The 144,179-nt window shown below is 39.7% G+C and overlaps 4 protein-coding genes and 1 long non-coding RNA gene across 10 annotated transcripts in view; 3 read left to right on the top strand and 2 right to left on the bottom strand.

Annotated features, from left to right (window-relative positions):
- LOC125268125 overlaps positions 1–103 on the top strand; it is a 1,686-nt gene extending 1,583 nt beyond the window's left edge. The window contains exon 4 of the mRNA XM_048190234.1: positions 1–103. This exon is cut by the window's left edge and continues 149 nt beyond it. Coding sequence (XP_048046191.1) covers positions 1–69 — 69 coding nt within the window. The 3' untranslated portion in view covers positions 70–103.
- A 34,946-nt stretch (positions 104–35,049) lies between these two features.
- On the top strand, positions 35,050–79,259 carry LOC125268083 (zinc finger protein 260-like). The gene is made up of 2 exons (XM_048190192.1): positions 35,050–36,728; positions 77,578–79,259. The coding sequence occupies exons 1-2, from the start codon at positions 35,424–35,426 to the stop codon at positions 78,490–78,492; spliced, it is 2,220 nt and encodes a 739-aa protein (XP_048046149.1). The 5' UTR covers positions 35,050–35,423; the 3' UTR covers positions 78,493–79,259.
- Positions 67,274–137,176, bottom strand: LOC125268080 (stonustoxin subunit alpha-like). Of its 6 annotated transcripts, XM_048190188.1 has the most exons (9): positions 137,031–137,176; positions 129,710–129,822; positions 128,007–128,086; positions 122,370–122,392; positions 101,003–101,095; positions 99,127–100,839; positions 92,915–92,950; positions 92,552–92,706; positions 91,102–91,899 (listed from the first exon to the last, which is right to left on the bottom strand). In XM_048190188.1, the coding sequence occupies exons 2-9, from the start codon at positions 129,797–129,799 to the stop codon at positions 91,894–91,896; spliced, it is 2,196 nt and encodes a 731-aa protein (XP_048046145.1). In that variant the 5' UTR covers positions 129,800–129,822; positions 137,031–137,176; the 3' UTR covers positions 91,102–91,893. The 6 variants fall into 6 exon arrangements, with proteins under 6 accessions (XP_048046146.1, XP_048046145.1, XP_048046140.1 ...); XM_048190183.1 differs by lacking the exon at positions 91,102–91,899 and having other exon boundaries at positions 91,956–92,706; XM_048190189.1 differs by lacking the exons at positions 91,102–91,899; positions 92,552–92,706; positions 92,915–92,950 and adding an exon at positions 67,274–69,318.
- LOC125268146 lies at positions 125,393–125,753 on the bottom strand. Its single transcript, XR_007184820.1, has 2 exons — positions 125,678–125,753; positions 125,393–125,508 (listed from the first exon to the last, which is right to left on the bottom strand). It is a non-coding gene; the product is annotated as an uncharacterized LOC125268146 (long non-coding RNA).
- A 3,912-nt stretch (positions 137,177–141,088) lies between the features above and the next one.
- On the top strand, positions 141,089–141,802 carry LOC125269396 (THAP domain-containing protein 2-like). Its single transcript, XM_048192349.1, has one exon. It carries the CDS (start codon positions 141,215–141,217, stop codon positions 141,800–141,802), a length of 588 nt encoding a protein of 195 aa, XP_048048306.1. The 5' UTR covers positions 141,089–141,214.
- Positions 141,803–144,179: the final 2,377 nt, after the last annotated feature.

Here is a 144,179-nt window from a genome sequence, read left to right as displayed (position 1 = left end):
TTGCCTTTTTTTTATTGTTCTGTTTATTGTGTTCTCGTGTTCTTTTTGTGTTTTTTTATTGTTGAATAAATGTTCCAAACGTTCCTACTGTCATGTCTTTTTTTGATGCAACACATATTTTTTATACACGTTTAATTTAAAAACAATTGAGGGCAAAATAATACTGACCAAAAAAAAAAAAAAAAAAAAAAAAAAAAATCTAAAAAAAAAAAAAGAAAAGAAAAAAAATATTACTAAAAATATGCTAAAAAAAAAAAAAAATTTTAATTAAAAGTGGGCGGGGCATTTTTGATTAGTGGGCGTTCCCTGTTCGTGCACAGGGGCATGTCGGTAAGTCAGTCTTAAACTAAAACTTTTACATTAATGTATGAAATAGCTGTCTGTTTTAAAGAATACTGAAATGTTGTTTTTATAATGTTTAAGGAGTCATCGCGCTCAGAGACGGTGAGGTCGCTGGAGAGGTCGATGACCGCGGGGAAGCTCAGAGTCTTGAGGGATTCTGAGCCGGCGATCCCCCTGGTCCCCGACTTCTCCCAGCCCGAGGCCCCACCCGGCGTTCAACCGCCTCGGGTGACGGCCTCACCGCCTCGGGTGGCGGCCTCACCGGCCACGGCGGCGGAGGAACGGGCCATGATGCAGATATGGGGTAGGAATCCGTGGATCATCAGAATCCTAGTAGTGCTGAAGTTACTCAATAAGTGAACTTAAATTGATGGTTTGTGTTTCAGGTGAACTTATTCCACCGGTCCACCATGGGGAGTTGGCTTCCAAGAAAGTTTTATTTTACTTGGTAGTTGGTTGTTTTGTTTTTAATGCTGTGTTTTTTTATATGTTGTTCTTTTAAATAAAAAATAAAAAAAATTGTTCTTTCAGTTGTGTTCTTGTCTTTTTTGGTTGCAAAACAAACTTGAAACTTGAAAGTGGGATGTATCCGACAGAGTGTGCTTAGTACAGGGTTTTTAATCCATAAAACTTTATTCAAAATACATCATCTATAAACACTGTGTCTGGGGAAGTTGTTGTGTGGGGCCATTGAATACATGGGAACTGTGGTGCTTGGGTTTTCTGCTTATATCTCGGGAACGCTGTGGAGGAAAATTCTGAAATTCAGGTCAAAGGAAGGCCTCGGGGGCCTCTATCGAACGCGCCCTCTCCCGAGGTCCTGGGCCCCGGGGTCCTGGAGTTACGGGCGGTCAAAGTCTGGGCGTTTTTTGCCTTATATCTCGAGAACGCAGTGGCCCCGGACCTCGTGAAGGGTCTTGTTGGAAAGGCCCCGTCGAACAAGACCAACCCCAAGGTCGGGGGCCCCCGGGTTCGGGAGCAAGAGCCCGTGGAAGTTCGGGGGCGTCCCCGGGGCCCGCGACGGATGTGTTCAGGTCGTGGGGCAGAGAGGAGTTTTTGACCAAAGTTTGAGCGTTCTGGGGCTTTGTGTTCCCGAGTTATGAGCAAAAGTTGGCCGAGAATAGCGCTTTTCTATGGGGGCCGCCATTTTGAAAAGCGCCGGATCGTTTTGATCGAATACCTCCGCGGAGACGTGGCGGACCGTTCTGAAATTTGAACCGCGTGTAGAACTCGATTAGACGGTTCGAACGAGACCGGTGCTGCTAGGATAGCTTTATGGGTTCCAGAGTTATGGTCTTTTTTCCTGTTGAAACTTTAAAAATTCATATCTCGGGAACCGAGTGGCCCCGGAACTCGTGGAGGGTCTCTTTGGAAAGGTCTCGGGGTCCCCTTTTGAAAGAGTCCAACCTCGAGGTCATGGGCCTTCGGGTTTTCTAGCGGGTTTTCTAGGTTTTCTGGCGAAATAGAGCTGTTGTTTGATGTATAATAAATCTGATTCCTTCAAAGTAACGGCACTGTGCGAATAACTGTTATGAGTGCATGATACAATTGCGACCAAGCCATTTCCACTGTATTTTGCCTTATGACAGGCAGAGTTTTGAGGTAAATAACGTTTTCTTCTGCCATTCAATGTTAGTAGGACAGGCTGATCCATTTCATCGTACTCCATCTTTTATTTTAAAAATCTCAATCTGAATCTGAATCTAAAAAAATCTCCTCAGCGCGCCGCTATATTGAAACCGCTCAGAATCATATGATTCGATTTGCGCCTTCTGATTGGTTCTCGGAATATAGCGGCTTTTGCTGCCAAAGGGAAGTGGCGTTTAGAGGCTTTTGCAAACAAACCGATATTTCTGAATGGGCTGACGCTGCGATTTAGAGGATTTGAAGCACATGATTTGTTGAACGTGTACTACATGCCGTAAGCATTCGCTCAATGTCACTATCTCATTTTTGACAGAGGTGGCGTTTAGCGGATTTTGCATCTGAACTCTTCATATATATATATATATATATATATATATATATATATATATATATATATATATATATATATATATATATATACACACAAGGTGATGGTAAACGCCAACAGCGGTCTAGGAGACCAAACCACGGCGGGGGAGGTGGCGGTGTCCGAGGTGTCCGAGCCGGTGTCCGAGCCGCCGCACCCCGGTCAGCAAAAGAAGGAGGGACCTCTCGAAGTTGTATGATGCACTGAGGGAGGCAGACTGGGGTGTTATCCGCTATAGAAGCCTGCTGCAGAGGGGGCACAGACAGACCGCAGACCTCCGGAGGAGACTTGTGAATCTCCGGGAGGTAGTCGGCCGTGTGTCATGTCACGCCAGCCTGCAGCGGACGATGCACGGCCAGATCTCTGCCATCGTCTGTCTCCTCGCCTTTTGGGAGCCGCTCGCGGAACCACAACCACTACCCGAGGGAATCCGCTTACGTAACTCCGTCTTGTCACGGGGGGCTCGTTTAAACCGTTTGTGTGACGAGTAGGTGTGTTTACTGACGCTTTGCCTTTCTCGTTTTTTTTCAGCGGTGCAAAGTGTGCGAGCCGAGGAAGGGATTCTTGAGGCGGATTGAGGATTTTTATTTACATTTTCTTTCATTTGTTCTGTTTATTGTGTTCTTGTGTTCTGTTTTTTACTGTTCAATAAATGTTTGAAATGTTCCTACTGTCATGTCTTTTTTTGGTGCAAAACACATGTCTTATACACATTTCATTTAAAATAAAACCTAAGTACCAGAAGGTCCCAAATGACTTAAAAGGTAACGGAATGCATCCAACTGAGTGTGCTTAGTACAGTTATAGGGTTTTATTGGGAAAGTGGCATATCTTTGAGTCTTCAGCTCATATCACCCGGGAACACTGTGGAGAAAAATTCTGAAATTCAGATCAAAGGAAGGTCTCTGGGGGCCTCTATCGAACGAGTCCGACCTCGAGGTCCTGGAGTTACGGGCGGTCAAAGGTTTTGACTTTTTGCCTTATATATCTGGAGAACACAACGACCCCTTGGCTCGGGGAGGGTGTCGCTGGAAAGGGCTTGATAGATTTTTTGTTGGTCTCAGCATTGAAAGTATGTGGACTGAGGCTCCTTTTTTTCCCTCTGTCAAAGTTGTATACTATGTCTTAACATATGGTTTTCTATGTACCAGAACCATTTCCATATAAGGCTCTACTAGGAGTGAATGTGAAACAGGGAATGGTCCCTGCTTTTCTGTATTACCAGAATAGGAGAAGGTCCTTGGGATGCTAAGGGACCTCATGGGTACCTGACCAGTAGATGACCATATTTAGACTTGTTTTTCTATATGTATCACATTCCTATACCATAAACTATATGATGTATTCTCTTTCTCATTGGCTGAAACTATACTACACCCCTTGTACTCTTTCTATATATTCTCTCTTTTCTTATCAATAAAATGAGACTATATTCTCCCTCAGCGCTGAGTGATTGCTCATTCAATTGCCAAATAAGAGGTCTGGGATGAGGCACGAATTAGGAGCAAAAACCTAACAATTTGGGGGCTCGTCCGGGATTTCTCCAGACAGGTAAGAAATAAAATGCTTAAGTGCATCTTACTGTCTGTTGAGAAATTGATCCTTGTATTTTTGTGCCGCACTTTTTTCATATTTGTTAAAAGTGGATATCCTCGTATTTAGATAAATGCGGGAAGAGTGAAAGAGGATTGATCACCCTTTCATTTTTTGGTGTTATCCTCAAAGCGTTTTTTACTGAACCCTATCTCTCTAATCTCGCGGGATGGTCAGAAGGGAAAATACAATTAGATCCGTTTCCCCGCGATGGTTCTTTTAAAGATGAAGATATGCATGCTGCAAAAGATATGATCTTTGGTTCTTGGGGTGACCCAGGATGGCCAATTGATTATATGAAAGATGCGTATAAAGCTTGGATGAAGATGAAAACTTATTGGGATAAGGGTCCAGAGTTGAAAAAACAAGACAGCTCTCTCTCTCAGTCTCAGTTGAAACCTGATACGTCCCTTCCTCCATATGAATGTGTTGTTTCTGCTGAAATTCCAAAGCCCTTGACCAATCGATTGTATCCGCAGTTGCCGTCCACAACTGAAGTTTTTCCGTTTGTACAGCTTCCAGATGGTTACAAAATTACTCCTCTGAGTGTTACGGAGGCAGTGGCTATTTGCAAAGATCTGCCTGATCCGGCTAGGTCACCACATCAATTTGTGGCAGTGCTGCAACGGTTAACTGCCTACAGTCAATTGACGGGACGAGATTATCGTTCTATTTTGACTAAAACACTGCCTGCGGAAATCACAGAGGAGGAAATGATTGAAGAAGTTGATTACTTAAACCCCATGTACGATACACCGCCTGTTCGTCGTGTTGTATCTCAGAAAGCTGGAAATTCGAAGCCCCTTGATTTGTCTAAACCTTCACGAGTACTTCTAATTACTGATTCAGAGGAAGATGAGGACGAAGCAGGTGATTGGGTTTGGGCCAGCTCAGGTAAACTTAAAGTTTTTTTCAAGCAATTGACTGCTTTTTTGTTAAAAGTGTCTTCTGCTAAACAAGACATCTCGCATGCAGCCAATACCAAACAGAGAACTGGTGAAAGCCCTGTTGCATTCTTTAACAGATTTAAACATGCATGGGTTGAGGAATCTGCGATTCCTATTGAACAAAATTGTCCATTGTTCTTAAATACGTTCCTAAATAATATGAACAAAGACACTGCGCAGTTAATTCGTATAACAACTCCAAATATTACTACCATTTCTGTTGATGAATTGGGACGACGCTTGCGTGAGCTTTCCTCTGCTGGAGCTTTTGATGTCTCCAGGGGCAAAACTCCTGCAATGCTTCAAGTGAATGCTGCTGTGAATCCTCGTCCACAACAATTTGGAAATGTGAGACGCTGTTTTTATTGTGGCAAGCCAGGACATCTGGAACGTGACTGTAGAAAAAAGGCTTGGGATTTGAGGCAGAGGTCAGAAAAGCAGAAGAAGAAGGGCTCTGGTGGAGGCTTGAAGCAAAAGCCCCCACTTGCGCTCCCTTCTGCAAAGACTGACAGACAAAATCCAGTGTATCCCATTTCCTGGCAACAATGACTGAGTTCGACTAAGACCTCTTCTGATAATTTTTCACTGATTTCTTTGAGTTATCCAAATGTGTCAACTGTTTTGCCATTTATTGAATTAAATGTTGACCATAAACCCTATGTCTTTCTTATAGATACGGGGGCAACGATCTCGTCGTTATCCTCTCTTGTCTATGAGGGCTCGATTACAGGAAAACATGTAAACTCTGTGGGAATCAATGGTGTACCTGTGAGATGTGAAATGACACCAACATTTCTGGTTACTTCTAATGATATCCCATCATTGTTTAAAATGCATGCTTTTGCGATAATACCGAGTTCACCATTTTCTCTTCTGGGACGCGATCTCTTACATAAATTAGGTATTCAACTTAATTTTAATGCTGACTCTCTACAACTTATTTTTCCTGCAGCCTTTTCTCTCACTGTTGATACAGGAAATGCTCTCCTTGAAGATGATTCTGCAACTGAGCTCAAACAGGAAATTGAGGGCGTCAACCCCAAGTTGTGGGCGGCCCATAAGGATGACACAGGATTCATTGATGTCCAGCCCTATGTTGCTAAACTAATAACAGACAAGCCTGTGTATCAGAAACAGTACCCCCTCTCAAAAGAAAAGATGGAGGGTATTCTACCTGTTATTGATAAATTACTGGCTCAAGGCATCCTGGTGCACACTCATTCACCTTATAATACACCAATTAATCCAATTAAGAAAGAAAATGGTTCTTGGCGTTTAACTCAAGATTTGAGAAAAGTTAATGAGTTGGTAACACCATTGTCTCCTATTGTACCTGATGTGCAAACTATAATTAATTCTATTCCTTCTGAACATTCATTTTTTACAGTTCTGGATATTTCCAGTGCCTTCTTCAGCATTCCTGTTGATCGCCAAACACAGCCATTGTTTGCTTTTACCTTGGAAAATTCACAATTAACATGGACAAGACTCCCACAAGGGTTCAGGGATTCTCCGGCTGTTTTCTCTGCTGTAGTGCACGCAACGCTGAAAAATGCCAAACTTCCTCCAAACACCTGTCTGCTTCAATATGCAGATGACATCCTCATCACAGGAGCAACTGAGGACATGTGTGCTGCTGCCTCTAAAATTGTCTGCAATATTTTGGCAGAGGCTGGTTTCAAGGCATCAAGAGAGAAACTACAGTGGGTACAGAGGAGGGTCGAGTACCTTGGACATGAACTGTCACAGGGCAAAGTGCAATTGTCTGCTGACAGAGTGAAAGCTATTGCTACTTTCAAGCACCCATCGACACGGAAGCAGATGCAAAGCTTCCTGGGACTGGTTAATTATTGTCAAATATGGGTGCCCAACTGTTCCATGTATGATAAAATCCTACGAACTGCTACTCTGGGGGACACAGAGGACATTACATGGACAGCTGAGATGGATCAAGCATTCAGACATTTGAAATCCTCCCTCATGAAACCTCCTGCACTCGGCCTCCCAAATTACTCTCAAGACTTTCACTTATACGTGCATGAAAGTGGGGGTACAGCCGCCGCAATCCTGGCCCAAGAACATGGGGGTACTTTTCGTCCCATAGCTTATTTGTCTAAAACTCTTGATTCAGTAGCCAAGGGACTTCCTGCTTGTTTGCGTGCAGTGGCTGCCACGGCGATCATGGTTCAAGATGCTGAAAAAATTGTGTTATCACATAAATTGATAGTGCATACCTCTCATCAGGTAGGAGTCATTATGAGTAATATTTCTACTCAACATATGACTGCTCAACGCCGCTCTGGCTATGAGGCTATATTATTAGCTACTGCTAATTTGATTTTGAAGCCAACTTCTGTTATTCATGGCCCTACTGTACATTTGCACAGGTTGCTGACGCAAGGTGAATTTGAGAGTGATGACTACGAGTGCCTGGACAGAATCCAGATTTCGACTGCCTGCAGGCCAGATGTTTCTACATCTGTCCTGGAGGAGGGGAAGAATTGGTATATTGATGGATCCTGTTTCAAGCCAAATGATAATGTATACTTGTATGGGTATGCTATTGTTGAATTACCTGATCGTGTAATTGAGGAATACTCTTTGCCATACAAGTCAGCGCAAGTTGCAGAATTAATTGCTTTAACGAGAGCTTGTCAATTGGCAAAAGATCAGTGTGTTAATATATACACTGACTCTAAATATGCGTATAGCATAGTACATGATTTTGCTAAATTGTGGGAAGAAAGAAATTTTAAAACCTCAGATGGAAAGCCAATTGCTCACCATAGTATTGTAGCGGAGCTCATTAATGCAGCACAACAACCATCAAAACTCGCTGTTATTAAAGTAGCAGGACATACGTCAGGAGAAACAGATGAAGCCAAAGGAAATAGATTTGTAGATGAAGTAGCGAAATGGGCTGCTAAAGAATTAATATTAAGTCCACATGTAAGCGAAAGGGGCACAGATGTGCCTATGATGAATTCATTATTGACTAATGATTTGGACATTAAAATATTACAAGCTAACCCTACGCAAGCTGATTTGACTTACTGGTCAGACAATGAAGTAAAACCAGATCAAGTTGGAATCTTGAGAGACAAACAAGGTAGACTTGCATTACCTGCATCTGCGATTGTTATGCTATGTAGACATTATCATGGTGTATCACATGTGTCAAAAAAGAAAGTGATACAAATGTTGAATCGATCTTATTGCATAGTAAATATTCAAAGAAATACTCTGTTGATATTGGATGCTTGTCTGGTGTGTGCTCAAACCAACAAGCACAAGGCAACTAAACATGACGCTTTACCACATCCTGAGCTACCATTCCAACACTTGCAAATTGATTTTACGCATATGCCTCCTTGCGGAAATAATAAATATTTGCTTGTGATTGTTGACAGATTTTCTAAATGGCCTGAAGCTTTTCCGTGTGGAAAAGAAAATGCACAGACGGTAGTTAAAGTTCTGGCTAAGGACATTATACCGCGTTTTGGTATACCAATGGTTATCGATAGTGATAATGGAACACCGTTCACTTCCAAAGTCACGCAGTTGTTAGCCAAAGAGCTTAATATTACCTGGAGATTACATATACCGTTTCATGCTCCATCTAGTGGACAAGTTGAGAACATGAATAGGGTTATCAAAGATCGTCTTAATAAAGCGTGTCTTGATACAGGCAGAAATTGGGTTGATCTGCTGCCTGCCGTATTGACAGAAATTAGAATGTCACCATCAGCAACAACAAAGATGTCTCCGTTTGAAATCCTTATGGGTAGACCTTTCCCGACCCCATGGGTCAGAGGTCGCGCTGGCAATTTTTCCACAGGTGACACGGAGGTGATCATCACGAATTATGTGGATTCCCTAATTAAAACTTTGAATAGCATCAATGGTGATGTGTCTCTCTCTCTCTCCCTCTTCCTGCAGAAAAACCCACTCATCCTTTCGTTCCAGGACAACAGGTGCTGATAAAGTGTCTGAAGCCCACAAAACTGGGTGAGCCGAAATATCTGGGGCCCGCCACGGTGATTGCTGTGACGAGAACAGGAGTGCTGACTGACTTCCAGCCGCAGTGGATCCATGCCAGTCGACTGAAAGCAGCTCCATCCCAGGGGAACGTTCTGGTCAATGAGGAGAAGGAAGCCAGTGAGCCAAGGAAAGATCCGAAGGAAAGTGAACCAAGACGTTCAACGAGGAGAAGAAGAAAGAGATTGCTAGATATCTAAAACCAGCAATAATTATCATTGAAGCTCTCTAGCCATGATTGCTAAATTGATATTTTACCTGGTTGTGCTGACAAATGTGTTTATTCACATACAAGCTGCTGTTAGCACTGGTAATGAAACTTGGGTACATTATGAAGAAGAACCACATGCCTTTGCCGCTAACATGTGGTGGAGATTAGCCAACTACACTGCCAAATCTGAAGGAAAAACAGGTGACTGTTATGTTTGCACCAAAATGCCACATAGTGCTTCTGGACCACATGTAGAGGTTAAATCACCAAGAACAGAAGAAGAATTAGAATGCCCTCTTTTTGTTAGCATTACTGGAATGATGGCTCCAAATAGAAGTGCAATATGGAGTTGTGGAAAAAGTAGAATAATGATGCTTGCAACGCAAGTACATGCTAAAGTGACAACCATTGGCTCTATTCCAGACTCACTGTTATGTATGGAAAGAGAAACTGGAACAGTGAGACTGGGGGTAATTCTTAAAAGTAAATGTACCATCATTGTGAGATAGAACATATGTCTTGTTGTATGAGGTGTATTTTGCATTATCCAAAAGCTAATATGACTGAGTGTTCTAAAGGAACACCACATCCTATATCTACTATGATTGCTTATGGATGGGCTAATCCTTTTATTCAAGATGTGTGTTCTAAATATTGTGCACTTGTGCCAGGTCAAAATTGCTACAGATATGCTCCTGCTTCACAGGGAACTAGAGCTGTCAAAGATTGGTTTTGGCTGTGTGGACATAGAGTCTACACTACTCTTCCAGAAGATTGGAGTGGAAGATGTGCTCTAGTAACTTTGGAAGAATATTCCATGGTTATTAGACCACACAAACCTCACGTTATGACAAAACAAAAACAGAAAAAGAAACGCTCCCTCTCTGGTCGCAGTTCAACTAGTAGTTTGAGTAGAGATAATCCAGTACCAATGCAACATCGACTCTGGACTGGTACTGAAAGATTCTTTGAAGCAGTGTTTCCAGGAATAGGTGTCTCTAGTCTTCAAATTGAAGTTGAGGTTACAAGATATGAGCTAATCTCATTTATAGGGCTGGGCGATATATTGCATGCGATTCTCACGCGCATTTCGTCAGTAAAGCCGGTTCCCTGATTACCGCTAAATCGCCATCACCTGCTTTCAAATGGAGCGCCTTTTAATAGACAAAGCCGTAGTTCACGGAGAAGCCACGCAAAATCGCGTTCAGTATCGAAGATGAATCGACTTCGATAATGAACCCGATATTGCGTGGCTTATCAGTGAACTACGGCTCTGTCTATTTAAAGGCGCTCCATTTTAAAGCAGGTGATGGCGATTTAGAGGTAATCAGGGAACCGGCTTTACTGACGAAATGCGCGTGAGAATCGCATGCAATATATCGCCCAGCCCTACTCATTTATCAATACTACAAGAGACACATTGGCTGGTGTTCAACAGGAACTCAGAGGGCTCCGTTTAACTGCCCTGCAAAACAGGCTAGTTTTAGATCAATTAACCGCGGCAGGAGGAGGAGTTTGCGTTATTGTTGGTACCTCTTGTTGTACTTATATCCCTGAAAATGATGCAGATGGTCATTTAATTTCAGAGGGTTTAAAAAATATGACTAGAATTGCTCAAGAATTACAAGAACGAGAAGTTACTGATAATCAAAGTGGGTTCTTAGCATGGCTCACAGGGTGGCAACAAATGCTTGTATCTGCTTTGATTCCTATAGGTGTGATCCTATTAATTATGGCATTTATTATCTGTTGTATTATTCCATTTATTAGAGCTTTGATTAATCGTGCCATGAACAACTTTGTATCCTCTCAATATGCTTTGATGAATAGAACTGTTAAATGTTAGTAATTTTGAAGGAAAATGAAGGAAATGTTTGCTGAAGAATGTTATGGTTTTGAAAGTAAAGAAAGTGATTATATTTGGATATGAGAAAAGTAATGCTGAGACTTGGGTGTGGCAATTTTATTGCCAAAAGGGGCAATTGATAGATTTTTTGTTGGTCTCAGCATTGAAAGTATGTGGACTGAGGCTCCTTTTTTTCCCTCTGTCAAAGTTGTATACTATGTCTTAACATATGGTTTTCTATGTACCAGAACCATTTCCATATAAGGCTCTACTAGGAGTGAATGTGAAACAGGGAATGGTCCCTGCTTTTCTGTATTACCAGAATAGGAGAAGGTCCTTGGGATGCTAAGGGACCTCATGGGTACCTGACCAGTAGATGACCATATTTAGACTTGTTTTTCTATATGTATCACATTCCTATACCATAAACTATATGATGTATTCTCTTTCTCATTGGCTGAAACTATACTACACCCCTTGTACTCTTTCTATATATTCTCTCTTTTCTTATCAATAAAATGAGACTATATTCTCCCTCAGCGCTGAGTGATTGCTCATTCAATTGCCAAATAAGAGGTCTGGGATGAGGCACGAATTAGGAGCAAAAACCTAACAGGGCTCGATGTGCCCCGTCGAACAAGACCAACCCCAAGGTCGGGGACCCCCGGGTTCGGGAGCTAGAGCCGGTCAAATCTGGACAGGAAGCGGCCGTATCTCTGAAAGGGAAGGTCCCGGGAGGTGGGGACTGTGCCCGAGGTAGGGTCCCTCAGGGCCGGCCGTACGGCCGGAGTTTGGAGCCGGGAGTCGGCTGGGTCCCCGAGATAGGGTCGTTTGAATATAAGGGTGTTTTGGCTAAAAGCGTGGATATCTCAGGGAGGGAAGGTGGTGGCGGCTCGTGCCTTCGGGTGTCGAGGGGTCCCGGCGGGGGCTGTCAGCCAGCCTTGGTCCCGAGGCCCGGGGAGGCTCGGTTCTGAACGGCCCCCTAATCTGTGGAGGGCCGTAGCTCCGTCCCAGGGGGCGCTAGAGTCTCGTCCCCGGGGCCCGCAACGGATGTGTTTAGGTCGTGGGGGAGGTTGGCCAAAGTTTGAGCGTTCTGGGGCTTTGCGTTCCCGAGTTATGAGCAAAAGTTGGCAGAAAATCGCGCTTTTCTATGGGCGCCGTCATTTTGAAACGCGCTGGATCGTTTTGGTCGAATATCTCCGCGGAGACACGGTGGATCGTTCTGAAATTTGAACCGTGTGTAGAACTCGGTTAGACGGTTCGAACGAGACCAGCTTTTTGGGTTCCAGAGTTATGGTCTTTTTTTAATTTAAAAAAATGGTCTTTTCTCGAAATTTAAAAATTCATATCTCGGGGGCCGAGTGGCCTCGGGGCTCTTGGAGGGACTCGTTGGAAAGGTCTCGGGGTCCCCTTTCGAACGAGACCAGTGCTGCTACGATAGCTTTTTGGGTTCCAGAGTTATGGGCTTACTTTCGGTTGAAACTTTAAAAATTCATATCTTGGGGGCCAAGTGGCCCCGGGGCTCGTGGAGGGACTCGTTGGAAAAGTCTCGGGGTCCCCTGTCGAACGAGCCTGACCCCGAGGTCGTGAGCCTTCGGGTTCCACGGAAACTGCCTTTTCAATGCCAGTTAAGCATTCAAATGACTTGGAAACTAGATGAATCTGTTTGGTTGAGTGTGCTTAGTACAGTTAGAGTGTTTTAATACATAAAAACTTTTAATTATTAAATGTGAAATATCATTTACAAACACTGTGTCTTTAAATAAATGATGCAATACTGGTTCCAATTTCACACTCCTTAATTTCCAACTCCCCGATTGGTTGGCTTTTCCACCAACCTGAGGTTAGATCCAGGTTTTCCCATCCCTGATTGGTTGGCCCTAAAAGAGTATAAAAGGCTTCTGCCCCGACAATCTTTGTCATTCATTTACACATGCACCACACCACCATTCACCCTCACCACACCACACCACACCACCCTTCACCTTGACTCTCTCTTCACCACGGTAGGTGACGCCTTCCACACTTTTGTTTACGGCTTTATTGTACTGTTCTTTTATTTGTATTTTTATATTTTTTATTATATATATACACACACAAGGTGATGAACACCTGAGGGCACGCGAATGACTGGAGGATCGAGCACAAACTGACTCAGGCAGTCTGCAGCGTGCGTCGCTATTACATAAATCTGCAGAGGATTGGCCACCAGCTGGAAGACCTCAACAAGTTGTTGGAGAAGATGATGGAGGTGGTCACGAGCGTCATGGGCCGCAGAAACTTGCTGAGGAGGAAGGGCGGCCAGATCATGGAACTCCTCCGGGTCATCGGCCTCTGGCAGGATGAGGCATTGGCCCAACTCGAGGGAATCCCCTTCCGTAAGTCCGTCTTCTCATGGGGGGCTCATTTAAAACCGTTTGTGTGACGAGTAGGTGTGTTTACTGACTCTTTGCCTTTCTCGTTTTTTTCAGAGGCGCAAAACGGGCACGCTGCGGAAGGGATTCTCTTGGGTGTATATGGCCAACTCCAAGCAGACGGGGCTTAGACCGTGTTCTTTTCTTTTCTTTTCATTTTCTTTTCTTGTTCTGTTTATTGTTCCGCAGTGTTATCATGTAATATATCGTTCAATAAATGTTTGAAACATTCCTACTGTTATGTCTTTTTTTTTTGATGCAAAACACATCTTATACACATTTCATTAAAAAAAACCCTTCGTACCAGAAGGTCCCAAATGACTTAAAAGGTAATAGAATGCACCCGACTGAGCGTGCTTAGTTAAAGGGTTTAAATCCACAAAACTTTACATAAAATTTGAAAAATCACCTATAAACACTGTGTCCATGAACACATTATTTGGCCCCACTACATAATTGGGAAATGGGATGTTTTTTGATTACCCGGTTCCCGTTTGTACCAGAAAACACCAAATCACCTGAAACTTCATGGAATTCATCCGACAGAGTGCTCCAAGCATGGTACAGGTGGTTTCATCCATGAAAAAATATATAAAATATGAAAAGACATCTATGAGCAATTCGTCCAGGAACCCATTATTTGGCCGCACTACATAATGGGGAAATGGGATGTTTTTTGATTCCCTGGTTCCCATTTGTACCAGAAAACACCAAGTCACCTGAAACTTTGTGGAATTCATCCGACAGAGTGTGTCAAGCATGGTACAGGTGGTTTCATCCATGAAAAATTATATAAAATCTTAAACTATCTATCAGCAATTTGTCCAGGAACCCATTATTTGGCCACACTACATAATTGAGAAATGGGATGTTTTTTGATTCCCCGGTTCCCGTTTGTACCAGAAAACACCAAATCACCTGAAACTTAGTGGAATTCATCCGACAGAGTGCGCCAAGCATGGTACAGGTGGTTTCATCCATGAAAAATTATATAAAATCTTAAACATTATCTATCAGCAATTTGTCCAGGAACCCATTATTTTTCCGCACTACATAATTGGGAAATAGGATGTTTTTTGATTCCCCGGTTCCTGTTTCTATCAGAAAGCCCCAAAGCACCAGAAACTTAGTGGAATGCATCCGACAGGCCCCCTCAAGTCGTCAGATGCAAGTTTCGTCGCAAAATTCCACCGCCCGCGAACCCACTATTCGTTTCAATGGAATAAATATAAAGTGAGATATCCGTATCTCGGCTCAGGAAGGGTTCTGTCTACGCTCCTGTCTACGTCTCAGCGCCCTCTATCGGAATCCTGAGATTCGAGAAGAGCCGGGAAACTTTATTTTTCGACCGAAAAAATCTAACAGGGTTAGATTAGTTTTTTCGGCCGAAATTTTCGAGTTTCCCGGATCTTTTCGAAACTCAGGATTCTGATAGGGGGCGCTAAGTCGTAGACAGGAGCGCAAGTTAGGTGGCGCTAGACCCTTCCTGAGCCGAGATATGGATATCCCACTTTATATTTATTCCATTGAAACGAATAGTGGGTTCGCGGGCGGTGGAATTTTGCGACGAAACTTGGTGCTACGGACTCGGGGGGGCCTGCCGAGTGCCGTAAAATAGTTTTAATCAGGTTTGGAACGACGGTTCAACTTGATGAATGAGAATGGTTTAACTGGTTAGTGAACAATCATGAGAGCGGCCAAATAAGAGCGGCCACCTGATCATTTGCCCACTATAGTGGGTAATCAGGCGAATAGTGGGTTTTTGGGATAGCGTGTCGGCCGGCCCCCAAAAAATTCGGACCGGTCAGCGCGCGGCGCCCGAGGACCCGGTACGTAATGGGGAATCGGGTACCTGGCCGGATTCTCGCACTACCTATGTGCAGCACATTTTGCTGAGGACAGCTTCCTCAATCTCAATCAGTTTAATGCCGGATTCGCACAAAGATTATTCTTGAAAGATGGAGCAGTTCCCTCTTTGTCTGGAGAAGGCGTTGTTTATGGACCATAACCGGTAAGTGTATTTTATTATTTAAGTTGGTGCGTTTAACAGTTTCTGTAACTTATCACACAAAGGGCAACGCTGTTTAGCTTTGTTAACTAGATGGTAATTGAAACTAATCCGACAAAATTTTTTAAAAAGTGTAGTAATTCAACCGAACACCATTGATTGTTGGTGTTTGTAATGATCAGTTTAAATTATTTGTTGATTATATCTGTTGTTTACTGTTTAACCACATGCTGGTTTAGCTGCAGCCACGCGAATCATTGTTCTATGTTTAGGCCCAAATTGATAGGGTAAAATTAAAGACATGTTTACAATAACACTGAGCGCATGCATCTCCACGTTATGGTAAGAGGCGTGACCTTTCCGGGCAAGATGCGCCAGGCTGCTGTCGAATCACAACACAGGAACCGCTGGCACAATCAGAACTCGTTACGTATTTCTGAAGGAGGGACTTCATAGAACAAGGAAGTCATCAGCCCGTTTTTATGACAGTGGAAACAGCGGTATACAGATAAGTAAATTATGTGAAAAATACTGTGTTTTTTTACACGCGAAACATGAACACATGTTATATTGCACACTATAAACACAATCAAAGCTTCAAAAAAACCACGAAAAACGGGACCTTTAACAGTTTAAATCGGGCAGTGTATCCCGGGCTTAAGAGTCAACTAAAAAGAGTCAGAGTGAAGGTGCAGTCTTCTCTTTTAATTGTATATTTGTAACAAATAAATAATTTGTTTTAACAAGCACCATCCCTTTAGTGCCCCTTTTTTTGGTTTGGGCCACTGCCCCTTAAAATTTCTGTTCACAGTCCTGGTTTGCTTTGATAAACTGAATGCTCTCCACTAGAGGGCTGCATTGGGTTTGGGCTCCCGCGGGACCCGCGGGACCCAACGCAAATCTCGCGGGAGCGGGCGGTTTTACCTTTGCTGCGGGCGGGAGTGGGCGGTCAGAAAACTTTGCAGGAGACCCGCGGGGAATGGTGGAATTTGGCGAGTAATAGAAACGGTCAACAAATGAAGTTGAGAGGAAAATTAAAGCGGCTCTTTAATGACAAAAGCAAAGCAAGACAAGTCAGACACTTTGAAACAATTCTTAAAATTCACGCGTTTTATTTTGAGCATTCTCGCATGATCTAGTGCACCGTCAGAGAGGGCATTCACGGGATTGGGACCGCAGTCGATCAGCAACATTCTCTTCCTCCACAGCAATATTGCAAAGTGATTCATTTGTTAAATTCATCCGTTAACGTTGTTTATTTTATGTTATTTATTAGTGTTGTTTTTTGAGCACAGCCCCTCGTTGCCATTTGTTAATTAGGTCAAGAGGCGTGATGATGCCAGTGTTATTGAGCAGGCTGCCTAAGTTTGAATGTTTTTATTCTTATTTGTATTTTTCAAACAGAATACCTGCGACATTTGGCTAATAATTGTAAAACTGCTGTTTTTCCATGTAGCCTAGTTTATCATATTATGTATATTTTTTTTGCAAAGCAGTCTATTTTTATGTGCAAAGTTTTTGATAAAAACGAAATTAGATTTGAATGTATTGTGTGTTTTGTCTTTTTTTTTTTTTTTTTTTTTTTTTTTTACATGCAGGCCAGGGAAACGAAACAAACAACCCCATGAATCTCTTTAATAATATCAATACAAATACGTGTTTTTTTTCCCTGCGGGACGGGAGAAGACACAAAATCAATGCATCTCTATTATTGTGCGGGAATAAATTCTCAGAGTTTTGCGGGTGCGGGCGGGAGTGGACATACATATTGCGGGAGCGGGCGGGAGTGTAACACATACGTTGCGGGAGCGGGCGGTAATGGTCAGAAATTCGGCGGGCGCGGGCGGGAGCGGGATGAAGAAAACAGTGCTCTACTCTCCACCTGAGCTAATTAGTTTAATTATCTGAACCGGTTCCTCCCAAACTTTGTTATAAAACATTATATATGGTGGGGGTCTATTACTCATCTGAATCAGTACAAAACCTCCGAATCAAGATCAGCAGAAACAAACGATAAAAGCTTTGATCAAGTACATGCAAACTAATATATCAGGTATCAAAAGTATAACATGCGACGATTTGGAGCGTGATCTATGAATCAGATCCAGACATGGCCTTTAAAGGGTTAGTTCACCCAAAAATGAAAATTAATGTCATTTATTACTCACCTCTCATGTCGTTTCCACACCCGTAAGACCTTCATTCATCTTCGGAACACAAATTAAGATATTTTAGTTGAAATCCGATGGCTCCGTGAGGCCTCCATAAGGGAGCAATGTCATTTCCTCTCTCAAGATCCATTAAAGGTACTAAAAACACATTCTAAATCAGTTCATGTGAGTACAGTGGTTCAATATTAATATTAAAAAGCCAACAAGAATATTTTTGGAGTGCCAAAAAAATCAAAATAACAACTTATTTAGTGATGGCTGATTTCAAAACACTGCTTCAGGAAGCTTCAGAGCATAAATTAATCAGTGTATCCAATCATGAGTCAGATCACGTGTCAAACCTGCCAAACCGCTGAAATCACGTGACTTTGGCGCTCTGAACAGCAGATCCGATACACTGATTCATTTATGATCCGATGCTTCCTGAAGCATTGTTTTGAAATCGGTTTCACTAAATAAGTCGTTTTTTTTTTTTTTTTTTTGGTGCACCAAAAATATTCTCATGGCTTTATAATATTAATATTGAACCACTGTACTCACATGAACTGATTTAAATATGTTTTTAGTACCTCTAATGGATCTTGACAGAGGAAGTGTCATTGCTCCCTATAAAGGCCTCACGGAGCCATCAGATTTCAACAAAAATATCTTAATTTGTGTTCTGAAGATTAAAGAAGGTCTTACAGGTGTGAAACGACATGAGGGTGAGTAATTAATGACAGAATTTTCATTTTTGGGTGAATTAACCCTTTAAAAAAAAGCTCAATTTTCTCAGCTTATTGTTCAAAATGTTGCTATTTTTAAATGAAAGTCAGCCACATTAAAGTGTTAATAAAAAGATCACATGAAGGTAGAATAAAATGTTTGGTTTTTATTATTAAAAGCAGATTCTGTGTTTTTTACATATTGTATGTTCAGCTATTCATACTGTAGGGAAATTTTACAGTTAAAGACCAGATATGTTGAATAAAGAGTTTAAAAAAATAATAAAATGAAGAAAATTTTACTGAAGAAAGCTTGCAGTTTCATCAGCAGAAGCCAGCTTTTTTCCAAAAAATAAATAAATCACATGAAATGCAAATCTGTTTTGAACTACATCCATATGTGGTTTAAAATCCTATTCAAAAATCTAATTTCTGGTTAATTGGTTATTGACATATAGGGATCATGTACAATATATTTTAAATAGGGCTTATTTATTGCTTGATTTACTGTTCAATTACTGCTATTTATGTTCAGGTATGTTAAATGTTAGTACAGCACTTTTGAGCATTAACAGAAAAAAATATTTTCCATTGTTCTCTATTCAGAAGATGATATTGGGTTTAATGTTGTAGAAAATAATTGTTTTGTTTTGTATTCTCTAAGATTTACTTCAGTATATTCTCTATTTCTGTAGAGCTGGACATTTTAATAAGGATCAAATGACTGAGTTCAGCTGTGAGAATAAAACCAACCTGTTTGTTCCTCAGTGTCTTCATGTTTCACTCTGAATGTTTCTTCAATCTTCATGTCTTCAGTCTCTTCCTCTTTAATAAACTCAATCTTCATGTCTTCAGTCTCCTCTTTAATAATTATCTTCATATCTTCACTTTCCTCTTTAATAAACTCCATCTTTAAGAAGAGAATAATTAACAGAGTTATCTTTTTTTACTTTCTTCAGCAGAATCACAAGAAGCAGCAGCGCGGCGCAGTCTTATGACGTCATGTTGTGAAATAAAACTCTAAAATAAAAGTCCTGTTTGGAATTTGGAAGACGCGAGGACACACAACTCTTATCTACATTATTTATTGTATTTTGTCATTTTTTAATTGTAAAGAAGGGATTCAGGTTTTTTTTTTTTTTTTTGTAAACAGAACCCCCTTGATCTAAATTATTTATTCTTGAAGTCCACCTGTGATTTTAAGTTAATATTTAAATATTTTGTCAACATTTCATCTTGGTTACCTATAATATGACATAATGCAAGTAAACAAAACATTTAATATTTTTAGTAGGCTAAGAGTTTAATATTTTTTATTGTAAATGTTACTCATTCAATTATTAAATTGTGATTATAGAAAACAATTTATTAAAAGTGTAAAATGAAATTTGAATATAATAAAGTGTGGTCATACATTAAATATGATGATTGTATTTATAGGAAAAATGCACATTCCTAATTACACTTATGCTGAACAGTCCCGTGCCAGGTTTACGAGTGTGTTTTTCTGAAGAAGACGCAGTGCCTTCACTGAGACTCAGCAGGGCAACAATTGAGACGAGGAGAAAGGACCACGGCTGGAGCCATGAGATTCAAGTCCTTGTTCTTCTACACCGGCTGGCCTGTGGGACATCTTACGGCAGACGCGTTTGCAATGCCAACATCTGTGCATCATGTCATTGAGGTCATGTTGACAGTCCTCCACTAAATAATTCACTTACAATGTAATGATTTCTTCTTCCTTCTGAGTGTGTGTCTCGTATGTAATCCTAATGATTTCAGCTGTAATCTCAGGTATGTTCACACACATTTAAAAATGTCTTATTAATTAGCGGCTGGGCTGGAAATTGTTCGTGTTTTATGTAGTGTAGGTTAACAATTCAATATAATAATAATGAATAAATAATTCAATCCATCATAGTAAATCTTAACTAAATTTTATTGCATCTTATTAACAAGTTTCTCAAGCAGATCAAGGTAGCGCTGTACCCTGTCCGTCTCTGTCTCTCTTTCTTCCTCTTAGTGGCTGCCTGTCTCTCTCTTTCCTCATCTCTCTCTGCCTGCTCACGCTGAAGGTCAGTGAGCTCAGTAGAGCTTTGTCTCTTTCTGCATGGATGGGGGCAGAGGAGGAAGCAGCAACTATTTAATCGGATTAATGGAATGCTGCCGCTGGAGCACAGCATCCATTTCTGAATACCACTGTCAGGTGGCAGCTGTTCCTCCTCCCGCCTCTACCCCTTTCCCTGTTGGTGGGTCCCTCAGCTGATAATAATAATAATTATAATTATTATTGTTACTATTATTACAAGAAAAAAAAAAATTATCCCTTCACTGCATTGTAATTTATATAATTACACTCACACACACCTTGTATTTTTCTTTTAGATTGTTCCATTTTTTCTTGGCTTGTTTAGCCATAACTGGAACAGCCATGTTCTTAACACAAACCCTGAACAGAAGAAGACATTTAAACAGCAACAGGAAACTACAGTAACTAAAATAAATCACAGTGAGAAATAACCCTGCTAGGAATTTTCACTCCCAGAACGTTCTCAGAATGTCCCCACTGGTGTTAAGGAGTTACTTAGTAACGTTCCCACTACGTTCTGATGTGGAGTTCTTTTAAAGTGCCCAAGAATGCTTTTTCACAAGATGTAAAAGTCTAGGTGTTTCCTGAATGTGTCTGTGATGTTTCTCAATATTATTTTTATTAGTTTTATAACAGCAAACAAACAACAGAGACCCCTCACCCCCCCCCATCCCCCCCCCCCCAAAGAAAAAAAAAAAAAAAAAAAAAAAAAAAGAGACCAGACACAGATAACATAAATGCCTAGATAAAGTACAAAGAGTAAATATAACTCATACAATTGGAGGGATAGAAATCAGCACAAAAGACAGTATAACAGACATATGACTATCTTTGAGTTCTGCTATCATGTAGATGTTGGAGGAAGGGACCCCAGACCATGGAAAAAGTAAGAGACTTTCTTCGTTAAGCCGTATTTTTTCAAGGTTTAAGACAGACACCATCTCAGCCAACCATTTCTGAAAACATGGAGAAGTAGTGGCTTTCCAATCTCTTAATATAATTCTCCTGCTACAACCATACCCAACATTAATGCTACTGTAAATAATGAGGTAAAGAGGGCACTGTATCAGAAAGCCAAAGATGGCCAATTCGAATTCAGGAGGAATAGTCACATATGCCACGTTCTGATGTTTCAACTCAAAATACCCCATGATTTTTTTTATTAATTTTTTTAACTGCATATTTTGGGGCATCATTAACTTGCACTGATTTTTTCAGCACGCCGCCCCTTTAATTCGCGTGCTCCCTGCCAAACGAGCTCTCACTATATTCAGGCATTTACAAAGTTCACACAGCTAATATAACCCTCAAATGGATCTTTACAAGATGTTCGTCATGCATGCTGTTGCATGCTTCGAATTATGTGAGTAAAGTATTTATTTTGATGTTATATTTGATTCTCTTGAGTTTGAGGCTATGCTCCGTGGCTAATGGCTAAGCTACACTGTTGAAGAGATTTATAAAGAATTAAGTTGTGTTTATGAATTCAGATTGCAAGTGTTTAAAAATGAAAATAGCACGGCTCTTGTCTCCTGAATACAGTAAGAAACGATGGTAACTTTAACCACATTTAACAGTCATTAGCACATGCTAACGAAACATTTAGAAAGACAATTTACAAATATCACTAAAAAATCATGATATATGGATTATGTCAGTTATTATTGCTCCATCTGCCATTTTTCGCTGTTGTTCTTGCTTGTTACCTTGTCTGTGCAAATCCAGACTGCCTTTCCTTGTCTAATGCGTGACATGGGCTGGCATATTGCAAATATGGGGGCGTACATGATATGATCCCGACTGTTACGTAACAGTCGGTGTTATGTTGAGATCCGCATGTTTTTCGGAAGTCTTTTAAACAAATGAGATTTACATAAGAAAGAGAAAGCAATGGAGTTTGAAACTCAATGTATGTCATTTCCATGTACTGAACTCTTGTTATTCAACTATGCCAAGGTAAATTCAAATTTTGATTCTAGGGCACCTTTAAGGTTTGGGGGACGTTACTTAGTGGACCTCCAGGGAACATTCAGGACGTTCTGGGACTGTTTAGGGGACTATTACTATAGGACATTCTGTTAACTTCCCAAATGTCCTAGTTGTAACATTTGTAGGTGACCATAAAATAACCAAAATGGAATGAGTCACTTAAGGAACTGCAGCACTTTCATTAACTAATATATGAATAAACACTAAGAGTGCCATCCTTATTCCTTTACATTCCGGTACAAAAAAACTAAATAAAATCCCCAAGTTTAAACTAAAATTTGTCCACGTTTTATATATTGGTAAAACACACTTTAAATGTGTTTCAATTCAGAAAAATGAATGAACTCTGTTTTATGAACTCAAACAACCTTTTTAACACGTTTATTTGTATCATATTTGACACTGTTTTAATACAAAGATTACCTGGTAAAATTGTTGGATTTTTATGCACTTCTGTGATTGTAGACAATGCAGCGTCTGAACAGGACTTTTATTTTGGAGTGACAACATGACGTCATAAGACTGCGCCGCGATCCTGCATCTGTTGATTCTGAAGAAGAAAGGTTTGTTTTAAGAATTTAAGCTGTTTTAATCGATAGAAACAGTTCAATGATTTATAGTTGTGACAGTTTTTTTAAAGCGATGTGAAATGAGTTTATTTACTATTTAATGTAACATTGTGATTTTTTTATCTAACTATAATGAAGGATATTTGTGTGAGTAAAACTCATCCACTGATGAGAAACAGTAAACCTGCGTCTCATTTCTCTCTCAGTTCATAAATCAGTTTATCATGAACACGAGTTCAGTCTCTGGAGAGTCATGATGGAGAAACTGAACTTTTCAACTCCGAGTCAATTGAATCAAACACTTTGAGAAATGATTCAGTGAATCACGACTCGTGCTGCTCTAACAGTGAACATGAACGAGAACAACAAACACTAACAAATTAAACATGTTTTTATCAAAGTGTAATCATTTGCATGTCAATATTTTATTAAATACTAAAATGTAGATCATAAATGTCTAAATATGAAGTGTTTATTAATTTGCAGCATTAATTTTTTTGTGTGACTTTTGTCTAAACAAGTCATTGAAGACCATTAACTCTGTTAATTATTCTCTTCTTAAAGATGGAGTTTATTAAAGAGGAGGAGACTGAAGATATGAAGATAATTATTAAAGATGAGACTGAAGATTTGAAGATAATTATTAAAGATGAGACTGAAGACATGAAGATAATTATTAAAGATGAGACTGAAGACATGAAGATTGAAGATATTGAGGAACAAACAGGTTGGTTTTATTCTCATCGTTTTATTGATGCTAAAATGTCCAGCTCTACAGAAATAGAGAATATTTTGTGCAACATTAAACCCAACATCTACTTCTGAATAGAGAACAATGAAAAAAATGCTTTGTGCTTAAAAATGCTTTACTTACATTTTACCATACCTGAACATAAACAGCAGTAATTGAACATTACATCAGGCAAAAAATTATAATTTAATGTGTGTGTGTCATATGGAGGAAAGTCAGCAGGGGAAGCGAGTGAACTGCTAATATCTGATGAAACCAGTGAAAATATTTACCTTGTCATTTGTGGTTCAGGTGTAGGTTGGAAATCAATAAGCGCTGGCAGATGAAATGGTGTGAAAATTATATGTGACAAAGTTATCATTGTTGTCGTTTACATGTTTTTGTTAATGTTCTGTAAAAGTTCTGATTCGAACTGAAATAAGTTCAAAACGTCTTTATTAAACTAACAAATTAAATTAGCAGCACTGGATTTGTGTGAATAAACATTAAAGGGATAGTTGACCCAAAAACGAAAATTCTGTTGTCGCCTCAAACCCGTATGAGTTTCTTACTTCTGCTGAACACAAAAGAAGATATTTTGAAGAATCTTGACCAAACACTGACTTTAGATCAGGTTTAGATTAGTAAAATTAGATAAGCGTAGGGGGGCATGTCCAAAAAACCATGAAAAACGAGGCATGCACCATGCCATTTTTTTTTTAAGGACCGATATTTTTTTTTTACTTGCCAATCAATTTCTGTAGTTTTCCAAGCACAACAGAGTGAGATTAATGAATGTAGGACAGCTTCTTTATTGTCACTCCAGTGAAAAAAGTAATAATTTTTATGTGCTTGTTACAAACGTAAAGCACAAATTTCCAATAACCTTCAAAGGGCAAAATTACCAGTCATAATTTTTCATAAAAGTCAGTTCTTTTTTAACCTGCCATTCAAGAAGTACTAAACAAATATTACAGAACAAATGTTTATAATATACACTCCCTCGCAGACAGATAAAACTTTCTTATCATTGAAAGAAATTAATTGTATCCATATGTGATTTATACATTGACAATATATTTGCTTCTCTCACTCTACCATCCTGAAATCTACTGATAAAGAAACTGGGGAGTGATCAGATATTAGAATATTATGATATTTAGGGGATCTTGAAGGTTAATTTGAAATCGGTTAGAAAATAGTCAATCCTTGTATATTTGAATTATGAACATTAGGAAAAAAAGAAATGTTCCTTGTCAGTAGGATGATAGAGTCTCCAAATATCAAGTATATTCAATAACTGAATGAGGTTACTAAGAACAGTAGCTGAGTTAGAAGGTTTGGGAGAGCCTATTCATAAAAGGGTCCAATATACAATTAAAGTCCCCTCCAACAATAAGATCGAGTCGATATCAGGAATGATATGAAAACAGATTGGAAAACATGTGGCTTATCTAAATTAGGAGCATATAAATTCTCAAATGTAACATGTTTCTCTAAAATAGTGCTCGTCGCAATAAGATAACAGCCATTAATACCCGGTTTAGTGGACAAATGTTGAAAAGGAATATTCTTATGTATTAATAAAGACACTCCACAAGTTTTGAAGAGAAGGTAGAGTGGTACATTTAGCTTATCCACTTGCATCTAAGTCTGTGAGCACAGGAATGTTTAATATGAGTCTCGTGTAGAAAATATATGTCTGCATGCAAAGAATTCAAATGTGCGAAGACAATATTATTTAAACCACACACATTCCTGCTCAGAATATTCAAATGCTTTTTAAAGGTGCCCTAGAATGCTTTTTCACAAGATGTAATATAAGTCTAAGGTGTCTCCTGAACAGTGTTGGGGTAGTTACTTAAAAAATGTAATTAGTTACTAGTTACTAGTTACTTCTGTAAATTGTAATGAGATTACTTTACTAGTTACTGCATTTGAAAAGTAACTTCACTACTTATTACTTTACTTTTTCTTAATTTACCGTTTAGATACATGGACAAACATCATAGCCCTATCATCACTTAACCTTTCTGCATAGAGTTTATTGTATAAATTGAACCATATGAAAGAACAATAACCCAGTCTGCACAAAGAAATATGCCTCACCGTAAACAACAGAAATAAAAAAGGCTATGGTGGGGTCATTTTAAAATGGTGTCAACAAACAAGTTTCAAAACACAGGCTTTGAATCGCTAATTCAAAAGTGAAAGTATAATGCTCACGGCGGTACGAGCATTCATAACGGCACCGCGCCAGTGGACACGCACGTTATGAACGACCGTGAATGCATTTTAATGATGGGTTCATTAATGATGAGTTTATTATTATTCTAATAAAAAACCCAACAACAAAACAATACAATCAATGACAAACTCGCTTAAATAGGCGCTCAGTCAAAGGTGAGGCGAAATGGGCAAAGTTAGGTGCGACTCTCGTTCAGCCCACTTTGAATTGAGCAGACGCGTTCAGTTATGTAACTGAATGATCACATGCAAAATAAATAAATAAAATATTAAGTTTTGTTGCCAAATTTAGATTTTTTTATTTGAATATTATTTAGTCTATTTGTTTGATTTGTAATGATTTAATTATAATTTAATTAATTGCTTGTCATCAACTTGCAATTCCCTTGCAAACCCCCGTTTGGGAAACCCTGTTTTTTTAGAACATTATTTACATTCATTCCTTGGCGACGCGTCATGCAGCAAAGCTACATGTATCGCGTTTATTTTGTTTTTCCTTTTTTATTTAAAATATTCACAAACTTTTTAAGTAGGCTATATCATGAATTATATGATATTTTCCCATTGTCATATATGTGAAAGTGAATGTGTTTTGTTTAAACACCTTTATAATGATCATGTTAGTTGATAAAACAGAGGATCTGTCGGATTTACATTACATAAATTCATAAATTTTTCCCGAAATAAACGTAAGTGGCTGGTGAACTGGGATAAGAGAGTAAACTTTGTTTCATACGCATTGTATCTGATATGAATAAACAATTTCGTCAAAATAAAATTTAAAAGATTATCGCAGCTTCCATATGAGTGTATGGAATCTGCATTTAACAAACTATGTCTTTTTTATATATAGCCCAGTCCTCATTCAAACATTTGAAACCTCAAATAAACATGTGGTTGAGAACTTAGTTGTAAAATATGAAAAGAGCGCGTCAATCTCTGGCTCAGCGCCAGCAGCGGGAAAGCAGGTTTGAATTTAGCGTATTGAACGTTCTCATCACACCGGTGTTATCATACACGTTAAAAAAGTTAAAATCGATCGGGTGAAAGGGGAAAAAATGAATCTGAGGGGGCACAAATCAGATCTGAGGGGGCAATATGCCCCCTTTTTTGCCCCTTCGTGGCGCCGGGCCTGCCGAAACCCCCGTCTCCATCTCCATTTCCCGCACCAGCAGCTACGTCAAATCGATCTCTATGGCAACGGCACACATACAGGCACACGCATGCACGCACCAAACAGACAGAACATTACACACAGGCAAACACGGCTTGGGTAACGAAGGAAAGCGTGTTCCTATAGTCTAGTAAAGTAGTGTAGTTACCAATATTATTAGTGTAATGTGTTACTTTACTTCGTTACCCAAAAAAGTAACATCGTTACTGTAATCCGTTACTTTGTAACTCGTTACCCCCCAACACTGCTCCTGAATGTATCTGTGAAGTTTTAGCTCAAAATACCCCATAGATTTTTTAATTAAATATTTTAACTGCTTATTTTGTGCATGTCCCCTTTAAATTCTTGCGCCAAGTTTGCCCCTGAGTTTGCTACTCTATAATACATTGAATAAACAAAGTTCACACAGCTAATATAACCCTCAAAATGGATCTTTACAAAGTGTTCGTCATGCAGCATGTCTAATCGCGCAAGTATAGTATTTATTTTGCGGATGTTTACGTTTGATTCTGAATGAGTTTGATAGTGCTAAAGCTAACATTACACACTGTTGGAGAGATTTATAAAGAATGAAGTTGTGTTTATGAATTATACAGACTGCAAGTGTTTAAAAATGAAAATAACAACATGGCTTTGGTCTACAGTAAGAAACGATAGTAACTTTAACCACATTTAACAGTACATTAGCAACATGCTAACGAAACATTTAGAAAGACATTTTACAAATATCACTAAAAATATCATGATATCATGGATCATTTCAGTTATTATTGCTCCATCTGCCATTTTTTCGTTATTGTCCTTGCTTGCGTACCTGCATAAAATCTGATGATTCAGCTGTGTTGCTCCAGATGTTAATACTGGCTTGTCTAATGCCTTGAACATGGGCTGGCATATGCAAATATTGGGGTCATACATATTAATGATCCCGACTGTTACGTAACAGTCGATGTTATGTTGAGATTCGCCTGTTCTTCTGAGGTCTTTTAAACAAATGAGATTTACATAAGAAGGAGGAAACAATGGTGTTTGGACTCATTGTATGTCATGCCCATGTACAGCACTCGTAATTATTTAACTATGCCGAGGTAAATTCAATTTTCAATTCTAGGGCATATTTAGTGGAACTCATCAGCGTGAAATAAACCAAAGGGTAGAATGAGCGATGAATTAGTACACACATAGGTATTGGTAAATATGAAAAATAAAATAAAAAACAAACATTTCTAATACAGAGATGAGCTGGCATAATTCTAACCCAATAAACTCGCTTCTAGATCCTGCGAAAGTCAAAACACCCCATTTAAAGTTGTATGCAAAAGTTTAGGAACCCCTGACAAGTTTCCATGATTTCATTTATAAATATTTGGGTGTTTGGATCAGCAATTTCAGACACAGTAATATTTCAGTAGTGAAATGAGGTTTATTGGATTAACAGAAAATGTGCAATATGCATCAAAACGAACATAAATTTGGGCACCCTTGTCATTTTGTTGATTTGAATACCTGTAACTACTTAACACTGATTAATTGGAACACACAATTGGTTTGGTGATCTCATTAAGCCTTGAACTTCATAGACAGGTGCATCCAATCATGAGAAAAGGTATTTAAGGTGGCCAATTGCAAGTTGTTGTTCTCTTTGACTCTACTCTGAAGAGTGGCAACAGGGGGGCCTTCAAAACTCTCAAATGACCTGAAAACAAAGACTGTTCTATATTATGGTTTAGGGGAAGGCTACAAAAAGTTATTGCAGAGATATAAGCTGTCAGTGTCCACTGTGAGGAACATAGTGAGGAAATGAAAGACCACAGGCACAGTTCTTGTTAAGGCCAGAAGTGGCAGGCCACATAAAATATTGGAAAGGCGAAGGATGGTTGAGAACGGTCAAAAACAGTCCACAGACCACCTCCAAAGAACTACAACATCAGCTTGCTGCAGATGGTGTCACTGTGCGTTGTTCAACAATTCAGCACACTTTGCACAAGGAGAAGCTGTATGGGAGAGTGATGCGAAAGAAGCCTTTTTTGCACACACGCCACAAACTGAGTTCTGTCAGGACCACTATCGTCAAATATGATAGATAATGTATAGAGTTTGTATTGGCGGTATGGTTCTGTTCTGGGCAAGAACTCCCTGCGCATCCATGCAGCCTAGCATGGATAAGAGCAGGGAGAGCAGCAATAAACCCCCCAGGGTAACAGAACAGGACCAACATGCAGATATCATTAAATGTCATGATTTAACATACACATTTTTCGAGAATTAGTCTGATTCAGGGGAAATAATAAGGCCAATCCTGACTGAAGAGAGGAGGAGCTGGGGATGGAGGAGGGTAATTTGCTCCTGAGAAATGCAATAGCTGCTGATAATACTGAGGAGCTTATATATAGATGCCGTAATAGGCGTCGTATTCCTATAGGTAGACGCAAGTCACCTGGGAGTCAGCTGATGCAAGCTTGACTGACGTGACCTGCCAGAACTGACGCTAACGCTAGATTCACTTGAGGTATGCAGAACGCACATTTGGACAAGCCAGCTTCATTTTGGAATAAGGTGCTATGGACTGATGAAACTGATGAAAGATTGAGTTATTTGGTTCATAACAAGGGGCGTTATGCATGGCGGCAAAAGAACACAGCAATTCCAAGAAAAACACTTGCTACCTCACAGTAAAATTTGGTGGAGGTTCCATCATGCTGTGGGGCTGTGTGGACCAGTGCCGGTACTGGGAATCTGGTTAAAGTTGAGGGTCGCATGGATTCCACTCAATATCAGCAGATTCTTGAGAATAATGTTAAGGAATCAGTCACAAAGTTGAAGTTAAGCCAGGGCTGGATATTTCAACAAGAAACGACGACCCAAAACACTGCTCAAAATGTACTCGGGCCTTTATGCAGAGGAACAAGTACAATGTTCTGTGATCCCAGTCCCCAGACCATCCATTGAACATCTGTGGGGTGATTTGAAGCGGGCTGTCCATGCAAGGAGGAATGGTCCAAAATACATTAATCCAGAATCCAGACACTCATTACAGGCTATTAGAAGCGTCTAGAGGCTGTTATTCCTGCTAAAGGAGGGCTCTACTAAATATTGATGTGATTTTTCTGTTGGGGTGCCCAAATTTATGCACCTGTCTAATTTATGCACCTGTCTAATTTTGGCCCAACTGATCTGTTAATATATATAATCTGGATTATGCAGGCCACCAGCAGCTAGGAATTAAGTCCTACCATGATGTACAGGGTACAACAGTGCATATTTTATTCCTTTAGTTTCTCCTGTGGACCATCAAGCAGTTTGCGTTGCGAAGATAACTCTGCTGGAAAGTCTGGAAAGATACTGATACGACTCCCATCAAAAGAGAGTGGGCTTTGGTTATAGACAAGATGCAGTATCTCAGTCTTAAGAGTATCATGATGTATCCTGGCAATCATAACTTGCATGCTGTTGTTCACAATGCGGCCAATGCGGTGAGCTCTGTCAACCTTTGTCACACGGAAAATTAGCTTCTCCTGATAGTGAAGGCAATAGGCCAGAGACAAATTGTGTGGGGTTGCCCTTCTCGATGTTCTCAGAAAGACCAGCTATCTTGATAATTTGTCAATGAGATCTGGCCTCTAAATCCGTTACCTTGGACTTCAGAGATGCATTCTCTTTTGATAAACTTGCTAGAGTGCCCTCCACTGTGTCGGCTGACGAGGACGAGCCTTTTTGACAGTCTTTTTAGATTTATTCATCATCAGCATGTTAATTATGTTGAGTGATCAAATTTAGCAAGAGCAACAAGTTTTAAGGCCCAATCCCAATTCTATTTTATACCCCTTCCCCTTACCCCTACGCCTACCCCTTCCCCCTTGAAACAGTGTGTCAAGGGGTAGGGCTGAAAATATTCCCCTAAGAAATGGGACACCACTACTAGACCGTTACACATCATCATAAGTCATAACCAAAATGAACAGTAGTGCACATATCTCACAGTAATCAGGCACAAGCAACATAAACGTTTAACAGATGACTCACTCCCAAAGTTGTTTTGCTGTGTATTTCGATTTCAAGAAACGCTGCTCGTTTTCTGCACGAAAACGTATGAGCCTGCGTGTTTCCTCAGGAGTCCCTACATACAATACTCATGAATAAGCACGCAAACTGAATGCACTTTTTGTTTATATCATGTAACGTACACGTATTTATGGACGTACCCAAAACAAAACAATACATTAATCAGGCATGCGGCAAAAAGACAAGTTAGCTGCCACCGGATTTGAATTTATGTTGTCAAATCAACGCGGGTTTCAATAAAATATAAAAAAATATGTTGTGGAACTATCATAAAGTAAAAAACATTAGCGAACTTTTTTCATAGCGATTTTAACAAATCTTTTTTCGGAGAACATAACCGTATACGTGAACACACGATTAAAGGCAACATAAAACAAGTGATTATTTATTACTAAAATACTGTTTACCGTAAAAAAAAAATACTTACATTTATGGGTCTCTCTGCTCGCTCGGTTGGCCATGTTGGAAATTTATCATACCCCTTCGTCTGAAGTGTGGTCCCGAAAAATCTTCGTTTGAAGGGCTACCTGGCTCTTCCCCCTACCCCTTCCCCCTTCCCCTCCAACCAAATGAGAATTGGAACACCCCTTCACGTGAACGCGCGAAACAAAGGGGAAGGGGAAGGGGTAAGGGGTAGAATTGGGATTGGGCCTAAATGATTCATTTCAACAAGTGTGACGGAGCTAAGTGAGAACGCGTCCTACTCCATGTGCTGCTCTCTAGCGCCCCCTTCCGCCATCATTAATCCTGAAGTATTTCTACTCCTCTGAGGCTGACATTGTTTCTGCTGCTGCCGTTGGTGTCTCTGTGCTTGGAAAATTCTGTCAGTTACATCATGTGAGGTATCAGTCTTTGGTATCAGGGGTATTTTTATGAGTACAAGTATATGAGCTTGGTATCAGGCCCGATACTGATACTGGTATTGGTGCATCCCTACTGAAAACCCCTGATTTAGATCATGCTGAGGTTGTATGTGTAATCATGGGAGCTGATTAATTATTGTTTATGGTCATGATGCCACCAGCTGGGAGCAATAAGTGTGACGCATATTCAAGCATTTAAAATCCTTTTATAGTTTATTTTTATATTTTATTTTATTTTAAGATTAAGCAATCAAGAGCTACATGTAAAGTACTAGACAGACTCTGCTAGTATTGGACATTTACAAGTAACACTGTAGCAAATTAACTCAAAATAAATATGAATAATTAATCATAGCTAGTTATAATTATAATTATAAATATCTGGCTCAGTTAATAAAATTAACTTAATGTAATAATTAATATTACAATCAATTAACCCATTATCCAATGAACACACAGTGTTAATTGTTTATTAATTCTAAGAAATATTAATTTCCAGGTTATGTGAAATAACAATCTTATTGTACAGTACTACTCAGAACCTGTAGTCAGGATTTGCATGAATAGGGACTCTGGTATATGAGCGCAAAACACAGACAACTTTACGTGTGACATGAACAAGACTTTATTAACTAGACTAAACACTTAAACTAACATTAACACTCATACATGCATACAGTTTACCAAGAGAGAGAGAGCTAAAGCAGAGTACAGGAAAGCAAGAAGTTACAGCATTGTTTGACATTCAGCAGATCAACAGCATTGAGCAAACCATCAGTTTAATTTTAACAGGCCCTTCTTTGAAAGGGGTAAGGATAGTAAATGTATCAAATAATAAGACTAAGTTTGATACTTGCATGTCTCCCCAAGTTGAATTAAAACTGTCCTGATTCAATTTGTGGAGGCTTCCATTGAATCTTTGCTGATATTGTCTTGATGAAAGAGAACCAGTTGAATTCAGAGGATCTTTGGTGAATGGACGTTTCTAGGCCGAAGCCTGGCACAAGCTTGGGGTTTCACAGAAGCTTCTAGCTTCTTACAGCATCATTTTGACATCAGCATGTGTCAGTAAAAGAGAAGAAGAAGAAGAGAGGATTGATCTTGTGATCAGTGAATATAAGGGGTGAAGACGTCACACCCTCTTGAGGTATCTGAGCCAATAAGGAGTTTCCCTTTCAGAGGGAAGTTTTATGAGTCTTTTTGATTTGGCAGGATATCAGCATAAGAAACTGGGTTGGATGAATGAGAGAAGAACCTTCTAGATTCTTATAATACTAATGTGTCACAGAGTTAGTAACATGTAACATAAATTACCAAATAGGAAACGAAAGTTGGAGTCCGTAGATACCAAATATGCTACCAATGTAATTTCAGTTATCTATACATTTGCAACTCAGGAACATTAATACCAAAATAGTTAAAAAAAAGAGAGAATTAATACATATAATAAAGCCTATAAAAGGACAGTCATGAGATGGGAAAATTGGATACATGTTTATACATTTTCCAAGTGGTTATATAGAGAGTACATAGGATTAAAGGAGTTTATTTGTCCTTCTCAGAAAGAGTGACTAGTCAGAGTCACTAGTCTCTGCAGAATTCTTTCTGATCGTAAAAGTACCATGTATCTGTAACAGGACACCTAGTTCTGCCTGTGTGTTAGCTACATTTGGGATGCTAGTTGCAGTTTTAGAGGGATGGGTTCACCAAACTTTGATAGAGTGAGTTTATGGGTAATTCGTTAAATACAATGAATAATTGTGTGACTGATTGGTCCAGAAGCTACAGCATGGAGCTGTAAGCAGGAAGTGTATAGTGTATTTTATCTACTGAGATGATTGAAATGTTTTTGTTGTTGTTGTTGTTGTTGTTATGTAACATTTTAGAATAGACCCCAGGAAGATTAGCTAATTGCACAGACTTTCAGCTAATGGGTAGGTAGAGAGGAGAGATTTGGCTGTATCTAACAGAAGAGACATTGTTTCTCAGCAATAAAGATGAAATACTTATCGTGATTTCAGACTGTGGTGATGTGGTTTCTCCACTGCATAGATCTTCATGTGTATCTTCAGGTGGTTTTTAAATGAGAAACTCTTTCCACACTGATCACACGTGTGCCGCTTCTCTCGGCTGTGGATCCTCTCATGTGTTTTCAGATTTACTGACTGAGTGAATCTCTTGTCACACTGTGAATACTTGTAAGGTTTTTCTCCAGTGTGGATCCTCTCATGTGTTTTCAGAGATGATGAACAACTGAATCTCTTGTCACAGTAAGTCACTGATTTCATTTTGATACTGATTTTCAACATCAGATCAAACTAAATATTTACATATTTTATATTTGTTTCATATCTGGTTCACAATTTCCAGGAGTGTTACCCAAATAGAGACATTTTCAATACAGTTTACAACATTGCTAATTTTAGGAATAAACTGTAAACACCAAAATGTATGAAGTAAATGAACTGTCCAGAATGGCTGACAGGGTTGTGAGTGTAACTTGATCAAAATCTCTTCTTACAGTAACTTTGGTAACAGGGTTGATGAATGCTGTCATTCATTTGTGTAAAAACTGAGACAATGGATTGAGATTATTTTATTGTCCTCCCATCATGCTGTTGAAAGTGCCCAGATGATGTCACTTCCTGGTATCCTCTGGTTTTGAAAGGAGGAAAATCATGTCAGAAGCAACAGGGTTGAGTGAATCATGTAGGACACTGACACATTTAAAGATGCAGTCAGTCTAGACTTTGAGCATGTGAACTTTCTACAGAGACGGCAACGGTCAAGATATGACATGGTATATATTTTTTTAAAAACATAAATAATGAATAATAATCACTCCAAAATTTTAAAATATTCAATCTACTCCACTTTACTGCAAACTTCACTTGATCTTGTGTTTCTGGTGTCCCACATTCACATGTGTATGAAAGGAAGTTAGTGGAAGGAGAAGTCTGCTGTGAACGGCCCTTAATAATTACAGTTTAATTAATTAATTAATTAATTAAAATTAAATTAATTAAATATCAACGTAAAAGTTGATGTCAAAATATGGCTGTTAATATCACATTAGATTATTTTGTCATTGATCAAATATATTACTCAAAATATTTCAGAGCAATGTTTTCTTTATTTTCTTAATATTATTTATAAATTATTAAGAATTATTTAAGGGAAGGTGGCAGAGCAGCTATTTGGGAAATTCTGTAGCCAGAAGACCTCCATTCAGTGCTGATTGTCTTAATTCAGTAAATCTTGGTGTAAAAACATTTGAAATGGGAGGTTTCAGGGACATATGCAACTAATTTATGCAAATGCATCAAAATGATCGTAATGTTTTGTAGCAGTCTCAATTTTATCACCTTTAACTTCATATTTCTCCCTTTATTTTGATTTACTGAAAATTTAAATGACTTTTTCTTTCATTTCAGAGCTGATGGAAGTGAAGGAGGAGAGTGAAGAACTGAGTGAAGTGGAGGAGGAACATCATGACAAACCTGGAGAAAAACCTTTAAGTCCCTCAAAGACTAAAAAGACATTTTTAAAGAAAAGAACCAAGAAATCTACAACCTGTACTCCGTGTGGAAAAAGTTTATCGACCAAACAAAGTCTTGAGAATCACATGAGAGTTCATACAGGAGAGAAGCCGTTCACATGTGATCAGTGTGGGAAGAGTTTCAGTCAATCATCACACCTTAAAGCACACATGAGAATCCACACTGGAGAGAAGCCGTTCACATGTGACCAGTGTGGGAAGACCTTCAAACAAAAAGGACATCTTAAGAGTCATATGAAAGTTCACACTGGAGAGAAGCCACACACATGTGATCAATGTAACAAAACATTTCTAGGGTCATCAGCCCTGAAGAGACATCTGAGAGTTCATACAAAGGAGAAGCCACATTTATGTTCTGTGTGTGGAAAGAGTTTTTCACAGCTGAATAGTTTAAAAGAACATGAGAAAATTCATACTGGTGTGAGAGAGTACATGTGCTTTGAGTGTGAGAAGACTTTTACTACACAGAGCGATTTAAAAAAGCTCCAGAGAATTCACACTGGAGAAAAACCTTACAAGTGTTCACACTGTGACAAGAGATTCAGTCTGTCATCATATCTGAAAACAAATGAGAAGATCCACACTGGAGAAAAACCTTACAAGTGTTCACAGTGTAACAAGAGATTCAGTCGGGCAGAACATCTGAAAACACATGAGAGGATCCACACTGGAGAAAAACCTTACAAGTGTTCACAGTGTGACAAGAGATTCAGCCTGTCATCATATCTGAAAACACATGAGATGGTCCACACTGGAGAAAAACCTTACAAGTGTTCATACTGTGACAAGAGATTCAGTCAGCCAACAAATCTGAAAACACATGAGAAGATCCACACTGGAGAAAAACCTTACAAGTGTTCACAGTGTGACAAGAGATTCATTCGGGCAGAACATCTGAAAACACATGAGAGGATCCACACTGGAGAGAAACCTTACAAGTGTTCACACTGCGACAAGAGATTCAGTCTGTCATCATATCTGAAAACACATGAGATGGTCCACACTGGAGAAAAACCTTACAAGTGTTCACAGTGTGACAAGAGATTCAATCAGTCATCACATCTGAAAACACATGAGAGGATCCACAGCAGAGAGAAGCCGCACATGTGTGATCAGTGTGGAAAGAGTTTCTCTTTTAAAAATCACCTGAAGATACACATGAAGATCCATGCAGTGGAGAAACCACATCACCACAGTCTGAAATCATGATAAGTAGTTCATCTTTATTGCTGAGAAAAAAAATGTCTCTTGTGTGCAAGTTAGATACAGCCAAATCTCTCCTCTCCACCTATAGTTGGCGCTGTTGTTCTGTGGCTGCTGTTGAATTATCCAGGTTGTGGATGAGGAGCGACCAGGAAATGCCTCATTCATTCATAGTTAACCGTTTCTCAATATGTGCTCTTGTCTGTACTTGTGTGAAACGTCATCAGTCACTGTCCAAGTACTGTTCCGTTTCAAAGTTCACATCTAGCCAAGTACAGTTCGAATCCCCAGATGTGTTCTTGATCTGCCCCTTTTATCGAGGATGCATCGAGAGGTGACTTGTGCAGACTTGAGACAGCCAGGTATCCCAGAATGCATCGCGCACTAACCAGCAAGCGTCAATAGTAAAGCTGAAAACCTGTGTAATTTAAACATATTACTGTTATTATGTCATGATATGTAAAATTAAGAGTGTTCAGGCATGTAGGAATGTACTGGTTTAAAGCTCAAATTTGTGGTTTATTGATAAAAAGAAGCACCTATTTGGAGTTGTGAGATCCAGGCAACCACCGGGCACTCAGCGCTCATGTACCCCTCCGAGAATAGCCTAACCTCAGCTAATCCTTCTGACGTTTGGCTCTGACGCTGGTTGGTTTGGTTGACACTGGCACTCATGTCTCTGTAGTGGTTAACTTTAATTTAATTGATAATTTGTTGAACTAAAAGTTTAATCTCATAACTTTATATAGTTAGGCATTATAGTTTACTGTTGTAGCCTACTAGAGCACTGATTTTGTATGTTTGACTGAATCGTTTGCTTTATTTTTTATTGTAGCTTCTTATACCTGTTGCTTATACTTTTATAATGGGTATTTGGCTATTGTTGGCCATTAAAACTGACATTTAACAAAAAGAGTGAGGGGTGTGTTTTATATTTGCAGACTATATGCACCTATTGCCACGTATATTTAATATTTTTTTTAAATGGAAATGAAAAGTGGAAGAGCTGTGTTTTATAGTTTGTTTGGTAATAACTATACATGCAGTGAAGACTGTAACACTGCCTACATAAGGCAGGCTACACAAATAAAGTTTATTTTCCCTCCTAAAACTGTTTGAATGAGTGCAGATACAACAAATAACCACAAAACAAAGAATAAATGCCAACCCAGAGTGTATTATACAAGATGAAACAGAAAAACAATATATAAAAATGTATACTGTGGTGTGAAAAAGTGCTTGCCCCCTTCCTGATTTTTTTTTTATTTTGTCACACTTTAATGTTTAAGATCATCAAACTAATTTAAATATGAATCAAAGATAACACAAGTAAGCACAACATGCAGTTTTTAATATGAAGAGAAAACAAAATCCAAACCCACATGGCCCTGTGTGAAAAAGTGCATGCCCCCGCTGTTGAAACATAACTTAATTGTGGTTTATCACACATGAGTTCAGTTTCTCTAGCCACATCCAGGCCTGATTACTGCCACACCCGTTCACAATCAAGAAATCACTTAAATAGGATCTGCCTGACAAAGTGAAGTAGACCAAAATATCCTCAAAAGCTACACATCATGTTGAAATCCAAAGAAATTCAGGAACAAATGAGAAAGTAATTGAGATCTATCAGTCTGAAAAAAGGTTATGAAGCCATTTCTAAAGCTTTGGGACTCCAGCGAACCACAGTGAGAGCCATTATCCACAAATGGCGAAAACATGGAACAGTGGTGAACCTTCCCAGGAGTGGCCGGCCGGCCGACCAAAATTACCCCAAGAGCGCAGCGAGGACTCATATAAGAGGTCACAATAGACCCCACAACAACATCCAAAGAACTGCAGACCTCACTTGCCTCAGTTTGGTCAGTGTTCATGAAAAAAAATGGCCTGCATGGCAGAGTTCCAAGACGAAATCTGCTGCTGAGCAAAAAGAACATAAAGGCTTATCTCAGTTTTGCCAGAAAACATATTGATGATCCCCAAGACTTTTGGGAAAATACTCTATGGACTGACAAAACAAAAGTTGAACGTTTTGGAAGGTGTGTATCCCATTACGTCTGGTGTAAAAGTAACAGCATTTCAGAAAAAGAATGTCATACTGACAGTAAAATATGGTGGTGGTAGTGTGATGGTCTGGGGCTGTTTTGCTGCTTCAGGACCTGGAAGACTTGCTGTGATAAATGGAACCATGAATTCTGCTGTCTACCAAAATCCGGCCATCTGTTTGTGACCTCAAGCTGAAGTGAATTTGGGTTCTGCAGCAGGACAATGATCCAAAACACACCAGCAAGTCCACCTCTGAATGGCTGAAGAAAAACAAAATGAAGACTGTAACGATCTTGTGTACAGGTTTAATCAATTTACGTGTAAAATATATGAATATAACAAACCATGAAGCTTTATGATAAATTATGATCCATATATCGACCCAAGAGGGAATTATGCACATATATTGTTAATCAATTACAACGAATTATAACCAATTACATATATGATCAGCTTTAATTTAATAGTTGTTTAGAGAGACGGTCCAAGTTTGTCCACCAAACAATAAGTCTCCTCTTAGACTATTATAAAGGATTTTTTTTCTCTGGCCACAAGAAAAACTTCCTAGCTAAGCATCAAAACGTAAAGCAAAGTTACGGGTTCGACAACGAAAAAGTGACTTGGTTTTTTCCGAATGAGCAGCAGAATACTCTGGCATGAATATAATGTGTTTAACATACAAAACGGATAATACAAAGGTTATACGGTTAAATGGGCACAAAAGGGATATACATGTACAAAATGAAAGTAAAGGCAGGAAAAAGAGAGAGAGAGTGATCAGAACAGTGGCAATTTACACACAGATAAACCTTCAAGAGCCAGCAAAGAAAACAGTTAAAACGAATCTTAACAGGTTACTTGCATCATGAGTTTGGTCAGCTCGAGTGCTGGAGTTCGCAGAGTTTCAGTGCTGGGCTTGGAGTGATTGGTCTGGGTTTTCCAAAGCGAAGGTTTAATCTTGAGCGGAAAATACAGAAGAAAGAGTCCTTCCCCCCAGGTGATGGTGACGACAGGAAACTTGTGCAACAAAGAGACGCGTGTCATTGTGTTTTAAAGACAACAGACCAGACCACCTCCTGAAGAACGTCCGCCAATAATAGCGTTGTAATTTTCGGCGGGTGAATTTTCCTTTGTCTTGCGGGTCGATGAGATATCAAATCGGTGTGTACTTTTCTTCATAATACCATTAGAAGCAGAACAATGCATTTTACCGTAATGTAACATACATGGGTGAATATAGGAGAGGAAGAACATTACAACGAGGTCAAACTCGACATATGAGTAACGCATATAAAAGAAGTTATAATTCATGGACAAGAATAAACATTAGATGACACTAGCACTCTACAGTTATTTAAGCTAAGTCTAAACACTAAGAAAACATACATGTACTTGACATACATAACAGGTACATCTTGCACAGTCATAATTGTATGTAAAGTCCTCATATTTGTGTGTGTGTGTTTCTGTTTGTGCGTGTCGGACTTTGAATGCCAGGTCGCCACATGGCCCGTGGTAACTTGATCCGTGTTGACCATGATTGTTTGAAGTCGCAAGGGAGATGTTCAGGGATCTATCACAAAGTCATAAAATGTGTCCAGGAGGTCTGTAAATGTCCGCCAGGCCGGAGCCAAAGCGAGATTTACAAACCAAAGTTCAGTGATTAAGGCTTAAATGCAGTTTATGATGCGCCTGATGAATTCTGACCGATTACAGACACTACAGTCCCCCTTCGGCCAACGAAGTTCCGGTATCGACCTCATTGGACGTAATGAAGTAGGATGGCATATGGATCAGGATGGTTGAGCAGCAGGTGGTTTTTACGGGTCCTCTGCCTTTGGGTCTTCAGAGGGGGAATCCATCTCGATGAGATTTGGCATGTTTTCCGTTTTGGTACCTCCTCTCCTTGGTTTCCTTTTGAAACCTCGAGGAGGGGCAGGCAGACACTTGTCCAGGGACTCTCGCATCCCTTTCATCGTTGAGGTGGAGGATGGCACCCGGGGGTACCTGGATTTTGATTGGGCAGACTGATACGAGTGGTGGTGTCGTGCTGATCGTAGGTCAGGGTTGCAGTGCGAGTGGGGGTGTTAACGAGCCACAAAAATAAGACCGCCCACAATTTCGGCTTGTGTTCCAAGGACTTGCGTGCGAGGCTTGGCCTCAGCAGGGCAGCGTGTTTCGCTGATCATGGGCTGTAGCCCGCAGATTCCTTCAGTATTGTCTCTGAGAAAAGGTTTGCTGGGGCAGAGGTAATGAATGTCTTTGGTCAAAATACACATACGCAAATTGGGAGCCAGATACAGCTGGGGATTGCTGTCGTGGTAGGCTACCATATCTGGAGTATGTATCTTGATATGGGTTTTACCTTTCCAAAATCCAACATTGACAATGTCTTTGAGTCAGTAGATGTTATCTGATTCGATGATGGGAAGGTTTAGGAGGAAGGCCACCTCACTTTGCTCGGGGTCGACGTGCAGTAGGATGGCACTACCTAGAGAATAGGCCAGGTGGGTTTGAAGAGAGTTTTTGGGTCTGACGGCGGCAGAGGCCAGCACAGTTTGTACAAGGCTCAGGGGCACAAGATATGGGGGAATCCTACCCATGGCCAAGCTGTCCATGGAGGAGCTTACTTCCCGCAGCATGTCTGTCATCAGAGCTGTGACGAGCTGAATTTGGGCAAAGTCATTTTGGAAAACAGTGAACAGTTGCTTCACTGAGTTCACTGTTTGGTTCAGCATGACACTGTGAGTATTAAGAACGACCACTGTGCCTTTCAGGGTTTTGCCGATGCTTTGCAGGGTTTCACTTTGTGTGGCGAGTTGTTCTCTCAGCTGTGGAATCTCAGTCTGGATTTCAGCCACATGCCGTCTTACAGTGGCTAGGCTCATTGCGTTGACACTAGACATGCCGAGGTTAAACAGGGTCCCGACGGCAGAGGCGGCTCCGAGCAAAGCTCCAGGAACCGTTTGTTGCGTCGGTTGTGTCCACTTAACTTGCTTGTGTGACGGTCATTTTCTCCAGTTGGGTGAGCATGTGCTGGATATCAGCCACTGCGTGAATGAGGGCATTCTCTGTCCATCGCGCCCCTGCCCAGCTGTATTGTGCGACATGGCTGGGATAGTGTGCTTTGTAGACACTGTGGGGGTTAAGACGTACATACTCTTTCTGGGTGTAAGTCCGGCAGTTGGTGATGAGAAGTCCAGGTTTTTCCCTCAGTACGATGCCTGATGCTGGACCTGGCGCTGTGATGTCTGATTGTGGTTGTCCTCCGGTTGGCAGGAGGCACACGAGGGTGAGCCACAGCTGCATCCTGTTACAGAAAAGAGGGGAGGAGAGAGAGGGGGGAGAGAGAGAGGCATGGTTGGTCAGCCAGGGATGTCCGTGGCTGGTGAGGACAGTTTCTTTGAGGATTACGGCAGTGTTTAGCTTGTATTGTTCCCTCCCTGCCTTTCTCTTTCAATAGCCACATGTCTCTTAATTTGGTTCCGGTGGACCCATTTGAAAACTGGCTCTTTCTGTCCCTGACTCAGTTTGATTCGGTATGCCACCAGGGAGAGTTTGTCCACGATCTCATGAGGTCCGGTCCAATGGGGAAGAAATTTCTTTGACAGCCGTCTGGACGCCGTCTTGGGTGGCTGAGCAAAAATGTAGTACCAGACCCTGTCCCCTACATCCAGTTCCTGGTGTGACGCTTTGCGGTCGTAGTATGCTTTACAGCCCCTCGGCACTCTTTTGAAGCTGTTGTTGGGCAAAGGCGAATGTTGTTCTCAGGTGTCGGTGTAGTTCGTCAAGGTACTGGTGAGTGGTGTAGGCGGAGACAAGGCTGGAGTCTCCTGGTTGATACAGCAAGTGCAATGGCAGAGTCATTTGTCGCCCATTCATGAGTTCAAGAGAGACACCAGAGACGACTCTGTGGAGTGGCTCTAATGGCCATGAGCACCAGAGGAAGTTTCACATCCCAGTCTTTCTGGTTGGTTGACACATAATTTCTCTGCATGCTAACCACAGTCTTATTGGTCTGTTCTACTTGCCCTGAGGCGATCGGATGGTGACTGACATGCTGCTGGGCATATACGCCCAGAAGTCTCCAAATGTGCTGCATGATCTTGGCTGTAAAGTGAGTGCCTCTGTCAGAATTGACTCTCAGTGGCAGTCCAAACCTGCTGAAAATGTGGTTCATCAGGAGGTATGCCGTGGTTTGGGCCGTGTCGTTAGGGACTGGAAGGCACTCTACCCACTTGGTAAATTGGCACACGACTGTGAGGAAATACCTGTTTCCTCTTGTCGATCTGGTCAGGGGCCCCACCCAGTCTATCTGGAGGTCCGACTATGGAAATGTGACTCCTCTGCGTTGCAGTGGAGCTCTGTGCGTTGGGTTTGTCGGTTGGAATTGGCAGCAAACCAGACACCCCCTGACATACTCTGCCACATCTTGCTGCATGCCGGGCCAGTACGCCACTTGTTTCAGTGTCTCGTAAGTGGCTGTGGTACCATGGTGTTCAGCACATGGTGCGTCGTGGGCGTACAAGAGCATGACCCCCCCTTTGGCCGTGTGGTACCACAAGCCTTGGCGCAGTGAGATCATCAGGGGCATACCACAGAATGTTTTCTTTCACACGTAGCATGTGCTTGACGTTGTGCAGTCGTCTCAGGGTGGGGTCTGTTGTGTGATCGGGTGGCAGGAGGGGTTTTCGAGGTGGGTTTTTACCATTTGGATGGAGGGATCAGAGGCCTGGAGGTCAGCTATGTTGTTGTTGGATATCTGTGGAGCCAGTGAAAGTGGCTCTGATGTGGGCACCAGTGCGGGAGCAGTCTGTTGGCTGTGTGTTACTGCTGCCACACCAAGGGTGGGTGTTTGGGCTGGGGGTGACCATGGATTACCCTGTAGTGCGCCAGTCTTGGCAATGGTGTCAGTTTGGTCATTCAAGTCTTTGTCAATGCCTGGTTGCTTCGAGTGCCCCTTCACCTTTTTCCAGTAGACAATCATGTTGTGTGTTTGAGTGATGTCATCACATGCTTGGAACAGGTGTTGGTGTTTGAACGGCTTGTTGTTTGCGGTCTTGAAGCCATTTTGTTTCCAGCCTGGGAGGTGGCATGTGAAACTGAGTCTGGCATAGTTTGAGTCTGTGCAAATGGGGAGTTCTTTGATGTTATGGGCTTGTGCGAGTTGAAGGGTTATGAGAATAGCTGCTACTTCTGCATATTGTGATGATTGGAAACCCAAATTGAAGTGTTGTGGTGGGCAGGGTTGGTTGTTTAACCATAGCACCCCTGCACCTGCCTTTAGGATGCCCTGATGGTTGTAAGAGCAGCCGTCGACGTAGGCAGTGGGCATGCCTTGGCATGCATTCTCTTCAAAGTACCTGTGACAGGTTGGTTGATGTTGTTGGGGTACCTCTATTTTCAGTGTTGAAGCTGGTGTGTCATCGGAGCAGTTTTGGCAGGCAGCTAAGCCGTTGCCCAGGGCAGACTTGTGATTTTGAGCATATTGTGCTTCCACGTTGCACCCCTGGAAGGCCATCAGCCACGTGGCTATGCGTGAGTTGGTAACAACACCATCTCAGATGCGTTGGCTGTTGAGGAAAGTGACAGGCTGGTGACAGGTCTCTATGATGACCTTTTGTGCCCCAATGTAGTTGGAGAACCTTTGGATGGCCCACACAGTGCAGAGCAGGGCCTTTTCACAGTCTGAGTACTTGCACTCCGGTGACAGGAGTGTTTTGCTGGCATACGTTACGACTCTTTTGTCTTGGTCATATCGTTGGTAGAGACCAGCACTCAGGCAGTCCTGGGAGAATCCGGCTTCCAAGTAGGACTCCTTCTTTGGGTCGGGGTAAGCCAGACATGGGGCAGTGCACAAGTGCCGTTTTAGTTCATTCATTGCATTTGTTTGGGCTTCTGTCCAGACAAATGGGCAGTCTTTTTTCAACAGAGCAGTTAGGGGTCTTGCAATGTCTGAATAGTTCTCTATGAACTGTCGTGAGTAGTTGCATACATCTAGAAAACTGCACAGCCCTGAGACGTTAGTGGGAGGCTTGATGGTTTGAATAGCTTGGATGTGGCTGGATTGTGGTTCAATGCCCCGGGAACCAACGAGTAGCCCCATGTAGTTGACTTTCGTTCGGCACCATTGTCCTTTGTGGAGAGCAATCTTGGCACCAGCAGTGGCCAGTTGGTTAAGGACGTGGTCTATATCTATCAGGTGGTCTGCCACCGTCGTGCTTTTCATAAGAATATCGTCCGCATAGATGAGGTTCCCTCTCATCCTTGCATCTGGGCATGCCTTGTTCAGGAAGATGTTGAATTCACCTGGTGAGTTGGCATAGCCGAATGGGCACCTTGTGAAAGTGTATTGTCGGTTGCCAAAAGTGAAGGCCAGCTTGTGTTGATCTTCTGGATGTACAGGTTTGGTCCAGAATCCTGATGCCACGTCCAGTGTAGAGAAGATGGTGGCCCCTTTGATCCTAGGCAGTTCCTGCTCCAGCTGTGTCATGGGCCACTGTGACAGTGGCACCTGCTGGTTCAGCTTTCTGTAATCAATGGTCGGTCGCCACTTGCCGTTTGGTTTGTGAACCAGCTAGATGGGGGCAGAGTAGGTGCTGTTGCATGGACGGATGACACCCTTTTCTTCCATGGAGTGAATAATCTCTTGCACTGGTTTGTGTGAGGCGATTAGAATTTTGTACTGCCTGACAAAGGTGGGAGGAGCGTTTGGGTGCGTTGGAATTCGCACAGTGTGAAGGTTAGTAAGGCCACAGTCTGAAGAGTCTTTGGCAAATGATGCTTTAAATTTGTACAGGACCTGTTTGAATTTCTGACAGTCTGCATCATCCTTTAGGGCATCTGCATCCTTCAGGATTTGTTGGACTTGAGACTCAAACCCTGGGAATGGCTCCTCTGTGGTGGTGTCAGCTGTCAGGCTGGCTGTCAGTGGTGCAGTGTTTTCCTCATTTTCAAAGTTCAAAGTCATGGAAGTCGTAGCTCACTAGCCATCCCAGCCGGTAGGCCTTGGGAATTCTGATGTCAGTAGTTGTGCAGTTGTTGAGTAAAGATGTAAATTACACGGGACGATACTTCAGTGAGGGTGTGGCTTCCAGAGTGAGTCCAAGTTCCATGCTTTCAGGTGAAAGTTGGAAGAAACCCAGTGTGTTGTTCATGGTTTGACCCCGTCTCATGTTTAGCCAAACAGCGACCCCTTTGGATGTAAGCGGGTACTGCAACTTCCTGTTTGTTGATCAGGAAGCAGACTTCTGGGATGGTTTGGCCAGACATGAGGTTCTCAAGGTTGACTGGAACAACAGGGGGCTGTGAAGTCATTGGAGCCCACACTACCTCATTAATGATGTCCACATGAGCTTTGAGGCAAATCAGGAGGTCTGCTCCAATGTAGACATCATGTGTCAGGTCTGGAAGGACCAGGAAATAATGGGTTAAAGACCGGCCGTTCCATTTCAGATTCAAAGCGCAGATGCCCTTGGCTGTTGCCATGGTTGACAGTTGAGAGTCTAAGGGGAAGCATGTGCGCTTGTGGGCAAATGGGAGGTCTGGTGTGTTTCCACTGAGAGCCTGGAACAGGGTGTGAGTGATTGCTGAGTTGTCTGCCCACAGTGCGAGAACAATGTCTGTTGTTGTTGAGCCGTTGTTGTTGAGCTTGGGGCAGAAGGAGTCAGAGTCTGTGGTGAGTTGAAGGGTGCAGAGGAGCGAACTTTGCCCTGGTGCTGGCGGGGTTCCCGCGGCTAGCTGCAGGATTTCCCTGACCTCCTATGAGTCTGGCTCAGGTGATCTTGGGGCAGATTTTCAGGAGTCTAATAAGCTAACAAGTCTGTAAGCAGGGGGTGAGTTGAAGGTACAAAGCTCATTGCAGAGGATGGGCGCTATTTGTTTAAGTTGGACCTCATTTTGGCTTAAGACTGCCCTCACAAGGTCCAATTCTGCTGATCTCTGACGGGACATTAAAGTTCCAGTGTGTTGGTGTCGCGGCTTCAATCTAGTCATTTTCTACAGTGATGCTATGTAGAGTTTTTGGGGATTACCAAGGAGTCTTGGTGCCGGAATTTGGGTGACGGTAAGCTCTGGTGTCGATTCATTGACCTGACAGTCTGGCTCGGTGTGTTGATGTGAGTTGGTTTGCTCTGGTGATTGGCTGTGGTCTGGGTGAGGTTGCTCGGAGATACATTAACTGAATGTGTGGGTCTCTCATCAGCGTGATTTGGGTGTGAGGTTCTCGGCGGACTGTAGGGCAGACTTGGGGGAGCCCACATAAGGATTTTCAGCGTTTTGGTTGTGTGCCACCATCCTGAATAAAAAGTAACCATCTATCATTAATAATGCCGTATGGTTTTAGTTTGTCATAGCTAACAAGTCATTTGGGCCAGCGCAGCTGTACTGGCGTCCTCTCAAGCATCTCCTTCGTCGACACCTTCAGGATCAACAAGTTTTATAATGTGTCTAATGGTATCCTGCCATGAAACCTCGATAAGCGTAGGTGAAGCCAGGATAACCTTGATTTGTCCAATGTTATTTCATGTGGACAAAGCGAGTACATTGGCAAATAAAAGTTAAAAAATTTACCGACACGGAAGAAAAGGGTGTAAGAACGTTTAAAATCTGCGGATCCTACATCCTGACCATGGCAGGACAAGCTCAAGATACAGAGTGCTTTTGTCCTGATAATGTAAAGGATGGTTAGGTGATTAGCACCTATGCATTTGGCAGTTATGCTATTTGTGGGAAATTAAGTTGATTCCTGACCTCATCCTTTGTTTAGATTGTCCACACCCCTACTCTATGTATCCCTCCCCCTTGAATGTATATGAACTACCAAGACTGCCTTAGTTAGATTTTGGATGACCACAGCGACGCACAGCGTGTTTCTCAATAAAGAGTACTTCTGCTCAAGAGACAGTCTCCTGGTCTATGCTTCTGAGATTTCCAAGTTTTGGTGCCGTGACCCGGATAGAGCTTCTCATCTCAATCAGATTGAAACTTCAAGCACAACAAAGCTGATCCAAAAGAAGATCCAGGCTGAATTTTCTCAAGGGTTGGTGAGATACTCTTCCAAAAGAATCATTAAGACCAAAAAGGTTATCCTCTGCGCCTCAGAGAGGAGTTAACAGACTGTAGGGTTTGGTTAAAGTTTCTAAAAATGTTCTTTTAGAGTGAAGTTTATCCTCTGTTAGGCAGGGGTGCATCACATGCTAATAATTAGGTATCCTCGTTCACAGGGAAGAATTAGTGTAAAGTGCTAATAATTTGGGTCCTCTGTTTTTCAGGGAAGGTGGTGTGTTCAGAATAGCCACCCTCACTTTGCTAGAGAAGAAGGTTCATCCTCTGTTAATCAGGGAAGGTTTCTGTTACAGTGATGGCTACTCTGTACAGAGAAGTTGAATACATTCGATGTGTATTAACTAGATTAACCTCTGCTGTCAGGGAAGTGTTGAAGTGTATTGTTGTGCCAGAAAGACATTACCTTTTCCAACAACTGAGAAAGGTGGATCAGGTTACCATTGTTAGGAGCACATCTTGGTGCAGTCAGATTGGATTTGCAAAGAAATTTGGGTTCTCCAGAAAAAGTTTGGTCCATTGAAGAATGCAAAAAGGTACTTGGTGCTTGTATTCGGAAGAAAAATATGAAGGGCATTGTCTGCTGCCACAGAGAATTTACTCTATCCATTGCACAAGAACAAATCCAACGTATTGTAAGTAGAAGAGCAGAACAAACAGTTGCACACTGATGTCTCGTCTTACTCAGAAGTTGGGCCTTAACAAGGCATCAACCAAATGTGAGACCAACAGTCAGATGAAAGCTATCCTGAGATACAGTCTTTCTGTAGACTAGAGGGCAATAGCAATACTGGATTCATGGATAAAGATGTAAATGCAGTTGAAGTGTGTGGAGCGAGACAAAAGGCTCAGAGTAGGGCAAAAGGGGTTGACACAGTTCCATCTGTAACCCCATACTGCAGTTACAAGCGGTCAGTACCACTTAGGTCCTGAAGACATAGAAAGAATTCTGAGAATTTGCCATCAGTGCATGAAACTTTTCTGAGTTTAGAACAGAGTTGTCCAGAAAAATGAAGCTCTATGATATGTCCCTAGCTGACGTCACCCAGCTAATGTCACAAATCCTGAAAGAGTCAGAATTCAATGATTTTGAAAGTGCTGTAAATAATTCTGAGTTTCAGCATTCCAGCAAAGGTGAATTGAGAGAAGGAGTTCTGAGAGTGTTACAGAACCTTGTTGGACCAAAGGTAGACTGGTCAAAGATCACTAGTTGTGTACAGACGAAGGATGAAACTGTAAGTGAGTACACTGAAAGATTTTGTCAGTTAGCTACAGCATACAGTGGAATAGCTGACACTCCAGAGAAGGTGTTAGAGGATAATGGACCACTGGTCCGCATGTGGTTTGATGGGCTTTCATCAGAATACAGAAATGCATTGCCTTTCTTAGACCTCACATGGTCCAATGGAACCCTGCAAAACAGCTTGGATAGGTTAGCTATTTGGGAAAGAGACTCAGATGTCAAGACAAGAGTAAAGATTGCAGCAGCATCCTTTAAGGTCAACACAGAGAATCGACAGAAAGTAAACGTCCTAAGAGAGAAGGCAGTTGTCATTACTGTGGTAAACCTGGACATTGGATGAAAGAGTGTAGGAAAAACAAAAAGACATTAAAAGAAATGAACAGCTTTACTCAGCTCCTACTCAGTCTACTTGCTACACTGAAACTGCCCCTCCCCTCTTCTCCAAACTCTTGGAGCAACAGCTTGCTGACATGCTAACCATTTGGGCTGTGAGTGCTTAATTTCCCCAGTAATCTACTAGAAAGCTGAAAGACTCATTATGAACAAATGAAAGTTGACTGTCACTTCCACTATTTGGGGGACACTGGTTAAGTACACTCACAGCCTTAAATGTTATGCTACAGCACACTCCATTCACTTATCCATCCTCAATGGGTTATGATGTCTACTATGACTGATGTTTCAATGGAAGATGGAGATGTAGCACCTTAAATTTGGAAATTAACTACAGGGAGAGAATAGGACACACAGACCAGTGAGGAGCCCAGGGAAGAACCGAAGTGCAAAAGGCCTCGGGGGTTAACCCTGTGGTGAAGACTTCCTCATAGGTTTCCCCCTCTCTCAGTTTATCCCCACCTTACTGGTCTATAGGTGTCAAATTGATTAAGACTAGGTTAAGAAAAAGAAGAACAAAACCACTATACGATCACTAGAAGTTTATGATGATCAGAGTTAGACAGAAAAACTATACGATCATCAGAGGTGTAACGTACTAAAGTCTATGCATGAATACTGCTGGTCTGCTGTCTCTTTGTTTTCTTGTGTGCAGGTATGTGTATATGCCATGACGTCTCACAAGCAGCACCTGGTGTAAAGCATCACCTCAGATATCCATGAACAACCTTCATGATGACGGAGTCATCTGAGCAACTCGGAGTTGCACGACGACAAAGAATCATCTTGGGACAAACATGGAAATGGACTCTACGGGGAACAGGCTCCACAGATATTCAGGCGCCATGGACTTTTAGGACTTCCACGCTTATGCTACATGGTTTTCTGTGTCATCATGTAGTTAATACAACATGTTACCACCCTGCGTTGTATATGTGTGTCAACAGTATACTCAAGTTAAAGAACAACACTTATGTAAATGTTGGACACGACACAGAATAAGATGTATGTGCCTGTAACTGTTACAAGTTGCATGACTGGAAGATGGAACTTATGTTAACAAACATATGTTATAGAAGGGATTTAAGAAGGTTTAAATTTGTATTATGTGAGAGTTATTAGAACTCTCAAAGGGGGAACTGTGGAATTACAAATTTAAGAATCTGTTTAAAATCTGCGGATCCTACATCCTGACCATTTGGCAGGACAAGCTCAAGATACAGTAGTGCTTTTGTCTCTGATAATGTAAAGGTATAGGTGATACTGCCAGACTGATTGGATTAGCACCTATGCATTTGAATGACACAGTTATGCTGATTAGATCATGGCTGGGAAATGTAGGCAATGATCTGATTCCTGTACTGCATTTGCATCCTTTGTTTAGATTGTCCACACCCCTACTCTATGTATCCCTCCCCCTTGAATGTATATGAACTACCAAGTCACTGCCTTAGTTAGATTTTGGATGACCACAGCGACGCACAGCGTGTTTCTCAATAAAGAGTAACTTCTGCTTCAAGAGATCCCAAAGTCTCCTGGTCTATGCTTCTGAGATTTCCAACAGTGCCTTCCATGAGCACGAATCGAGACGAAGTGAAGCATGTCCAAATGTGTTATACTCATTAACACTATGTAAGTTTACATGTAGAGCTGTCGCGATAACCGCAATATTGACGAGCATAACCGCAGAGAAATGCAACAACTGCAATTGACGTGGTTACATGTGAATTTTTTTATTCTGATTGTGCTTCTAGTCCTGTTACGATCGGATTAGTAGGGTCCATGTAAACGCAGCTGAATATACACATGCTTTTTATCTGTAAATTAAGTTTTTTTTTTTTATGTTTCTTTCTTTCTTTATTTTTTTATTCTAGGATGAACTTGATGAGGTTGTAAATACATGGAATTCCCACAAAATCCGAGCACGGTCAGGAAATGATGGAGCATCAGGACGTCCACTAGTGATGTACACTCTTCCAGAAATGTACAATGCAGAAGTGTATAATAAAACCAGTTGACATGGTTGCAGCAGCCTTGTGTCAGGAAGAGTGCACCCCCAAGGGTCAGTTCCCTTGTGATGAGAGACAATTTTTAAACTCTGCTGTCTGTTAATGGAGGAAAATGGATGGGACACTCCTACGGATCCATTCAGTGCAGTTGATCTTTACATATTATAAAGAGCAGAAATACAGCAAAATATTTGATGTTCCTAGTAATCCATGATGAGCCCTGACAGGTACACACCCATATGTTATCAGTCTGATATGTATTATTTTAATGCTGCATATCGATGAAAAAAAAAAAAGAGCAGGAAAGTTAAAATGAGTGTGACTTACAATATCAACAGCAATTCAATAATACAATATGATTACTAAACCCTCAGTGGTTAAAATAGAAAGTCTCTATATGCATCACATGGTTTGTACAGCCTATATATGGCTAAACTGTATGTTGCTGTGTTCTATGTTAAAAAGAATAGTATTTGATGTTTTTTTTGTTTTTTCATTTAATACAGATTTCATCATCATGTCTAATTTATGTCTAATCTGTTAAGTATTGGTATATGCACAAGTGCACATCAATTTTTAAAATGTTTATTTAGTAAAATGTTTAACAAAATGACCAATAAACAGCACTGAGCAACATGAAAACATCACAGCATATAACAGCATATTACTAAAAGACGTATGCACTGAAATAACCAATAAAACCTCAGCATACAAATTCATGCATTACAGTGTATGAAGTAGGACAAAGTTCAATGTGTATGAACTTGTTGCTCTTATTAACCTGAATATTAAATTTTAACAATTCACAGCATAAGTTTAACATTTTAACTATGCTTTTTCCTGAACTTTTGCTTTACTATTGTCTTCAGAATAAGATGGCCAGCATTTACAAAACCAAACAACCAAAGTAACCAGAAATCAAAATGAGGGTTTTGATACATGTTAAACTATGTCCATTATCCAGATGTTACTCTCCAGAACATCATTAAATTCTGAACGGAAGTCTGGAAAATTATCATAGTTCTCACACAGCTGAAGGAACATCCCACATGTACGACCAATAGGGCGCCTTGTGAAATCCGACATCTTTGCAAACTCAACAGAGATGCAGTCTGACACAATCAAGTGACATCCTGTGTAGAACCTCAGAAACTTTCCTAGTTTCTCATCATCCATTTCTCAGATGTACCTTTTGAGATGATGTGCCACTTCCCTTTGCTTTGCTGTCATATCAGCAGGGAACTTCAAAAGTCCTATGACCATTTTAGCAGTTGGTAAGAGTTCAGCATACCTCTCTTTTAGCTCCTCAAAAGTTAGGGAGATATGTGATTGTGTGATTTCCTTCCAACAATCTAACACAAACATTGGCTTTTGGACAAGCTCTTTGTGAGAAATTTCCTTCAGAATTTCTGGGAAGTTATCAGCAGAGACTTGTCTGCGGCATTCATAGTTTTTAAGAACTTCCAACAGTTCATCAAATTCAACTGAAGAGAAATCCTGTAATGTGTGTTGAAGGATATCTTGTTCTTGGGTGCTTACAAACTGAAGGAAGCATTCTATCAGGTCACTATATACTGCACCAAAAAGCATCTCCTCCATAAAAGGAAGAGCCAGCTTTATTGGAATGTAGTGGCAGTCTTTGTAACCTTTCAGGAAAATTCTGCCAACAGCTTTCCAAGTGTCCGCTTGGAAATCATATCTAATGAATGGAATTTTCATTGTAGTTCCAAGTGTACACCGGTCAAATTCAGATTCATCTCCAGGATTAGGGATTAAGAACTTGATACGTTAAACTGCATTATTGCCGCACACATTATACAAAGTCCTCATTCAATAAGATACATGAATTAAGTCAAAGTTCACTCACTTCTCGTTCAGAAAGGGCGTTGATGGACCGCTGAAACACATGCAGCAGATGCTAATGAATGTAGCCAAGGGGTCCGTGTACTTTTGCGTCCATTCGTTTTTCCTTTTTTAACCCTTTGATGCACAACATGGGTCAAAAATGACCCGGCTGAGTTTTTATTTTCTATATCTTTGCAAGAAATTCATTTCATCATTCAGTATTCCAGGTATTCCTCAATTAACTTGTTTTTGATCATTTTTGTATCACTACCCTTCTAATGCGCAACATGGGTCAAAAATGACCCGTATTCATTTCCTATGTAATTTTAATAACGGTTGAGTGTTTCTTTGCTGAATCTTTAAAAGAAATGTATTTTTATCATTCATTTATTCCAGGTATTCCTTAAATATCTTGTTTTTGATTTTCTACAAATAATTGTTTATTTTTTCTTTCTTACTTTATAAACAAACACAGTTTCTACATCAATTTTACACACATGGGTCAAAAATGACCCATATAGAAATCTTTAAATATTTGCAATTTTTGCAATTAGGAACATATTTACTGCAGACAACTGTTCATCTGCCACACATTTCACATCTTAACAAGGCTACTTTTGTATATTTGATGGATGTAAGTCTTATTATATTTAATATATTAGGCTATATATTTCATAATTTTAAATTTTTTGTCATAAATCAATGCAATTGGTCATCCTTTATCATAACAGTTTTCTACAAATGTCTAAAACCTGAATGAGTTATTTTCTATTGCATAGTAACCAAATCCTTATTTTAATTTTTCCTTTCTTTTTGAATGAATTTTTTTGAATGTGTGTGTCATTACCATTCTAAAGGCCAATGTATACTTCACTTTTTATGCGTACGTGAGGGTCAGCATACAGATTTTTGTAACGTTTTATAATTTCCGCCGGATTTCTGTACCTGTGTATGTGCAACCTGCACATACACATTTAAATTGCGTTTGACTGTGCGCAAAGTATACTTTCAGCTTTTTTTACAGTGATGTCATCATCCCAGACCTGCAAACTTGTCACTTTTAGGTGACAGTCACCTTTTTCTTGGTCATTTGGGTCATTTATGTGAATCGCGTAGAATTAGGCACCCCCCACCCCCCGCGACACTGTCACCTTTTTTACTCTGAGGAGTTTGCAGGTCTGTCATCCACCTTAGTTCTGTTAAGGACCAGGCCCTAACACTCTAGATAAAGAAAATCAAAAGCACTGTTGATCGATTCACTTATTATATATTTTCACTGTTGGACAGAAACCTTGTTTAAAACTGTTACTTTTCAGGAACACTGATAGATGTAAAAGGTGACCAGTAGCATTGGTTTATGACAAAAAATACAAATTATGAAATATAATATATAGCCTATTATATGAAATATAATATGACTTTCATCCATCAAATATACAAAAGCAGCCATGTTGAGAGGTGAAATGTGTGGCGGATGAACAGTTGTCTGCAGTAAATATGTTCCTACTTGCAAAAATTTGCAAAGGTTTCTATATGGGTCATTTTTGACCCATGTGTGTAAAATTGATGTAGAAATACAAAACCTGTGTTTGTTTATAAAGTAAAAAAGAAAAAATTAACAATGATATTTAAGGAATACCTGGAATAAATGAATGATAAAAATACATTTCTTTTAAAGATTCAGCAAAGAAACACTCAACCGTTATTGAAATTACATAGGAAATGAATACGGGTCATTTTTTGACCCATGTTGCGCATTAGAAGGGGTTCTCATAGCTTGTGCATCAAAGGGTTAAAACAGAAATGAAATATGAAAAATGTGGTTTATTTGTTTTTTATTTTAACACTGATGAATAAAATGAGCAGATACAAGCTAATTTTCCTTATGCAAGATTATGATTTTGTTAAAAATTATATGAATGATATACAACTTGTTTTTTAATATGTAAAAAAGCTAAATTTAATTTATGGTTTTGCGTCATCCACACAGACGCTAAAGTGCCCTCTAGTGCCTTTTCCTCTGGCCTCGACTCACCTCAAGAGCCAGCCTAAATGACATTAATTTATTTTAATTAGCTAAATTACTATTATTATTATTTTTACATTTATATTTTAACCTAAACATTACATTTCTAAACCTTATAGCCTCTTGTTTAGCGCTCTAACATTACAGAGTTCCCGCTTGTGGTATCAATCCCGTCATTTTGCTTTGTTTTATAGGCTAAAGGCCAAAACGACATCTAAATTACTGCGACTTTTTTGTCTGGCTCTGTTAGGTGTTTTCTATTGAGAAATTGTTTGAGATTAGGAGTGAAAATATACCAACATATAGGGTAATATGTTGTGATGACAAAATTATACCCCAATATGTGATTTTCATGGGACAAAATTCCCATGCCCTTTGCCTCAGTGGAGGTTTGACATGAAATATTTCTGTTCTCATTGAAAGCTATGCGTTATGGCCGCGTCGCTGGACATTAACGCTTTATGTGGCTTAATCCTAAAACAACATCCAGAAACTATTTTCTTGTACATTTTCTTGTCAGCAACAGCATCTAAGGCTAAGACAACGGCAACGTAAACAAAGTGGAAGGACAATATTTTTATGTTAAGCGTTGAAAGCGCGTTGTCTTCATATTCGGCCTGACCTGCTTATATCTTTATTGGTCATTTAATATCAGTGTCTTAATGCATTAAGCGTTTTCTTCATAACTGTTTTATTTTCAAGGAAAAAGTTAACGTGTTAATAGTGTTAAAAAACGAAAAAGGAATGGACGCAAAAGTACATGGTCCCCAAGGCTATAATATGATTTACATCTCACAGTGTTCTCGTAATTTAATTGAGTTTATTCTCAACATTTTATCTCGACTTTTTTTCTCATAATTTAACTAATTTGTTCTCGTAATTTAACGGACTTTTTTATCGTAATTTAATGACTTTATTCTCAACATTTTATCTCGACTTTTTTCTCGAAATTTAACGACATTTCTCATAATTTAACGAGTTTGTTCTCGTAATTTAACAACTTTTTTCTGAATATTTTGTTTTTTTTTGTATATATTTATTTATTTAGAAAAGAATGTGCAAATTGCATATTTTATTGGTGAATAAATATTTAAGCATTAATTTTGTGATCATTAAAAGACTTTTACCACTAACTAAATTGTTTTGTTGAGAAAAGGACACATTATCTTTCTGCAAATCATTTCATAATCACTATGCAATGAAAATGTATTTAAACTTGAATTTGTATTTTGTTGTTTGCTCGTATATTGCCTGCTTGCAGTTAATTTATAAAAAGTGCTGGAGCTTGACCGATATGCATTTCTAACAGCATAATGTCTCCTTAATACTAAACATATGAAGTTAAATGGAAAATCTCTTGATTTTTATTTTGGAAATTATGCAGTCTCAAAGGCACTTTATAGTGATATTGACCCATGAATGAACTCATACAACCTTTTTAACAAATTTGTTTGTATTATATCTGTCACTGTTTTAATTTCAATACAAAGATTATTTGGTAAAACAGTTGGATTTCAACACACGTCTGTGATTGTAGACAATTGCAGCGTCTGAACAGGACTATTATTTTAGAGTGACGACATGACGTCATAAGACTGCGCCGAGCTCCTGCATCTGTGATTCTGCTGAAGGTTTGTTTTGAGAATTTAAGCTGATTTAATCTATAGAAACAGTTAAATTATTTATAGTTGTGTGTTTTGTTTTAAACAAGCGATGCAAAATGAGTTTATTTACTATTTAATGTAACATTGTGATTCTTTATCTAAATGTAATGAAGGATATTTGTGTGAGTAAAACTCATATCCACTGATGAGAAACAGTAAATCTGCGTCTCATTTCTCTCTATAAATCATAAATCAGTTTGTCATGAACACGAGTTCAGTCTCTGGAGAGTAATGATGGAGAAACTGAACTTTTCAACTCCGAGTCAATTGAATCAAACACTTTGAGAAATGATTCAGTGAATCACGACACGTGCTGCTCAAACAGTGAACATGAACGAGAACAACAAACACTAACAAACTAAACATGTTTTCATCAGTCATAAATGGCTAAATATAAAGTTTATTAATTTGCAGCGTTAGTTTTTTTGTGTTTTTGTCTAACCGGGTCATTATACAAATGACTGTTAATTATTCTCTTCTTACAGATGGCGTTTATTAAAGAGGAGAGTGAAGACATGAAGATAATTATTAAAGATGAGACTGAAGATATGAAGATTGAGTTTAATAAAGAGAAGTTTGAAGAAATAAAGATTGAAGAAACATTCAGAGTGAAACATGAAGATACTGAGGAACAAACAGGTTGGTTTTATTCTCACAGCTGAACTCAGTCATTTGATCATTATTAAAATGCCCAGCTCTACAGAAATAGAGAATATACAGAAGTATAATTTTAGAGAGAACTGTCCTAATTCACTCAATCGGTTCATTCACTCCTTCAAAGTGGACTTACTTTAGAGCTAGAGTAAGCATTATCATTACTATAGTGAGTAAATGTAGTAATGTGTTACTACATTAATAATTAACATAAAAATTCAGTGTTTCCATTAAATGTGATTCTGGACCACAAAACCAATCATAAGTCGCACAGGTACATTGTAGAAATAGCCAACAATACATTGTATGAGTCAAAATTATAAATTGTTCTTTTATGCCAAAAAGCATTAGGATATTAAGTAAAGGTCATGTTACATGAAGATATTTTGTACATTTTCTACCGTAAATACAAACGTTTTTGTAAGGAATGTATGCTAAGGACTCCTGTTTGCCTGTCTCTCTTTAAAAGCCAATAGTAACCAAGGGAAACCAAGTAGATAACAATAATAGTGAAACCAAGTAGATAACACAATAATTCTTTTTGCATACAAAATCAGAGACTTCACACGTTCAGATCAAGCCTCTAATGTGCTCCTGTTGTGTAATTTTACTCTCTGCACAAACTGAGTTTACAACAAAAACAGCGCACAGGCGCTAACTGTAGGTGCTAAACAAACAGGCTCACTTGATTCCAAATGCTGTAACTTTTGCTTACTTTATTCTATCAACACAAAATTTGATCCAGATGTACCTCACATGAAGCAAAGCTTCATCAAAAAAAAAAAAAAAGAATTTCCTCATTTCTTATTTCCTTCTTTAATAATTGCATGTCAAATAAAAGATATTTAAAGTTATAAGAAAATTTTATTTGATTTGAATTTTATCAGCAGGTTATCAGAATTTTATCAGCATTCTCAGCATGAGAATGTCCCATTGTAATGTAATTTAAATATATAATTTTTTTTTTTTTTTTTAAAGTAAAAAGTGTTCTATCAAACGATACCTTTTGACTCGCCTTGCTATAGTTTTGTAGTTATGAGTCTTTACTTTTGTGTTTGTCACTCAGAAAAAAACAACTCTAGAAATGCCTATATATTTAGATCAGGTATATATTTAGATTTGCACCCTCCAGGTTTTCAAATGATTGTATCATATCCTAACAAACTATACATCACTAGAAAGCATATTTATTCAACGTTCAGATGATGTATCATTTTTTTTTTTTTTTTTAAATAAATTGATCCTTATGACTGGTCTTGTGGTCCAGGGTCTCAAATCATAGAACAATCGATTGCATTTATGAACTTTTAACAGTGTTGGGTAAGTTACTCTAAAAAAGTAATGAATTACTAGTTACATCTTCAGTAGTGTAATTAGATTACTGTACGTACAAATTACAAAAAGTATTTAATTACTTATTACTTTCTAAGTCTTATATCAACCTTGATGAGTTAGGATAGACATGAAACGCCTTTTGTAATTCTATCAAATAAATAATATAAAAATACTTAAATTATTCTGGCACACTTAAGTTTAGGGTCCAATTCTTACTATTAACGAGGACTTTTGCCTCTAAACTCCTGATTACTGCTTATTAATATTTAAAGTAGTTGTTACGTTTAAGTATTGGGTAGTATTAAGGATGTAGAATAAGGTTTTGCAGAATAAGGCATTAATATGAGCTTTTTAAATACTAATAAACCACCAATATACTATTAATGTTCATGCTAATAACCAACTATTATTCTTATTAACTCACCAAAGTATTTAAAGTGAAAAGGACACATAAAAACATGCATTTTAACATTAGACTTTACATTTTGATTAGGGCTGTCAACGTTAATGCATGCGTTTTTAATTCAAAATCTTTAATGCATTAAAATAATGCATTTAACACAAATAAATTACTGAAGCATGTGAAATTGCGTCATTATCGTATTTTTACATCATGCAGTTAAATGATCTTAAAGTCCATGCTGATTATATCACAGTTGGCAGAGAGAATTTGACATGTTTCCGCCCACTGCCGCTTCCTTCCACACCCCACCAGAGGTCTCTGTTTCAACATTTTTCATTGCACACATGCAGTCACTTCACCCTGGACTACATTTCCCACAATCCCACAGCTAGGCACTGATCACACTCACACCTGTTTCCCATCAGTGACACTTTGAGCTGCACTCACACACACACACACACACACACACATACACACATGCTGCGTCCCAATTCGCCTACTTATACTACGCCCTAAAAGTGTGTACTCTTTCTGTGAACAAAAAGTACATACTTTTGAGTGTGTAGCAAAAGAGTTGACAAGCTATCATGGGACATACTATCACGTCATACAATAGCGTCTTTTCTCTCTGTCGCGTCCTGTCACCGTTAACTGACCTGTCAATCATCTTACATCCTCCACCACATTTCATTTAGCTAATTTCCTACCGTATCAGAGAGAAATGCAGCACGTTGACTTGCAGTCGCGGGTCTTTCATGTGGAAAACTCTCCTCATATTAATTTATAATGATGCATTTAAAAGTTAATGGCCAATCGGATCTTTATAAATGGCCACATTGGTATTTGCAGATGAAAAATAACACAGATAACATTAAATAAATATTTTCTATCAGTTTGAACTGATTATTAGTCACTCAAACCTCTCAGCATCGATCGTGCATATCCGCCATGTTTTGTAGTTTTTTAACACTTTTTACTCGTGTTTGTAGTTCTGAACTCAATCCTCGTCCAACGCCCAATGGGTTGTGGGCAATATTAGCCTTTTTAGTGTGCACGGATCCACACTTTGAAAATCTACCGGAAATAGTAGACCATCCGGGGACTTTTGGCATACTCTTTTCAACATACTATACTTTGGGACACACTTATTTTAATCTCACATACTATTTAGGATGGATAGTATGAACATTGGGACGCAGGGATACACTCATGGAACGCTAAATTACCCATTATGCTTTGCGCGTGTGCACAGGGATGATGCTCAAGACTTCAGGTTCGCAACTTTATGCGTTTAGTCAGTTAGCCGTTAAAGTTACTTGAACATCTCTGAAAATAAGGTTGTTGTAATCTGTTTTACTTCATTTTAATGTCCATAATGTCAACAAGAGATGGCAATATTAGTTCGTGGTGGCAGCACGGGCAAGACTATTTATCAAAGACCATAAACAATGTAACTTTGTCTGTTCCTCATCCTACGAAGTTGACCAGTGCCCCCTCCTGGATTGATATGAAACAATGGCCAGTAGTCACGTATGTTGACATATTAAATGATCTTGTTTTGTCTGAGGGTGTAGACAGCAAGGAGCAAAGAATTTATAAAAGCACGGAAGCATATACGATTACCTACTGAGTAATAAAATTTGAAGAATTCTTTGGCACAATCATCAAGCAGTTCACGTTCCTAAAAAAAGAGGTAGAGCCGAGTCAGGCTTTAAATACACCCAATCACATCGCTGTTCCTTGTAACATCAGGAGATAACATTAAGATATTATTATAGAGATATTATTATATCTCTTTCCTGCTTGTGTCCCACATCCCTCTCAAGTGCAGAGCGGTAGCTATATCAAAGACTAATAACGAGACTTTGGCTATATGACGCATCTTTGTGTGGAAATAAAAAACAAATGTTTTTTTTATATAATATTTAACTTTCTTATTATTTAGGTTACCATTATTTACCGATATGTATTTCATAGTTTTACAGGCTAGTGTGTTGTTTCACTGACAGAATAGCTAAAATAAACACACATGTCTGTTATCCCTGTTGAAAAAAACAGCAAATTTCAAAACGTATTTAATTGAGGTCGCCTATATATAGGCCTACACACTAGAGGGCTGCATTGGGTTTGGGCTCTCGCGGGAGCGGGCGGTTTTACCTTTGCTGTGGGCGGGAGTGGGCGGTCAGAAAACTTTGCGGGAGACCCGCGGGGAATGGTGGGATTTGGCGTGTAGCCTAATAGAAACGGAGTCAACAAATGAAGATGATGAGAAGAAAATTAAAGCGGCTCTTTACTTGACAAAAGCAAAGCAAGTCAGACACTTGGAAACAATTCTTAAAATTCGCCCGTTTTATTTTGAGCATTTTCGCATGATCTAGTGCACCGTCAGAGAGTGCATTCAGTGTGTGTGTGGGCGGATCATGGAAGAAAGACGCACAAGTCTGCGACCGCAGTCAATCAGCAATATTCTTTTCCTTCAGTAAATTATATGGAATATTTTTGTTTTAACGGTTAATGTTTCATAACGCTAATAAAAAATACCCAATGTTTTTTTTATCATGTGTGGTGCTTTGGTTTTGCGGCTACTTCATCTTATTTAAACGCAATCATGTTTAAAGTCTGTTATTCTGGATGTTAACTTGAACGAATTTAGTCTGAGAGTATTTGTTTAGGCCTATTTTCAAAAGCTTTGAGAGAAAGTCCGCGGGAGCGGGCGGGTTTGGACACAAACATTGCGGGCGTGGGCGGGAGTGGAACACGCGGGTTGCGGGAGCGGGCGGTCCTGGTCAGATATTCAGCGGGAGCGGGCGGGTGCGGGTTGAGGAAATCAGTCCCGCGCAGGGCTCTACTACACACAAACATACACACTCTTCAAATCATATTTAATGCTTTTAAAATAGGCTACATAAAGTAAAATAGTTTCAGCAGATTTTGCTGTGGTACCGAAATTGGTACCGAGAACCGTAAATTTTCATGGTATCGGCACAGACTACTGGAATTTTGGTACCGTGACAACACTAGTTTGTATACTGTTACATGCATATCTTTGGATCATTAATCCCATTGTTGACCATATTGGAAGTTTGATGTCTTCACAGCACTGAAAGTAGTAGCTGAACAAAGCACTTTTAAATAAATTTCTGATCTTGATCTTTCCTACAATTGTCTGACTGGATCTTCATTCATTAGGTCTATGCACAGATTATTGAATGTGCTTGCATTTATCTGTGTCTAAAATGACATAGAAAACACTAATCAGACCCTGAACAACATTTTCTTGGGGGAGAACCCCCAAACCCAGCTCAAGGCTATTTGGCAGCCACATTGCCACGGGCTAAACTGCTATGAGGGGCCAGAATTTAGAAATTACCTGAAGTACCTTAAAGGCTGATAGTTTATACATAGTCAACCATGTCAGGGTTGTAAGGTCAATCAGCACTTAGTATAAAAGTTTTTGCGTCCCTTTGACCTGTCTTGAGCGTGGCTCTGGTGAGTTGTGCCACGCTAATGCTTCGCCACATCATTCTGTGTTGTCGCGCTGAACATTTTCCGTTTTTTTTGTTGAGGTAAAGTCTTAAATTTTCCTTTTAGAGGACTTAAAAAGGTCTTAAAAGTTATTAAATTTGCTGTTAAAAAATGTGCAGAGACCCTGTAATGGTGATGTACTGTGCAATAAGTAACAAAATAAATAAAGTAGACAATATGTTCAGATTGTTGAAAGGTGCAGAATGCAGTGTTCAGTGGTATGACAGGGCTTTCTTGCACTGATTAGCAGTGTAGCTGGAATGCAGGGACCAGAAGAAATCTTGAACAGAAAAGAATCAGTCAGATAACATTTAAACATCACAAAACTGAAGATGTATATGCTGTGTCATCTGCAAGGGAGGGAGAAAGGTTACCATCTACACCAAGCAATGACACACATCAGGACTTCAGGGAGATAGTCAGTTCTTCAGACACAAGACCAATTTTTGAACTAAAAAATAGTCTTTTGAAAAAATGCTACAATGCCAATGTATCAGAGCAGACAGATGACACTGAGAGCTTAGAACCCCATCAGCCACATGGAAAGACTTTGACTTGCAGTAAATGTGAAGCATTTTACAACAAATACATAGAAATGAACAGGGACCAGGAAGCTGAATTGGATATTCAAACACAATATGATATTCTGGCATAGTGCAAGATAGATAAGGATCACTGCTAGTTCAGCTAAAGGTTACAACAAATCCTGATAAATTCATGACAGAGTATCTCTTCCCTACCTTTCGGGGTAATAGGGGCTACGAAGTATGGGAGTGAGAGGCAATAGCTCGAAACCTTCTTGTAGAAAAAGGTCTACAGGCGTCCCTTTCAGGTACCAGAGTCAGCCTGACAGAGCCATGGCTGTCTGTTTGATGGCATAATAAATGGTATGAAACTTCGGGAAGTAAAATGCCCTATCCCTAAGAACGACATCACCTCATTAGCAGACCATTTCACTAAGAGTAATGGTGACATCAAAGTGGTAGATGGGGAGCCTGAATTACAGAGGAACAGAGTCAGGGGCTACTTGTACTGGGCTAAGAATGGAAAAACTGCTTGTCTCGTCTCCAAAGGAACACATTCTAATAGATGTACCATATGATGCAGAGTATTTAACAGAGCAGGTTACTCGTCTCAGAGGCTTTTACTTCTCTGTAATATAGAGGACTGTTTTTTTGTCCCGCTCCTTCGCGCAGACCTCTAATGCAAAGAACATATCTTGCCAGAACTGGTGACTGTGTGAATGCCACCACTGCAGAAAGTTTTGTTCACTTCAAGTTCAAGCACAAATGCGCGGATGTCAAAGCATCTCGGGAGCGACCGGGTTATTGTCAGACCACCCGCTCCTGCCTAATGTACGCTATAGTTACCGACCGCAATCCACCTTTTATTCAAAATTTAATCCCGCGCAGCAAGAAATCTTATCGGATCTCGCGGGAGAGCCGCAGGAATGCAGACCTCTACTGTAATGCTTCCAAGGGTAGTGGATGAATTAATTGCTGGACGACTCAAACTTAATGACAAATACCTAAATATTGTCAAAAAACGTGAAACTACTGGTACAAACAGACTCACAGACAAACAGTGTTCTTTAAAGGTCCTGTTTTTCGTGTTTTTTTGAAGCTTTGATTGTGTTTATAGTGTGCAATATAACGTGTTCATGTTTCGTGTGTAAAAAAACACAGTATTTTTCACATAATTTACTTATCTGTATACCGCTGTTTCCACTGTCATAAAAACGGGCTGATGACTTCCTTGTTCTATGAAGTCCCTCCTTCAGAAATACGTAACGAGTTCTGATTGTGCCAGCGGTTCCTGTGTTGTGATTCGACAGCAGCTTAGCGAACCTTGCTCGATGTAGGCGACTTGTGTTAAATAAAATATCTCGCTTGGCATTGAACTTTGAGCTTTAAAATTTTACAGATTTTATTTATACTCTAACAACAACATTACACACTAACTAAAGTTTGAAACATGGGATCACGAAGAACGGGACCTTTAAAGTGTACAGATCCTGACATGTAAGAGAAAAAAAAAGTTCTGGTAATCTGTCAAGGCAAGTTTTCAAAATTTTGGATTTTATATTTTCTTGTTTACAGGTTTTTCACTTGGTACGTTTTGTATTGAATGTTTTTTAGACTATTTTAAAAAGTGTATGTACAAAGTACACAAAAAAATACAGGTGCTGGTCACATTTTTTAATTGTAAATTATTTTTAAAAATGAAACTTTCATATATTCTAGATTCCCTACAAGTAAAGTAAAACATTTCAAAAGTTTTTTTTTTTTTTTTTTTTTTTTACATTTTGATGATTAGAGCGTACAGCTCATGAAAGTCCAAAATCCAGTATCTCAAAATATTAGAATATTTCCTAAGATCAATCAGAAAATGGATTTGCAAAACAGAAAAGTTCAAGTTCTTTAAAGTATGTTCATTTGTGCACTCAATACTTGGTCAGCAGCACATATTACAGCAAATGACTTGCTCCTAGCACAAATTACAGCATCAGTGAAGTGTGGCATGGAAGTGATCAGCCTGTGGCACTGCTGAGGCACTATTGAGCCTTCAGATCATCTGTATATTGTTGGATCGACTGTTTCTCATCTTTCTCTTGAAAATATCCCATAGATTCAGGTCAGGCATGTTGGCTGGCCAGTAAAGCACAGCAATATCATGGTCAGCAAACCACTTGGAAGTGGTTTTTGCACTGTGGGCAGGTGCTAAAGTCCTGCTGGAAAAGGAAATCAGCATCTCCATAAAGCTTGTCAGCAGATGGAAGCATAAAGTGCTCCAAAATCTCCTGGAAGATGGCTGCATTGACTTTGCACTTGATAAAACACAATGGACCAACACCAGCAGACGTCACGGCCCCCCAAATCATTACTAACTTCAGCAACTTCCCACTAGACTTCAAGCAGCTTGGATTCTGTGCCTCTCCAGTCTTCCTTCAGACTCTGGGACCATGATTTCAACATGAAATGCAAAATTTACTTTTATCTGAAAAGAGGACTTTTGACCACTGTTCACTGTCCAGTTCTTTTTCTCCTTAGCCCAGGTAAGATGCTTCTGACGTCGTTTCTGTTTCAGAAGTGGCTTGGTAGTCCTTTTCCTGAAGATGTCTGTGTCACGGTTCGCAGATGCATTGTTTCCTTCCTGTCGCGTGTTCTGTGGTGTGACAGCGGTGGGCGTGTATGTGTGTGTGTCCAGGCCACGTGGCTCATCAGTGGATCCAGCTGCAAGTCATCACCTCACCAGCTGCTGCTCATTCACTCACCCCTTATAAGCTCACCTCATTCTCTTCTTCCCCGTCAGATCATTGTTTGGTGTACTGTGCTGTGTTGTTCCGTCCTGTTCCTGCCCGGAGTTCTAGTCGTGTCTTCACCCGTTCCACTTTGGTGTTCATCATGTTCTCGTTCTATGTCTGGACCTTGGATTACTTCACACCAGCACCTTTCATCACAGCCACGCATCACCAGCCGACCATCTCAATCCCTGCGTCACCAGAGGCCCGCCTATTCAGTGACTGTGTTCATTTCTCTCTTCATTGTAAATAAACCAGTTAACTTGCATTTGCTTCCTGTGATCAATCATGACAGTCTGAGTGTGGTGACTCTTGATGCGCTGACTCCGGCTCATTGTGAAGCTCTCCCAAGTGTTTGAATCGGCTTTACTTGACAGTATTCTCAAGCTTGCGGTCATCCCTGTTGCTTGTGCACCTTTGCCTACCCAATTTCTTCCTTCCAGTCAACTTTGCATTTAATATGCTTTGATACATCACTCTGTAAACAGCCACCTCATTCAGTAATGACCTTCTGTGACTTACTCTCTTTGTGGAGGGTGTCAATGATTGTCTCCTGGACCATTGCCAAGTCAGCAGTCTTCCCCATTAGTGTGGTTTGAAAGAACAAGAGATACCCGGAATTTATACTGTAGGGATGGTCATTTAATGAAACTCAAATGAAAATATTCTAATATTTTGAGATACTGGATTTTGGACTTTCATTAGCTGTACGCTCTAATCATCAAATTTAAAAACTTTTGAAATGTTTTACTTTACATGTAGGGAATCTAGAATATATGAAAGTTTCATTTTTTTAAAAATAATTTACAATAAAAAATGAACTTTTTCACAATATTCTAATTATGTGACCAACACACACATATATATATATATATATATATATATATATATATATATATATATATATATATATATATATGAGAGGGAGGGAGAGAGAGAGAGAGATTTTTTTTTAGAATTAAAAATGTCAAGTATTGTGATTAAATACATATGCACTAATTTCACCACAAAAGCTGTAAAGCTGCACATATACAGATAATTTTATTAATCTTTGTCATAAGAGTGATAGGCAAGGTTTGAGAAAACACCTTGTACACTTTCAGTCTCCTAATTGCAAGTTCAACCTGTATCCTTACATTTGCAATCCTGCGACTGCATGTGACTTTTTTCTGTCAGCTGTGTTTTGTTGGTGAAGTGAGGAATTATCAAGTTGACTTGTCTTTCATACAACAAGTCTCTAATCAAACAATGCCTATCCACCATCACTTCATCTCCCAGTTTAAAGTATTCAAGAATATCAGAGTCACGTGTGATAAATTTGTCACTACAGTGGCCCCCATATGCTGCTGATATAAACATAGACCTTTTTCACACTTCTGGGTTTTTGACTTCCGGAATGAGCCACGCAGTGTAAAAGTTTTTCCGGTTACAGTGATAGATAGCCTCGATCAGAACCAGTTTGGGAGTCAAAGTCATTTAATTAAATGTCATGAAAATGTTTCTTGGTGAAACGTTCTTGGTGAATTGTTGGTGAGACTACAGAGCTCTCATTAAGAGCTAAATTTAATAAATAATTCGAAGTGATGGCGGTTAAACTGGTTATATTCTTTGTGTCTGTTTGGCGCGGGCTGTGCATTATCGCGCTCCATGTGCTATAAAGGCAGTGTCTGCGTCTCAACGTGTGCATACTATGTGACATTAGTAATATTCAGTACTATTTAGGGTGGGTAGTATGCACATATTGGGATATATAGAGTGTTTTTAGCAACGTGCTGGGGAAATGATCGGCTGGCAGATCCCTTATCACGCAAGCCTTATCCTCTGATTCATGAAACAGGACCGATCGCACCCTGATATTTCTGGATATAAACACTTCAGTCATCACTCATTTTCCTGTCGCCATCAGCTTAAAGTGTGTATTATGCACAGTATTGTTGTGCTGTTGCAACATGCAAAGACTGATAGTTGTGTACAGTGTGGTGTTGGAAATTAATTATGTCTTAGTTTAATCATTTTAATCGATCAGGATTAGTTATATAATACATATGCTTGAATGTGGGATGTGATGCCATATGAGATTAACATGCTATATAATTTTTTAAAACCTTTTAAACTCACAACAATATTATGTATCTCACAACTTTATATGCCGGTAAATTTGAGCGATGGTCTGACTCTGAGTGGCCGTATAAGCTACAAACAAGTAGAAAAAAATTTCTTTGTAGATTATACAAAAGCTATTTTGAAAACAGACAAAACAGAAAAGGTAAGAAGCGATATTTGAGAAAAGAGCATATCAATCTAATAGCCGTAAACGCATGGCAGAACTAACTTTACCCGGCGTCATGTGATTTCCGATTCTTGTGAAAAAGGTCTATTACTAGTGTAATATTAATAGCGTTGCAAGCATAGGAGTAGCTGTACGATTCAGACCTTGAGTCCAGGTTCCTTGGCTTTTGGATTTCACTTTCACTGCTGTCTTAAGATACAAGTAACATTGGGATAATACTGCTTAAATGTGTTGTGGCCCTTATTGTTTCTTTGGGGAGCCATGGTATCAGATCCTTCAAGACTACAGCGATGGTGTCAATCCAAAAAGAAATTATTCTGCTCACTTGACTCACTGATATACAAAATCGAATGGCTAGGTCTTCTATCAAAAGGTTTAATTTCAGCTTCATTAGTGTGAACAAGATTTGCTGTTCAACTTCAGTCTGGTATGACACATTTGCATGGGGATGCAGAACAGCTACAAGGGTATGAAATGTGTGGAGTGGGAGCCCGGTGTAGATTTGAATCAGTCGTTCATTAGAGTAGGAGGCTTGACTGTATCGCACTGTGTTGACTGGTTTACATAAGTTGCATGGTGTTCTCTTTTAGTATAACAATGCTCCCCAAAGATGTGGTCTTCCCATTGTGTTCCAACAGAGGCAAAGTTCAATCAACATTTGATTGCATGGGACAGGGGGGAGATGTAAGACTCTCTTCTCCAGGCCTATCTTCATCCATTTCAATGTGCTCTTGGCAATCACCAGCTCCTGTAAAAACAGAAAAGGCATTATACAGGTCCTTCTAAAAAAAATAGCATATTGTGATTAAAAGTTCATTATTTTCCATAATGTAATGATAAAAATTAAACTTTCATATATTTTAGATTCATTGCACACCAACTGAAATATTTCAGGTCTTTTATTGTTTTAATACTGATGATTTTGGCATACAGCTCATGAAAACCCAAAATTAAAAAAATTAATCTCAAAAAATTAGCATATCATGAAAAGGTTCTCTAAATGAGCTATTAACCTAATCATCTGAATCAACTAATTAACTCTAAACACCTGCAAAAGATTCCTGAGGCTTTTAAAAACTCCCAGCCTGGTTCATTACTCAAAACCGCAATCATGGGTAAGACTGCCGACCTGACTGCTGTCCAGAAGGCCATCATTGACACCCTCAAGCGAGAGGGTAAGACACAGAAAGAAATTTCTGAACGAATAGGCTGTTCCCAGAGTGCTGTATCAAGGCACCTCAGTGGGAAGTCTGTGGGAAGGAAAAAGTGTGGCAAAAAACGCTGCACAACGAGAAGAGGTGACCGGACCCTGAGGAAGATTGTGGAGAAGGACCGATTCCAGACCTTGGGGGACCTGCGGAAGCAGTGGACTGAGTCTGGAGTACAAACATCCAGAGCCACCGTGCACAGGCGTGTGCAGGAAATGGGCTACAGGTGCCGCATTCCCCAGGTCAAGCCACTTTTGAACCAGAAACAGCGGCACTGGACTGTTGCTCAGTGGTCCAAAGTACTTTTTCGGATGAAAGCAAATTTTGCATTCGGAAATCAAGGTGCCAGAGTCTAGAGGAAGACTGGGGAGAAGGAAATGCCAAAATGCCTGAAGTCCAGTGTCAAGTACCCACAGTCAGTGATGGTCTGGGGTGCCATGTCAGCTGCTGGTGTTGGTCCACTGTGTTTTATCAAGGGCAGGGTCAATGCAGCTAGCTATCAGGAGATTTTGGAGCACTTCATGCTTCCATCTGCTGAAAAGCTTTATGGAGATGAAGATTTCGTTTTCCAGCACGACCTGGCACCTGCTCACAGTGCCAAAACCACTGGTAAATGGTTTACTGACCATGGTATTACTGTGCTCAATTGGCCTGCCAACTCTCCTGACCTGAACCCCATAGAGAATCTGTGGGATATTGTGAAGAGAAAGTTGAGAGGCGCAAGACCCAACACTCTGGATGAGCTTAAGGCCGCTATCGAAGCATCCTGGGCCTCCATAACACCTCAGCAGTGCCACAGGCTGATTGCCTCCATGCCACGCCGCATTGAAGCAGTCATTTCTGCAAAAGGATTCCCGACCAAGTATTGAGTGCATAACTGAACATCATTATTTGAAGGTTGACTTTTTTTGTATTAAAAACACTTTTCTTTTATTGGTCGGATGAAATATGCTAATTTTTTGAGAATTTTGGGTTTTCATGAGCTGTATGCCAAAATCATCAGTATTAAAACAATAAAAGACCTGAAATATTTCAGTTGGTGTGCAATGAATCTAAAATGTATGAAAGTTTAATTTTTATCATTACATTATGGAAAATAATGAACTTTTATCACAATATGCTAATTTTTTGAGAAGGACCTGTATATTGCAACTTACATAAGCTGGGTCATTATATGGAACAGGATGATTTGTATTTCAAAAAGAGTAAATTTTATACTAGATTTTTACAAAAATCCTGACTTTTTTCCCCACATTTTGTAAACTGAAATGAGATTATAAACAAACACTGATATTTTGTTAAATATAGCTATTTGAGCTGCGATATAGTGAGCATTTAAGTTCTCATACTGCTGCAGCCGGTAAAATGAAGACCACACTCTGCTGCCAAAATATTAGTCAATATTTAAGGGTCTGCACACTTGGGTAAACTCTTTACAAGAACAATCTCAGACCTCTCTGACAAAAGGGAACAGAATAAAAACAATTCCTTTATATCCATTAAAACAGACTTTCCTGCATTCATTTATAGACAGACTTTTCTATAAATGAACATGCACATCCCCTGGAAATAGTATCCATTATTACTGTTGTTCTATTGCACTCACAGTGTATTTACATGTTTTATGATCAATTATGCCATGCCACTTATGCCACTTCAATTATGCCATGTTTAGTGTCTATGCTTTTGTATCGAGAAGATTAAATGCTTGTGTATACGATATGTTTGTAACACATCAGTAATAAAAAAAATCTTTAATAGTTCCTTTTCAACAACTCAGCCATTTTAAATCACACTCGATCATAAAGCCCCATAGAGGAATTTTGCCGCTCAGAGATCCTACCCATTTCATTGGTCAGGTAAACTCTTAGGGGTGTGACCTCTCCCAGAGCTTAAGCCAGTTCGCAATGCTCCTCACTCTCTCTTACTTCTCCGACAACACAGCAACTGCAAAGGCATGCCTTTGGGCCGGGGCCTGCCCTGCCCCCAACCATGTGCTTGACTAGGAGAGGGAGAACTTTTCCCACTAAGAGTCAAACTAACAGCTCAAGTTGTTTCATATGTCTTCGACAAATGCAGAAGGTATCGTTACAAATCGGACCGAATCATCAAGAATCCTTTCGCAGCCGGCAGACCCGATGGTCCTCAGCCTAAAGGCATTTTGCAAGGATCATACATTTGAACATAAACAGTGATTTAGTATTAATTTGTAAACCACCTGTGTCAGCTAAGGTGCTTTATTACTGAGGAAATTGATGATTCTTTTCCAGATTGTCTTCGACTTTTTCCCATAGCTCCATTTCCAGTCCCACTTCTGGTCCAACTCTATCATTGCTCATTTTTACCTACGTATGTGTGTGACCTGCGTGTATGTTATGTGTTTGATTGTTAGATTGTGCACAATACATGTTTGGTTCTGACTCCATCTGCTAATAAATTGCCTCTTAAATGATTTAGATCTTGACTACATGTTGTTTTTCCATAATCTGGAAATGATGCAATGTTTTGCATCATGGATTATCAATGCAATGGATTACATAAATAAAGGAGGACATCGTCTGCATATAATGAAATATGATGACTGGTTCCACATATTGTCATTGGGGTGATACCTTTATCTGAAACTGACTTGGAAGGCATCACTGTTGAGAGCCTCTGGCTATATCAAACAATGAAGAACAAGTTCTACCTGTCAGCACCATGGCTGTGGTATTTGCATACAACACCTTGATCATACGAATGTAAGAGGACCCCAAAGCCATGACCTTCAACACAGACCACAGATATGGCCATTACAGAAGATCGAAGGCTTTCATAGCATCTAGAGAAAGGACAGCAGCAGGCAGAGTCAATGAAGAAGTGCCATGTATTATATGAAGTAATCTTCTAACATCAGATGCTAACCTAGTTCTAATGAAACCTGTCTGGTCACAATTGATAAGCTTAGTCATGACCGGCTGAAGCCTTTGTGCAAGCCATTCAGCGTAAATTTTCAGATCAGCATTTAGGAGGGACAAAGGCCTATAACTTGAGCAATCATTAGGGTCCTTGTCCTTTTTGAGAAAGAGTGAAATAACTGCAATATTCACATCTCTAGAAAAAGACCCTCTTTTGACAGCAGCTTTGTGCACGTCCACACGACTGTAGCGGTTTAGTATACAGTTATTAATCAATTTATGGGTTAAAAATGAATATAATAATTCATAAAGCTTTATGACCAATTATGATTAATATATCGACCCAATGGGGAATTAAACATATACTGTGATTTAATTACAACGAATTATAATCAATATGATTAGTTATGGTTTAATAATTATTTAGAGAAACTAAACTGTTCGTTTGTCCAGCAAACTGCAGCTCCTCAGAATGTTTTTAAAAGGAAGGTTTTTTTCTCTGGCCACGAGAAAAGACTTCCTATTCTAGCATCCAAACGTAAAGCAAGGATATAGGATCGAAACATTAAAGTGACCTGGTTTTTGTTGAATGAGCAAGAGAACAATCGAGTATGAATAATGTGTTTAATATATGAAAACTACAAATACAGAGGTTATGCGTCTAAATATATATACAAGAATATACACATATATACAAGAGTGAAAGTAGGAAAGGAAAGAGAGAAAGCAAATAACAAACTTACAGTCCTTGATCAAGCCAGCACAGAAAGCAGTTTCATTATCTAAATAAGAGACGGTTACTTGCATAGGTGTTGCGTGTCGAGTTTCAGTTCAGTGCTGCTGCAGTTCCATTGGCTTCTTCCGTTTCCGTGGGAAGGTTTGAACCGAGGACTTGAAAGTTTGTTTTTGCTGAAGAAGATGGTTGTCCTGAAAGAGAAGCGCGATGGAGGCGCGTGGTCACCGGAGACATCCGGGAGGGACGTGCACGAGGTAATCGAGACAGTCGGGAGAGCACACCCAAAAATGGTGTTCCTCTTTTATGGCAGATAAGCCAACACACCTCCTTGAGGTGGGGTAGCCAATAACAATGGTGCAAAGTTGGCGGGCAAGCTTTTCCTTTGTCTGGCCTTGCGACTTAATCTGCATAATTTATGACTATCAGATCAGATTTCGAGTTCTTTCTTCACAGTATCATTAAACAAATAGAACAGTGCATTCTATAGGGATGTGAGATACATTATGGAATAAAGGAGATAAAGAGCTTTAAAAAGAATCTAAACTCATCACATCAGAACAGCATATAGGAGAAGTTATAGATTACAGGCAAATTCCCATCATTAGAAATGAAACTGGAACAACTACAGTCATTTAAACTAAGTCTACATACTAGGAGAACATACCTGCATTTAGCATACACGAAGGGTACATATTGGCATAATTATATTTTACAAATACAATCTTCAATGCGTGTTTGTGTGTCTGTGTGGTGTGTGCTGGAATGTGATCTGGTACTGAGTCTCTGGGCCCACAACAGGGGGTCGATCCTTTGAAGTTTCCGGAGCTGGGAAGTGGGCATCTCTGTTTAACCTCACGGGTCTACAAAACTGCCACAAGTCGCAATCAATCCGAGACCGTTTGGAGCCGATTCGTTGAGTTACATGCAGAGTTCAGGAGGTTAAAAGCGTTCTGAAAATTCCAAAGTTTATGGATCATCCTGATACGTGTGCATATGCTACATGACGTAATTTTCGTCATGCGGAGGGCTTGCAGCCGGCCGCACACCCACACAATTTCGAGACCGTGCGGACAGTCCGCGTGCAACAGCGCATGCGCAAGCAGTATAGAAGAGTCCACTTGGTGGCAATACGCACAGTATTGAGCACAATGTTAAGCCGTCAAAGAAGAGTGTGAAAAGACCGGTTTAAAAACAACACGCTTGGAAAAAAGAGAAAAACACCACAATGGACAGCGAAATTGACGAGCATTTGTGCGAAGAGATTAGAAAGTAACCACATTCGTACAATTCATGTTTGAAAGAGTACAAAGACGTGTTTAGGGCCACAAATTCATATAAGTATAAGGTAAGGATGCACTTCTTTTCTTCTCCGATCATGCCCAGTGAATGTCACGTTGATGACAAAGTAGAAAACAAGAAAAGTAAACTATACATAGGAGAAAAAGATGGAAAGGAGAGAGGATTTTGATCTCTGGTCCAGGCTTGAATGAACTAGTATTAGAACTATACAAAAACAAGGAGAAGATTGGGTGCATCCATGTTTAAAACTCCTGAGGTAAAAAAAAATAATGAAAAACTAGGATCTGTTTGTCATTCAAAAACGCAGAGAAAAAAAAAAATACGTGCCTGCTCAATATCCTAGCTTAAATCAAAAACCAAAAGCTTCACGGTAAATAAAGCTTTATACATATGAAAACTCTCCCATATTTTTGCCGACCACCCATTGTTAGTCAAACAAGTCATGTCATATAGAAAATACACAGATCATAAAGAAAAAAGAGAGATGTATTTTGTAAAGATGGCAAACACTATTCTGTTAAAACTGAAGATAAGAGTTCACATATAACCATCCATATATGCTTTGGCATCTTTCGGGTCTCTGAAAGTTTTCAAGTCATTCGGCTTGAAGACCAACACGGCTAGAAAATTCATTTGGAAGCAGATGCCTTTCTTAATGAGTTCTGCGCAGATCGGGTTGAAGGCTTTCCTCGCAGCGCGAACTGTAGGAGAAATGTCAGGAGTGATGTGGAGAAGTTGATCCTCGTATTGAAGCTGGCCTTTGCGTCTAGCTGCGGTCAGAATTGTAGCGACATCTCTGGAGCGATGAATCTTGATAATAACAGGGCGAGGGCGACCATCTGTAGGCGTACCAAGCCCTCGGTAAGCCCTCAATTGCGATAGACGGGACTGGCAACTCAAGCAGTTTTGGGATGGATTCAAAAAATGTATGGGATCACTTCCCTCTATGGACTCTTTTAGGTTTAGAATTCTAATATTGTCCTGTCTGGAATGACCCTCCGGATCTGTAACCTTCTCCATAAGTGCTGTGTTATGTTTCTCGAGTGTAGCCAGTTTCACTTTTAGCGGAGCAATGTCATCTTCCAAGGCGGAGATGCGAGTTTGTTTATGAGTCTGTTTCAGCCTGACGAGTCGCAAGGGAGTCGGTAACCGCAGCGACTTCATCGATGCGTTTGATGATACTATCAACTTTCACATCCAGCCCAGACTTAAGCTTAGCAAAAGAGTCATTCAACATCTTTTGTGTGCACCGACCTTCTTCTGAAACGACTTCAGCAATGTGTTTAAGCAAAAATCCATGTGAGAAATCAGGTAACGAGCTCTCATGGCTAACTGCGTGATCAAAGCTAGCACTAGCCTCGCTAGAATCTCTACAATCTTCTGTAAAACCTTGAGAATTGTCTGGCGTGTTCTGCTTTCAAGGCTTTGGCATGATAAACCTACAATGAAGTGACAAAATAATGAATTTGAGAAAGATGGGTGAAGGAAAATAATGAAAACAGGAACGTGGACTGGGAGAGGTGAAAAACACGACTGATCACGCTGCTGCCATTACCGGAAGCCCCGATTTTATAACATTTACTGGTAAGAGTATAACCATAAAATGTACATATTGTGCTGAGGAAAACACACCTCATTAGCATTCATTCTTTCCGTCTAATGTCACTGTTAGGCTTGGGCGTGGTATGGATGAAGTGAGATCACAGCCAAGTACAGAATGGCTACAACTATTGTGTGTGCTATGTCTGACATCATTACAACAACAAATATCTTCTATTACTTATTGAATAATAAAGCACTTTTCACCTTAGTGATGAACAGGAATTGTAGTTTGCCAATTTCCTCCATCAATGTCAGCAATCTTCTAACAAGCTGATGATCTTAACCAGATGTGAAAAATAAAGGATACATACAAAATGTGCAGTGGTGGGTCCTTTTGGACCAGGTTTGAAAACCACTGGTGTATTGAGTATAAGGTCTATAGATGGGACGGGCAACTCTGGTCCTGGAGGGACTGCAGAGTTTAGCTCCATCCCTGATCAAACACACCTGCAAAATTTAACCCAACCCCATTATTTAATCGTAAAGGCTGATTTATACTTCTGTGTCGGACCTACGCTGGAGCCTCTGCACCATAGGCTATGCGTCTGTGTTCATTTATACTTCTGCGTTGTTGTCCATGTTGACATGCATGCAGACCACTGCTAGGCAGTGTCCACGGTTATGTTGAGTATCAAGGTCAAAGCCAAAGAAGAAGCAGCTTGTAATGTACATTGTCAGAGAAGCTTTCAAATAGAGGTGGCAGAGAAGCAGCAAATCAGCAAACCAATCATAGGGCTTTAGGTCCACGTAGAATTGACGCGTTGTTACATTTTTGAAGAGGTGCACGTCAGGCTACATCATAGTCTATGTACCTACGGTGTACAGACAACGCAGAAGTATAAATCAGCCTCAAGTCTTCAGGAATGCTTGAAAATTAAGGGCAGGTGTATTTGATTAGGGATGAAACTTAACTCTGCAAAAGAGTGGTCCTCCAGTACCAAAGCTGCCTATTCCTGATCCATAAGACAGGATAGGGTATAGATCATACATGTTGTTGGTTTTGATGCTTTAAATGTCTAAATTGTTTTATGTCTGTTTTTGCCCTAGACCTAATGGCACTGAAAGAGGCGAGTCATGAACAAAAAGGAGCTCAAAAGACAGAAACTAAAAGTTATTTCACCAGCCAACAGTGTGGAAAGACTTTTAATCAACATAGAAACCTTCAAGTCCACTTGAGAGTTCACACTAGAGAGAGTGCCTTTACACTTGTCACTTGCCCACAGTGTGGAAAGAGTTTCACACAAAAAGGAAGCCTTAAAGTCCACATGAGAATTCACACTGGAGAAAAGCCTTACACCTGCCAACAATGTGGACAGAGTTTTAGTCATAAAGGTAACCTTATAGCCCACATCAGAATTCATGTTGGAGGGAACCCATTCACTTGCAAACAGTGTGGAAAGAGTTTCAGAAGAAAAGGAAGCCTTAAAGCCCACATGAGAATTCACACTGGAGAAAAGCCTTACACCTGCAAACAGTGTGGAAAGAGTTTCAGAAGAAAAGGAAACCTTACAGCCCACATGAGAATTCACACTGGAGAAAAGCCTCATACCTGTCAAGAGTGTGGAAAGAGTTTCAGTCGAAAAGAAAACCTTACAGTCCACATGAGAATTCACAGTGGAGAGAGCCCATTCACCTGCCAACAGTGTGGACAGAGTTTCAGTCAAAAAGGAAAACTTAAAATCCACATGAGAATTCACACTGGAGAAAAGCCTTACACCTGCCAACAGTGTGGAAAGAGTTTTAATGAGACAGGAAACCTTAAAGCCCACATGAGAATTCATACTGGAGAAAAGCCTCATACCTGTCAAGAGTGTGGAAAGAGTTTCATTCGAAAAGAAGGCCTTGTAGCCCACATGAGCACTCACACTGGAGAAAAGCCTTACTCCTGCACTCTTTGCGGGAATGGTTTCACACGGGAACGAAGGCTCAGGCAACACATGAGAACTCACACTGGAGAGAAGCCTTTTACATGTGATCAGTGTGGAAAGAGTTTCACACATAAATTGACCCTTTATCACCACATGAATATTCACACTGGAGAGAAGCCATTCATATGTGATAAGTGTGGTAAGAGTTTCAGATTTATAGGTTACCTTAAGGGCCACATGAAAATTCACTCAAAAGAGAGCTGTTTTAGAAGTTGTCACTGTGGAAAGAGCAGAGGTGTAAAGAGTACCTGAAAACCATACTTGAATAAAAGTACAGATACCTTACAGCAAAAATTACTCCATTACAAGTTACAAGTCGCCAATTCTAATACAACTTGAGTAAAAGTCTTGAAGTATTTGAGACTTTAACTTTTTGACTTGGTTAAATATTCACATTTTTCATGGTATTGTTTGCAGGGAAGAGTAGATATTTTATCCCATTGAATGATAATTTGGTGTTTTCACTTCAGTTTTGTAGAATTCAGTTTACAATGTTGATCTGGTTACCATGAGAACAGTGTCACGCACTGCTACTTCAGCCATCATATGGTATAAAATGTCCAAACAAATAAATGTGTTCAACAAGCTGACAGAAGTCGATCCATTTCTTTGTTGGTAGGGTGTAAATATTTACTTTCCCATATGGCCATGGAGGAGAATCGGATGGGCATTCAGCGGACAGACACCGACACACTATTTTTTTTGTATTTATTTCAACACTTGACAACCAAAATCAAACCCATAGAAGCTTGTGAACAGTTTTGAAGTGGCTGTGTGCAAGTTATACTCATTCACAAGCAGAGTGAGAGTCATACTCGCAAATGTAATGTTAATTAAAGCTACAAGTAGCAATGAAAAGGCCCTCGCACCCAGGCTAACCGCCACCTGTTGGCCTTAGGAAAAGAGTGAATAGTGGGCAACATGCATTGTTATTCGGTGTGAACATTTATAGTACACCTTTTAACTGTATGCTTATTCAGGTATGGTAAGCAAAGTCAAATCTAGTTTAAACCATAAGATACTCACCCGCCGGCCAGTTGAAGTCCTTCCGGAATGACGTAGAAGACTACCTTGTGGTTGTTCTTTGTTGAGGCTCAGTTTGGAAGGCAAACGTAACAATAATTGATTACAATACAAAGCAGTTAATGCAAAATAGAACAAAATAAAACTTAAATAAGCTTAAGCTAAAAAGCTCTACAACCTAGCTTTACACAGCAATATTGGAGATGTTGTTAAGTGCCCCTCGTTAGGGTATCATGTCCTTCTTTGCTTAATGCAGGCAGCATCTGAAGAGGCCTTTTACTCCTCAGACTTTTATACTAATTTTTGGGACATTCCAACTTCATATTACTCATCAATTGTCTATGATCCAATCTTCCTGCTGTAGGCGTATCAGTCTCTGTATCTCTTGCTTACTAAGCCGGATGTCCTTCCTTTGTCACCTACGCGGTCGTCTTCTAGCACTCTTCCTCTTCTTTACCGAAGTCTTCGTCTGACTCACCTCCGCTTTAGATTGCAACATGCTCTCTTCATCCTTATTGTTAACCTTTGTGGTTGGTTACAATCATCAAACTCAAAAACCTAACTTTTACAACTGTTGCTTAGTCATATTATCTTATAACAAACAAAGGCAGTATTGCATTTACTTAATTTCATAATCATTCAAGCATATATGGCCTTAACTTAAAAGCAAGCCAATAAAAACATTGAAACAGGTAAATAGCAATATCAACATCAAAATCCAAAACAGCATATAACTGCTGCCAACAGGTGGTGCTTTGACTGTAACCGAATATTGTGGTGAACGTGTTTAGTTTGGTGCAGATCGGACATTGTATGCCTGAGTTATAACAACTTTTTGGTGGTGTTAAAGGGTCATGAAACCCCCCTGTTTTACCCTGGTCGTTCACACCTATGACTTTGAAAAACTCTGTGAAAATGGGCGTGTAACGCTCTGGAAAAGTGGGAGTGTAGAGGGGGGAGAAGAAGGGAGAGAACAACCAATGAAACAGAGACATACAACACACTCATTATACAGAATAATGAATAGTAAGGGTGTCACGATTTCGACTGAAATTAAGTCACAATCTCAAACTTCGAATTAAAAAATGGAATCGTCGATGTTGCCACGCCCCCATGTCGTGTCTGGTTTCTTGCCAAGCGGAAAAAAATACACGTGTTTAAGTGCTGCGAGTCAACCTCCTCTAACAGCCACTCAAAAGATAGCATGGCAACTGCAGATGCAGGAGACCCATGACAGAACTCAACCCCCTCCTCTTTGAAGTCGCTGGTGTGGAAGTATTTTAGATTTCCAGTGAGTTAAAAAAACAACAGTTTGCTAGCTATTCTATGTGCGTGTACCATATTCTCTCTGGCAGCACGAGACATGGCAGGGCATCTCCGCAGGCACCACAAAAACATAGATTTATCTGTTAAACCAACAACTACACAAACTACTCTTCCGTCTTCATTTGGAATTAAACTTCCAAGCAACTCAACTCGTGCAAATGCGTGCATTAGGAGTATTCATAGCCGCGGACATGCGACCTTAAAGGGGCTCGCACACCGGACGCGAAGCTCAGCGCTGCGCAGCGCCACGACACGTCTTTAAAATTCGAACGCATTGTTTTCACACAGCATTGTTTTTGTATGCGCACCGGCGGCGACATTCGGCGCCTGTCCGCGGCGCCCAGAAAACAATAGAATATTGTTATTTTATTTTCCAATAGTTATGCGGTGGTGGAAAACTCTGGTTTTAGGCATTTAATTAGCATGCTAGAACCACGCTACGAAATCCCAAGTAGAACGCATCTCACAGCTACAGTGATTCCCTCCATGTACAATAATGTAAAAGAACAAAGGTCAGATATTATATTGCATAAAAGTCTAGCCTGAAAAATGGCATAGCAACCTGTGCTTTAAAAAAAAAATGTAAAAATCGAGAATCGAATCGAACCATGACCTTAGAATCGAAAATGTAATCGAATCGAGGATTTGGAGAATCATGACACCCCTAATGAATAGTAATATATGAGCATGGAGAAAATGACAAACTCCCAAGCACAAGGAAAAAATGCGAAAGAATATTTAATAGGGCTAATAATAGGCTACTTTGATTACGTTTACGAGCACTGCAGTCTCAAAATCAGTCTTGTCTGTTAGAATGATCGTGTTGTCGCGTTCTGATAGGCTACACCACTGTATCAGTGTCCAGTTTGTACATATAACGTTAGTTCATTTGAAGAAGACTTGATGAAATATGTGTACATAACTACACCGTGCTGGTTAATGTTTGGTGCAGGAGAATGTGTGAAATAAAAACTTTAAACACGGATACTTTATTCTGACTGAGCTATGTGCCACTCATCATGGAGCTCCGCACTGTAACCGACCATATGCGCGCTCCGTGTGTTTATCTTAAACACAAATCTTATTTTTCATGTGTTCGTATTCAAACTCCAGTTCTGACCGCATCGCGAGCAAAATACAAACACATGTGCTGCTGTGCTTGTGTTTGAACGCAGCTAGAGCAGGCAGAGGTGAATGAGCAGCACTTTTGTGATATTTGAATTCTCTGCTGTAATGCGATCTCACGCGAAGATATTTTCCATTTGTGCTGGTAGATTACAACAAAACAATCCACATGCACACAAACCTCTGCTCTGGTCACGTCTCAGGAAAACACATTGTGTTGTAGCACTGAGGAAACAAACACCAACGATATGTCTCTGAATGACAAGAGACCGAGGCGAGAGAAGTGATACTTCCTCATGCATAATACCGCAATTATAATCTTATGCATACTACAGCGCAGTGATAGGATTAAAGGAGCTTTATCTCATGAATATATGTCGAGAATCAGTCTACGTCACCATGTCGATCATGTCCATACATACTTGGGCCGAAAACACACGATGACGTCAGATTTCAAACTTTTCAAACCGGAAGTCAGAAATCGCTCTGAAAAATGCAAAAATAACTATTTTTCATTTATGAATAACATTAATGAGTACCTTTAGTGTTTTCAATGACGTGCAGCCTATACATATCTGTTCAAAAAACAAAAAAAGTGTTTTGGGGTTTCATGACCCTTTAATCGCATACATTAGCATTTAGCCAAATGTTGCATGATTTAACGTGTCTCGCATGTTTGGTTTTGATCTGATTAAAGCTCTAAGAGGAGTTCATTAAAGTATAACGTCTGGAAATGGCAAAAAATGGCAAGTTAATTAAAAATACCTGTTATGTCCCTCAGGAGAAGTTTAGGGCTAAAGACTCAATGCCAAAAAAAGTGTGCTTCTTCCAGCTCAAACTACCATCTACTTAGGGGTAGTCTGGGATTCCACCACGATGCAGGCACGTCATGTAAAACTGTAAAACAGTTTCAGAGACATTTGGGTCTGATGGCAGCTGCGTCCAATGTGATACCTTTTGGCCTGCTGCACATGAGACCCTTACAGTGGTGGCTAAGGACAAAGGCGTTTTCTCCCGAAGAGGAAATCCTTTTCGCATGATTAAGGTCACGCGGCAATGCCTTCGTGCCTTAGTCATGTGGAAGAAGCCTTGGTTCCTGTCCCAGGGACCTGTGTTGGGGGCTCCTTGTCGTTGCATAATGCTAATGACAGGAGTTCTGGAGAGGGTTCACAGAGACAGGGTCCATCTCATACTGTTCTGGCCATTCTGGCCGACCCGAGTTTGATTTGCAGACTTAGTGTCTCTTCTAGACAGCTCCCCATGGAGATCCCCATCAGACAGGACCTTCTGTCTCAAGCGGGCAGCATGATAATTCATCCCCGCCTGGAGTTGTGGAAACTGTGGGCCTGGCCTCTGAGGGGGCTAGGCTCATAGAATCCGGTTTCCCAACTGAGGTTGTCGAGACCATACTCCACTCCAGAGCTCCCTCCACAAGAAAGCTATACGCATATAAATGGAAGTTGTTTTCTACTTGCCGTAGACAACGTTAGCTGGACCTGTTCCACTCCTCTATCAGTCTTGTGCTGCAATTTGTCCAAAAATAAATCTTGGAAGGTTTATCTAGCAGCTGTTTCCGCTTATCATGCTCCTGTGGGGGACTCTTCTGTGGGAAGAGACCCCTTATTTATAGGCTTTCTCTCTGGTTCCCAGAGGCTGAGGCCTTCTGTGCGTACAAGACCTCTGGACTGGGACTTGGCTATTGTGTTGGAAGGGGTAGCTGAGGCTCCATTTGAACCATTAGAGGAGGTGTCTGAGAGATTCCTCACTCTTAAAAATCTTCCTGTTGGTAATTTCTTTTGAGAGATGAATTGGAGATCTTCAAGCACTTTAGGTTACTCCCTCATGTTTGGAATTTGTGCCTGGTATGGTCAGGGCTTTCCTTTGTCCTAGACCTAGTTATATACCTAAGGTCCCCACCAACGTCCCAGGACCGATTGTACTGCAGGCCTTTTGTCCTCCTTGTACTAATCCAGATCAGGAGAATGAGCAATTTTGTGGTCAAGGCCATCTCTCTTGCTTATGAGTCCTCCGGACAGCCTTCACCCTTGGCTGTCTGGGCTCACTCTACTAGGGGAATGGCTAAAAGCAAAGGCTTTAATCTTGGGGGTCCCCCTCCATGAGATATGTGATGTGGCTGGGTGGTCCTCTCAGCATACCTTCATTAGGTTTTGTAACTTTGATTTGGGCTCAACTCTGGGGTCCTCGGTGCTCTCGTCTCAAAGATAACAGACAGGCACTTGGTACTATGGCATAGTTAGGATAGGGTTCCCAAAGCGTTCGACGCAACGTCGATGTTCCCATGAAAGGGAACGTCTCGGGTTATGATTGTAACCCCGGTTACCTGAATAGGGAACAAGACGCTGCATCACTTAGCCATACTCCTTGCACGTCTGTGAGTGTCTTGCTTCAGCCAAATCAGAAGCTGGCATTCTTTGTTCTCAGGAGTGCTTTATAGTTTCCTGGTCCGTGACGTCACCCGCTCTGACGTTCCGTCACCCTATTGGTTTGATTTCACAAGTGCTTCAAGACATAATCATGCAGAGGTGATCCCAATGTGTTTGATGCAGCGTCTCGTTCCCTTTTCAGGGAACCAGGGTTACAATCGTAACCCGAGACGTTTGTCATGGTCTCGTGCTTCACCCTTTGACTGACGATCAAAATGGCACTATCATCCCATGTGAGCTCCACCTTCGTTTTCTGTGATGTAATCAACACAATAATATTTTGAGTTGTCCATATGACAAATCACACATTATTTCTGATAACTGATAAAAATAGCCAGGATTGCATAACATTAAGTTAGATTTGCTAAATTGTATGTTGGATTACATGTCGCAAACAATGATTAAAGGGGCTATATGTAAGATTTTTACTTTAAGGAAGCATAAAAATAGCCCAATATGTTTGCAGATATTGAGGGAACATGCTAAGTTCACCTACTTGTTTCTCAGAAAACAATGCTACAGCCCGATATTCTACATTGAAATGTGCATACCGTGTCGGAATGTCTGTATTTCGACATCACAGGTTGCCAGCTGGTGGAAAACACTGTGCATTGCAGCCATGGAAACCAGCAAACAAACTGGGTTAGAGAATAGCACGTTCTACCTGACCTAAAAAGCCTCTGCATCCATCTAAATATCTCTATGAACGACAGCATATTAAAACAGATAAATCAGCTTACAGTGTGTAATTCTCCTCAGCTTTCATTGTCAATTGCGCTCCCTCATGTTACGTGTCCTTGGCCGCCTGTGTCTTTGAACGAGGGGGCGGGACAAACAATATTTTGAATTTGGACTGCAGTACCTATTTCGACCACTGGGTGTCATTCCTACATAGAGCCCCTTTACAGTTTTTCTCAGTTGCTTTGGTGCATTTCTCACATCACTATTTACATTTGCACAACAGTTAGTTCAACCTCCACAACATTTAGTCATTTGTGCACATCATTGTAGCAGTTTCTCATTCCTTCGAACAAAATGCAACTGCATTTGGACATGCATCAATTGCTTTCATACAACTCTCTGCTGTTTTATAACATTATCATTTGCTTATGTCATGTCAGTCAAAATGAACTATACTTGTGAATGCTGAATAGTCATTCCATATAAAACTAATAGTCCTCATTTCATTGCTTGAGTCATTACATACAAAAATGTTGAACTAGTTTTCAAAATCTGTCAAGCAAATTTTACACATTTTTTTTCCTGAAAATGTCTTCTAAATTGAACAGTTTCTCTCAGGAGAATCTCAACTTTCACTGATGAGAAGGGATGTGTGAAGCATTAATTGCAACCAATGATAAGCCACTTGTCTACAATCACTGTCAGAGCTGAATCCCATAAACCCCCACTTTACAAGCATATATGAACCAAGCAGGACATAGTGCGTACCATTTCTACAATACTGTGACACAAAAATGGAAGGTCTGCCTCGTGGAAGAGGGGTGAGGGTGCGGGGAGGAAGGGGAAGCGGACAAAACAGGGGAAGAAAAAGAAGAGGCCAAGTACATAGGCAGATCCCTGATGAAATCAGGGCTACAATTGTGGATCATGTTATCAATCACGGCCTCACAATGGCAGAGGCTGGTTGAAGGGTGCAGCCAAATGTTGGGAGAACCACTGTAATTTCAATTATTCAAACATTCAAAGGAGAACATAAACAGAGAACATAGTCTTCAGTGTCACATGATCCTTCAGAAATCATTCTGATATGATGATTTGATGCTCAAGAAACATTTATGATTATTATCAATGTTGAAAACAGTTATTTACATTTTTATTTCATGATGCTATGATGAATAGAAAGTTCAAAAGAACAGCATTTGTCTATAATCTAAATCTTTTGTAACATTAAACACTACCGTTCAAAAGTTTGGGGTCAGTACGAATTTTAATTTTATTTTTGGGGAATAGAAATAAAATTAATCAATACTTTTATTCATCAAGGATGAGTTAAACTGATCAAAAGTTACAGTAAAGACAATTATAATGTTAGAAAATATTCTGTTTAAATAAATGCTGTTCTTTTGAACTTTCTATTCATCGAAGAATTTTGAAAAAAAAAAAGTACACAACTGTTTTCAACAATTTATCTGTTCGAAACAAGTCAGAATCGGCTGGTTTTTGAATTGAAGATGTTGATGTCATAAACTCATTTAGCCTATCTGTTAGTTCTCGTTCAAACGATAAAAATTGTTATGACGTCCTGTCATCTTTGTCAAGTCGTTTTTCTTTAAATGCATCATAGATAGCGGGTTAGCCATTTTTTAACATATAAATGGTGCTGCTGGTTGAAATCTGGATAGTTGCGCGAAGAACATAACGGGCTACTACTGGCGTGTGACGTAACTGAAGAAGAGATGAATTAGCATATTCTTACTAAGAGTTAATGCATGAAAAAAAATCTAATTTAAAAAATGTATTGAAGAATTGTTAAACGTTAGATTTTTTTCTAATTATATATTTCCCTGGATCTTACTGGGTGGGCAAGCTGTCAATCTGGGTGGGCCAGGCCCACCCGTAGCTCCGCCCCTGGTCCAGCAAACCGTTAGCTCCTCAGAATATTATCAAAAGGAAGGTTTTTCTCTGGCCACGAGAAAGACTTCCTATTCTAGCATCCAAACGTAAAGCAAGGATAGGATCGAAACGTTAAAGTGACATGGATTTTATGAATGAGCAAACAGAACAATCGAGCATGAATATAATGTGTTTAATATATGAAAACTACTACTACTATAGAGGTTATATGTCTAAATATATATACAGAGGATATATGCACATATATACAAGGGTGAAAGTGAAGAAAAGAGAGAAGGCAAGTAGCAAAACTTGCAGTCCTTGATCAAGCCAGCACAGAAAGCAGTTTCATTATCTAAAATAAGAAACGGTTAGTTGCATCGGTGTGGCGTGTCGAGTTTCGGTTCAGCGCGGCTGCAGTTTCGTTGGTTTCTTCCGTTTCCGCGGGAAGGTTTGAACTGAGGACTTGAAAGTTCATTTTTGCTGAAGAAGATGGTTGTCCCGAAAGAGAAGCGCGATGGAGGCGCGTGGTCACCGGAGACGTCCGGGAGAGACGTGCACGAGGTAGTCGAGAGACAATCGGGAGACACAGAAAAGTTGTGTGTCTTTGCTTTTATGGAAAACAAAGCTAACACACCTCTTTGGCTGGACGGCCAATAGATGCGTGGCAATGTTTGGCGGGCAAAGTTTTCTTTGTCTTGTCTCCGGGCTGAATTTGCATAATTTATGGGTATCAGATCGGATAGTACTTTCTTCACAGTATCATTAAACAAATAGAACAATGCATTTGTCAGCAATGTGACATACTTTGGTGAATGAGACCTGGAAGGAGCTTTAAAAAGAATCCAAACTTGACAGATAAAAGCATATAAAAAGAAGTTATTGTTTCACAGGCAAATTCCATCATTAGAAATGACATTAGCACCAATACAGTCATTTAAACTAAGTCTAAACACTAGGAAAACATACATGCACTTGACATACACGAAGGGTACATATGGGCATAATTATATTTTACACATACAGTATTCAATGCATGTTTGTGTGTCTGTGTGTGTGCTGGAATGTGATCTGGCACTTAGTCCGCATGAGGGGCCCTTTGATGTCCCAAAAGCTAGGAAATGGGGTTCTCGGTTCTATTTCTGACAGAGTAACAAAAGTGTCAAAGTGTCTGTTTCTCTGGACCGGTCGGTGCCGGCCGTGATATTTACAAACACGGTGCAGCAGGCTAAAAGCGTTCTGAACATTCCAAAGCTGGTTGACTATTGACAGATCTATCCAGATGCTACAACAGTTCCAGTAAAGATGTTGTGGTGAGGTGTAAGTAAATCAGAGGACACTTAATGTGGGAACTAGAAACTTTTATTTTCAAGCTTCAAATGATGACCTTAAAATGTCTCGCCATCTTAACCATACTTACATATTATTGTAATATCTACTCAAAATACAACAAGTGGATCCATCCACAGCCCACAACAAACTTCAGTGTCCATTTAATTATTCAGTGGTGACCATAACAAGCTCTGTTATTTACAGGAATAACCATTTCTTTTTGAACCATTCCTCTTGAACCAGCGAGTGTATTAATGTGTGCATCAAGTCGCTCTAAGGCAGCTCTGTCCAATGTGAAGAGACTTTGAGGAACATCTGCTCAAACACTTGTGTCTCCTGCTCTGATTCTGAAGAACACTTTCATTTGCTGTTCTGACAAACATCTCTTCCATCGCTGTGGTTCTCTGTCCTTCCAGACAGCCTCGGACAAAAATCTGCAGGGGTGTCTGGTGTCGTTCTGTTCTCAAACCATGGCTGTTCCAGTGTCGGGTAAAGGCTGATAAACGCCTGTGAACAGCTGAACCCATCGATACCACCGTCAAGGACAATTCTCCACCTGAAACTCTGTGTCTTTGTACACGAATCCACCTGCCCGTAACTGTGCTCCGACAGCCTCCGATCCCACAATGTCCGTGATCATTATTCCTGAATACGTCAGAGAGCGGTTTAAACTGAACTTCCTGGAACAAACATATGTAAACATAAGTATTATTGCTTATCAAAGTAATGTTGAACAATTCACTCTAAATGCTCTTTTCATGTGTGACAATTCATTAAAAGCACTTTAAAACCAAACTTACTTCATGCGGCGTTTGACTGTAGTCAGAGAAACCTGCAGAATCTCTGCTACTGAAGGAAGACTCAAACCACATGACTTCAGCAAATGAAGTTGCTCTCGAGTGATGCTGTAATGGGTGAAGCTCGATCACCAGCACAGGTAAGTGGAGCCTGATAACTGGAACTGGCTGCAACAATAACACTATTGTATCCCTATCATTTGTTTTAGGCCACTAGAGGTTATACAATATTAGGCCAAAAGAAAGAAAAGGATTTTAAATGTACCAAGATGTTTAAAGGGTTAGTTCACCCAAAAATGAAAATAATGACATTTATTACTCACACTCATGCTGTTCCACACCCGTAAAACCTTTGTTCATCTTCAGAACACAAATTAAGATATTTTTGATGAAATCCGATGGCTCAGTGAGGCCTTCATAGTCAGCAATGACATTTCCTCTGTCAAGACTAAAAACATATTTGAATCAGTTCATGTGAGTACAATGGTTCAATATTAATATTATAAAGCCACGAGAATATTTTTGGCACACAAAAAGTATTCTTGTCACTTTATAATATTTAGATAGATCCACTGAACTCACATGAACTGATTCAAATATATTTTTATTCTTTATCCCTCTATGGTTCACATTATGTTCTAACCATGAAGTATTTTTTCAAATAAGTTTTTATTGCATGAAATAGCTTCAGTTATGCAAATCAAAAAGGTTTTTGAAAAAGATTTTTGAGGGGAACTTAGGGAAACGTTGTCATATGGCAACTCTGTACCACAAGATTTTGATGTCACTGTATAGTGTTCTGTGTGACCTTATTGTGAATCTTTAAGACGCCATTTTAATCATCGCAGTTTCAGTGTTCGTTTACCTCACTGTGTCACTCAATGTATATTGATAAGAAATATGATCTATAGCTGTGTAAAGATGTGTAGCGGCCTATCATTTAATTCAGTGATAGTGTGTAACCTATTGTGTTTTCTACATTTTACTATTCTCAAACAGCTTCCCAAGATTGTTTTAGACTGTATCAACTGGATTGAAGTTTGTTTATTTGTAAAACACACTTATTTGTTGCTCTGCGTTTTCGCTCAAACATTTGTATTTGCACATCACTTTCTGTTTGTTTGTGAGTCGAGTTTTCCTTTGCAAAACAGATTGTGTTTGTTGGGAAAAAGCCTGATTTGTTTGTTTTATTAAAGCCAAAATATATGTATCAATGCAACTTTCACGAAGTCATTAAAAACCTTCCATCCGCCAGAAACAAAACAGTCCCTGTCCGTGAACAGCAACAGAAGTTACATTATTAGGCCATTAGATGGCGGCAAAGACTGTGTTAATGAGCGAGTCACTCAGTTCAAAGACTTGAATCTGCACATGGTTTGTCTTAAAGCATATTAAAAACACCACATAGACACATAAACAACATTAAAAACTTTAGCTCTTCACATTAAGACAATCCAAACTAACTCAAACGAAAGCACTTGTTTCTTACTTGAATGAACGCTCTCTTACCAGAAAGTGTTTCAAGCCCTGTTGACGTCTTCAGGGTCTCCTCATTTTCATTAAAACAAATAATGTGATAATTAAAAAAAATTGTGGTTTAGTGTTTGATAGAAAAGATTTCACTAATAAAACCAAGAGACACATTTTCCTCTTTTATTTAAAGAAAAATGTGTGCAATTTTGAGGCTTGATTTGAGGAACAAAATAAGCGAATAAAACTATGGAAAGAAGGCTACCCTTTTATTTTAAGATAATTATTTAAATTATACGGCTTTATTTATTGACACCATTTGAAAATGAACATATGCTGGTCCAGGATCAGTTTATGAGCAGCACTTGACCAGCTCAAACCAGCTTCAAAACCTCCCTTAACCAGCAGATGCTGTTTGTTTCAACAGTGTCTGTCACATGATCACTTCAAAACAAACTCATGACTGAGATTGAGAGACGAAGCATTATGATCAAGTTCTGGTGAGAAACTGCACTGATTAATGAGCGTTTGAGATCGTTCCTCATTACTGTTCGACACACACAAGCTTTCAGCAAGTATGACTGCTTTCATATGTCAGATATTAGGATCTTTACCACAGAAACTCATTCATGCACATGTTTTTATGTAATAAAATGATCTTTCTGAGTGACACAGAACATTTAAGCAGTTTTTTATATCTTACATTTGATATATATTTGGTTTGTGTGTTATTTATGGTTACAGTACAAACAAGACAGAATAAAAGCATGTTTGACAACAAAAAATGCTTTATTCATTATGATCTTAACCTGAAAAAGGCAGTACATGTTTGATTAAGTCATTTTCATTCATAGAAATGAGTACATTTATTTGTGAGACAACAAAAATTAAAAAAGCACAAAAGTGTAGAGTTTATGATGTAATTTACAGACAATTTGTACAATTTAAGATGAAAATTATTCATGTGACCCTTTAAAAAACAAATAACCAGGTGAGATATTAAAATATGAGTAATCTCATCATATTACAACAGTAAACGTTTTCTTACACACTGATATGAATAAAATACTTCAAATGATAACTGAAAGGATTATTATTGTTGCTTCGGTGACAGCAGTGTATGGAGTTTGTATTTAACAAACTATAAATGTCTTTTATAGTAATTCGCTTCAACTCTTTAAATGTCTGAATCCTGAAGTAAACAAGGGTTCGAGTCTCGTGACGGGCTGAAACAAGCTGAAACTGCACCGGACGTGGACCGAACCATGTCATGGCTCATTACCATAAAGTTGACCTGACTTCAACTCTCCTCGAAGCTCTCGCTGGAGCTCGCCGCCGGCTCTCATTGAAAATGAATGACTTCCTGTCACTTTGACGCTCTCGCCGGTGGCGGTGTGACACTTTCAGCCAGAGTGTCTCAACTCTCATATTTAATGAATTAATAGTTGTTCTCACTGTCCAATGACAGCGCGTGTTACATTCACAAGTGACAGAGGATTGGCTCTTCACACTGAGGTGAAAGCTGATTGGTTGCTCCATGTGTGTCCTGACCAATGGCGTTTTTAACTCTATTGACAAATGGATAAAGAAAAGCAATTGACCAATGCTTTATAAAAAGAGATTCAAAATTATTTATTAATGTACTTTTTATTGTTCTAATAATCTACGTTTTAAAACATGAATCAAATAAACAGATTTAAGTTTGTGTATTTATTCAAACATGTAAAAATGTCCATTTGTGTTTGAATGATTAAATTGATAAATTGATTGTTGATGTTATTTTTCAGTGGGTTTTTCAGTCTCTGTTCTGATTCATCAACACAGTTTCACTGATGATCTATAAATAAACCTAAACCTAATCCCAGGATAGAGTGGTTGAGTGAATGTGGTCTGGACTATGTGGATGAGGATCATTGTGTCTCCAGAGACGCTGTAGAAGGACAGAGTTCCTGCACTGTGATCCACATACACTCCTATTCTATAGTGATTCTCCTCATTCACTGTTTTACTGATGATGGACTTTACAGGGAGATAAGTCAATATCTTATTGTGTCTGAAAAAGTGTATGGAGGGATAGCAGCTCAAACTCCAGGACTGATCATTATATCCAAACTGACACTCATCACCCTCTCCCTTCCTGCTGATGCTCTTATATGACACTGATATCTCCACATTATCTCCACTCCACTCAATCTCCCAGTAAGAGCGTCGATCACTCACACTCTCACTACACAACACCTGAGGCCAATGATCAAATCTGTCTGGATGATCAGGATATGACTGATCTGTGTCAGTGTCAGTAATCAGTGTGTTGTTCTCAGACAGAAGGAGGTTTTTATTCACTGTGTTCAGATCCAGAGTGATCCGATGGGAATCTGATGGAGATAAAACACATCACAATCAGGAATGATCAATCTGATCTTTTAATGTATCTGAACTCTTCATGTTCAGTATTTCATCAGTGTCTCAGTACAGTTTTCCAGATATCCTGTGAAAATCATCATTATCATGATCAACTCTAAATCTCTTCTGTTGTGTTTTCTCACTCAGTGAGTTTCTCTGCTTGTTTTCTCAGTGACTTACATTGTAGGAAGTTGTTCCTGGTCCTGGGAACAATGTCTGTGGACATCAAGAGACATGAAGAGTGTGATTATCATGTCAGGAGAAAATGATCCCAGCATCCATCGCTCACACATGCAGAAATCCTCCAACACAGAAGATATTTAGAGAAATGCCTCTGCTGTTTCCTGACACAGACACTACTGAGGGTTTGATATTATTGATATTATCATATTTGATTTGTCTTCTGTAGTCATGAACTGATCAGAGGGAACAGGATCAAATTTCACTTTGCTCCCCATACAGAGAAATCATATCGCTTCATAATACTTGGATTAAACTTCAACCTCCTTAGTAATGTTCTTCAGAGAGACTCTGATCAATCAATAAATGTCTCCTGCTCAATCATTTGATTAGCCGACAGTATATTATAATTCTACTGTTTATTATGAAAATGACTGAATACATGGAAGACACATTTCAGCTTTAGTTATTAAAATCATAAAAATGATGTTTTGGTTTTAAATTCTTCTAAAAACATATTTGGTATCATCAGTATTTAAATGTGTGATTTTAACAGTAAATCCGGGCTACAGTAGACTCATGTTAGTGCTGTTAGAAGTGTCCCAGTGTTTGACGAGTCGATCTCTTCTCTCCTTCAGTTCACCAGGTTGAACTGGTTTTACCAGTTTTACTCTCATTCTGCGACTTTTCCATCCTTACATTAGCAACATTACGATTTCACACTGGTTATGCCTCTCAGATAATCTACCAGCAATAAACAAAGCCTGATATTAATTGTTATTATTATATGATCTACAGTTCCATATATGTTTAATGTAGAATATAAACTAAATTGTTTAGAGTTGTAAATTATATAAAATAACTCAATTATAGGATCAGATCAGGGGTCGAGATCTTACTGCACTGACGCCATATTCAACAATGAACAAATTCAAGGCAACAATGGCTGGAAAGATATAGATTTAAAAAAAAAAATGTATTTAATTTTGTATGATCTACATAGGGCTATAAATGTTTAATATAAAATATTTATTATGAAATGATACATTATAATATAAGGTTCCAGTTTAATAATACAAAAAAATCCAAAAGTTGTTACTGAACATGGCATGTCATCATTGCTATTCTCTTTGTATAGGCCTACACTGTATTTCATAGATGTCACATTTAAACATTTTATTCAGTTCATTACTTTAGATTTATATAAAGTAATACTTTTGATTTTTATATTATGTTGCTCATGCAAGTGGCAAAACGTATGTAAAAATCACAAACATTTTAAAGTAAAACTAAAAATTGACTAAAACAGCCGACTCTTGTCTTTTCTTTCCTTTAAAATCTTTTTACAAGAAATCCCTCAGGTCATAAAGAATTTTGTTTTTCCACCTTCATGAAGAGACGAGTGCTATTGTTTATGTCTCCTTGTTCACCTAAATGCCTGGTAAGGTGTCATTTTCCTTGCTTTACCCAAAAGTGTTGACAGTGTAACAGAGACTGTATGTATCTATGGTGAAATTACTAGTTTTTCCGCATCAATATTATTTGAATGCGAACAGTGCACTATCATTTTAATTCAGCGCGGTGCAGTGCAGAAAAAATAGACTGCGTAAATGATCGCTGCACTTTGCGCTTGTGGAAAGCACTGCCGGACTGCATCCGTGTGCTGCGGTGTGAAGTGTGAACGCTCTAATCCGTTAAAGACCCCCTGTGGTGAAAATCTGCAAAAACTGCACAGACTTCCCTTATCAGTTAGAAATGCAGTTTCCAAAGAACTTTGCCGTTTGCAAAATGAAGTAAATTCGTTTATGTGTGGATTTGCGGGAGCCGAACCGGGCAGTAATAATAGACAACCATCCACTCCCACACATGGAGGATTTATTCACTGAACTGAAGGCGGACAGAATGTTTTCCAGCATCGAGCTGAACAATGCATACCTCCAAACTGATGCATCACAAGGACAGCCGAGATCGAACGGATTTTAGCACTCATTAAGTGTTGTTTCGCTTTCGTCGGGCACCATATAGCTTGGGCTCTGTGCCGGCAGCTTTTCAAAAAACTATGGTTACAATACCTTCATGGGATTCAGAACTACTAGATGATGTAATTGTGTATGGATGCACTGCAGCTGAATATGATCGCAAACTGCAGGCTGTTTTAACAACACTACAGCATATGGGTCTTACACTGAATCGAGCAAAATGCAAGTTCAGCTGCAGAAGTCTTTCTTACTTAGGACACATCATTCCTGCGCAAGGCGTACAACCCAATGACTGCCATATTCAGGCTATATTGTAAGCACCAGCTCCCACTGACAAATGGGACTTAGGACTGATGTCCTGTTATTCACGCTTTGTGCCAAATTACTCTTGGTGGAGCCTCTAAGACAGTGTTTCTCAAACGTTTTCTGCCATTCCCCACTTTGGAGGTAGGGAAGGGTTCCGAGCCCCACCTGTCCCCAATCGCCCCAACAAAATGTTAATAAACTAGGCGTTAAGTTTAACTGTTAAAATGTATTAATTTATTTTATTAACATTACATTTTAAAACATTACATCAAACAACAGCATTAAAAACTTTATTTATTATATATGAATTATAAATTAAATATTATTTGAGGGTTTTATTGTTTCCATGGCAACACGTCAAGCTTGTTACGTCACACACCGCAGCCACAATAACACTGATGTAACGCTTTTATTTAGTTTCTCCTTTTTTTCAAAATATTCACAAACTTGCTTACCATGTCATCAACTATCTGATATTCCGATTCTCAAATATGTAGAAGTGAGTGTGTTTTGTCGTTTGAAATCGTTAATAAATGATCTTGATCTATAAAGCGAGATGGGCGCCGCCATGTTTGTTTGCACACCTGTTCAGCGAGTCCTGTCAGTCAGATTTATAGCACGTATCATCCCTTAATGATTTAACATGAAGAAATCAGGGCGATATGATGATATGCTGGCTGAGATCAATCTATATTGTGTTTATTATTTTATCTGGCAGATATATCGGTGCCACTTAGTTATTAAAAACTGCAGTAGAGAAATCACTTTGGTCCTGTGTGTGTTCAGATGGAAGGCGTCAGTATGATTTCTATGGGTGTGTAAATCGTGTCCTGGCCACATGACTGAGCGATCGAATGAACACGAGATTCAAATATTAGTCCATTTATTCTCAGCAAGTACAAGCAGCTCTTTAAAAAATTAACGTAAATACAGTCGTTTTTTCATCTGGTAATTTGTATTTATTGTCATTGTCACACACCTGTCTATATAAGCTCACAGTGCATGTCAGAGCAAATGAGAATCATGAGGTCAAAGGAACTGCCTGAAGAGCTCAGACACAGAATTGTGGCAAGGCACAGATCTGGCCAAGGTTACAAAAAAATTTCTGCTGCGCTTAAGGTTCCTAAGAGCACAGTGGCCTCCATAATCCTTAAATGGAAGACGTTTGGGATGACCAGAACCCTTCCTAGAGCTGGCCGTCCAGCCAAACTGAGCTATCGGGGGAGAAGAGCCTTGGTGAGAGAGGTAAAGAAGAAACCAAAGATCACTGTGGCTGAGCTCCAGAGATGCAGTCAGGAGATGGGAGAAAGTTGTAGAAAGTCAACCGTCACTACAGCCCTCCACCAGTCGGGGCTTTATGGCAGAGTGGCCCGACGGAAGCCTCTCCTCAGTGCAAGACACATGGAAGCCTGCATGGAGTTTGCCAAGATGGTGAGAAATAAGATTCTCTGGTCTGATGAGACCAAGATAGAACTTTTTGGCCTTAATTCTAAGCAGTATGTGTGGAGAAAACCAGGCACTGCTCATCACCTGTCCAATACAGTCCCAACAGTGAAGCATGGTGGTGGCAGCATCATGCTGTGGGGGTGTTTTTCAGCTGCAGGGACAGGACGACTGGTTGCAATCGAGGGAAAGATGAATGTGGCCAAGTACAGGGATATCCTGGACGAAAACCTTCTCCAGAGTGCTCAGACTGGGCCAAAGGTTTACCTTTCAACAAGACAATGACCCTAAGCACACAGCTAAAATAACGAAGGAGTGGCTTCACAACAACTCCGTGACTGTTCTTAAATGGCCCAGCCAGAGCCCTGATTTAAACCCAATTGAGCATCTCTGGAGAGACCTAAAAATGGCTGTCCACCAACGTTTACCATCCAACCTGACAGAACTGGAGAGGATCTGCAAGGAGGAATGGCAGAGGATCCCCAAATCCAGGTGTGAAAATCTTTCCCAAAAAGACTCATGGCTGTATTAGATCAAAAGAGTGCTTCTACTAAATACTGAGCAAAGGGTCCGAATACTTAGGACCATGTAATATTTCAGTTTTTCTTTTTTAATAAATCTGCAAAAATGTCAACAATTCTGTGTTTTTCTGTCAATATGGGGTGCTGTGTGTACATTAATGAGGAAAAAAAAAGATCTTAAATTATTTTAGCAAATGGCTGCAATATAAAAATTTAAGGGGTTCTGAATACTTTCCGTACCCACTGTAGTTTACAAAATAAAACACTATGCTTTGAAATCATAATTGTAGTACATTGCTTTGTTTAAACCCCAAACATCTTACTTAAACATTCTTCATTAACAGTCATCCAGTTATTTGTAATATGCTATGTCATTTAAAATAAAAAATTAAAAGTAGTTTCAATGTAGCTAGCTACTTTTTGATAGTAACTTGTAGTGTAGCTAACTACTTTTTGATAGTAACTTGTAGTGTAGCTAACTACTTTTTCAAAAGGGTAGCTTGACTGTAGTTTTACTACTTTAATTCATGAGTAGCTTGTAGCTTGGCAAACTACAGTTTCAGAGTAGCTTCCCCAACACTGCTCATCTCACTCTATAGCAACAAGTTACTTTAGCCCTGCACGCGGCACGCATGCAACTTCTGCATGTGATACAAAATATGAATGTGATACAAAAGTGAACCTGTTTATATTTAAAGTTCAGCAAGATTGTCTCTGTATCATTATACACATTCATATGCACTAGCTGCTAAAATGCTTAGTAATTCTCTATAAGCATTAAACAGACTGTTGATATGACATAGAATTGATTAAGTAGACTACACAAAAATGTACAGTGATATAGTGTAAAACCCATGTACTTATCTTCTGAAGCATGCTGCGCTACTAAGCAATGCTAACTCATGTATTTAAAGATTAAGCACACAAGCTCATTGGCTACTAATACAGCAGGTACTACTGATACTACTCCACAAACCACCAACAGAGCTTATAAAATACGAAAATACAAATCTTTTTTTTAAAACATTGCCAAGTAAAATGCTGCGTTTATATAGAACTGTCTTTACGACCACAAAAACAGGACACTTTTCAGATGCGCATTCCAGCTTCGCCTAATGAGATGTTGTCAGGATATGTTGGTAAAATTAACATGACTGTCCAATTAGCCGTTATACTGTGCTTGTGGCGCGCACTCAAGAATTGCATGCACAAATGCGCCGGCGCGTGCTGCATAATTACTTTATTATAGCTTAAATAAAGTGCAAAAGAAACTACGAGCAATGACTGTCATTGTTCTGTTGTAAGTTAAGTCATGAAATTACCAAACATGCGATTAAAGCTGCCTCAAAACTGTGCATGTATGTATTTGTTGACATGGTTTTAAAGCTATTGTTATCCAATTTGTTGGCCTTAAAATGTCTTAAAAATGCACATATGTACACCAAGGAAATCTAAATTTTCTCGGGGGGGCATGCCCCCGTAAACCCCAAACAAACTAGATTTTCTGACCTCGGTAATTATGAAACCCTGCGTACGGCCCGGCTTATATTCTATCTAATGAAATCTGAGGTAAACGTGTATTTCTACTAATGTGCACAAGTTTGTATATGTAGTATGCACTATGATAAAAAATAAATAGGACCAAACACGATTGAATGTAAAGGTTTGTGTCTCGTTATTCTATTAATAACTACCGATTTATTTTGCATTTCTATCAGAAATTAAGAATTATTAGTGTCATTGTAGATGTTGCAAATATCTCTAAGCTATTTAATACTCAAGGTTAAATCAGAAGATTTTTTTGTAAAAATATTTCTATAACAGCTGCCAAAATAGTATATTGCTCCACTGTGGTTTTTAACAAATTTTCAAAAAAACAAAAAAAAACAAAACATCCCCCCCTCTGTTTTTTTTTTCACAAATCGCACCCAGCATATATTTTAAATTTGCCTATGGCACTTACCTAAAGGCAGCATGATGCTGATAGTGTCACTGGCTTCACTCACTCCCACTTTACCCACAATCCTGTAGCGGATCAAGTACTGCTTTCCGTCCTCCAACTTAGTCAGAGTAAAGTCTTCATCAGGTGTGTTTATGACAAGCCACTGTTCCTCAGCTGCTTTCACCTGCTGGTACTCCACTCTGTACTGCACAGTTTCTCCAGTTGGGGACTTCTGCAGTTTCAGGGACACACTGTGCATCAGGACCTCCTTCGCTTCTGGTGGGGGAGGCTTCGACACGGGCTGGAACTGTCTGTTTGTCAGCTTCCCTTTTTCATACAGATAGATGGAGGAGCCTGAACTGGATGGATCGGGGATGGCAGACACAATGAATCCGTATTTCTTTTCATCTTTATTAGCCTCTGAAAAACTTTTGAAAAGAGATAAGTTCTCTCTCATTTTTGAGATGACATCAGGATTGTAGAACCACTCTTCTGATGCTAACATGCCAGAATGTGGTTTCGTTCCCACATCTAGCTCTTTAAACTTGTCAGATTTCATAAACTCCTGCAGAGTTGAAAGATATGTGTCTTCATACTTCAGAGATGTGAAGGTCAAGCACACCACAACATCAATATCAGGATCAAGAAGCATGGTGCTGAGACTGTCTGAGTCTTCAGTTCTGATTCCCTCCAGCTTCTTGGTTTGAGAACTCAAGAGATTGAGTTCAGACTTTGCACGATCTAACCACTGGTTAAGCTTGTCAGCATTAAAAGGGGAGCTGTAGTGGATCTTCAGGATGTCTTCCAGTGACTTCTCCTCCATCCCTCCTCCTCGTATAGCAGGCAAGACTCTGCTGACAGCTTTCAGGAGCATTGTCTTGTAAATGCTGAATGATCTCTGAAATGATTGCAGCCACTCTTTGATATCTCTGAAAACATTTACCAGTGGTTTTCTGGAGAGGTCATTGCATTTCCTCTCTACTTCTCCCAGCTTCTCCATTACATCTTCAGTGTTGGAAACCAGACACGTGCTAATTTCTCTCTCCAACTGTGCAGCTTTTGTATCCAGTAGAGAAAGAGGATAGAGCCAGACTTTTACTGGAACTGCATTCTGTGGATTCTCCTTCAGTATATTGGGGAGATTCTTGTACACATCTAGGGCCTCCATGTAAGTGGTGGGGTTCTGCTCAAGTCGGAAGTCACCATAAAACGTGCAGGCAATGCTTTCAGCCACTTTCTTTTCACCATCTGTCATCTTTATAGCTCCTTTTCCCTCAATGGAAAATAGAGGAATCTTCTTGACCATGACATTCAGTTCTCCCTCAATCTCCTGCTTGTTTTCCTCTTCTGAAGATGTCCGATCAAACATCATGACGGCCTGAGCTCCATACAGTACACCCGTGACCACATGAGTTGCAGTTTTCTGGTCAAATACCTGAGGGTTGGTGAACTGGCCCAGCTGGGACATGGTGAGCTGTTCGAATCTGGTGGTTTCTTTGTAATACATAGTAACTCTGGACTGTTGGTTTGAGGATTTGGTGTCACGCAGAAACTTGGCAGATCCTCCCACCTCCACCAGCCCTCCCAAGAAGCTGGCCTTCAGCGAAGCACTTACATCCAGGAGACTGGACTTACTAGAGAGAGAGTCTGAGCTACTGAACTTCAGATCTGTCATGAGCTGTGAACGACTGTCCATATCTTCACTCAGTGACTTCTTATCCCACAGAGTAACACCTGAAATGAGAAATGGCTTTAAGGGTTATGTATGAGGAAGTGATGTTCTGTTGAAGAAACATGTGGGTTTTATAGTGTTTTTAAACAAGGACTAGTAATTGGTGATGCAGCATTTGGTGAAGTGAGGACAACAAACTTTTATTTGTTTAGGTTGGTAAAGGACCTGGAATGAAGGTATCCTTGCGGCAGTCATACAGCATACCAGGAAACAGAGGTCTTCCTAGAGCTGCCACTTCAATGGGCTGTGATGTCAGGGCTGCAGTAAATGACAAATAAAAGGTAATATTTATACTTACAATATTTATAATATATATTAACAAAATTACATCTGATGATAATGAATACTGTTTAACTCTTTCCCTGCCAGTGTTTCTGAAAAAAAGTTGCCAGCCACTACCAGCATTTTTGATAATTTTTACAAAAGATTCATGGCCCGTAGAATACTTTGTAGTATTAACATCCAATTTATTAAAAGAAATAACAGAGTCTCTGCTTTTAAACAAAGAAATTATTATAGCTTTGTGCAATTTTTTTTTATCAACATTTCAATATGGGTGTTACATGTGGCTGTAGTTGTAGAGACAAGGCGAACACGGACTTCCACAATAACGGGATTTTAATCAATAATGCAGGAGATAGCATACAAACACACATTTAACAAACAACAAGATCAGATAAGGAGTGAAGGGAGTGAGTCCATTATAAAGGCAGTGCTGATGATGAAGTCCAGGTGCAGGTGATGAGTGCTGATGGGGAGATGATGAGGGAAGTGAGTGCAGGTGTGGAAACGGGAGGATTATGGGAAATGGAGTCCGGGAGACAAGGGATCTGTGACAATGGGTAAGTTTCATTAAAAACAAAAGTTTCATTAAAGAAACATTTTGAGCAAGAAGCTTAGAAAAATACGTTTTAGTCAAAGACTACACCCAGATGGGATTCAGAATGATAATCAAAACACAGATGGGATAGATTGAGTCCATCAACACCCCCAGAGCTTCACAATCCTATAGTTCGTCCTGGGTCAACATTTAATTTAGTAATGTTAGCAGTTTTAATTTATATGCTGTTCAATGTTGATAATCACATAATTTTACATTTGCATCTGCTTGCATATGTGTAGCAGATCTAGGAAATCAGGTGGGTTATTTTTCCGTTCCCTTAAGCGTAACTGAAGCAGCATGATGTCAGACTGGGTTGCTCCTCTGATAAGTTGCTCCAGACGTGCTTTTCCAGCCAAAAGAGAAGATAGGCCTCCTCTTTGTACAACTTTGATCAAGATTTTCTCAAGTCTCCTCAGGAAATCCGACAAGCATTCTCCATGACGTTGTCGTAATGCTCTGAACTTGAAATATAAATCTTCACCAGACTCTGAGCTTCCAAACGCACTTTCAATAGCTGCAAGATACTCTTTTGGAGATGCTTCTAAGTTTGTAAACCTTACCGCTTGGATAATCTCCAAGGCTGGTCCTCGCAAACTCTCCACTATCCTTAACTTCTTTTCTTTTTCAGAACGATCACTTTCCTCAACCATGAGCATTGCTTGTTCCATCCAATTCTCTAAATTATCCTCTCCAGCCAGAGTGGGAGTGATACCTGAAAAGGTCCTTAAATGTCTAAAGGAACTGCTATCACTTGACATTTTGGTGGTTTTTGCAAGCAAATCACCTACTGCTCTGATGATAGACTCAGCTGTAGAAGCATTCAACAAGTTAGGCGAACTTGATTCTGGATGTTCTTCTCTTTGCCCAGATTTGTCAGGTGAGACTAAACTTTCCCCTCCACCATCTAAAGCAGTACCCTCCATTCTATTAGCAGTCAGGATCCATGGGTCTGATCCATCAGCAGGTAATACATCAAGAGGGAGTCTCTCTGCATTCACCTTCTCACGACATTCACAGAGCACTATTAGGGACTGTGCCTCTTGGTTATACATCCGTCCTCTTACCCTGACTCTTCCAAGGGCTTTAATTGACTCCAATGTTTCTTCAATTTTAGAAACTTCTGTTTATTCTGGAATTCCACTCACAATGATGGCGTAATCTGGATCAATGCCTTTACCTCTGCACCAACTTTTCAAGTTAGGAACTGAGAAAGGGGTCTGTGAACGAGCCATAGCTAGAGCTGAGCTACTTAAACTGTTACTTTGTACTAGAAAATTCAATTGTGTGTTATCGGATAAGTAGGACTGGGTAAGTATTTATTTTACTGTTATGATTAACTGCAGTAGTATAATCCAGAGCCGTTAAATATGAGAGTTGCGACACTCTTTGATCTCGCCGCCACGCTGTCACGTGGTTCGTGTAGCTCTCAATAGTTCCAAACAAATCCGCGCTGTCAACCAGTTTGAATGGTTTTAAGTGGGACAGACAGCTGTAGCTATATTTGCAGCAATTATCGGTAAATATTGACGCATAATATACATTGATTATTACGTTGACACTAACATTACATACATTTAATAGCTTTTTTTTCCTGGGAAGTGGCGTAAACACAGCATTAATCAGTTTTTGTGTTTAATTTTGGAGGGAAGAGGGGCTGCTCCCATAACGTAAAACACATTCACAGCAACTACTGTATTTGCAGTAATTTTTTCGGTAAATATTAGCGCATAATATTAAATATTGAATAAAATTGATTACTACGTTGACTACACTTACAGTAGTGTATTATATCTAGAGAGTGATGGAGAGACGGCATTATCGTTAACACTGTGGTCTGTTAAAATGTACAGGTAACTGGAGAGATGGTTAGTGAATTAACAATGTTCCTAAATATGGTCCATAACATTAGCATTTCTGTTAACTGGATTCATTTCAGTATGGCTAATGTACCCCTTCATCATGACCTTCCCTAAACATAGGCTAAACCAATCATCAGAACACACACAAATACATGCATTCATATGTGTATGTATGTAATTATATATATGCAAATAAAGCCTATTTAATTGAATTAATTTTTTGTGAGTGTTTAATTTTAGAGGGAAGGGGGCTGCTCCCATAAGGTATACATTTACAGCATGTACTGTATAAATTTTTCTCGTGCTTCTATAGTCATAATTACTAAACATACTAATGTTGTGTTATGTTAAGATACATTCACATAAACATGCACAACAACAAGTGAATATCAATGAATGAAGATGCTCAGTTTAAGTCAAGAAAGAAGTTTGGTCAACAGTGAAAAATATACAAGGCATTCAACAAAACATTTAATTATATATTATATCCAGGGAGAGGGTAGGTAAGTTTTCTTTGAATGTTCTGTCTTCAAAGGAACTCATTTGACTTCCTACAGGGAGAGAAAGATGGCAGAAAGCAGGCCAGAAAAGGAATATAAGTGTTCACAATAGCCATTACATTCTTCCAGCGCAGCTGTAGGATGATCTGGAGACCTGGTGGCGAATCAAGAATCAGTCAAATGCTTATCCATACTGTAGGGCCTCGCTCGACAGAACTTACCAATGACTTTATCAATGAACAACATGATTGAACAAAGCTTCATTTGGTCCAAAAGATCCATTTCCTGACAGGAAACACCTAGCCTTAACAGAAGTGATGACGTGACTTCTCTTAACAAAGGACTCTGTCTAAAGGACTTCTTAGCTCATCAGCAATAAACTAATCAGAACCTATCACGTGGGTCTGATCACATTAAATCTATTGATTCTCTCACAAAACCCTCTTGTATTATCGGACGGAACAGGAAAACACCTAAATCAACGGATTTAAAGACGAATCTGTCCTATCTATACCTCCTTTGTGTTGAGCAATCCATTTTGACCCGGTCACTCGTGACTCCGGTCAAAGTTTAAACTATGCTTAAGGACTCAATCTTGAATCTCAAAAGGCACAATTGTCGATTATTTAAAGTATTAACTATATCCAGAATAACACTTGCTATGATGTGATTACTAACATGTTGGATTCAATGCATTATATGTTTGTATTCCTGTATGCATCTTCTTTCTCTTATAATCATTGTTTAATTAGGTCAGTCTAGTAATATGTGTGTAAGAAGTGTGTCATGTTTGAGTTCTAAATACAGAGTTTATAATTCTCTGTAATTCTGTGTGAATGAAACATTGAAATTCAGTATCAGGAAAATATTAAGAAACGTTATAAAGTTGTTAATAAAACAGGAGAATGTTCTGCAGATATCACGCGATGTGATCAATAGACAATAGACGAGGCGTGTCTAAGCTCCATATAGCAACGTCTCATTGGAGGATCGCATCTGAAGGATGGAGCCAACTTGCCCCTTTAAAACTATGCTTTCCCAATAGCTAGTTGTCAGAAATCGGTCAAAAGTCGGTCGAAATGCTCGAAGTCGTTGTCGAAGTCGGAGTTGAAAACCAGTAGCTGAAGCACCGCTACTTTGACCATGGCTGAAAAGTTGCTTGGGTCATGCTGAAAAGAAGAAGCTGAGAACTGATTGACCGGGGCTGATTTTCCATCTAACAGTCGCCGACTTCAACCACAAGCCGCGCCGCTGACCATTCAACAGCCGTCACATCCAGACGCCAAAACACTCTGTGAAATATCTGACCAAAGTCTCCCAAGAAGAGAGCCGCTCAAGCCAGACGCTCAGAACAGCGCGTTGCACCAGCCGGCAACGTCCTTCAAAGCTTCCGCGCAACCCAACGAAGGGCTTTCCCGAGAAGACGTCACCTGAAAGACAGCCAATCCAAAACGGGATTCCGCTGCACACGAGTCACGGAACAACCCGATTACCTCAGCTGTCAGAGCAAACGCAGGTACAAGCAAACTTCTCTCTCTCTTGCTGGAAACTGGTGAAACTCCTTTAAACCTAAAGAATCAAGCCAAAGCTCTGCTTTTGTGATTTTCCTCAGGTTGTGATGTTTAGTTAGTATTTGGGACTTCCGTCATAACTCATATCAACTCCGTGAATGTGTGTGTGTGTGCGTATGAATGTGTGTGTGTGTTTAGTCTTAGTTTCCTGTAATCATTAGAAGTAGTCAATAAATCTTGTTTTGATTTTCACATACGAGTTTCTCGTGCTGTGTGTCAAATTACTGCCTTAAACTTAAAAGATCAAGTTACCTCTTGCTTATAATAATCATAATAAAATATTGTTACTGTTGGCCACAGAATAATATTTTATCCAGAATTGGTAGAATACTTTAACCTCAATTTTTCACTGGACGAATAATTGATGAAGTGTTAAATATTAATTCTGAATCATTTACAGTGAATCAATTACATTTGATTCGATTCTTATTCCCTGTAACTTAATTCTTTATACTTAATTGAGCTAATAAATGACCTAAGGTCCTTACAATACATTAATAACAAAAGCATTCAAACTCCACACTATAAGTAATGCTATAGTTACTTGGATTTTTTGGTGAGAGCATTCCACTGCCAGAAGCAGACTGTGGGACTGTTTCCACCTGTTATTAAGATGAGTTTTGGCTGATCGGATCACAAGTGGATGACACTAAATACAGGTGTAAACAGGGTCTAAAATGGTTTGAGTTTGTCCACTTTCGACCACTTCCAGAAGTAGTCGAAAATGCATCTGACCAGACTGCTTTCATAGTGTAAACGCTCATGTGGTCTCGTGTATGTGTCTCCCTCGTCCACTTGTGATCCGATCAACCAAAATGCATCATAAAGTGTTAGTTCACCCAAAAATGAAAATTCTGTCATTAATTACTCACCCTCATGTTGTTCCACACCCGTAAGACCTTCGTTCATCTTCAGAACACAAATTAAGATATTTTTGATGAAATCCGATGGCTCAGTGAGGCCTGGATAGACAGCAATGTAATGTAATTTCCTCTCTCAAGATCCATTAATGTACTAAAAACATTTTTAAATCAGTTCATGTGAGTTCAGTGATTAATATTATAAAGCGGCGAGAATATTTTTGGTGCGCCAAAAAAAACAAAATAATGACTTATATAGTGATGGCCGATTTCAAAACACCGCTTCAGGAAGCTTCGGAGCATTATGAATCAGTGTGACGAATCAGCTGTTCGGAGCGCCAAAGTCACGTGATTTCAGCCGTTGGCAGTTTGACACGTAATCCAAATCATGATTCTACTTTAGTTGGTTTGTCTGTTTGTTTATGTATGCTGCTGCAGTTATTATCATGTAGCTAATGCTAGCCTACATTGTTGGCTTTTCATGTTGCTCTGATTATATATAATTATTAGCTATAGACACTAACCAGCGCCACTATATTAGTCAGACCTCTGCCATTATTACAAATACCATTTTTGATAGGTGCCGTTATGGAAACTACCATGCCAACATCATTTATTTATTTATTTACATATTTTATATTTCATATATCTTAAAAGTTTTTACAATCTTTCTTATTACAATTACATCAAGATCTGCAATCTGAAAATGAGGATATCGTGTGCGCATAACACCAACAGCAGAACGGTTATCCAAACAACAAACTTTACTCGCGATGATTGACAGCTTGGAAACCATAGCGACGTTCTGGCATCTCTCGTGTTTGGTATCTGTTATCGTGACCAAAGTAAAGTGACAAAACACTCGTTATTTTCAGCAATGTGACACACTAAAGATACACATTCGACGGAGGCGTCGTGTTTTGTTTATGCTTGTAAAGCCTGTTTCACACAGAGCGCGCTCTTTGTGTGTTGCCATTGTCACTCATTTAATGCGTATTTGGACTTGTTGTTTAAGCTCGTCTCATAAAGCGAACGGCTTTATGGGGTTATTAAAGTGTGCAGACATGATCGCGATATTTTGGTCTTATTTTCAGCATAAAGCATTTGGATTTATATAGGTTAATGGGCTTATTCTAGTTTGCTGATTTTTTTTTTAGCCAGATCTGGCAACTCTAATGAGAAAAGGCTCGTGCTTTCCTTGTGATTGACCGCACATACAGTTACAGGAGTTAATTTAGAACCCTGGTTCAGATAAAGGAACTAAATAAATACCTCGGTGTTCATTTGTACATCCAGACACTGAGCAACTGCCATATGCTTCACTCGTTTGCAAGCCATGATATCTCTCGAGGGAAAAAAACATTGCGCTCGCCTCACAGGCTCTCACTGTCTTTAGTAGCTCATTTTCTCATGGGCGGGCAAAGCAGAGAAAGGGGAGGTAACCTTTCCCCTTATGACGACATATGGGGAAGATTCCAGATTGGGTCGTCTGAGCTTTCATTTTCTCAAGTGCAAAGCAAAATACCAATTGCTCGGTTTACACTCATCGCCTTTTCTAGCCACTTTGGGACCATATACAGGCTAGGGGGACTAATATTAATGTTAAAAAACCTCATAAAATGAAATTTTCATGCCATGGCACCTTTAACTAACGTTTAACTTACAATAAACATTAACTAAAGCTGATTTCATAAAATACAACTATTGACTAGATTCATGAGAGGTCAGGTAATGCGTTCAAATGTCAAAAATGCAGTAATTTCATCAACTTACCAGCGAGCGAACATCAGAATCACTGAAAATGAATGGAGTTCAGCACTGGAACTATCAGTGTTTGGAACTATCAGCTGCTCCACGACGCGTGTTACTTCCGCATTCCAAAGTTCCTATGGAGGTCTATGGGAGTGTCGCAACTCTGTTTTTCCAACGGCTCTGGTATAATCTTATTCAAATAAAATCTTTTTCTTCCTTTCAGCAGCAATAAAGACTATAAAGTCCAATATGGGTTGTATGTGTATTTGTTTTATAAATCTCTATTTAGATAACTGAATTAATTCAGTAAAGCAATAAAAAAAAAAAAATATATATATATATATATATATATATAAGTTTTACAATTCAATCCTTTTAAATGACAGTATAAAATAAAATAAACCAAATGTTTACAGGTGTTAACACACACTTCAAGGAATTAAATTGGCAAATGTATAAATTTACAACTCAAAAAACACAATCTTACGATTATAGATTAAACCCAATGAAACACACACTAATTTCAGTAACAAAACTCACTTAAGTGGGCCCACATTCACGTTCTCACTCACACATCCACCCTACGTTGCAGGCCTGATGTTTTCCAGAACGAGATGAGTCCCGCAATATGAAGAACGTCTCAGGTTACCTATGTAACCATGGTTCCCTGAGAACAGGGAACGAGACTCTGCGTTTGCCAAAACGCTATGGGGAACGTCACGTGACTCGGTGTCTGAAAGCCAACTATCCAATAACTCCAATGCTCATTGGCCGGCGACAGCCTATGACGTCATAGGGACGCGACCCGGATGTATAAAAGCGCGCCCGCGGGAGTAGTCATTATCCATCGTCTTGAAGGGACTGCCCAGCAGGCCGCCTGAAACATGGCAAGGAAACGCAGAGTCTCGTTCCCTGTTCTCAGGGAACCATGGTTACATAGGTAACCTGAGACGTTCCCTTTCGAAGGGAACTCAACTCTGCGTTTGCCAAAACGCTATGGGGAACGATATACCCACGCCGCCATGATTGAGGAGAGTGCCTGCCAAAAATATGGCTGAGACAAAGGTCTCAAAGCAGTTCTCGAACTGCTCAGCAACTCCCCCTCGGGTCACACCAGGCTGTCAGTGACAGCATTCCCTTTGGCCAACAGCCCAAGCTGAACTTCCAAAAGGCTTCTACCTTTCTCTTTTAACAAATAGAGCCTAAAGAAATCGCTAAGGCATCCGGGACCCACTTTCCCGAAGGAAAAAGTGGTCCCTTTAAGGGAATGTGGCCAAGGAACCAAAGGGAACCTTGGCCAGCCACTCTTGAGGGGAACAGGGTCACCCTCATTGCCACCAGGGAGGCCGACCTGGTCTTCTAGGGGAACAGACTTAGTCCAGGCCAACCCTGTCTGAATACAGAGCCTCTAGAACGCATTCTTGAAAAAGACAGTAGGTAAGAGTGACTGCAGGAAGGCAGAAACCAGCTCAGACCCACGCGTAGAGACAGGCATCCTGGAGAGCAGAACTCACCTGAATGCTATGAACCCTCATATCGAGGGGAGATAATCCGCTCACCTAGGATCTACCCAGTGCTTAATTAATGCACTGAGGAGGCTGTGCGCTGAGAAACCCTGAAAAGGGGAGCACAAACCAGCCTGGGGCTGATTTTTAAGATGGGGCCTGATGAAGGCCTGACCATCATAATCAGCTTAGGGAGCAAAGCACTATTACAAACCTAACCCCACATGGGAAGCGCAGAGCTCACCTAACAGGTAGACTATGCCAAGAGCACATAACCATGGAGGCCCGAGAGGGACTTACAACATGACAACAGTTTTATATATATAAAAACAGAAGTACACTTCAGAAAACGGCCCGTTTATGGTAAAACGCCCTTCTGAACACCTGTCTAACGTGCAGAGACAGATAACTTCCATGGCAGCAAAGGAAAGCTGCACAGTGCTCCTTGATAATCCACCCAACACAATCCGACAAGCAGTGTACTCAGTAAAAAACACTTTTTTACTCTTTAAGCAAGAGGAGTACAGCGTACACCAACACATATTAAGGAAGGCCTGGAAGGCCTATAACCTCAATAGACACGTGGCATCAGCTCGTGGTAGTGTTTAGGTCCCAAGCCAGGTAAACAACCCGAAAAAGAGGAGGTTGGATCTACCACTTGGGCCCCTGGCCAGTGTAGCATATGCACATGTATCAGGATAATCAATAAACGTTGGAGTTTTCAGAACGCTTTTAACCTGATGAACTGTGTTCGTTAATCATTAAATCGGCTCCGAACAGTCTGCTAAAGATGAGCCCACTTGACACCTTTGTTGCCCTCCGAGGTAACACAGGAGGCCCAATTTCCTTGCTCTTAGGACATCAAAGGGGCCCCTCATGTGGACTACGGACCAGATCCACATTCCAACACCCACACACACAGGCACACACAAAAACACACACACAGACACATACAGAAACACACAAACATACATTTTTGACTGTGTATGTAAGATACAATTATGCCAACATATACCCATCCTGTATTTTGAAGCGTATGCATGTTTCCTAGTGTTTAAATTAGTGTATTTGTGCTAGTGTGCATTTTAATGATAGAATTCTGTCTGTAAACCATAACTTCTTTTGTATGCATTTCTGATGTATCGAGTTTGATCTCTCCGTAAAGCTCCGGACCTGAGCTATTCACTGAGATCTGTCACATAGCGGACAAATGCATTTTTCTATGTGTTTAATGATACTGTGAAGAATGTACTCCATTTCGAAATCCGATCTGATAGTCATTAAGTATGCAAATTCATCTAGGAGACCAGACAAAGAAAGAGCTTGCCCGCCAACTTTGCATCAATGTCATTGGCCATTCCACCTCAAGGAGGTGTGTCGGCCTATCTGTCATAAAAAGGAACACCAAGATTCTCCTGTGTGTTCTCTCCCGATTGTCTCACGAGCACCTTGTGCACGTCTTTCCCGGACATCTCCGGTGACCACGCGCTGCCATCGCGCTCAGCTTCGGGACCGCCATCTTCCAGCGAAACTCACTCTCAAGTCCTCAGTTCAAACCTTCCCGCGGAACGGAGGAAGCCAACGAACTGCACCGGCGCTAACCCGAAATTCGACACGCACAACCAATGCAAGTATACTGCCGTTTCTCAATCTTAGATGATGAAACTGATTTCCGTGCTGGCTTAGGACTGTTTGTGAGTTTGCTACTTGCCTTCTCTCTTTCCTTCTCTACTTCCACTCTTGTACATAGGTGTGTATATTCTTGTATATATATTTAGACGTATAACCTCTGTATTCGTAGTTTGCATATATTAAAACGTTATTCACGCTCGATTGTTCTGTTTGTTCTTTCAACTGAAGACCAAGTCACTTTAACGTTTTTTCGATCGCTTTATGTTTTGATGCTATAATAGGAATATTCTCTTGGCCAGAGAATAACTCCGTTTATAATATTCTGTGAGGGGCTTAGTTTGCTGGACAAACGAACAGTTTCTCTAAATAATTATTAAACCAGAACTAATCATATATGTAATGGATTATAATTCATTGTAATTGATTCACAATATATGTTTAATTCCCCGTTGGGTCGATATATGAATCATAATTTATTCATAAAACCTTATGAATTATTATATTCATATTTCATCCATAAATTGAGTAATAACTGTACGAACCGCTACATCGTTACACCAGCGAAAGTGTATATGACTAGTTCTCAGAGAGAAATACACCTAAACAAACACCAGTGTGTCCAAAAAAGGCGGCCCGCAGGCTTAGCATCCTCCAGGACACATGGCGTAAGTCTCGTGGCTGTTTCCAGGAGCATAAAGATCCAACCTAGGTGCTAGGTGGCTCTTAGCTCAACTAGAATCATCGACTCAGAGAGGCAACAATAGGCTAAACCAAACCTCAGTAAGGTTTCACTACTGTCATCTCATCCTAAGCCGCACAGAAAAACACAATCTGTGCCAACATGTAAACTAAAAAGGAGGCCTGAACCTTTTCACTATCAAGCCAGAAGGCGGGCCTTCAGAAAAAACTTCATCATGGGCCGGCCACTGGCCTGACTGTTCAAAGGTGTTATCCTGAACGTGCACAGTTTAGAATTAAAAACATATCCCAGGAGGACGAAGAAAAGGGGCGAAGGAAAGTAAAAATCTTCCCTCGCCGAGAGAGGGGATCAATCAGCGGTATTGATCACGCCGCCGATTGATCACCTCCCTCAGATCACCTCTCCTTTTCTTTGCATCCCGCCGCTTCTGAGACTTACTCCGTGGTGGAGGAGGAGCTCGAGCGGCGACACTGGATCTCTGGCCCTGCCTCTGAGCCTCGGCTCGAGGCGGACCAGAGCCTCACGGTTGTATGGGCCCAGAATCGGACCTGAGCGGAATGCATTTCTTAAACGCCGCTGAGCGCGCCCTCGCCTCTCTGAACTTTCCAACTACCGCCTCAACGGAACCGCCGAAAAGTTCAGATGGCGAGACCGGGGCATCGAGGAGAGAGCCCTTTTCTTTCTCCCCGATGTCCGCCATGGTTAACCATAGGTGCCTCTCCGTAGCCACCATAGCCGCCATCGATCTTCCAATCGAGGCGGCCGTTTGCTTAGTGGCACGGAGAGCGAGATCCGTGGTTTTGCGCAGCTCAGCCACCGCATCGGGGACAAACCCTGATCCAGGTCCTTCAGCAGGTCAGCCTGGTATGCTTGCAACACCGCCATTGTGTGCAAAGCAGCACCAGCCTGGCCCGCAGCAGCATATGCTCTGCCGTTCAGACGTGATGTCATCTTAAGGGGTCTGGACGGCAGAACCGGAGCTTTCAGTGTCGGCGCGCTACCCGTGACGAGATAGTTAGCAAGCGTCTCGTCAATGGGAGGCATCGACACATACCCATGCTGGCCCAAATCCTCCACATCAGCGAAATTCCCCCGCTGATGCAGATGAATCCTAGCCGAGTATGGGTTCTCTTCCATGCCTTCCCAACCTCAACATGTAGGTCAGGAAGGAATGGAAGGCTCACATGAATTATAGGGTTGTGGTCGGAGAGGAACCATTCATCCAACCTGCCATGAACGGGTTCTCTCCTGACGCTCTCCCATGGCAGCTGCAGTCTGCCTGTGGCGCGTTCCACAACCTCCAATAATTCCACATATGCTGGACAGGGAGGCTTGGAAGAAAAAGAGGCAACCTCGACCACTTCTCCCTCTTCCATAGCCAACTCCTGCTCTCGGGGGCTCTCAGCCAGAAGAGCACTCGCTCCCGGATCCGATGATGTCAAGGAGATGGCATCATCGTCATCCAAAAGCTCATCCCCGCCAGCCGGGGTTGAGAGACCGTGACACCTCTCTCAAACTTAGCGGCGAGCTCCACCTGCGAACCCCATGAATGCAGCCGCCGCTCGGCCTCAGCACGAGCAGGACCAGATCCACCGGGAGCAGGTGTTGACATCTCTCCCCTTGAGAAAAGAGCCAGGCGGGAACGGAGCGTTTTCATGGGAAAACGCTCACACAACTCACAGCCAGTGTCCTCAAACGCTGACTGTGCGTGCTCTTCTCCCAGACATAGAACGCATAGGGTGTGAGGATCCTCCGGAGTCAGAAACCTCGGACAAGGATCCGCACACTTCCTAAAACTCTTACCTTTGTCCTCAGACATAGTAGCAATTTCAAGATTTTTTTATTCACAGTAAATGGAGAAACACAGACAGTGGCAAGACACAGGCAGTCCCTGAAAGACGAAAGATAATGACTGCTCCCGCGGGCACGCTTTTATACATCCAGGTCGTGCCCCTATGACGTCATAGGCTGTCGCTGGCCAATGAGCATTGGAGTTATTGGATAGTTGGCTTTCAGACACCGAGTCACGTGACGTTCCCCATAGCGTTTTGGCAAACGCAGAGTTGAGTTCCCTTCGAAAGGGAAACGTTGTGGCTTCGGCTCGCGCGATTACTGCCAGCCCTCCCACGCAGCAACAGAGGAACTCCGGGCTTTTCCGGTCACCCAGAGCGTTATCTGCTATGACGATATGTCCCTCCTCACCAGAAGAACTCCGGGCTTTTCCGGTCACCCGGAGCGCTATCTGGTTCACCTCCGAACCACTGAATGACAATACGGCTCGTGCTAGTCACCACACGAGCACATGGTGTAATCCGTGCTTATCACTAATAACTGCTAAATAAAGTTCTTATTGGCAAAACAACAACTCACAGATGATGGATTCACTTTAAATATCGGGATTTTCGTGTAGAATATCCTTTTATTCAACTAACATAATGCGCAATCTTCCTCCTATCGTCTCTCCGTTCTCCTTCCTCCACTTCGCAACCACGCCCTTCCTTTTCCCCCACCACGTGATACGTGAGCATGCATTAAATGTTAAATAATAATGTAGATAAACATATAACTATATACATACACATGAAAACACTAAACTGAAGCAGAATAAAAATAAAATTAAAATAAAATACATTATAATGTAAATAAACCTATTTGTTTCACCGGGTTACATATGATATTGTTTGTTTCTGCTTTTTCACCTGTGTTTTGATCAGGAGATTCAGTACTCTTTCAGAAGATGTGTAATAGCGCCCCCACCATATGACAGTGGAAAGCCGAAAATTCTTATCAATGGCGGGGAAGTGTTTTATCACAAATGATGGAAACTTCCGTCAATGGTGGGGAAAGAGTTAATACTGAAGAAATCTGATATAAATTAAAGATGCAAGCAGCAATATGGTGCCAAGCAACAGTGACGAAGCCAGAGGGGTGTAACATTTTATTCACCACTGGCAGTTGCTGATGCTGATTGACATCTATTTTTTCCTCTTGTCGAAGTTTTTTTTTTTTTTGTCAAGGACGAGCCAAGAATAAGAGAATATGGTTCCAAGATAGCAAAACGTCATATTTGAAGTAAATATTTAAGGTTTATCATTATGTTTGTTTGCTGAATAACTTTTATGAGACACTGTGTGAGGCTCCAATAGGCTACCAGTTAATCAAATTAGAGAGATCGGGTTGCAATTTAGCATAACAATCCTCATGCTTACATCTGTGCTAGTAATACCTCAGATAGCATGGTGACATTGATAGAATGTTGAGTTTTGATCAAAACCATTATTTTGGTTGAGACTGGCATTTCAAATGTTCAAATTGTGTTGGATTAGCATTGAATTTTTGATGAAAGCCAACAGCACGCATAGGTGGAGACAGTGACATTTAACTAACAGTGATTTGTAGTTGATGCATCTCTGCAGAAGACTAGTGGGTGTTTCCCAATCAGTGGAGCATTTTCAAGCCACCATAGGCTTTTACCCGATTTTCTCTAATCCACTGGGGGCTGGGTTTAAGGGTAGGCCTTTATGATTTTAGCAAGTCTGTTGAAAAATGGTTGAAAAACAGCCATTGAAGTTTGAAAAAGCAAGAATGTAATACTTAACACATGGCCCAAGTATTGCATTACAGAATGGTTGCAGAGCACCTTGCCGCCTTTCCTTTAATAGGGAAGAAGGCAGATGAGGATGGACAATTAAAAAAAAGAGAAGCATCCTCTTGATAAATGTGACATTGATAATACATTAGCTATGTTTCCTTTCAAAGTTGCGTATTTAACTTATGTGCAAATTTTGAATATCACATAAAACATTTGTGAATAAAGCACTGTTTCAATCCAGCGAGTCAAAGAGAAAAAAAACATCACTTCCTGATACACTGGAGCTAAATATCACTAAGAAAAATGTAAGTTTCTGCAGTAGAAGCCACTGTATATAATAATTTTCATCATAAATGATTATAAAACAAAAACACCTCTGAGCGTGCAGATGAAAAACAATAAACACTGTCATGTTATCTTGCATTCAGATGCTGGTATTTGTGAATGCAATCGTGAGAATTAATCCGAACCACTTTAACAACAGACTTTGCTCAGGCATTACAGAATGACCAAAAACAGTATTTCAGATGCTGTACGAGATCAGTCCGCTGGTTGGTCCAGTTATGCTGTTACATTGCAAAGTCACATGTCTTTTTTGAAGCACATCAAGGAATTTTTTCAGTAAACGTGTTTTCATCATAGTTTATGCGCATGTTTTCGTGTTTCTACTCAATGTGTCCTACTCATTTGAGCGCACAAGTTTTTTATGCACGCTTTTTAATTTATGCACATCTTGGCTTTCCATCCAGCATTTTTTAATGCGATATCTCAAAATGCGCATTAAAAATAGGCGGATGGAAACATAGCTATTGAGTTGTAGTTGATAGGATTATTACCTGACCTGAGTCTTGATTCTATCCTGTGCCTTATCTCCTGCTCCCTCATTACTGCTGAATCAGGTAATCATTCATATTCCTGAATCTGTATTAAATGTGAGGAATGTAACCAATCTCCATTCAGCCTGTTTCCACTGAAACACAATAACAAAGGAGGAGGGCTCATGCTATTTCATGTAAGTAGATTATTCTACACTATGTGTCAGAATGATGATTTATAGCCTTAATTTATGACCTTAATTTCTGTGTGTTGTCACTCAAACTGACTGGTCAGTGGTTGTCAAATATTTTTTAATGAGTGCTGTCACCCTTGATTGGCAGGCCAGTGGTTGTCAGTGGCTGTTTTTAAAGGTGCGTTCACGCGGCCTCGTAATTCCTGTAGTTATGAGATTCTAGCTTGTAAAAAGCGTTCACGTCCTCGTAGAGATCGTAGTTACAGCTTGTAAGCTGGAAATTTTCTGAAAGCTCCCAGATGTAACACGTGACCGCTGTACCACCTGACCCGCTGTAGATTCATTTAGGTGTTGATAGTGGTGCCATGGAAACGCATAATTCCCAGTCCAAGGACCAAAAGGACGTGAACGGCTCCAAATATAACGTCACGTGTTGTTATTTCAAGATTCCGGTAAATACATGGTGGCGTGAACGCAGCATATGGCTGAATTTATGGGTGTTGTCCCCCTGATTGGCAGGTCACGAGTGTCAATAAGATATAGGTTTAGTTGGATTTATATTTAGATATATGGGTATATTTATGGGGGTTATATCTCACCCCAGATTGGCATTTGTATGTCTTTCAGTCTGTTGGGAGCTGATGGTGGCCATGTTTTTCCTTGATTGTGGGGGTGAAAGTCACCCAAGCAAGTTTTACACCTCAGTGTCAAAATCAGTGCTGTTAGGTTTATGTTAGTTGTTAGTGTAGAGTTAAGTAGTAGCTCTTACTTAACTAATAAACACAGAGAGACATGTCCAACGTGTGCTCTCAAAGCATGACTTTATTCCAGTGCCTGATTTACCACTTCCCCTACCTAACCACAAGGGGGCAGTGGCATATCATGTGTTCTATAAAATCCCTTAACACTACATCCCCCTTTCTAAGATCAGTTGTACTGATAAATAACTCAAGATTAAACTAACCCCTCTGTACTGCAACAGACTATATCAAAAATTAACTGTTCCCAATTCAAACTGTTGCACTATGCATAAGGCAACATAACCCATTGTCTTTTTCTCAAATATTCCTGGAGAACTTTAAATCAAATGGTATCGTAAGAACAATAAGCAAATGAACATTAACTGAAAATCTGAACTAAGAAGGTGGGGTAGACTGCCCAATCCTTCTGCTGAGTGTGGGGGTTTATTCTGCCCCGTAGAAATCACTCAGTTTCTCCAGGGGTACCTGCTATTTAGCCACAAAGTCCTTCAGGTACCCTGGAGGTCGTCTCTCTCTTGCAGGGTAACGTGCCGGAGGTTCAGGACTGCACGGTTGAACTGGCCCCTGCTCTGCATGATCTGACCTCACTGGCTGACCAGTAGATTGCTCTGGCTCTGGTAGGATAGTCTGCGCTACTGGCGCCACTGCTGTAGAGACAAGGTGGTTTCGGTTTCGGCGCAGGTTCCCTCTGGGAGTGTCAATGACATATGACCTTGGTGCTTCCGCCTGTCTTATCACTGTCCCCTTCTCCTTTGTGTCTTTTACCCAGACATGGTCGCCTGGTGTCAGTCTTGTGAGATAATGAGCTCTGTGTCTTTTGTTGAAGTTCCAGCTCAATCTCAGTCTCTTTTTCTGTTCCTTCTCTTTGAGTTTGGTTATATCAGTCCAGCCTGGGTTGAGAGATGACAGAGTGACCGGAACTGTTGTTCTGAGCTGCCGGCCCATTGACAGCTGTGCCGGACTGTACCCGTTGGCGAGTGGTGTGGCTCTGTAAGCCATGAGTGCCAGATATGGGTCTTTTTCTTTCTGGAGGAGGCCTTTAACTGTCCGCACAGCTCGCTCTGCCTCTCCGTTGCTCTGAGCGTATCTGGGGCTGGACGTTGTGTGTGTGAACCCCCACTGTGTTGCGAACTGAGTGAAGCATTCAGACGAGAACTGGGGTCCGTTATCTGTCATGACTTCGGACGGTATGCCATGCCTGGCGAAGATAGACTTGCAATGTTCCACTACAGCTAATGAGGTTGTAGATGTGAGTTTAGCTACCTCAATGAAACGGGAAAAGTAGTCTACCACCAATAGATACTGGTTATCATTCCACTGAAACAAGTCAGCACCCACCTTTGCCCATGGTCTATCAGGGAATTCTGTAGGCAGCAGTGGCTCTTTGGGGTTGATTCTTTCTTTTGCACATGTGTCGCAGCCCTCGACCACTTTCTGAAGCTGTGTACACAGTCCCGGCCACCAGACAGATTGCTTGGCTCTTTCACGACACTTTGCTATACCTTGGTGTCCTGCGTGCAGTTTCTGAAGGATGTCTGTCTGTAGCAGCTTGGGAATAACTAGTCTACATCCTTTCAGTAATAAGCCATTCTCCACTGATAGCTCTTCCTCGACATGTGCGTACGGTAGGTAAGCTCTGTCTATTGTGGATCTGTCTGGCCAGCCCTCAGTACAGTACCTTTTCACTTGGTTTAGTATTTCATCATGATCTTGATGTTCCCTTATTTCTTGTAACCTCTTTTCTGTAGCTGGGAGGGTTGACATGATCATGTTTACATACAGGTTGACTTCCTCTTCCTGCTCCAGCTGCCCTCTGTCTCGCAATGGCGCCCTTGATAACACGTCCGCCGTGGCCAACTTCTTGCCGGCCACATGGGAGATGGAGAAACTGAAAGCCATCAGTCTCATTCTGAGTCTCTGAATGCGTGGCGGGAGCTCATCCAGGCTCCTGGAGCCTAGTAACGGAACCAGAGGCTTGTGGTCCGTTTCAACGTGGAATGTAATGCCCACCAGGAAGTCTGAGAAACGCTCGCACGCCCATGTGATTGCCAAAGCCTCTTTCTCAATCTGTGCGTACCTTTTCTCAGTGTCTGTTAGTGCTCTGGAGCTATACGCGACTGGCTTGAGGTGGCCATCCTTCTGTCTCTGGAGTAGCACAGCTCCCAGTCCAAATGATGACGCGTCAGCTGAGACGACCGTCTCCGCTTTTGCGTTGTAGAGCGCCAGCCCTGGTGGCGTGCTCAGATCCTCTTTGATGCTGTTGAATGCTCTTTGTTGATCATGCCCCCACTGAAACACGTTTTGCTTCTTTAACAGATCCCGGAGTGGCTGTGTCTTTTCCGCCAGATGAGGTAAGTACTTTCCCAGGTGATTCACCATCCCGAGGAATCGTCTCACTCCACTCGCGTCCTCAGGCTCCTCCATGTCGGTCACTGCCCTCACTTTGTTAGGATCTGCTCTCACGCCGGCTGCATCTACGATCTGTCCGAGAAATTTAACATGGCCTTTTGAGAATTCACATTTCTCACCTCTCAACGTGACACCTGCCTCCTGTAGCCTCCCCAGCACCGCAAGCAGTCGTGTGTCGTGCTGGGTCTGTGTGTCTCCGTACACGAGCACGTCGTCCATTTGGCACAGGACGCCGTCGAGTCCCTCCAGTATCTGAGACATTCTCTTCTGGTAGTGTTCAGGTGCTGAGGATATGCCGAAGCAGAGGCGGTTAAAGCAAAACCTCCCAAAGGGAGTGAGGAATGTTGTGAGGAGAGCGGACTCCTTGGCAAGGGGAATTTGCCAAAACCCTGAGTTTGCATCAATTTTTGAGAATACTTTGGCGCCCTCTAGCTGTCCAAGTGTGTGTTCGACCGACGGGAGCATATGTCTCTCCCTCTTGACTGACTCATTCAATTTGGTCAGATCCACGCAGATGCGCACCTCATCTTTGCCTGGCTTTGGGACAGTGACCATACCGGCGCACCAGTCTGTGGGCTGTTCAACCCTTGAGATCACCCCCATCTCTTCCATGCGCGTGAGTTCTTTTTTTACTTTAGACATGAGAGGCAGCGGGATTCGTCGTGGGGTTGATATGGAGAATGGTTTGGCGTCTGCATTAAGCTCTATCTTGTATTCACCCTCCATCTTACCTAGCCCTTTGAACAGTGTGGGAAACTGCTCCTTGACTCTCTCGACTGAATCCAGTGCCACTGTGTCTACTCTAGCCACTAGCCCTAATGCCTGGATAGCTGGACGTCCCAGTAGGCTAAACTTCAGACCCGGGACTACATACACTTCCTGTGTGGTGCTTTTACTGTCTGTTCCTATGGTGGCTGTGAACTTCCCCTTCACCTTGATGGGTGTCAGACCTGGACCCTGCAGCACTTTCTTTGCCCTCTCTAGCTCCGGAAACTGCCCTTTCTGAAATACATCTTCAGATAGCACTGTTACGTCTGCCCCTGTATCTATTTTGAATACAGCTGTGTGCTCATTCACTTTAAGGTTGATTAGCCATGGTTCACCATCTGAACTGACTGTGCCTAGGAAAGCTATTTCCTCCTCATCTGACTTTGCTGTGTTAACTTCGTTGAGAGCCCCTGACCTGCACACCTTTGCATAGTGACCCTTTTTCTGACACCGGTTACATGCTACTTCTCTAGCTGGGCACTGATTTTTGCTGTGTGCTGGTGTTCTACCACACCACATGCATCGTGTCTGGTTACCTGGCTGTGTCTGATAACTGCTTTTATCATTTGTTCCAGCCTGCATTTTCTGCTGTCTTGCTTTGCCTTTGTCAAACTTGTGTTTTGTTTGAATGCTGTCCACGTCTGTGGTCTCTGCCTTAAAGTTACTCTTCAACAGATCCTGTTGTTTTCTCACACTTTCGCTCTGACGCGCGCGTGTCACCGCTCTCTCCAGCGTTAGCTCCGAGTCCAGCTGCAGTTGCTCCGACAGCTTTTTATCACGCAAGCCTACAACAAGTCTGTCACGGACCATTTCCTCATGCAGCTGTCCATAGCCGCAGTGTTCTGACAAGCAGTGGAGTGCCGTGATAAAACTGTCCACAGTTTCTCCTTGTTCCTGCTGTCTCTGGTTGAATTTGGCCCGCTCAAAAATAACATTTCTCCTCACCACGAAATGTCCCTCTAGCTTCTCTTTGACAGTGGTGTACACACTTGCCTCCTCCTCCGTCATACGAAGTGAAGTCACGATATCTTCCGCCTCGTCCCCCATAGTATAGATTAAAGTGTTCACCTGGTTTTCATCTGGCTGTAGCTCTAGACCCGATGCAATCCGGAATCTCTCAAACCTTCGAATCCACTTGGGCCACTCTTCTGGCTTTGTGAAATCAAACTTGGGTGGTGGGGGAATCTGGAATCGCTCCATTTTCTTTACTTCTCGCCGCGAACGTTAACTACGAGTCACGTTAGTTTTGCAAGCTAGCTAAACTTCAGACTTGAAACTAAATTAAAGTTAACGTGAGTTCTCTCCAGTTAAATCGGCAAAATCACATCTCATGTTTACCCGACTTGAAAAACTGAAGTCTTCTGACACCATGTAGAGTTAAGTAGTAGCTCTTACTTAACTAATAAACACAGAGAGACATGTCCAACGTGTGCTCTCAAAGCATGACTTTATTCCAGTGCCTGATTTACCACTTCCCCTACCTAACCACAAGGGGGCAGTGGCATATCATGTGTTCTATAAAATCCCTTAACACTACAGTTAGTGCCCAAGACAAAGAATCAGAAATATTCATCAAGTCAAAGAGTCCTCATTACACACACACACACACACACCAGAAAAGTTGTTGTTTAGGAGATGTTCTTTCATGAACATCTGTATCTGTGTTTCCAAACACATTGATAGGATCATTGTTAAAAAGACAAAAGAATGAAAAACATTTATTTAACTCACCGTGAAGGTGTTTGCGAGTCAACCTGTTGGGGGAAGAGTGCATCCTAAATGTGTTTGTGTTAATGGTTTTACAACAGTTGCTTAGGCTAGATGTTTTAAGAATGAGACTTCATCAAAACCTTTCTGGTGATTCTCTGGCTCCAAAACATCTTATACTGATTTAGTGTACATAAATTTGTTCAGTTCAATATACATTTTTATAGTGATTTTCACTATATATAATTTCAAAGCAGCTTTACAGAAAATGCATGTCAACGCTACAATTTAGAGTAATCTGTTATCAGAGGTGACGGTGTGCAAGTTATGTAATTTCAGAAATGCATATACAAATCACCCAGTTAGCTAACAATCTATTAGCAGAAACAATGCGCTCATTGAAGTAAAATATGTTAACAAATGATTAGTATATATATAAAAAAATTAGCACTGGTGCATGTTGATCCAGAGTTTTGGGGTCCTCGCAGGGGATTGGGGTCACATCTTCACAAGTGTTAAGACATCTGAAGTCTTCATAAGATCTGAATTTGTCTTTACTTTTGTTAAGTTTTAATCCAACCCATAGTGTGTGTGTGTGTGTGTGTGTGTGTGTGTGTGTGTGTATGTGTGTCACGGTTGCCGCACAAACGAATATAATCAGGATGTTGATGCAGCAGCGTTCTTTATTTAAACTCAAAAACTCAAAATACTAGGAATAGAACAACCAAACATTACAATGACGTGCATGCCCCTTCGGTCAGCCCTTGTGTTGGACTAGGTGCCTCCATGTGTTGTGTGTAGCATCTGGACCAATCAGCCACACAATTATTCATTGTATTTAATGAATTACCCATAAACTCACTCTATCAAAGTTCTGTGAACCCATCCCCCTAAACTTGCTACCAGCATCCCAAATGTAGCTAAACCACAGGCAGAATAGGTGTCCTGTTACAGATGTTACTTGGACCTTTTACAATAAGGAAGAATTCTGCAGAGACTAGTGACTCTGACTTCACTCTTTCTGAGAAGGACAAATAAACTCTCTTAATCCTATGTATTCTCTATATAACCACTTGGGAAATGTATAAACATGTATCCGATTTTCCCATCTCATGACTTTTCTTTTATAGGCTTTATTCTATGTATTATTTCTCTCTTTTGAACTATTTTGTATTAATGTTCCTGAGTTGCAAATGTATAGATAATTGAAATTACTTTGGTAGCTACGGACTCCAACTTTCATTTCCTATTTAGTAATTTATGTTACATGTTACTAACTCTGTGAAACATTAGTATTATAAGAATCTAGAAGATTCTTTTCTCATTCATCCAATCCAGTTTCTTATGCTAATATCTTGCTACAGAACAAAGACTCGTAAAACTTCCCTCCGAGGGGGCAACTCCTTATTGGCTAAGACACTTTAAGAGGGTATGACATCTTCACCCCTTATATTCACTGATCACAAGATCAACTCTCTCTTCCTTTTTACTGACAAATGCTGATGTCAAGATGATGCTGTAAGAAGCTAGAAGCTTCTGTGAAACCCCAAGCTTGTGCCAGGCCTCGGCCTAGACCTTCCATTCACCAAAGATCCTCTGAATCCAACTGGTTCTCTTTCATCAAGACAATGTCAGCAAAGCTTCAACGGAAACCTCCACAAATTGCATCAGGACAGTTTTAATTCAACTTGGAGAGACATGCAAGTATCAAACTTACTCTCATTGTCTGATACATTGAGTATCCTTACCCCTTTCAAAGAAGGGCCTGTTAAAACTAAACTGATGGTTTGCTCAAGGCTGTTGATCTGCTGAATGTCCAACAATGCTGTAACTTCTTGCTTTCCTGTACTCTGCTTTATCTCTCTCTCTCTTGGTAAACTGTATGCATGTATGTGTGTGAATGTTAGAGTAGTTTAAGTGTTTAGTCTAGTTAATAAAGTCTTGTTCATGTCACGCGTAAAGTTGTCTGTGTTTTGCGCTCATATACCGGAGTCCCTATTCATGTCGGTCCTGACACAGGCTCTGAGTAGTACTGTACAACAAGATTGTTATTTCCCATAACCTGGAAATTAACATTTCTTAGAAATAATAAACAATTAACACTGTATGTTCATTGGACAACAGGTTAATTGATTGTAATATTAATTTTATTACATTAAGTTAATCTTATTAATTGATCCAAATATTAATAAGTAATTATAACTAGTTATGATTAATTACCCAGCCAACATGTCCATGTGGGCCCCACATGGGTTTTATCTGGGCTATACGGGCATCATCTGGGCATGGGTTCAGAGTGGGCACTCTGATGGGCTGAATGTGGGCCCCATTTTGAATACATTTTGGGGCCCAGTTAGGTTGCCCACATTGTTAATTTGACGGTCCCATATGGGCCACATTTGGGCTTTATTTAGAATTGTAAAATTTTGTTTTTTACAGTTGTTTTTGCACAGTTATGGGTAACAGCTTAACCCTAACAACTGGTTACATTTATTCAATTTTTAGTATTTCATGTTTTATAGTTTAGAGCCCACTATGGACCCATCATGTGCCCCTATGGGCTAACACACTTGGGCCCTGCATGGGCAACCCAAGTGGGGCCTATACAATTTTGTCCATCGGCTCCACACAGGCCCCATGTGTGTTATTCCATAGGGGCAAATGATGGGTCCATAGTGGGCTCTAAGTGGGGCTCATTTGTGTGTTCATTATACGGGCCCACATGGGTCACATATGGGTTCTAATAAATGGGGCCAATGTGGGCCACATACAGAACCCTTATGGGACCCAGAAGGGTGATAACACTGGACCCACAAATGGCCCCTCTATGGGGTTTTTGTGGGACCACAGTGGGTGACAACTGGGCCCCATTTAAATTTCTTTTTTTATTCCTGTAGGTGAAATTAATGTGCTTTAATGTGCTCATTTGCAAAAGAAAGTTATGTTTTAGTAAACCTGTACCTGACTTAATAGAATTTAAATTACATGAGAAAATATTAAATTACACAAATATTTGTACTGTGAAGAAAATGACTTTCAACTCAGAATTTGTGAAACAACTTTTTTTATTGATCATAAGAAGAAAAATAAAAGTACAATAAAACAGGATAAGAGCATTGAAAATTCTTCAGTCCATCACTCCTGGTTGGGGCAGACCCATCAGCTTCATATCTAAAGAACAATAATGAGAGAAAAAAACAGAAAAGGCAATTATTTTAAAATACTATCAAATCATTAACAGGAGCACTCTCTTAAAAAGCATGCATGATTATGATCAAGCCATGCCAGTACTTTATATTTCTGTCCAAATGGTTAAAGTAACAAAGGTGTACCTTGAAACTGATAACGATGTTTATTTTGATATGTGATGATAATGGCGCTCTGAAGCACCTGCAGTCATGCGTCATTGCGTCATATGCTGATTGACGTCGTGCCTTCCCGCCTTCTCATTTAAAAAAAAACACCAAACGCCACTAGCAAGCCAGCATCCACTTCAAAACGTCCTACTCTCTCGAAAATCTCAAGGTAAGATATGCATATTTCATTTTATATTAACCAGTGATGTTGTTTTTATATAATTGTATAATTTTTTATAGTTTTTTTATTTATTTATTATTTAGTAACGTAAGAGTCAAATTTTAACAAACTTAGTGAAGCTAAACGCAATTAAACTACAGAGACCGATCTTTTGCACCAAGTTACGTGCTAGGTGTGCAATATGGACAAAATAATAATAATAGGGTGACCAGACCCGGTTTTTGGTGTTCTGTCCCCAACTGGAGCTGCCCCCGAAAATGTTTTATAGCTCGTTCAAAACAACCCGCATTGCTAAAAAGCCCGACCAGCATACAGCGGACTGCTGGTTTATCGGAGTAATTGTGTAGTGATCATGTTCACCACCAGAGGGGGATGTGCAGCTACACTTGGTCGTGCGCCGTTAGTTCATGAAGAACACCTGGATCAGAGCGCCATTATCATCACATATCAAAATAAACATCGTTATCGGTTTCAAGGTAGTAACATGCTAACTATTCATGTTAAATTAAAGCAATACTGTTTGTATGTTTTATAACAGGGCCTCAGCAGGGTGCGAGATGGCTTTGCACAATTTTAAACGTCCACAAAAGTTCCGCAGTCATAACGCATCAATTTCCACACACACGTGTTACAAGATATGAATACATAAAAAGATAATAATAATACACGTGCATTACTTTGTATTAAAAAATAGTTAAAAGTTAACAGTTGTAATGTATAATAAAATCATCTTTTGAAAGTTACATTAAATTAATAAACTCGTTCATATTCCTTTCAGTAGTAGAAATCTCCCTTTGTTACTTTAACCATTTGGACAGAAATATAAAGTACTGGCATGGCTTGATCATAATCATGCATGCTTTTTAAGAGAGTGCTCCTGTTAATGATTTGATAGTATTTTAAAATAATTGTCTTTTCTTTTTTTTTCTCTCATTATTGTTCTTTAGATATGAAGCTGATGGGTCTGCCCCAACCCAGGAGTGATGGACTGAAGAATTTTCAATGCTCTTATCCTGTTTTATTGAACTTTTATTTTTCTTCTTATGATCAATAAAAAGGTGGTTTACAAATTCTGAGTTGAAAGTCATTTTCTTCACAGTACAAATATTTTTTCATGTAATTTAAATTCTATTAAGTCAGGTACAGGTTTACTAAAACATAAGTTTCTTTTGCAAATGAGCACATTAAAGCACATTAATTTCACCTACAGAAATAAAAAAGAAATATAAATGGGGCCCAGTTCTCACCCACTGTGGTCCCACAAAAACCCCATAGAGGGGCCATTTGTGGGTCCAGTGTTATCACCCTTCTGAGTCCCATAAGGGTTCTGTATGTGGCCCACATTGGCCCCATTTATTTCAACCCATATGTGACCCATGTGGGTCCCTATAATGAACACACAAATGAGCCCCACTTAGAGCCCACTATGGACCCATCATGAGCCCCTATGGGATAACACACATGGGGCCTGTGTGGAGCCGATGGACAAAATTGTATGGGCCCCACTTGGGTTGCCCATGCAGGGCCCAAGTGACAGCCCATCAAAAACCCACATGGGGCCCACATGGACATGTTGGCTGGGTATTCATATTTATTTTGAGCTAATTTGCTCAAATTTCCCCTCTGGGTAATCACACATGTGTATTCCACTATAAGTCTCCTTGGGAGCATGTGTCTTCCCCTGGCAAGCCACTTGCTATCTCTGACGTGTAATTCCAATCTGCGGGTTGGTTACCTCAGTTCTTTCAGTCTCTGAAAGAACGTCAAAGTGACCAACTGAAAGGGAATGTCTAGGTTACATATGTATTCCCTGAAGGAGGGAATGGAGACGTTACGTCCCCTTGCCACAATTGCTGTTTCGCTGAACGGCCGGGCCACTTAGCTCGGCTCCTCAGCGAAGACTTGAATGCCGTTTGAAAGACATTTCATGTCCTGATGTTTTACCTATCCTATCATAACAGATCTATTTATTCATGGATTTTGATTCCAGTGGTGGCTGCATTGTTTCCGCTTTGTGTGATTCAACCTCCAGAGCGTTGTAAAGTTCCTTGTAATGATTTATAATTTGTCCCTGTGATATTGTTAATAGTACATTCACATTTTGTAACAACATTTCAATCTTACCTGGATATTTTGTGTTTCCTTGGTCCTTCAGTGTCTTCATTTAAAATCTGAACCTCATCAGGTTTGGGTTGTAACACTTCCTATTTTTGAAGAAATGGTTAAAAATATATATATATATATATATATATATATATATATATATATATAAGATAAACAAAAAATTCCACAAAGATTTTTTTAACCCTCTGGAGTCTGAGGCTGATTTGGGGCCTGGAGAAGTTTTGACATGCCTTGACATTTTGTGCTTTTTCAGTTGTTCATAAACATATTAATGACACGAGTGTCATTACACTGTATTCAGCACAAACTAGGCTACCATAATATGTGAGGAACATGTATGTACATGTTTGTGTTTTTGAAGGAATAACGTTTATGCGTGGTTATTGAAAAAACAAAAAACTTAAGTCACTGAAATAAGGCCAAAAAAAGTATATTAAATCTGTGTTTACAATACTTTAGGGTATTGTATGTTGTAGACTAGAGTTTTTGCTTTAAAGTTATGTAAAAATTATACTTCCTACTTGTTCATATAAAACAATATATTGATTTAGGTTTTGTAAGACACTTTTTGCCAAGAAACACAGTATGCATGGAGGCGTGAATCACCACTGAAAAATGGGCCATTCTCACCTGAGAAGACAAAAGAATTGCATAATAATGAGCTGAAATGACTTGCATATTAATGAGGCGTTTCAGTCAGGTAGGCTGTGAAAAAACCTTATGTGATGCTCAAGCTCATCATGTTATATGAAACATACAGGAAAATATTATTACAATATAAAATAATGGTTTTATATTATATACTTTAAAATATAATGTATTTCTGTGATGCAAAGAGTCTGAATATAGGCTTTTAGTTTAAAAGCATGCACATTTGGAGAAATATTGGATTCTCATATGTTTATGTCAATTTTCTATACAGAGAAGTTATATTTATTTAATATTCATTATCATCACTATGAGCGCTGGTGTTTTCAATTCATACTTGCAGTCGGAGGGTGCTCTCTGTGCACCTTTAGTCCACAAATTCATCTAAAGAAGAAGAGGCTATTCCATGAATGGTGTTTTCAATTCATACTGCAGCCGGAGGGCGCTAAAGAAAAAAAAACTCATCTAAAATTCCTCTATAGAAGAAAATACACCAGGAAATAACTGCATGTCTTCCAGAGGTCGCTAACCATGGCTTTTACATCCAGATAAACACTTTTCAAAACAATAAATACATGATTGAGACGATGTATGTATGTGTTGCCTCATAATTTGCCTTTGAATAGCGCTCCCTCCGTGGGCGTGGCCGCATTAGTGGATAATGAGCTGAAACACGGACTTATGGCATGGCTCTCTTTTCATACAGATTACATAAACATAGAATGTTTGTTTTTACTAAGTTACAGTTCATTTTCTGAGAACTATCAGAATGGACTTCGTTCAGAGGGAGACGAGTGATCACGCATCATGTTTGTTTTCTTTATTTTACAAAAAGCACAACATTTAGTTTTTACTCTGAGTGTACACAAATAAAAGAAGACATTCTATAGTTTTAATTGATATATGACTTATGTCAAAAGTCTGTTTTGCTGCAATGTGAAAAAAATCCTGCATAACGCGTCGATGCGGGATTAGACTCCAGAGGGTTAATCCTTACTCTTTAATAAAATACACTGGGTTACACTTCTGCATTTTGTGTGAGGAAGAGCACTTACCTGTGCATTCACCACAGCTAGGGTTGCCAACCATAGATATGCACAGTAGATGCAGCTCGGCTGCTTCAGGTACATCAAAAGTGCCGACATCTTGGAATCGTCAACAAGGAGACCTGTTTGAATGTCAATGTGAAGGTGATGCCTGTCAAAACCTGTCACCATTTGCCTGAGTTTTCGTATGATCTGGTGATCTCATGTCATGTGGGTAACCGGCAGCCACCCACAGATTGTTGCCATATCTGTCCACTACTGTGTCTTTGTTGAGATTTCAGTATGTACCAGAAGTGAGTGATAAGGGAACTGTCAATAAGCGCTATCTCTCTGCTGATTCAGCCACTACCTTCACGGAGCTCATGTCATCTCTTCCTCCTCAGATACTTTTGTTGAGAATTTTAGTCTCAGCTGCTCTGAAGGTATTAACTTTGTTGCTCCTTTAAAAACAAAGACTGTCTCTGGGACAATTAAAGCCCCATGGAGAATGGTACATCCATCGTAAAATTAAGAAGAGCCTCCAGGACAGTAAAAAGGCAATAGAAGCACACAAAGCTTACATTTCACCATTGAATCTATAAGACTGATCTGAAAATGCTAAATAATACAATGAGGTCTGCAAGAAAAGCTTATTTGTCAAGTTTAATTGACCACAACAAAGACAACCCTAGATTCTTATTCTCCACTTGTAACCTATAGCGTGTTATAAATTATCCACACGACACAGGTTACTGATAACGATTGTATTTAAGTACAAAGCAGAACAGAATAGTGCAGCATATATTCTCCCCAGAAATCCAAGGCTCTGGAAAACCCCAAACATGGGTTTTAAAGAAACATAAATCCATACCATTATATCTTCCCCCTCAGCAGAAAAAAAGCTGTTCTCAGCTGTAAATGACAGGACAGAAAATCTAACACAACTTCCATTCAAGGTTGGATGTTTAGATACAACAGCTGACAAGTACATGCATTTGCAAAAACATCATGCTGGAAACATACGTCACCGGATGATTTATGGTATTAACATAGCTCTCGATGCTCTCAAAGATTCCTTTGAAGAAAAGCAAATATAAAAATAAGCAAATTATAGTCAAGCATATGTACAATAGTTCTTTTAGAAAATTACTGTTCTGTAAAAAAAAAATAAGCAAATGACATTGAGTGGAAAAAATAATACCGCTTGAACCTACTGTACAGCATTGTTGTACATTAAACATGTATAGAGAAAAACAGCATCTTAATGTAACCATGAACCAAAACTAATAACAACAGTTCAACATTTAAATCTATTGTTATCACTCCAGCCCCCTCTGAGTGATACTACCAATCTCTCTTTTGGTATGGAACTCATTTCTCCACTGAGTAGTCGTCCAGTCTGTTGTCACTCTAGGGTGTATCCTAGGCCTTAAATTGTAGTGACAAGCTTGTACTGGATATGGACAGGATCAGTCAAAGACCAAATGTCAAAAAACAAACAAACAAACATCTTCCTCCCTTGTGTTTGTGGTGCCTTGCACTATTGAACAAGGATCATATGCCTCCTGCTCAGCATCAAGCAAATCTTCTTCCATCCAATGCAGGTGGTTCAGTACAGCCTCATATCAACACGGTCGGTCAATTCCTGAACATTCTGACCAACATTCAAAGCATCAGTCCCACTTTCCCAGGAGCTTGTGTGCCTTGTGTCTGCCAAGTGTGAAAGGGCTGTAAATTTCCCACATGCACTACTACCAAGTCTTGATCATTATCAGCCCTGGCCAGTCTATAATATACTTCACACAGTTGTTGCATGACTCAATAAAGGCCTCCATATTGCGGAGCCAACTTAACCACAAAGTTTGCTGCTGCATCCAGGGGTGGCGCCAGCTGATTTTGCCGGGGCTTCAGCCCCAAATGTTTTGAGTCAAGCCCCGAATGTCATGACTGTCACTGAGCAAATATGAAACTGGAAAATAGCCTATGTAAACCCCTGAAATCATAAGTTGCTTTATTTCATTGCGCTTTGGCTTTGCATATACTACATACAGCCTGTAAAAATAGACGTTAAAAATAATCTAGCCTATAGAATACATTTCTTTGCTGTCGGTAGCCTATGGGCTACTCCATTTCTTCCTCTCTTAGCTCGATTAGCTGCTATTTCAAAAATGGCAGTCACAAGTTTCTTGTTGGTCACGGTAACCCCGCCTCCAGCCCCTGACGCAAGCGGTTCTTACTTCTAGCCCAGCAATGTTTTGGTGCTACTTACGAACCACTTTTCCTGGTTCGGAGCTGGTGCTTTGTGTGTCGAAAGACAAAGAACTGATTTGAAACTAGGCTCTGGCTCTGAACCAGCACTTGGTGGAAAAGGGGTGCACCAGAGTGCACCAGATTGATGCATTTAACCTTAAAATGTACAAAATTTTCCTCATGGGGGGGCATGTCCCTGGACCCCCTTAGAAGAGGTACACCCAACAAACGTTTACAAATTACAGTGCCAAATAATGTACATTTTCTGAACAAGAATATGACAACAAAAGCTCCTTTCATGTCAGTTAAGCTGTTAATAGAAAATTAAAATGTCTTTGAACAAATATAGTTGGGCTAAGCCCCAAATGTTTACAATGTCTGGCTCCGCCCCTGGCTGCATCAGACCCCACTTGGGGCTCTGTATCAAAATCTGGAGGGTTCTGGGCATGGGTATTCACCATAGTACCTCCTGGAGGGAGAATCGGTCACTGCTTTTTGCCATAATCTTAAAGTACTGTCCTCAATAACAAGAATTATCTTTCTTTCTTTTGACTAACTTGCTCGAAGTGTCTACCAATATGATTTGCTGTATTACAAACCATTGAAACTGGGGTGGGTGGGGAGACACGTGGCGCTCCGCCCCAATGTGTCGCCCCGTCCCATCATCCAGACTCCTCTGGGGTACATTTTCATAGAGTTTGTGCTGAATACAGTGTATTCAGACTTTAGCCATTACAATAATATGAGGGCAGCATGTATGTAAAAGTTAGCAGTTTTGAGAAAATTACATTTATGCATGGTTTGTGAAAAAGTCAATGAAATAAAGCCATAAAATCCATACTGTATTTTTGTTCATAAGACATTGTTCATTGAAAATGACTGGATCAGATAGCCTAGACTTTTTGTTTCAAAACAATGTAAAAATCATCCAGGGGTGTATTCCAGAAAGCAAGGTTAACTTACCGTCACATATACCCTGAACTCTTGGTTGATTAACCCAAACCTTGCTTACTTCGAGGTATGCTGGTTCCAAAAACGTGTCCGGGAGAAGGTTCAGCCAACCCAGAATATGTTCCCGGTTAACACACAAAACATTTTCAATAGAGCGACGAATTGATGATTCACCATGAAAACAGATGCTAAGAAACGGTGCCATACTACTTCCTTCTTCTTTTGTTTAAGCAAACTAACCCTGGATCATGAGCTTCTCTGGAACAGGTTATGAAAGTTGAGGTTATCTGCTTACTCTTAAACATATCCAGGTATGTCACATAACCTGCTTTCTGGAATACCCCCCTGCTCAACATATTTTGTTGATCCTGGAACAACATTCTAGTCTGAGAATTTAGTCTTAACCCTATTCCTACTGCTAAACCTAACCCTACCCATAAGTTATCCCAAAAATCAGAGGGAAACGATAGATGAATAACACTGATGTAGAAGCACCAATTCATGATTTTAAGTCTAAACTTAACATAATCCGTAAACTTGTCCCTCAAATCTGATTGGTTGATTTGAATGTTGTTCCAGGATCAACAAAAGTGTGCCCTACTTGTAAGGTCTCCCACTCCCCAGCTAGTCTTTTGCAATGTAATCTGTCCTCCTTCTCAGCTGTCAGTCCCAATACACTTACACAGGTCATATCACAAATGAGTTTCTCTAGCTGCTCCTTAGACCTCTTACCTACTAAATTTCTCAAAATGGTTATGAACTGCTTATTACCGGACATCCTGAATATCATTAATCAGTTCCTACAGCAAGGAGGTTTTGCACAAATCTTTAAAACTTCAGTTGTTAGGCCCCTGCTGAAGAAAAGTAGGCCTAATCTTGATTCTTCTGTGCTCAGTAACTACAGAGCAATTTCTAATCTACCATTTCTTGGTAAAATAATTGAAAAAATTGTATCCATACAGCTCAATATCTGTCTCAGCACCAATACACTTAATGTGACATTTCATTCTAACTTCCAGGCAAACCACAGCACAGAAACAGCACAGATTAGGGGTTTAAACCATCTGCAAGTTATTCGGGACTCAAGAAACTTGCAGATCTGAGTGAAGCTTTTGACATTATTGATCATGAGATTCTACTTGACCAACTTCAGACCTGGGATCCTACTTAACCCCTTCTCCCTTTTTCCCTCATCCCTCATCCCTCATGGATGAAACATTGTCAGATAAGACTGCATCTATTGTTGATGAATATGATGATTATGCAATTACTCTATTTTGTTTAAAGTTGTTTTGGCTTTGTAGTAGTTTTATGTAACCCAATTAGTGATGATGCATTAAAATGTATTAAAATGATGTAATGTAGAAAAGCAAACTAATGATATTAATTGCTATTATGTATGCATGTATACTTAACCATGTTAAAGTAATTTGTATATGACTACTTACAGTATATGTTAACTATTAAACTATGGTGTATAGTATATTAAAGTAATAGAGTAGAAAACATTTATGTATTAGATACAAGAGAATTGTAATGTTGTAGATAAGGCATATTTTGCAGACGAAAAGAAGACGGACACAGAGGAGAAGAGCCAAGAGGAGAGCTAACAGGAGGAAAAGCAGGCTACGTCAGAAACACCTTAAAAGGATGGTGGAAGACTTGGCAGCTCTCCAACTGATGACAGCAGAAGAGAAGTTAACATCGGCAGTGAACTGTTTGAGTATAAAAGACTGATGAGAAGACTGGCCAGACAGATACTGATTGAGCAGTGTCTCTCGACGCGAGAAACCCAGCTTTTACACCTTTGATTGAAACTTTGCTTTGTTTTGATAACTTTGATAATAACCTTTGTTTGCGTTTACTTTTGTTAAATTGTAATTAAAACTATTACTACATTAATTGCAAATAATTGTCTACCGATATTCTTATTACTAAACCCTTGAGCACGAACAGACCACAGAGAAGTCTTCTGAACACATTGTAAGTATTGTTTGAATGCTTATGATTTAGGTCAGATTTGACTTACTCAACCTAACCTGAGAATAATAAATAATAAGGTTAAAGGTGTTAAGGTAAAAGTTACCCACCATATAACACTATTCATGACATTGATTTATGTTCACAGGAGGATTCTCTGTATAGTGGTAAGGAAAAAAGATCTCAAACGTTGGAAGAGATTAATGCTTTTCCGGATGATACTTTTGAGTAAAATCTTTATTTTTTATTATTATTTTTTTACTTGTGCACAAAAAATATTCCTGTTGCTTCATAACATTAAGTCACATTGACTATTTAACGATATCTTTACTACCTTTCTGGGCCTGCAAGCTGCAATTACATTGCTGTCTATGGCTGGTTCAAAAACCACTCTGATTTCATCAAAAATATCTTAATTTGTGTTCTGAAGATGAACGAAGGTCATGAATGAACGACATGATGGTAAGTAATAAATTACAGAATTTTCATTTCTGGGTGAAATGAACCCTTTGAGCCATAAAACAAATTTGAGAGCAGGAGTGGCAGTTTTCTTTTCACCTGATTTAAGAGTCACTGTTTAGAGTACAGAAGAACCGATAAAAGGTCCCTTCTTGTCGTTAAAGCTGACATTCACAGGTAAATTTATAATTTCATATATGTGTATGCACCGACTGTAGGGTTTGAAAGATGAATGTTTTTGGTGTGTTAATGTTTTTAATTTTTTTTCAATCGATATTTAACTGTTGATCAAAATACTGAAGAACCCCATATTCAGTCATCGTCTTGTTTATCAAGGTTAATAGGGGCAACTGATCTTTTGGATATATTGAGAGTTAAAGGGGTCATGAACTGAGATAACAAATTTTCCTTGAGCTTTGACATATAAGAGGTCATCTTATTATAAGAATATTCTTTCAGAACTGAACTGAAAACTTCCTTGTTAGTCCAAAAAATAGCTTTTATTTTAACCATGCCCAGCAAACGACTGATCCTGGAATGTGCCTATGGGTGAAAGACCGCCTCTGCAGAAGAAAATCAATGCCTACTTCATCATTGCAACTTTGGCCCCTCCCACTGGCACATGAGAGAAGAGCAATACTGGACTATAAACAATATTACCTTCCAAAGGTTCCCAAAGTTAGGAATGTGGTTACTTATTATTTTGTGAATTTCTCAGTAGAGCATTCTTTGTTTGTTTGGTACATTTTTCTTTGGATTGACATTATTTCTCTTGGTAGGATGAAAATAATCTGTCTTTTAAATCTGATTAAATTCTATAAAGAAAGTGAAAGAAGAACACTCCCTTTACACTGGAGCTGTCAATCAAACAGCACGAGTTTATCAGTGACTTAGTTCGGGACACGAGCCAAAACTAGTGTGTTGCAATGTTAGTTATGATGAAAGCATTTGTTAGTGTGCAAAAATCAATGACGAGATCGCTGTATCATCCTGTCTGTGATCGGCTACTATACTCATCACTGCAACCTTTCATGCCACGACCTAAATGTAATGCTATAATCAACACTCTTCACGATTAGTTAACCTTAAGAGCTGTTATAGTAAAAACATGCAAAAAGTTTGAGAGAGCGTTCCATATGTAATACAAGCTATTTCAGCTGCACGAATACTAACTCACTCTTAAACTAGAAATCACATTACTCCAACACTAGGATCCCTTCACTGGTTGCCTGTATCATTCAGAATTGAATTCAAGATCCTCTTAATAGTTTTTAAATGTCTTCATGGAACGGCCCCAATATACCTTTCTAATTTGTTGAATAAATATACTCCAGAAAGATCGCTCTGAACATCAAATAGTAATTTGTTGGTTGTGCCAAAAACACTGCTAAACTGGTGAGTCAGTCTTTAGTTATTTCTGTCCTAAACTGTGAAACTCTCTTCCTGACAACCTATGAGCCATCGACTCTGTGTGCACTTTTAAAAAGCATCTCAGAACACATTTGTTCACTACGGCTTTTCCATGGTTTATTTTTATTGTTCTATTTTATTATTTTATATTGTGTGATTTTATTTTTGTTTACCTTATTTCTATATGTGAATGGTTTGAGTATTTCTCTTCTGTAAAACACTTTGTAAACACAGTTTTAAAAGGTCCTATATAAAAGCTTTCCTTACTACCTGTTCATATTGTTTTAAAATCACATCTTACCTGAACGTCTCTGTTCTTGGTATGGTAAGAGATGAAGTCTGAAGCTGATCTTAGATCTGTAGTAATATTTGTATTCCTAATGTCTCATGAACAAGTGTATTCTGAGAAATTTTTCTTTTTTTAACTTTCCCTTGATCAGAGGTTGGAGGGGAGGTGCCTGAGTTCCTGCCCCTCTGACACTGACATGCTTTCTGGTGGTATACAATCATTTTGTGTGAGATACAGAGTAGAATTTATCAAAGATGTTAATTTCTGAAAATGGTAGATTCTAGATTCAGTGTGTGAAGTGACATGCTGTCCCAAATGGTGGTTTTGTCTTGTGGTTTTGCTGACTTACAGTGACCACAACGTACATGCATCTCAATGTGCACTTCTGCTGCAGGAGACTTAATAATTTCTTATTAATTTAAAGATTGTAAAAAAAAAAAAAAAAAAAAAAAAAAAAGAAAAGATTGTAAGATTATTATATTATATTATTATATGTAAGATTATTATATTATCCAAAAATATTCTCGTGGCTTTATAATATTAATATTAAACCACTGTACTCACATGAACTGATTTAGATGTGTTTTTAGTACCTTTATGGATCTTGACAGAGGAAATGTCATTGCTCCCTATGAAGGCCTCACGGAGCCATCGGATTTCAACTAAAATATTTTAATTTGTGTTCTGAAGATTAACGAAGGTCTTACGGGTGTTGAACCGCATAAGGGTAAGTAATAAATGACAGAATTTTCATTTTTGGGTGAACTAACCCTTTAAGATGGATACTGACACAATTTTCTTTAAGAGCTGCTGTGCAGAAAAAAAATTATATACCAATTATTACTGTAAAGCTGCTTTGACACAATCTGCATTGTGAAAAGCGCTATATAAATAAAGGTAACTTGACTTGCAAGATTTGCCTTAATGGTTTTATGTATCTGGTAACACTTTAGAATACTGTTCCGTCATTAATGAATAACTACACAGGAACAAATGAGTAATGCTCTAGTAATTACTATTAACTAACAAGAAACTCTGATTAATGAATTAAGTAATAACACTCAGTTGAATGTAGTCGTTCACTATTAGCTAATCAGGATCAGTATTCTAAAGTGAGAAACATGATAACTCTCTAGTAACTGCTGGAGTCATTTAAAATGTTATAAACATATAAACTTTTCAGGGTTTAGCAAAGTATCGGATAGTAATAACTCAAAAGTTACTACATAATTCCAAAGAAACTACTGATTATTTGGATCAGTTTTCTAAAGTGAAGATCATGGTAACCCACTAGTAATTACTCAAGTGTTACCAAATACATCAGAAGGAATTTTTTTTTCCTATGAAACTTGTTCGATAACCTCATCTTTAATCCTAATGTTCAAAGATTCTGTTACAGGTCATTTGTTTAATTTGTTTAAAAATTTAATAATTTATCAACAGATTTTTTATTTAAGTTTAAACAAGAGGCATCTGGACACTTTTTCACATGATTCTTGTTCTGGAATCTGGAAAAATACTAATTGGTCTATAATTAATCATATTATCTGAATTTAAAAATAGGCTTTATCAATGCATTATACAACTATCAGGGAACTGCCCATTTTTATAGAAACATTAATAAGATGAGTAAGGGGCTTAACTAAAATATTCACACTAAAATACATTATACTGAAAAAAAAGGCAGTATCAAGATTATATATATATATATCTTTAGAATACGTCGTTTAATTCATTATTAACTCATGATTACTGATTGATCAACTTCCTGTGTTTCAAATAAATTAACATTTATCCACTATATTCTCAGATGGATTAGCATCTTCATCTTACTACATTACTACATTATTAATTACTACATTAAACATAAGTTTATCACAACATTCATTCACTTGTGTCATGAACTGCTCTGAAATGCACAGGTTGAGGATCCTAATGCAGAAATGTATTAAATGTTAATCCAAAAACGTAATCCAAACAGATGAAAGGTCAAGAGCACATGGTAAACAGTGCAAACAATGACAGAGTCCAAGGCAGAGACAAACAGAGAAACCAAACAACAAGCAGAGAATCGAAAACCAAGGTACAGGAAACCAGGAGAATGCTCGGAATTGCAGAGCGGCATTTACAATAATTTACAACTTACAACTACTTTCCAATGAATGACTGAATAAGTGACCGGGTTTATGCAGGCAGAGTTCAAGTTTTTTCAAAACTTCTATTGCATGCATAATGTTTATTGATTTGGCTTGAATGATTTAGATGTTTCGTGCTTCAGAAAATGTGAGCAAATTTCCAGTATGGAAATGTAGTGAGCATCGATGCTCCCTGGTTTTTGCATTTCACTGTAGGATATTTTACGTGGTGAACTAGAAGAATTTTGCAAGTGAGACTCTCTGACTTTTGTCCTGACTGCTGAAATAGGGAGTTGAGATGAAATCAGAATTCTGAGAATATCATTATTACAAACAAATGAAATGTCTGTCACAACATTAATTATACAACTTAAAGCTTGTTATTTTAATTTAATATTATTTCGGGGTGAAAGACGGGATAGGGAGGACTTGTTTTCTTTCGCTAAATGAAATTTATAAAGGGAATTTTGTGCAGGTTGTAGCTAGGGGATTTTTTTCTTTCCATCACTGCCAGTAAGTTATGCCAGTTCAAAATCAAAATTTGCATCCCTGGTTGCAGCACATATTATTTCTAAACTCTTGTGCCTATACAACATCCAAAAGTTTACTGTTCCTTCATAGTTTGTGTGTTTATGTACTTGATGAATGTTTGGTAAAGTAATATGTGAAGACTCCTAGGTAATGTGATTCATGTTCAAAATTATGTTCTTACCAAGTCACCAATTTATCCTGAAGCTCAACATTATTAGAGAGCAGATGCTCAAGATCCTCTAGCATCGGCCTGTCCTTAAGAGGACCTCTTGAGAGCTTCTGGTCAGCTGCATTAATAGGTTTTGGTTTACACTGCTCTGGTACTGCAGCTCTCTGACATCCTCAGTAAGTTTCCTCAGGTGCTGAAGAATCAGCCTATGAAAATCTTAAAACACCACATTGGACTTTGGAATGAATAACAAGATAAACAGCTCTGGGAATGGAATTCAAGAACTAAATAAGCAATGCGGACACATATCTTTTGAAAATCTACATCATATATGCATGCAGTTACTTTCAGACTGAAGACCATCAGGGCCTAGTGATAGGGAAGATTTATCTGTTTGGGATGAAAATTAGCAGGAAGTTGATTTAAAATGTCTTATTTTTATTTATTTTGAGTTCTATATTATTTCATTATTTTTTAAATAATTAATTAATTTAATTAAACCCTCAATTTTAGAGCATTTTGTTAAAATTATAATCTTAATTATAAAAATTAAACAGTCTGTGTAAATGCTAGTTTTCAAAGTTTTTCAGATTTGGTTTCTGTGACGCTTTCGCTGCAAGGATGCATTTTGTAAAAGGTACAGGAAATACAAAATTAATCCCAGCTGTTAATTTAGCCTTGCCAATTGGTCATTCACTTGTCCAAGTAAAAAAGTTGCTTGTCTGAAAAAAAAAGGATTTTTTTTGTTGTATATATATAATTTAATCTAAAGTAATATTCTCATCATTGTTCGATCAGCTTTGACATTTAAAAATCTGCATATTTGTGATTTTAATATTGTGATGAATGTATGCCTCATCTTTCATTCTAAATTCTTTTTTTTTATTGAACGAGTGAAAGGTGACATAACATTAAGAAGCCTACAGGCAGAGAGAGAGAGAAAAGATAGAAAGTACACAGATAACAGTACAAACATATCGAGATACATAAAGAAGAAAAGATACACATATAGCTAAATGTCATATATATATATATATATATATATATATATATATATATGTGTATATATATATATATATATATAGTGGTGCTCAGAATTATTGGCACCCTTGGTAAATATGATCAAAGTTGACTGTAAAAATAAATCTGCATTGTTTATCCTTTTGGTCTTTAATTTATAAAATTAGCAAAAATCTAACATTTCATTGAAGGAAAAGAATTGAAAGTGGGGGGGAAATAACATTATGAAATAAATCTTTTTCTTAGCGTACTACCGGCAAAACTCATTCATTACATTTCTTATTCATAAAACAGCGATTTATAATTTAAGTATTATATTATATTATAGTTAAGCATTACTAATGGCTTCCAGAAAGTTTAAATATCAACAGCGTGAAGACAGTAGTTCGACTGACCATTGTTGTGTCCCGTTATGTGTGGCCTCCTCAAAGTTCAACTCTGTACTGAGTTTCCACACTTTTCCTGTGGACGAAGAAACACGCAGAAAGTGGATTCACAGCATTCAACGTGAGCGATTTAACATCACATCTCATACAAGGGTCTGCAGTCGTCACTTTATAAGTGATGACCTGATCGAGCCATCGACCCCTAAAGGGCGCCGCTTGCTGAGGAAGGGAGCTGTACCAACCTTATTCCAGTGGAACGGCTACTCCGTTGCTGAACCAAGGCGCACCGGGGTATGGCAAAGAAGGGAGGTTTACACTCCAGTGGATGAGGATCCTGTGCCAATGGATGTCCAGCATCTGGAACATGATTATTGTTCAGTTCCAGAACCCGCGGCAGTTGATAATGCACTGAATCAAACTGAGGATCTCCGTAAAGAGGTGGACCGACTAAGGAGACAGGTGGAGGAGTTGTCGGTTAGTCAAAGGTTTTGTTTGGGGCAATTTGCTGCTTCTGATGATGATGTAAGGTTCTACACTAGGTAGCCTACGATTTAAATCCTATATATATATATATATATATATATATATATATATATATGTTTTTTTTTTAAGTAATTAATTTTAGTTTGTGATTAATATCCATGGGTTTCATGTGACGTCACTGTATTTTATCGCCGCCATATTTGTGTCCGGTCACAGCTGCGCGCTCTGTTGAAGTCTATGGTGACAGCAGCTACAACTACCAGAGGAAGGCCAACGAAACACTCTCAGAAGGGTCACAACAAATTTACAATATGTCTGGGATATGTGGTGCTGTTAGCCGTTTTAACAGTCGTCAGAACTACAAATTTATTTGATCCCAAAGTAGTTAGATCGGCGGAATTATTGGCTTCATTCAGAAAGGACCACACCACTGGCAGCCAAACAGCAACGCACAACATTAATAACTGCTGGGACTGTCATTTACATAACATTATAATTGTATACAATATTGTATTAAAATATTGTGAATTCTAGTTGCTGTGTTTCGGCGTGTTATTACAGGATGAACAAATTCACGACACGAGCTGACTACATAGTTCAAGTACATGCGTGCATGATTTTGTGCAAATATAAGTTGTAATTTTATGTCTATCTTGTATAATAAATATATATGAATTACCCTATATAGGATGTGTTCCTTTGAGTTAATTAACCTTCTAGCAAAGTGCTTCATTTTACGGGTGTTCATTCAGATAATAATACTGTTATCAAAATGAGATGATTTGAGAAAAAAATCTGTTATTGTTCGTGATCCTTATTAATCAAACCATGTGTTGCTGAATATAATACGAGAACAATATAAGAGCTAGTTATTAAAAATACTGCATTCATTTTTTTTTTTTAAATGAAAGTTTTAATATTAGCCTACTGTAAACATTTTAATGACTTAATCATTGCTGTTTGAGCTGCGCACTAATTGAAGAGAATAAAAACTCATAAACTGAAAGTTAATTAACTCAACGGAACACATCCTATATAAAATAATTCAGATATTTATATAAAATGAAAATAATACTACAACTAGTATTTGCACAAAATCACGCATATATGAACTTGAAGTAACGTCATGGAACTCCGAAACACAGCAAATAAGCCCAAATAATTCACAACGTTATGTTACAAGTATACGATTATAATATAATTTATAAGAAGACAGTCCCAATCATATTAATGTTTTGCCTTACTTTTTGAGCGCTCGCGCTGAAGCTATATGATCATCAGCTCTGTGGGTTATTTACCTCAACGAAACACATCCGTTATGATAATCAGATATTTATACTTAATAAAATTAATATTACAGGTTTTATCTGCACAAAATGACGTGAATGCACAAGTGAATTTTAAACAAGTTATGTAATCCCGACGCTATTCCTGAGAGGAAAAAAGTTGCATAGGCCGCATTTTATTATATTACATTATTAGCCTACACCTTTGTTTATAATGTTTGTAAACATAAATTATGAACAAAACTGCCTTATATTATTTATGTACTCCACAACAAAACCTCTGTACTATTCAGGCTAGGCTATATAAACGTCAAGCAAAAACAAATTAACAACAAAAAAATTATATTTACTTTTTTAACGCCATTCCAGCTTCTATTGCTATATTCAAGGCGAGAAACAGGTTTATTTATTGGAAATAAAACTAAATATGATGCAAAACGAATTAATTTAAAGTGAATGTAGCCTACCTTTCTCATTCGGCATGAATCCAACTGTTTTCATTTTCGAGACGAATGCTAAACTATTATTTATTAGATGAGCTTTGTACTTCACTCACATGTAAAACATCATTCTTCACATATAACAGCACAGTCAGGCGGTGGTCACGGGTGCTAAACGGCAGATTATATTACAGAATTGAATTGAGCAGTGTAACGTTTGGTTGATTATTTTATTTTAATATTCAACAGCTGCGATATCAAGTAAGCAATGCAAAAAAATAGTGTGCGCGCGCGTGAGGCGCCGGCGCGAGCACTGGATTTGTTTTCCTTCTATAAGACAGTAAACTGTAGGTCTACTGTGTAATTAATGGTCATACAGGTAAAAGCAAGACATAATTCATACATTTACAAAAGACACAAATAACGAAAACAAGCAGAATGTCTGTTTCCTTTTCTAGATCTTTGGAGTGCGCCACAAATAACCACTTTCGCTTTGTTAATCTGTAGACCTAATTATTTAAGTGAAATATTTCGCGTAGCCTAAAGGCTTAAATATTCCCTTTTATTTTAAGTGTGTTATATAGGTAGGCCTATATAGTTGTACTTGCTGGTACAACAAGCTGCATATTCCTTGACATTAATTTTTACTTAATGTAGGCCTAATACTTGACGGTTGGTGACATATATCATTGGAAAAACTAATGCCAGCAT

The sequence above is a fragment of the Megalobrama amblycephala genome, linkage group LG5 (genome assembly GCF_018812025.1).
Source record: "Megalobrama amblycephala isolate DHTTF-2021 linkage group LG5, ASM1881202v1, whole genome shotgun sequence".
NCBI lineage: Eukaryota > Metazoa > Chordata > Actinopteri > Cypriniformes > Xenocyprididae > Megalobrama > Megalobrama amblycephala.
Note: the sequence above shows the minus strand (reverse complement) of the source record. Positions and strands in the feature narration are given on the sequence as shown.

Bases quoted from the DNA above. Each gene is read 5' to 3' on its own strand.
- LOC125268083 (XM_048190192.1), top strand. From the start codon at position 35,424: ATGACTTTTTCTTTCATTTCAGAGCTGATGGAAGTGAAGGAGGAGAGT. The intron at 36,729-77,577 runs ATGAAGATCCAT...CTTAAAGTCCAC, and splicing joins AAAATCACCTGAAGATACAC to ATGAGAATTCACACTGGAGA.
- LOC125268080 (XM_048190183.1), bottom strand. From the start codon at position 129,799: ATGTCGGCACTTTTGATGTACCTGAAGCAGCCGAGCTGCATCTACTGT. The intron at 122,393-128,006 runs GTAAGATTGAAA...TTCCCCCAACAG, and splicing joins AGGAAACACAAAATATCCAG to GTTGACTCGCAAACACCTTC. The intron at 100,840-101,002 runs GTCCTTTACCAA...TTCTCATTTCAG, and splicing joins CAAGGATACCTTCATTCCAG to GTGTTACTCTGTGGGATAAG.
- LOC125269396 (XM_048192349.1), top strand. From the start codon at position 141,215: ATGGCTTCCAGAAAGTTTAAATATCAACAGCGTGAAGACAGTAGTTCG.